This window comes from Thamnophis elegans, chromosome 2, assembly GCF_009769535.1.
Source record: "Thamnophis elegans isolate rThaEle1 chromosome 2, rThaEle1.pri, whole genome shotgun sequence".
In the NCBI taxonomy this organism is placed as follows: Eukaryota; Metazoa; Chordata; class Lepidosauria; order Squamata; family Colubridae; genus Thamnophis; species Thamnophis elegans.
Window position 1 is genome coordinate 44,882,952 of NC_045542.1, and position 144,179 is coordinate 45,027,130.

The window sequence follows — 144,179 nt, forward strand, 5'->3', positions numbered from 1 at the left end:
GAGTTGGAAGGTACCTTGGAGGTCATCTAGTCCAACCCCCTGCTCAGGCAGGAGACCTGTACTAGGGATTCGAACCGCTGACCTTTCTGATTGATAAGCTCGGTGTCTTAGCACTGAGCCACTTTAGCAACCTTCTCGTTGGGCCCAATAGAAGCATTGCCCCCAATATGACTTTTGAATGAGAGACTAAAGGACAATGAATTATTCCACACATTCATTCTCTTTCCCTCCCTCTTGCTCTTTCTCTCTCAAAAGTGGCAGCTGCATTGTAAGGCAGGTGGTTTTTTTCCTGGCTCCAGGGACCGCTTTGCTTACTTGCCTGAATTATTGTCAGGTACTTGAGAGAGGCCATTTTATTCCCCATGATGGAGCCTTGTTATGGGACCCTGTGGAAAACTTAAATGGCAGCTCTCGCAGGAGCACAGCTGCCCTCCAGATGAAATGCTGGCACCAAGACACCGCACAGTGGAGGGGTTTTCTGCCCTTTTGTGTGCAATCCTGCATCCCTCTGTAGCTAATTGTAGTTTAAAACCTGCTACTGCATGTGAGCTCACGCAAAATGGCTAATTCTCAGTTCAGAATGCCATGTAGACCCAGAACATACACTTTACTGGGTATCCAGTGGGTAGGCCAAATAAATCCAGGCTTGAGTTTAAGGGATAGAGTGGCTCTTAAAATGCCCGGTATATGAAATGTGTTGTGTAAATTGTGCCAACTGAATAGTCCAGTTGGGTCAGTGTCCTGGGAAGCATAGGCCACAGGGGGCTGTGCTGCTGTTTGTGCTCCAGATCATACCTCCATCTGTGCCCTGACTTCGTAGTATCTGCGTAACTGCCGTGGGTATTTTTCTCTTCTTCTCTGTATAAACATGTGTACATGCACTGAGGTGACTCGTACAATAAATGCTTTGGCTAGGTATTCAGGAGCTCCTTCTCAGTTCCATTAGAACAAGATCTGGCTCATAATAATGCCAGCACAAAGCATGGCCTAGACTGAGTTAAATGTTTACACAGAAGGTGTTGTTGCTTTACACTGTAAGCTTATAAATCAGGTGTGTAAGAAAGCCTTCAAATAGAAACAAAGAACCTCCATGAATTGTACAGATAGTCCTTGCTTATTGCCCACTTGGAAGTTACCATGGAAATAATAAGATTCCAGTTGAAAAAATAATGTTATGACTAATTTATGACCATTTATGACCTTCATAGTGTTCCTCGGTCACAATTTTGCCATTAAAGGCAGTATGCACTGCCCTTTGCATGACCTGTGTTTTATTTCTTTTCTTCCCCTTTGCAAAACAGTGATATTGGAGAGGAAGGGATTTCAAAAGAATAAACTGTTTTGTTCTTTCATACATTGAAAGCAATGTGATCACCCTGGCAGCCTGGAGCTAGCAGCCACAAGTGTGCTAGGCAAACAGCTTACACTATTCTCTTGAAATCTCTTTCTCTCCAATCTCTCTTATAAGGAGAGAGGAGAAATAAAGCAAGTAATTTGATCTTTCTCTTGCCTGAAGAGCAGCGAGATGGGACAGGAAGAGAGTTCATTCTTCTATATATTGAAAGCAATAGAACGTGCTGGCAGCAGGAAAAGATTGGGCAAAGGAGAAACTACCTACAAAAAACATTTGGGTTTTTTTCTCCTCATTCTCCTCACAATGTGGCGAGATTGGAGAGAGATTTCAAGAGAGTACTGTAAGCTGTTTGCGTAGTGTTCCTGCCCAAAGCTGTGCTGTAATCACATTGCTTTCTATGTGTACAAGAAAGTAAGCAGGTACTGGAGCATTCCAAAGGGCAAGAGAATGGTTAGGAGGCAAGCAACAGGTGAAGTTGTAACTATTCTCTTTTATGGATCTGCATCTTTTTATACACCACTGTAATTTTCTTCATCTTTATTGTAGCTTAATTTTTCTGGTTTTGAGCTGATGAGTTTCTAATGAGACTAAGTTGAAGAAGTAAATACTAGCCTCGTTCTCAGATGCAAGTATGCTTTTGGACAGTACCTTTTGGGCAACAAAATAAAAAGCAAATCTGAAATACTCATTTGTTTAGTATCTACACTCCTGCCTGTTTGTTGCCTTTGGATAATGAGAGTCTCTCCATTTCCAGTAGAGGGTGGGGCATGGTAGAAAGGCTTCCACTGCAGTGGTGGGATTCAATTTTTTTTTACTACTGGTTCGGTGGGTGTGGCTTGGTGGGTGTGGCGTGGCTTTTGTGTGGCGTGGCTTGATGGGCATGGCAGGGGAAGGATACTGTAAAATCTCCATTCCTACCCCATTCCAGGGGAAGGTTACTGCAAAATCCCCATTTCCTCCTGATCAGCAGGGACTTGGGAGGCAGAGAATAGATGGGGGCAGGGTCAGTCAGAAGTGGTATTTACCGGTTCTCTGAACTACTCAAAATTTCCACTACCGGTTCTCCAGAACTGGTTAGAACTTGCTGAATACCACTTCTGTTTTACTGGAAGACTTCTGTTTTTGCCTGCTGCACCACATTAGCAATAGTGTTGCTTTACAATTGCTATGAATTACTTTCAGAGTAAAAATAGAGAAAAGGGGTGCAAAAAAAAAAAAGACAGAAGGCTGTGAATTCTGAAACAATGCAAAAGTTCCAGCTACAACTCACTCAGCCTCCGTTCTCCTGCTAAAGGCCTTTGCTTTTTCCAATGCTGTGGAAGCAGACCCATTCAATCAGGCAGGAGAAACTAGGGGAGCCAGCCATGTCTGTAGAGATCTCATAGACAATGGTGTTGCATGACAGCTGTTGGGACAGGAAACTCCATTGAACCAGCATCCTTCCTTTTCAGAATATTTGCGGAAGGGATGTCGGATATGGAAGGAGAGCAAAGTAGAAGAGAGGCTGCTTCAATAACTGGACAGCCCTGGGCATTGTGAAAATTTCCTGAAGAGCAACTGTAAAATTAATTCTAACTCAGGCAAGAATTCCACAGCCCCAGACCCCCATTCTTCCTATAAAAAAGCTCATCCATAACTAATTTTCCTTCCTTTAAATCTTAGTCGATCTTTTGCAAGCCTGCCCAAAATTCAATCTACTCTCCTTCTTGTCTTACCCCAGGATTTTATTTTATTATTAAAAAGCTTGCAACAGCTGGACCATCTCATTCTCCTCCTGCCAGGCGTTTCTGAGTGTATCAGCTTCTAAACTATATCTCCGGCATCTAGAGTAGAAAATACATTACATTTTATGCGTTTATTGCCTTTATTTCATCAGATGTGAATCCCACTTTTTATAACATCAGCTCAAAGTGGTATACATAGTTTGTGCGCTCTCTCTCTCCCCCTCCATTTCTCCTCACAATACCACCCTGTGATATTTGGGCTGAGAGAACAGCCACACACCACCAAATTCCTTCCATGTTTGGGCTACAACCTCTTGAGTCGGGATAGTTAATGTGGGAAGGGCTTGATTCAAAAGAGCTGTTCCTAGAAACAAAAGTAATCTGGAAATACAGAATACATTAAACATATTGCAGGCCTTGACTGAAACTGCCAAGAGCAGAGAATATAGGCATGTCCTGGGTCTATTGCTACTTAGCTTTAAAATACCAGATTTTAAGGAGCAGATAAATACCCAAGCCTTTATTGTGTTGGGAATTGGGAGCACCCCTAACATATGTGTCTTCAGTTATTGCATCCGGCTAGCTGACTTTCCACATTTGCAATGAATCCTGAAACTGTCGTGTCTCCTTTGTTTTGCATACCCATGTTTCCTGGAACATTGACATACCTACATTGGATGTCTTGTAAGGTATGACACCTCTGGAGGAAAAAAACAAGGATGCCCTAGGGAAACTGATAGGGAAATACAACCTCTGTGACTTAGTCAGGCACAGCACAGTAACCTCCTTCTAGGAGCCTTACTAGTGTGTCACTTCTAAACTTAGGCAAGAAAGACCAAAATAAAAATAAAAATACCCCTGGGTGAAGAGGTTCCTCTATCCTGAGCCATCTTTTTCCTTGCAGGATATGGAAGCGTAAGGCCCCTCGAGTCCAGGTGCCAGAACTGACCTTCCCCTCTCACATGCCACCCAAGTGTCCAGGCTTGGGCACCAGGCTGGGCTCTGGAGCATCTCAAGCCTTGTGGGAGGGGCTCAGTACTCCCAAAATGTCGCACAGTTTAGGGTATCAGCATCAGCCCGCAGGGTTCCAGCTGGGTCTCCTCGTAGGTATTTGCCATTCTTCCCTTTAATGGCCACCTGGCTGCACTCACGGAACTCAAAGAAGAAGTCCTCAGAAGTCTCGCCATCGCTGCACACGGTGCCATTGCTAGCCACGTACCAGAACCTGTCATTGAGGCCTAGGAGCACCAAAGAGGCACAAGTCATTGAAAGGCGCATACAATGGAGCCACTTGTCTTTATTAATTCTAAACCTTTGCTTGGATATTTGCCTGATAGCGTGTTTCCCCAAAAATAAGACAGGGTCTTATTTTCTTTTGACCCCTGAAATACGCACTTGGCCTTATTTTGGGGAAGGCCCTATTATTTTTGAGGTGCAGGAGGCAGCGAGCGTGGTCACCTCATGGCTGCTGTTGTGTTACAATATTTTCTGGGAGGGCTTATTTTCGGGGGAGGCCTTATTTTAGCACATGCACTCAAAAGCCCGATTGGGCTTATTATCCAGGGAGGTCTTATTTTCAGGGAAACAGGGTAGTTTTTCTTATAGGCAAGCCAGAATCCACAATGGACCAGGGTGTTCAAACTCTGTAAAGGGATGATTGAAATATGAAAATGAGCACTAGTGCCAGGATGATGAGGTGATTATGAGCGTAATTTAGAGTGGGGGGGGGATGGACTCTAAAAAGACAACATTTGTCCAGTTCTCTCATTCGACAACCAACACACTCAAGATCACAGTACAGAATCTAGAGTGCAGATTGTTCCACCATATGCAAGAACATGTTAGGAGAAGTGAAAATAAAAGCCACTTTAAAAATAGCATGAAGCCACAGGATCCCTAATTAAAACACTGGCATATGCATCCTTTGTGAAGGCCAGTCCTCTGTTTAAATGTCTTCCAATTGAACAGCTGCCCATAGCTGCTCAAGGTAGAGGAATGAGATAAGAGAACAAGGAGTTGCCCAGGTGGTTCCTGCAAGACAGACCATGCAAGACACTCACTTGGTCACAATCTTCTCCCATATAGGGAAATTTGATTCCTATCACCATAATTATTTCTCAATAAGCATCCAGAAAGAAAAATGAACATGTGCCATTTTGTGTTCTTTTGCAAATAAGTATCTTCTTTTCCTCACATGGAGTAGAGGGTGGGGATGATGGAACAGCTGGAACAAGGAGGAAATGTTCTAAATCTCTTTCGTGTCTACCAACAGCAGCACAGCAGCTAACTATGATAGCCCAGAGATAGCTCCATATGGCAAGTAAGATGTGAGGCACTCTTGTGACTTGGATAACTTTCCACAGTTTAATCTATTGTGTGAAATTAGCCGATGGATTGTAAAAATCTGCTCTACGTTATTTTTTTTAAATACTTGTGATGCTCCTAAACTGCCCATTATAGCTGTTTCCCTTCCAATTTTCTTTCTTCAACTGTCTGTAGCCTTTGACTGTTGATCATATTCAGTTTTTATTAGGCCTTTTTCTTACAATCTATTTCTCCCTAGTACAATACTTCCTTTTGGGGGATGGTAATACAGGTGGGCCCACAATTGGACCCAAAATTCCTGTTACTAAGTGAGACATCTGTTAAGTCTGTTTTGTCCCATTTTTACAACCGTTCTTGCCACAATTAAGTGAATCACTGCACTTATTAACCAATTCCGTTGTCATTTTGTACAATGACAATAAAGGCTATACTATAATATTTGTCTACAGAAGCCCTGGCACTTAGAACATTTAATAACTATTATTATACAGGGTAGGGATGAATTGTAGTCAACAAAATGGACATTCTTGCATGTGAATGCATATAGGAACTTCAAAGCATTAACACTAAGCAACCTTTAAATACACTAGTGTTCACTCACATGCAGGAAGTGCCCCACTGTGTTTCATGTATGGCATTCCTCTGACGTGTGATTGATTAATTAATTAATTAATTCACGGTGTGAATGAAGAACGTTCCCCAACTCCTTCTCTCTTCCAACCACCCAGTTTTCAGCCAACTAATTACCTTTGACCTGGTAAGCACCATCACTAAAATTGAGGTGGAAGACATCATAGATGGAACGGTTGGCATCCAACAAGTTGGAGTTGCGATGGTAGCAGACAAAGCCATGAGCCCCACGAAGCACTAGAATGGGTCGGTTGATCAACTTGAGAACAAATTCTTCATCTTTCCCTGTTGCAACAACTATAACTCAGTGCATTCTGAGGTGAATGAGACTACCATATAACCCTGAAGAGCTAGGAAATCTAAAAAAGGACATTTCACACAAAGGAATACAAGGTTGCTCCCTTAGAAATGTGGATATTTGGCAAACAGAAGGGAAGATTTAAAGTAGTTAGGGCTATGAAGTTGGAGCTCGTTTTATGGTCCTACTTCTGCAAGTTCCCTCTATCTGTCAAAATTCTAGAAATGTTGAAGAATCCTGCTTCTTTCCATGCTTGGGGTAATCCAAATAGGATAATCTCTTAATTCTGAGGCTAAACAAATCTTGCTTTAGGATTATCTTGTAAGGTTAAAATTGTTTTCACATAAGGTAAAGGTAAAGCTTCCCCTCGCACATGTGTGCTAGTCATTCCCAACTCTAGGGGGTGGTGCTCATCTCCCTTTCAAAGCTAGTGCTGTCCGAAGACGTCTCCGTGGTCATGGTGCCGGCATGACTAAACGGCGAAGGCGCACGGAACGCTGTTACCTTCCCACCTAAGGTGGTTCCTATTTTTATACTTGTATTTTTACATGCTTTCAAACTGCTAGGTTGGCCGAAGCTGTGACAAGTAACAGGAGCTCACTCCATTACATGACGCTAGGGATTCGAACCGCTGAATTGCCAACCTTCTGATCGACAAGCTCAGCATCTTAGCCACTGAGCCACCATGTCCCTAGTTTTCACATACAGTATGCATAACTATTTACCAATAAGAGCTTGACAGTGTTCTAGAGTCAGCTCACGAACACAATGATGTCCTCTTGTCAGCCTATATTGAGCAGATAAGTCTCATTTGATTTACCTGTTCCTTACTAACTGATCTGGACATCTGCTTTGCTAACTATGGCTTCAAAACTGGCTGATCAGGGTATACCAACTCAATGATAAGGTTCCCATAATTGCTAACTCAAAATAAGCATATACAGGTAACATAATGCTTAACATGCTGCTGAACACAGCTAGCATCCCTAGAAATAGACTCAGTTTCTTCCAACTTCCTTGGAAATTTCAGTTTTCTTCAATCTAGCCCTCCACTATTACACACCCTTTTCAGAATCTATTCCGGCTCCCTCCATTCCCTCTTGATTTTTCTAAGCCCCAAAGTTTATTGCTTGCAGTGGGGCACAAAGAGAACGATAATTAGAGTGTAGTCCAATGTATTTGGAGGGATCGAGATTTATACTCTGCTTTTTATTTTATTTTTGGCTACTATGGTAATTAGAGCTATATAGAAACTTCAACCATACTTTCAGATATTGTTAGATTATCTGGCTTTATTCTGCTTTACCATTTTTGAGATTCCACAAAAGATGAAGCTCCCTGGGGGCTTTGTTTCAGAAGCCCAGTCCTTCTAGATCAAAAAAAGTAGGAAGCCGTTGTGAGAAATCTGTTGTGTTCAATATTTGATATCCAGATTTGGTTTGATTATTCATCTTTCAAAGGCATTTTTAATATGAAAGCAGTAGAAAACGAATGGATTTGACTAATGCACCACTCTACTAAAACTCTAGTTAGTAAGGTAATTGTCAGAGATGTTGTGGTCCTTCAGTATCCAAAAGACAACAGATTTCTCACAACGGCTTCCTACTTTTTTTGATCTAGAAGGACTGGGCTTCTGAAACAAAGCCCCCAGGGAGCTTCATCTTCAGGATCCAGATTCCAGAGATAAGACTCACCCACTCTGTCACTGACAGCTGCCAGTTGTCCATTCTTCTTGGTGCAGATGTATTTGCCATTGTTAGCTTTAAGGGCAACACGGCGACCACGCCATTCAAGATCGAACATAGTGCTGGCGGATCTGAGGAAACCAAAGTAGAAAGGAAGAGCACGGATTGATGGGAGAATCAGAAAGGAGAAACTATTCATTCCTTCCAAAAGATTTTACTCTTTCTGTTCGATGTTTATTACACATATAAAGCCAACTTACAGTACGGTATATCTACAGCGTCCCCATGGGAAGGAGATCTTTGGAATCTTGATACATTTGTAAAAATTGTACCTTGGATTGTATTTACAAAGATTTATTATGCCTTTGTAAATCAAAGGGGTGTCAAACTGGATTTCTTCAAGGGCCGGATCAGCATTGTAGTTCTCCTCAATGGGCTGCCTGGGGGGATGGGGGAGAGACAAATACCTGCTACAGCACCCTGTTGGCCAAAATGCGATGTCCCCCCCCCCCCCCCGTTTTGGCGGCCAGAGGCACTTTGGGCCACTCATTTGCTATTTCCAGGCCGACGCTGCAAGCCACATTAAAACATCCCGGGCAGCAAATCTGGCCCGCAGGCCTTGAGTTTGACGCCCCTGCTCTATTGCAACCATTTCCTGAAGGCTTAGATGCATTACTGTTGAGCTTTACCTTACCCTAACTCATTGGGTGTGCAAGTTTTCCCATGGAGAGCAAATCTGTCTGACTAATCCTCTGCATTAGATATTCTACTAAACACGGTAAGTAATTTTCCCAAAGCACCAGAAGGCAAGACAAGAAACAATGGATGGAAACTAATCAAGGAGAGAAGCAACCTAGAACTAAGAAGAAATGTCCTAATAGTGAGAACAATCAACCAGTGGAATGGCTTGCCTTCAGCAGTTGTGGGTGCCCCATCAATTGATGCTTTCAAGAAGAGACTGAACAGCCACTTGTCTGGAATAGTAGGGTCTCCTGCTTGAGCAGGTGGTTGAACTAGATGATCTCCAAGGTTATTCTATTCTATTCTATTCTATTCTTCTCCACTACAGTTGGCAATCGATAGACTGAGTATGTGGAATGGAGAATTTGCCGTACTAAATGAAAAATGAAGGTCTGGAAACACATTTGTAATGCACATTCCACCCAAAGCAGTGGAATCCAATATTCACGTATTGCTGAATATTTTCCTTTTTCTTTGACATGGTTCCACTGAATTGTAGCATAAAAGCATCCAGGCTTTATTCAGGGGCATAAATAGGATTTTCCTAGTTGTGACAAGTCTCTACAAGGAACATCAGGGAACTTCAGTGCTTCATTTTATTGCCAAGTCCTATCCCGGCTCTTGTCTTTGAATAGACATTCATGTCACTGAAGAAAAATAGGGCAGGGGGGATATTTCTTTAGTGTCTACATATATGTTCTAAGAGTTAATCCCACTCACTGTTAAATATTCTAATTTTAATCTAATCTACTTTTGTCCAGTTTTAGCCTTGAGCTCATGCTTGCCTGGATTAGAAATTTCTTAAATGTTCTTGCTTAAAAGAAGTGTCACATGTTAAAGGGAAAGTGAGGGCGCAGTTGGAGGAGGAGAAGGCAGAGAAGCTGTTGTTGGATCGCCCAGATTCTAAAATTAAAAACAGCTAAAAACAACCAAGAAGGTGGTGCTTGCTCTTTATTGTATTGAAACGAGGACACTGAGAAAAGATGTTATTCTTTTCCCTCATGTTTTCCCCCCAAATTAAATTGTCTTCCTGAAAATATTATTTTCCCCAGGGGAATGGGGAAAGGGGAAAGTGAGAGAAATATATTCAGATACTCACATGGATTTGTACTCAGGGGTGGGCTTCCAAAATTTTCCCCAACGGATTCTCGGCCCGGTTGCTGGGTGGGTGTGGCCATGATGGGCGTGGCCAAGTCAGCTTCCTGCACCAGGGCGGGGGGAGGGGCATTTTCGCCTTCCCCAGGCTCTGGAGGCTTTCCTCGAGCCTCTGGGAGGGCAAAAACTGCCTCCCCTGGGCTCCAGAGGCCTTCTGGAACTTCCGGGAGGCCCGTTTTTCTCCCTCCTCAAGCCTCCGCGCGGATCCTGCACTTACCTTGCATCCAAAATGGGCCGCATGGAAATTCCTGGCAGGGGTGGGGTGGGGTCGGAGGGGCCAGCCAGGGGTGGGATTTGGAGGTTCTCCGAACCAGCCATAATGTTAGTTATGACAAGATCACTATTACTCAATCCCAAAAGACAGGTTTTCTTGGAATAATTTACATTCTGCCATAATATCTTTAACACCATAAAAACAGCAACATCTGCCTATCCCAGATCCTTGGGAAGGACTCAAAAGGTCAGGGGTGTCAAACTTGATTTCATTTGGGGTTGTGTTGAATCTTGGGGGGGGGGCGTCGGCCAGGGGTGTGTGTCCAGCTTGATGTCAGTCATCTCAGGGGCGCCTATGGCCCAAGCACTCTATGGCCCAGCGAAAACAGCCCCCCAAGCTCCATTTTTGGCTGGGATGGCCTCCTGCAATCCTCTGCAAGTAAAAACGGAGCTTGGGAGGTCCTCCTGCAGCCCTCTGCCAGCAAAACCGGAGCCCCCCCCCCCCTTGTGCTCTGTTTTCTCTAGCAGAGGCACCACGGGCTGGACCTTAGCTGTGTTTAGGGCGGCCCAGCAGGCCAGATCCAGCCCACGGGCCTTGAGTTTGACACCCCTGCAATAGGTGGATAAAAGTGCCAAATCCAATCTGATCATCTGGCTGACTGTGTGACGAACTATAATAAATTTAATAATTTATTAAATTTGTAAGCTGCCCAACTGTCAGTAGCTCTGAGGCTCACAACCATCAATTAATCAAGCATACAAACAAATAATAAAATCAATGAAGTCCAAGGCAGAATCTATGACACTAGATTCTGCAGAAGAGAATTATGAAATTAGTTCTGATCAAGCAGTTAAATTATTTTAACCTTCCACCAACTGGCTGGCTGTTATTTGTGTAGAAGCAGATGAATATTTTGTACAGGAATAACTTTTTTAAAACACCCACACCCTCCAAATGTCCAACCATGGATTCCCGCACGAGGTGTGTGCGTTTTCAAAGAGATGGAGTCATTTGCATAGGACATTTTTCAACCTATTCCACTCTTACATGTTTGCCAAAGTTATTGGTTTGGATAGGGGAGGAGGGGCAGAGAAGCAGAGAGAGACTGCATAGGAACAGTTGCTGCTGAAGGAGGAAGGGACATGTTCTTGAGAAACAGCAATTGTCTAAATGCAAACTCTGCAGAGAAAGATAAATGCGGGAGCAGATGCCAAAAGCAGCATCTTGCCATCACGGCACAAGCTTTCCCCCTTTTGCACAGGCACATTAACTCTATGGGTCTGCAAAAAAGAGAATCTGCTTTGTGATGGTGCAGTGTTATTTTTGTTGTTTTGATGAATTTAGCTCTTTACTAAATCTGGTGCCCATTTCTCCTCCAAATGAGTTCTTCATTAAGATGCCTAGTGCATGCAATGAACACTCTTCTGAAATCCTGATTATTTAGGGTAGGACTATGCAATTCTCTTATGCTTAGGGGCTAGAGACCATGTCACTGTTGGAGACTAGCTGCTTTGATTGACAGTGCCTTCACCAAAATGGCTGCCCAAGGAGGTGGTAATGATCTATAGTGATGTCTGCCTCACAGACAGACATGGAAATATATTTATTTTAAATCATATTCGGTCCACCGAGCATAGGTTATCAATCCCTGCTTTAGGGACCTGTCAGCAAAATGAAGCTGCCCAGTGCAACTCACATTTCAGTAGCCATGGCTTGAATCCCTCCGTGTGCCACCAAGGTCCAGTAGTTGCCTGTGTTGGAATGGAAAATACACTTCTTGGTTTCTTTGTCAATCTGCATCTGGAAGGTCTCATGGTGTGTTTCTTCATCCTGATTGGCCGAGACATTCACACCTAGAAGGAAGAACGTATTTTCAAATCATTTAGTTACCAGATACCCCAATTCACCTCTAATCGAGCTTGTAAGAGAAGATGCCAAGATCCTTAGGAAAGCACTCAAGTAGTGGTACTAATTTAGACACATGGAACTTGTAAATAATTATTTAAATAATTAAACAGCACAATATGTTTTATTAACCACCCATTATTATTAATTATTATTACGCATTTTATGTACAGTTTATAATCTCCTCTCAAACAGGCAAAAAAGCTCAATGTCAGGGTTCCAAATAGTATCCAAAAGTAAATCAGAGTCCAAAGCAAAGTATTGCTCAAAGTTCCAATTTATTAAGAGAGCCACGTTGGCACATCTGGGAAAATCTGAATCTGAAGGCTTCCTGGGTTTCCCCACACAGTTGAAAGTCCAAGATCTTGCCCCCACACCCACAAGTCCATCACATGATCTAATCTTCCACTGTCATGCTGGCAGTTCCACCTATCCAATTCCGGTCAAGTGCAGAGGTGCAGAGACAAAAGATGACCTTGGCTTTCTAGAAAGAATTTTGTTGTGACTACGTACAATTCCCCCTCCCATTTCCCACAATGCATAGCAGAATAATAGAAAGGGTGGCAGGCCAAAGACCCCAAAGAAAAGATGTCTGCAGGCCCAACACTCAACTCTGCTCACCTTGAGGGAAGCCTTCAAGACCACCAGGCCCAGCTGAATGAGAGTTCCTGATTCATTGTTCTGTTATGTTGTGTGGTTACATTTACATTTGTTTGTGGTTTAGTATAAAATATATTCATTTGTTTATTGTTATATGATGGCCTTTTCTGTCCCTTGGAACATGCATTTATTCAACCAATTTATAGGGCCAGCCATCTAACAATGGACAATGAAAAAGATAAAAACCATAACTGTTCAAACTAATTAAGAGTTGAGGCTCTGATAAACATCTAATTCAAGCATATCACCTACACCTATTCCCAAACTCTATTAACATCCTAGCCTCAGTGCCTTGGAGAGAAGTCAGATCTTCAGGGGCTTCTGGAAAGCCAACAGGTTTGGAGCTGTTTATAGTATATCTGTCAGAATCCTGTTGTACAAGATAAACACCATAGCAGAGATGCTTCCAAGGGCCCATCAGGTGACAATGTTATTACTTTACTAAAGGGACATAGAGTATACCTTTGCATTGCAGATAGGCAGTCCGACAAACAAAAAAGCTCCATGCTATGTAGGTGATGACCAACACCTTGAATTGCACTTGAAAACTAGCATAGCTCACATAGCAAAGGTGTTATGTAGCCATACTTTGGTATATCCAAAATCTGAATCTGTGGTTTCATTCTGGACCAGCTGAAGCTTTGAATGATTTTCAACAGTAGCCTCATATGCAGTATGTTGTAGTGTGTTGCAGTAGTCCACTCAGGAGGTGACTAAGGCATGGATGGCTGTGAGCGTGCCTTATGATCTAAGAACAGGCACAACTAGTGCACATGAAATATTTATACAAAGACTCTCCCAGCCACAACTGCCACCTGCTCCTTAAGAGGCAAATCTAAAAAGAGTTCAGAGTGTGCACCAACTCTGCCTGAGGCAACAATGGAAATCGCTAGATATGAGAGGCCCTGACACCCAGAGCCACTGATTTTCTTTTAGCTACCCTGTTTCCCTGAAAATAAGATCTCCCCAGATAATAATCCCAATTGGGCTTTTGAGTGCATGTGCTAAAATAAGGCTTCCCCCCAAAATAAGCCCTCCCTGAAAATATTGGAACGCAGCAGCAGCCATGAGGTGACCACGCTCACCGCCTCCTGCACCTCAATAATAATAAGACCTCCCCAAAAATAAGGCCAAGTGCTTATTTCGGGGGTCAAAAGAAAATAAGACCTGTCCTCCATACAGATTCAAACATTGGCCTTGAGAACGTACCTTGATGGAATCATCTGGATAACCCAACATATATGTAAAGTATAAGAGATATATTGATTATTTTTGACCCCATGTCAATAGATAATCTTGCCCACCAGTTGCATTTAAATCTTACAGAGGAGTGGAAAGAGAACTGATCTCTGTGCCATCCCACAAAGCAGGGGCCTAGGGCTGGACCTTTCCTGTACTACTACCAACACTGACTGAAACCTGGAGGTCAGAGAACCACTGAAGAATTATGCCGCCCAGTCCCGGCACCCTTAGCCAGCACAGAAGGATACTGAAAGCAACTGAGGGAATCAAGGAGGGCCAGAATTGATACATTATCTCTGTCCTAGCAGCAGAGCTTATCCATATGTACAATCAACACTGCCTGCTACCTTAGCCTGGCCTGAAACTCTACTGTAAAGGGTCCAGATGGTTTACCTATTTATTTAAAACATTGGTGTAGCTGCCTATTTTAGAGTCAACTCTGGGCAGCTCACAACCAATAAAACAATCATAAATTATCATAAAACCAAAAGCAATAAAACAACAAAGCTAAAAACCAGAAAAACCTAGTGCCACAATTGCATTGACCTGATGAAACCCACATTCTTAACCCATCCTGACTTCCCACTATCCCAATTTTTAGAAGAGCTAGATTTTATTGTTTTGAGGAAGGATAAAAGGTTAGGAGGCTATTGGGTTTCATGGAGCAGAGCTGCAATGGAATCTGCTTCCTTCAGGGCCCTTTGGAGTATAAGCCTTTATAAGCTAGAAGCCAAAAAGGAAATGTTGGAGACTGGACTGAAATTGTCCAATACTGGCTAAGCTGAGTGATGAGCTCTTGAAGAGTGTTATTTCTTGCTGAACTCACATGACTCTTCGCTGAGGTGGACAAAACATTTTCAGTCGAGAATAGATTTTGACGTTCCAAGAGAGCCTTCAGATGGCTGTTTTGAGCTGGAGGCAACTATTTTAGACTCAAAACCTGCTTAATTCAGAATGCTTTGCACATTTAAGTTCCTCACTAGAATTCCAGTCATGCCAGATTTGGGAATTATATTTGCTGTCCTCAATCATGAATATCTGGAATATTCAAGGGAATTGAAATCCAGGAGACTGAGAAAGACTTCATTACCCAAATAAACTGACTTTACATCTAATAGAAAGCCTGCATGCTGGTTATACGTATTCGATGTAACGTCTTCAGGGCCAGATTTAGATGAAAAGAGGCCCTAGGCTATTCCACTTATGAGGCCCTTTCACCTCCCATTTTTAAGTTTGTAAATGACATGAGAGACAATAAAATACATCATTACTGTGATATATATCAATATATACCAATATATATAGCTGGCCTCCTGACGTAGGGCAGCTCTGCTCTATGGCAAAGGCAGCGAGGCCTGCTGTGCTCAGCTGCCCGGCTCAGCCCCCTCGCCCTCACCTGCCTGGCCGCTGGTGGGCTCCACGTCGACGGGGCGGCTACTGGGAGCGGCCACGCCTCTCGCCCGGGAACGTGGGCGGGCTCCCCAACTGCCGCGGCGCTGGAACAATCTTAACCAATACATTTCTATGTTTGTTTATTAGTCATATGTGTAGAATTTCTCCTTATTTTCGGTTCAGTGTTTTAGTGTTCACTGTTTTTAGAATAGTGTAATTTTAACTTTGCTAACAATTTGAATGTAGGCCCCTCTTGATCTTGAGGCCCTAGGCTGAAGCCTAGTTAGCCTATAGGAAAATTCGGCCCTGAACATCTTCCCTCTCACAGTTTGGTTTTACCTACTATTTGCTATTTTAATGGGTTTGTAACATATTTTATTTCCTAGTTTTATTATAGGCCGCCTAGAGTCACTTTGGGGGAAATGGGCAAATTTAATTTGTCAAATAAATAAATAAACCTCCTCAAAGCCTTATGATGCAAGTCTTTCCTTTTATTCCATAAATGCTGAGGTTGCTCTAAGATAGGAACCTCCTGAAGCCATAGTTACTGAGATTGTGGGGCAAAAAAAGTGGTGTAAGTTTAAAAACCAAAGAAGTCCCCAAATTCCCTTCAATCCTGCTTCAAAATCTTGACAATGATAGGCCTTTGCACTATTACCCTCTTAATCGAGGCCTTTTACATTCAGAGGCCAAATGTGGCTCCTGGCCATCAAAGGGTTACCTACTGGTAACCGAGTTACCCAATATTTTTGTTCTTAATCCAGGTCCAACTTTCTTGGCATGGTAAATAGTACCCTAATTCTCAATGCTGACTATAACGACAAAGGCTTTATACAGACACCAGAGGTGTTATTTCAAAAGCCCATCATGTACTCTTGCCCAGAAGGCTTCTCCACCTGATCCAAAATGTTGGTGGTCAGTGCTCCAAAAGATGGAGAATTCTGAGGTACAGTTTTTAAGTAACATGATAATTTTTTCATCAGCTCCAAAACTGCAGCCATCGGTCTAATGACATGCCAGAAGATTTAGACCTGCTACTTACCTTCACTGAAAACATAAAGGAAGGTCTTCCATTACTCTTCTGCTAGATTAGAATCGAACATCTATTACATATACTTGGAAAGAGTATTCGATACAGAAGAAACTTGGAAGTAGGAAGGATCCACTCAATCCTGTTCCACCGGCCAAATCTGACCCACCCCTAACATTCCCCATGTTAGGTAGGAGGTCATTGGAAAGGGACTCCGCATACAAGCATTAAGAAGTCAAGCCATGTTACCAATGTTGCTGCAACATTTGCCTGATAATAATAATAATAATAGCTACATTTGCCAGCGGGCATTAACCCAGCTTCTGAAGTGTTCAAATGTAAATTAAGAGCCAGGAGCACATTGCCTGCATTAAAAAAAAATCAGGTGACATTCATCTTGCACTATTAAATAAGGAAATGTCATAGATGCAATCAGGGACCATGACCAAGAGTTATTTTGGGTTTTTTTTTTTTTTTTTTTTTTTTTAGCAGTGAGCACAGGAAACAGAATAGAAAATGGAAGCCTGATAGCCTCTCCCATGGCTTTTATCCTGCATATCTGCTGACAGTAGAGAGCGTCTCATCTGATCAAATAGAAGCTGAAAGAATCCAAGAAATGTTGAGACGAGGGAATGTGACAGGCACCCGGGGCTCCTTGGAATATTAAATGACCTGGCAAAATTGGGCAGATTACAGCAAACACAACAACTGACAAAAAAAAGTGAATGGGAATGGTCAGAAAATCATTGGCAGGCAATAGAGCTGGGATGGCGAACCAATGGAACATGTACCACATGGGGCATGCAGAGCCCTCTCTGTAGGCACCCTAGCCGTCGCCTCAGCTCAGGTCCACTGCATATGTGCGCACACCTCCTGCCGGCCAACTGGTCTTCAGGTCTCTGCCGTGCATGGGGGGTGCATGCGCATGGGGGGGCCACTCGCATTGCATTTTGGGGCCTCACACAACACCCCCATACCCCGTTTTGGGCCTGGAAAGCCTCTTGCACCAACCTGAAAGCCAAAAATGGACGAGGGGGGGGGAGTGTGAGAAAAATCGCGCATACATGCGTGGGGTTGTGTGTGTACATGCACGGGGCGTTGTGTGCACATGCGCAGGGGGCTGGGTGTGGGGGTCACACACACATTGCATTAAGCATTGCACGCTTAAGGACAGAGAACTCCAGATCCCTGTACTCTGGTTGTGCAGTCTAGAAAAGCAATTTGTGTCCCACCTCAGTGACAGTACTTGGAGCTGCATTGTTATAACACCAGCAGCCTCTCACGTATGCTAGAGAGCCTTATTTGAACAAGAGGGAGAGTTCAAAGAGTATAAAAGAACCGTAGGCTGTGATGTTTGGGAGAATACTGCAGGTAAAATTAGATCATAAACCCGGAAAGGACTGCTGAGTTCCCTAAAGAAGCTTTAGACTAGAGGATGCGGATTATGACGTGTACATTGAAATTCCTGGGTAAATATTTTGTAGTGGCAGATTCTTTAAGTAGTGCCTTCTTCTATTAATCCAGTGATAAGAATTTGGTAGGGAAACAGCTGTTAGCAACCTACATTTTATTGTAGGAAGAGCGGGGACACACCAACTAAAGCTTTACAGATCACTGGAAATATGGACGATGGGTGTGATGAAACATGAACTGCCAGTGGAAAACTACATCTTCATACTCAGAGGGATGAGTTTATATTGGGGGATGGGATTATTGTGCTATTTCCTCTCCCTGAAGGACAAGCAACAGAAGGAGACTTGTATTTCCATAAAATGCTGTGTCAATATTGGAGAAAAGTTAAAGAAATCTAAAGGCAGGAGAAAGTCTGCTTTATAATGTAGGAAATTAGCACCCACTCCTCTCCTAGAAGAATGAAATATTTTAGGAAATATTAAAGGGGGAAAATATTTCCCCCTAAAAGGGAGGCAGAAACCCACCCCCCACCTTTGTCAATAGGTCATTAAGGCCTGAGCCAGAGAAACATGTTTTAGTCAGGAAATCGACTAACTCTTAATAGCCCCCCCACCTTTGTCAATGGGCCATTAAGGCTTGAGCCAGCCTATTCTACATAAGAAAGATCTACTCCATTTCATTGCACCACAATGAAATTGTACCACCCACCAAATTTCAACCCAACTTAGTACAAAGACAACCTACAAAGCTAGCTATGACCTCTGACAGCAACCAATCAGGATATTCTTCCTATGTCTCAGGAAGTTCAAAGCCCAGAGAGGGCATAAAACCCAGGAACTCTCAGCATTTCTTCCCTTTTCACCCAGGAGCTCCAAGACATGTCATCCTGTCCACCATTAAGCCATCTTTCCAAACAGCCTCCACGTTTCCAGTATCTTTTTCCCCACTTGGAACTGAACCCAGATGGAAATTTCTTCCAACAATAAAATGTAGATTGCTATTCTAATTTTTGGCAAATATGCTCTCTCTGTATATTAGATTTCAAGTAGTTGTACATAAACAACAGAGTCGTCTTGCCTCTTATAGCTTGGCTGTACAATATTCTCAGAAAACTGGGCACAGTTTGCGTCAAGCGAACTTAAGGCCTTCCAGGCACAGTGGGAATCTGAACATCAAGCATTTTCGCCTGTTTCTCCTCAGAGCAATGGAAAAGCAGAATAAACTGATCTTGAAGGTCAAGAGAAGAGGAAAGAAAGTGAGATCATATCTCCAGCTCTGCTTTTCTGGATATATTTTTTTTTAACATAAGTTGGAACAATCAGAGTGCAAAACTGAGACAATCCAAGTCAAACAGGATGTGTGGTTAGCCAAGTTATTTTTTGGTACCGTAGTAATCTTTACAGGATTTGGATCAAGGATGATGGATTGAAATTTGCAACCCACGTGAGGTAATCTACTACTGGCAGGGGACTGCAAGAGATCCACTGCATTTTAGCGACCATTCAAAGTTACAATAGCACTGAAAAAAGTGATTCATGATTGTTTTTCACATTTACGACCCTTGCCACATCCCCATGGTCACATGATCAAAATACAGACACTTGGCAACTGATTCACATTTATGACAGTTGCAAATGTCCCGGGGTCATGTGATCCCTTTTTGCGACCTTCTGACAAGCAAAGTCAATGGGAAAGCCAGATTCATTGAACAACTGTGTTACTCATTTAATGACTGCAGTGATTCACTTAACAACTGGCAAGAAAGGTCATAAAATGGGGCAATATTCATGTAAGAAATGTCTCACTTAGCAACCAAAATTTCGGGCTCAATTGTGGTCATGTCAACACGTGTTTTAAAACCGCAGCAGTGATTAGGGATCATTTGAACAGCGAGGGATGAGTAGGAAGGATAAATTTCTCTCCTTGTAGGCATAACACTTCTGCTGGGGTAGACAGAGAAGACGAATTACTGCTCTCCTTTTAGCACTATTTTGCAGGATATTCAAATTGGCAGAAAGGTGAAAGCCCATTGGTCAGATGAATCCCCTGGCCTGATCATCCCATTGGCAGCCTTTTCTAGCCAATCAGCTTTGTTCAAAATTTAGCTCCTCTGACCTTTTTATATTTTCATTAGTCTGGTCTTCCTGCAATTTCTAATGTGAATTTAATGGGATCTACCACACATGAATGGTTAGAAGGTATGGGAGCTATATATGGCATGGACAATTTATATACCATGCATTTTTAAAATGTTTGTGCTATTAAAAATGAAGCAGATTTCCCCATTTTTCTCAAAACAGCAATTATTTGATAATAGCAGAGATTTTTACCTTTTTGTTATTTCTCTCTCGAAATTCTTCCTGAAGCTACTTTTCACTCTCTAGAGAGAATAAGGGATATGAAGTAATTTTTATGGCTGCATTAATATATAATCCACCTTTCCCCAAGTGATCAGGAAGATATATTGACATAAATAGCACTGCCTCAATGGCCAAATTTTATTCTATTATAGAAAGAGGCATACATACATATTGAATGGCGACAAGGAAAATGGTGGATATCTCTGGCTTCCTTGGTCTTCCTACTGAACATCACCTGATAGTGAGAAAAGTTCCTACTAATCATTCTCCCTAAACACTGCAGTGGGGCTGAGAAGGTGGGTTTTGACACCTGAATAGTTAACAGTTGTCTCTTCTCTCAAAGTTAATATCAAAGTGTGATTTTTTTTCTCTGCTCTTGTAGATGAAAGGACAGGAAGAGAATTCCTGAGTTTCTGCCAGCTTAGTTGAAAGAGGATGAAATGTTATCTGCTACCTTCCCCCATCTCTCCTGCAGATGAAGAGTGTGAAGGGGCTGACAGCACCCACATGCATACGTATACAGATATCCAGCAACATAAAGTAGATAATGGGAGCTAGAATGTTCCAGCATCATCAACAACATCAACAAAGCATAGCAGATTGCATGGGGAGATTTATGAAGGGAAAAGAGGAGAAGCACTACTATGGACCCCCAAACCTCTTCCAGAATTCCTCTAGGTCTTTACAGTCTGATCTTCTTCTCCTCCTTTAAAAAAAAAAAAGTAGCTTGATAGCTCCTTTCCCACCACCTCTTCTCTAAGGGACGTCTCAAAGGGCATTTAGCTTCAAATCCCAGTGTATAAGAGGAATAGGCTTTTGCAGCCTGGTATGACTTTTTGGGAATTCAAAAACATCAAAATGCAAACATTTAAATAATTTAAATAAGGCCACCTCTTAATCATCTAGTACAGAGGTACGTTTGGAGGTTTCAGTCCTTCCTTCCTAGTCTTCAAATTACTTTTTTTAAAAATATGTAAGGGAAGGCAACATTCCAGGCAAAAGCACACACACACAAAAATCTCTCCAATCTATTACAATATATTACAGGGCACCAGAGAATTCTAAAGTAGAATGTTCATTTTCATGACTATGCCCGAAGTATACTTTGGTGTTAGTGTGTGCTGCATATATTGTGCTTTTGCAGTTTTATATTTTATCACTGATAGATAGATGATAGATGATAGATGATAGATGATAGATAGATAGATAGATAGATAGATAGATAGATAGATAGATAGATAGATAGATAGATAGATAGATAGGCAGGCAGGCAGGCAGATAGGCAGGCAGGCAGGCAGGCAGGCAGGCAGGCATTGAAATTAGATGCTTAATTCTACAACTTGTCCAGTGAGATAAGAACATAAGATTTACAAAACACACAAAACAGACATTTAAATCTGTAGTGCAGATACTTGATTATAAGTAATTGCCTCTTTCTACAGAAATATAAGGCTTCTTAAGACATGGCCCTTTGCTTCACATTTCTAGACTTCTCCAACTTCTCAAAGATTTCCAACGTTAATCAGTGTCTGGTGAGACATCTGATTTTTACTTTTCTGTTTCCCTGTTTCTCTTTACAGTATTACAACACAACACCATTTTCTATATATGGCACAGAGAATCTGGAGTAGTCTGAATCTGGGTCTACATATATGACTAACAGCCATCCCTCACTGATGAGGATGTGGACTATCTGATTCTGCAGATTGGTATTTAGATTACATTTATAACAATGAACTGTAAAATTAGAATAATTAAGTTTTTCTTTATTCTGATGCACACTTTGCCATGGACACCATCAGACACATTTCCCCAATCCTTCTATCAGTATCATAGTCAAGTGAGAGGTAGGATTGATGTGGCATCTATTATTCATTTTAGACGGCTGCGTATTATTTTCTTCCTCCAACATGATTTCTCTTTACTGTCGTCCTCTGCTTTGGGCAGTGGGAAAATCTGGGTTTTTTTTCAAGCCAGACTATGCTCCTGGATCCACTTGATCTCTAGGTAGATCAGCCTGACCAGCAGCTTCTCCAAGAGAATTCTCTGCTTCCTCATGGTAAAACTGTCCAGTCTTTGCATCTGTCAATGTCTATTTGAGATTCTCAATCATCTTGAATAAGCACCTTTGGGGCACCTGTCAATATTTGTCCTGGCTCTTTTTTATCACAAATTTAGCACTTTTCCAGAATAGGATGAAATATATGTCAGCCAATGACCAATCTCTGTTTGCAGATGGTTTAGTGCTTGTTCTAGAAAAGTGCTATTTCAATAATGGTCCCCCTCTAAGTGCACCAGCAGTTACATAAATACAAGGGGTTCTTGCTTAAACCCACAGGTCTAGCCATCTTTCAAAACTCACTACGGTAAGTCTCTTAGCTCTTCTATGCCAAAGCAATTGCTTGATGATTTTTCTGGACTGGTAATATTTGATGGCAGGAAGGAGCAAAGGCTGGAGGAGTGCACCAATCACTGTCCTTAATATGTACTGTACGCTATAAATAAATACCGTACAATTGCCAACATGGTGCCTGCAGCAAAATAAGAGATTGCAAAGGAGAAGGGCAAATTTTATTCATGTGTAGTTTTCTGCTGGCTCTAGGAATGGTCGATATCATTTTAACTCAGCCATGGAGAAAAGACCTATGTGTCAGGGTTCCAAGTAACACCCCAACAAAAACAAGACTCCAAGGCTTGAGATTCCTCAAAGTTCCATTTTATTAGAGATGTCATATTGGCACATCTGGGAAAACCAGAATCTGAAAGCTTCCAGGTTTTCCCCACCCAAACAAAAGTTCAAATCCCTGCCCAGCATCCAGATATGGTCCAATCAAGCACTGTCCTAACTGGAGATACTGCACAGTCACGCTACTCAAGGTGCAGGGCAAAATGTCCTTGACTCTCTCAGAAAGTTATTTTGACTATATCTACCCTACTCCACATAACCCCCCTCCAAGTTTCCCACAGTAATAAATGTAGCAGGCCTGAAGGCCCAATGCAAAAGATGACTTCCAGGACTGACACTGTTTGTTTAAGGTGGGAGTGGGATTTTCACCAAACCAAAGCTTAGCATTCTGGCTTCCAATTTATCCAAGTTCATTGCAAACCTCTTGAGAGTTTAATTCGACCCCCCCCCTCCCCATGCTTATCTCTAGAAAGGATTGCATTCATACATACACATAGACACAGATTGGAAGAATCATGCCTGTTGGCAGCACTGAACCATGGATAGCCTTTGCCTCCGTACCTCCTTGCAATAGCCCAAAGAAGGCCTTTTTGCATATGCTGTGCTCTTACCAATATACCGGTATCTGTGGTATTCTGCAGCCCTGGTGGAAATGATTCAAACATGCCATAAAGAGAAAGACCGAGGCTAGTTGTGATTGGTGGATTTTGTCTGCTATTGATTTGACACACTGCTGGGTTTCAAATTTTTTTAGAACCTCTTCTGTAGGTGTGGCCTGTGGGAGTGGTTTGCAGGCCATGTGACTGGGTGAGAGTGGCTTGCCGGCCATGTGACCGAGTGGGAGTGGCTTGGCAGTCATGTGACTGGGTGGGTGTGACCAACTTGTAAAATGTGGTGAAACTCACTTAACAACGCTCTTACTTAGCAACCAAAATGTTGGCTCAGAAACTCTGGCATTTGAAGCACGCAAGTCTTAAAATTGTCAAGTTACAAGACCCTTGCACCCCTAATTCTTTAAAAAAAAAACAGGGGTGTTCAAACTTGACAGCTTTAAGACTTGTGGAGTTCAACTCCCAGAATTTCTCCTCCAGTCATGTTGGCTCAGGAATTCTGGCATTGAAGCGTGCAAGCCTTAAAGCTGTCAAGTTACAAGACCCTTGCACCCCTAACCCTTTAGAAAAAAAAACCTGGGGGTATTCAAACTTGACAGCTTTAAGACTTGTGGACTTCAACTCCCAGAATTCCTCCTCTCATTTTTCATCTTGATGATGTGTGGACGGGCGGCGGGAGGGAGCTGGAACTGGTTCTAAACAGCCCCTTTAGATTTGTGGAACCGCTTCTATAGAAGAGGTTAGAACTGGCAGGAACCCATCCCTGATTTGACACCATAATATTGCTTTTCTCAAAATGGCATCCTCTTTATGTGTTGCAACGGCAGCTCTCAGAAAGCTGTTCTGGCTGAGAATTGTGTCAGTTAGATACACTGCCAATGTGACAAGTTGTGAAAGATTGATATCTCCTCCTCGCAAGAAGAAGCTAGCTTCATAGCTTTCCAACATACATTGACACTTTTGTTCCCAAAAGCATATTTTATTCATCAACACAAAACAGATTTTCTCTCTCTTTCTTAGGTAAGCAATGTTATCAATATGCAGGGGGAAAAAAGAGTAAAACACAGTAAAGAAACTAAAGGCATGAGATAAGAGAAAGAAAGAGAAATGGTTATATCTGCTTTACATTTAACACCATATCTCACCATACCAAACCTTTTTATCCTATAAATCTTGTTTGAAGTACGAGATTCATAGGATGCCTTTTAAACTTTTCACTTCTCTCTTGGAAAATTTCATTGGGCTCCATCCAATCATGACTTTTTTTGGTCTGTCCTGGTCTTCTGCTGCATTTTTTCTCACTAATGATCAAACTACCTTTGTGTATTTCTTTCCTATGAATTACTTTATTTTGTATTCAATCCACATTCATTCATCACTCTTAAGAGTACTGAAGCCACCTCTTTTCCTGTTTCTACAATGCACTTTATAAGTTCTCCTTTTTCTTTGCACTTCACTTCCTTTTTTGTTTCTTTTCACATACCCAGGGCTTATTTCCATTTAACAAGATGGGGAAAAGTATGTCCTTATACATAGCCATTTTTGCTTATTCAGCCAAAATAAATTTCTCACATCATTTAACTTTCTATCAACAACCGCATGTCTTAAAAATTTTCCATCCATTTCCCAATTTTTATTAAACGTTCCATCAAAGTAGACTAATTAATCCATTTGTTCTGGATATTTTTTAGGTTTTATGTGTAACTTGGTATTATTCCATTTCCTATCAAATACAGCTTAAAGGTATGTAATGTTCCCGTCATTTAATATATTTATGGATGCTTATAGTTAACTGTGGAGGTATGTTGTTGGCAGATCTGTATTACTCTATGTGTCTATGTTCGGTATAGTTTTTAAGGCATTGTTGACTGAATGATGTGCTATGAATGTTAGATTGCATGATGTAACAAAGTATGGTCTGAGGTACATGCATATTACCGTATGTACAGATCTGCATACAGATTTACAAACAGCATACCTGTACAGTTACTACAAGTATCCATAAATATATTAAATAATCAAGAAAACATTACACATCTTTGTTTTATTCCTTATTCAAATGCTGATGCATTGACTAAACTTTTCATTAATTAGGACACATGCTTTGTTTCCATCATATAGTGCTCTTACTTGATTCAGCAATTGCTCTTCAACTCCGTATTTGTGCAAAACATCCCTTCCTTCCTACTTAGTCACATGATCATACACTTCCTCTGAACTGAGCCAAGTACAGAAAGCATGCAGAGCATGGCTTCTGGAATTCATCCCAACTTCTTAGTAATAGCAAAGCTCCAGGTCACCTGCTTAGGAAGGAAGAGGGCTTAGAACGGAAAAGCTGAGATGGCAACATCTTCTTTCCGTGGTGTCCAATTTCCATTCATTCTGCTGTGAGATTAATCTATCTCATACTTTCTTTTCCTGTGGTTGTGTTACTTTCACTCTCATTTGTTTCACTTCCTTTTCTTTCATACTCATTTTTTTTAATTGAGGTCCACCGTTTCATGTTGTCATCAACCTGGTATTCTTTGCTAATTCTCTAAATCTTTCATCATGAACAATCAAATCAGTCATGCTTTTTAATTCATTCCTTTGCCATGAGTACACATGAATAGACTTACGCCTAAACTTCATATACGATTCCTATTTCCTATTTTGCCCCACCTCCCCCCGCCCTGGATCATATTCATTAAGAACGTTGGGCAACTTTTCTTCCAAACTTTGTTTTTTCATTAACACCATTCTCTGCAGCATGTCATACAGCTATTGCCAACTTGTGAATTGGTGATAGTTGACTTGACTTGAATTTAAAATTGAGTAGCTATATTGGGGGGAAAATGGAAGTGGCTTTCTGAACATGAACTATAAAGCTGGTACCATGTTTTCCCAAAAATAAGACCAGGTCTTATATTATTTTTTGCTCCAAAAGATGCACTAGGGCTTATTTTCTGGTTAGGTCTTATTTTGGGGAAAATACGGTACTAATTGTGTCTTTCTGGCTGATGATCTTAACTAGGGCTTATTTTTGGGGTAGGGCTTATATTACAAGTGTCCTGAAAAATCATGCTAGGTTTTATTTTCTGGTTGGGTCTTATTTTCAGGGAACCAAAGTAGATTTAAAGCGATACAGAAGAAATATCTAGGAATTAAGATTAATTTGTTGTTTATAGGGAATGTTTTCCAAGTTCTTATTTCAGAGAACTTTACCACAGAACAGTTGGTTTCAATGGCCCTGATGGCGAGAGGGGGAGGGAGTACAAGTAATCCTTGACTTATGAACACAATTGAGCCCAAAATTTATGTTGCTAAGAGATATTTCATAAGTGAAGGTTTCCCCATTTTATGACATTTCTTCCCCAAGTTGTTAAGTGAATCGCTGCAGTTGATAAGTTAGCAACATGGTGGTTAAGTGAATCTGGTTTTCCTTATTGACTTTGCTTGTCAAAAGGTTGCAAAGGAGGATCTACATGACCCCTGGGATGGTGCAACAGTCATAAGTATGAACCAGTTGAATCTAAATTTTGATCACATGATCACGGGGGTGCTGCAAAAGCCGCAACTCTGAAAAACAGCCTTAAATCGCTTTCAATGCTGTTGTAAATTCGAACGGTTACCAAATGAATGTTAAGGTAAGTCGAGGACTACCTGTATTCCTATCCAGTCTGTTATAAAGCCAAGGGTAAACAAAAAGGGTTTAGCACAATTGGTAAATCCAGTCTGTTTTCAACCGGTCAGTAAATGCAAGATTTCTCCCAATTCCCAGAGATGCATAATAGCGAAGTTGTCTGGAACCCATACAACAAAACCAGCTGCAGCTCTAATTGCAGAAGCTGGCTCAGCTGTAGACAAGTTCATAAACAGACACCAAGGACAGGCAGTCATGTAAAAACCCTTGGAATTGTTTGGCTGACGATTCCTCTTCCCTCCCCTCCTTCATGCTCAGCACCAGAACTCCACATATAGGAGCAGGCAATGACAGCTTTTCTATAAATTGGCAAGCCACGACTAACCCTAAGGTTTCATGACATCTGACAGGCAAAATTCCAACCATTTGTATGATAATCTCTTTTTTAAAAAGTAATAATTTTGCCACTAGACATAGGAAACAAATTAGCAATAGCAATAGCAGTTAGACTTATATACCGCTTCATAGGGCTTTCAGCCCTCTCTAAGCGGTTTACAGAGTCAGCATATTGCCCCCAACAACAATCTGGGTCCTCATTTTACCCACCTCGGAAGGATGGAAGGATGAGTCAACCCTGAGCCGGTGAGATTTGAACAGCCGAACTGCAGAACTGCAATCAGCTGAAGTAGCCTGCAGTGCTGCATTTAACCACTGCGCCACCTCGGCTTATTCTATATTAGATTTCTCAAGTTTCAAATGAATGTGGAGGCAGGGGTGGGCTGCTGTAGGTTCATTTCAGGAGAACTCTTACCTAATGTTATGGCCAGTTTGAAAAACCTCCAAATCCCACCCCTGACTGGCCCTGCCCACCTCACCCCTCCCTTCCCAAAAGTCTCCAGGCAGGCTATTTTGGATATGAGATAAGTGCAGGGCCCATGCGGAGGCTTGAGGAGGGGGGGGGGAAACGGCCTCCCAGATGTTACAGAAGGCTGACAACAGGCCCATTTCTGGCCTCTGGAGTCTGGGGGAAGCAGAGGCTTGAGGAAAACCTCCGGAGCCTGAGGAAGGTGAAACGCGCCCCCCCCCATGATGTGTGGGGGGGTCTAACTAGGCCACACCTACCCAGCAACCAGACAGATACCGTTGCTGATATTTCTGAAGCCCACCCCTGTGTAGAAGTTACTATTGCAGCTCACTTGTGGATAGGAGTATCCATACAATATGGTGAATCTCTCTCCATGACTTGTTTTGCTGTCCATCTGAGATCAACTCCCAAGAAAACTGGCATGCAAGCAAATTAACATTAGCCCTTAGGCAGTGTGGCACTTCCTGATCCTACTTACTGTGCGCCAGCAACTATTTGGTTGATTCATGCAGATGTTCTGGATTATAATTCCTACAGTCTCACTTAACTTTCCACAATGCATGTGTCTGATAGGAACAGTGGTCAAACCCTTTGGAAGCAACAAATTGGGAAAGAATACTAACAAATAATTATACCGGGCTTATGAAGACAGCTGCAATTTTACAAAGCAGTTTGTGCAGTTAAAACTTCCCCAAACAAGGATTTCTTGAGACGCATGCCTTTTCAATATAAACAATTTGGACTGATCCTCTTGTCTGCTTGTGGCTATTTATTTTGGTGGAGGTAAATTTCAGAATGATTCACTGTGAATTGTTAAGGTAGAAGATTGTTTCTTTTACTTTTAAAGCTCCAGATTAGAGCACAATGTGGAAAACTGGTAATTATCTATTTATCACTCAGTTCAGAGGTGGTATTCAACAGGTTCTGACCAGTTCTGGAGAACCGGTAGCGGATATTTTGAGTAGTTTGGAGGACTAGTAAATACCACCTCTGACTGGCCCCGCCCCCATCTATTCTCTGCCTCCTGAGCCCCAACTGATCGGGAGGAAATGGGGATTTTGTAATATCCATCCTCTGGAGTGAGGAGGGAATGGAGATTTTACAGTATCCTTCCCCTGCCACGCCCATCAAGCCACACCATGCCCACCAAGCCAAGCCCACAGAACAGGTAGTAGAAAAAGTTGAATCCCACCACTGACTCAGTTGTATCTGATTTTCAAAGACTGCCTGGGTAAGTCTCTGAAGTTTTCTTGGCAAGGTATTACAGAAGTACCAGTTTGCCATTGCCTCCTTCTTAGAGCTGAGAGAAAATGATTGGCCCAAGATCACCCAACTGGCTTTGTGCCTAAAGTGAGATTAGAACTCATACTCTCCCAGTTTCTAATCTGATGTCCTAACCATCACATCAGACTGGCTCTACATCTATATAGAGAGAGACATAAACAGATATATATGACTCTCTTTATACACAACTATATATATGACTTCATTTGGGTAGGGGAATATAATCCATAATACAGTCCCTAATACTTTCATCAATATCAAAAAGGAGAGTCAGAGAGCTGGGATGCTGGATAAGGCAAGTTTTCCTGCCAATGAAAGAACCATCCTGCCCAACTCAATCATCGGAAACTCTCTGCTTCACAGCTATTCTTCCTGCATCACATTTCAGCCAGAAGTTCTTTGGCTCAGCCGCTGAAGACAGAGGACAACTTTGGAAGCCAGGGATATGATGCCCATGTTACTGCAGAGTGTCTGTGTGGGTGTGCTTTTAGAAACCAAGTGATCTACTGTATTCTTGGCTTCACTAGGACCAAAGTGAGCAACAAAGGAGTAGCATTTGCTAGAGATCTGAGTTCTGTAATCAAGAAACCTCTAAGCAGCACTGCACTAGTGCAGGCAAGAAGGTCTTGGAGGTCGAATGGGAGTTTATTTTGATATGAAAAGTATATTAATGATTGTTAAAAATTGCTATCTGATTACTTTGTTCTGAATATGAATAAGGGTATATTCAGGGAATTTGTAGGAGATGTAAGTAAAGCATATATGAGAGGAGTACTGATGAATACAAATATATATATATATATATATATATATATATATATATATATATATATATATATATATATATATATATATAGACAGAAACAAGGGTAAAAACGAAAAGAGTTGGAAGAGGATACCAAAAGAAAAAATTGAAATGTATTTAAATTGTGTTATAGAGGAAGGCGGCACAAAGGGGACAAAATTAAGGGTTTAGAAACAGACAGATACTTAGATAAAGAGATAAGGCCCCTAGCTAGAGAAGAGTACAGGCAAAAGCTGAATCAACAAATAACTTCTGGGGAAATCCTGCAGGTAATCAAACAATTAAGATTAGGAACAATGTAAACTGCTTAAAGTTTGTGTAATGGTAAGAAGCTGAGCTAAAGAGATTTTACTGACTTTTTTTCCTTCTCTTTCTTTTTTCTTTTCCACCTTTTTTTTTTCTTATTATTCCCCCCCCCCCCCAACTTTCTTGGTTTTAATACATCTTAGACTGTGTTTGATAAAAAGTTATACCGTGTACGGGCTCTGGGAAGTCGGGAGGGGGGAAGGGAAGTGGGCTCATAGGGGGGAGGGGGGAATATAGTATGTGCCAGATTTTAAAGTAACATGATTGCACTTGTATACTGTTGCTTTTTTTAATTTTAGTATAAAAATAAGAAGCTGAATATATCGATAGCTAGTAGAAATACACCTAAGCGAGGAGCAGAGGGAAAGAAGAGGGAGGGGTAGAGAGGGTGGGAGAGAGGATCGGAAGGAGGGTGAGATGGAAGGGAGGGGGAGAAAGGAGTGACAGAGGGGGAGGGGAAGTAGGAGAGGGGAATGTTGGAGGGGAGAAAGGAAAGTTGGAGGGGTTGGTTTTATTGGTTTTATTGGTTTTGTATTTTGGGGAGTACAAGGATAGCTGTGTTTATTGCCTAATGTTATATGGCCCCAATCATGCACAGTATATATGTGACTGTAAGAAATGAAAATGAAAAAATGAAAATAAAACATTTGAATATATATATATAAAAAAAGAAACCTCTAAGCAGGGGTGGGCTGCTACAGGGTCACCCAGGTTCAGGAGAACCCATAACTAATGTTATTGCAGTTCAGAGAACCTCCAAATCCCACCCCTGGCTGGCCCCTCTCCTCCCACCCTGCCCCTCCCAATTTTCACCCTCCCAGAGGCTCGAGGAAAGCCTCCGGAGCCTGTGGAATGCAAAAACGCCCCACGCCCCGCCATGATGCAGGAGGCTGACTAGGCCACACCCATCATGGCCACGCCCAACCAGCAACTGGGCAGAAAACCCGTTGCTGACATTTTTGAAGCTCATCCCTGCCTCTAAGGCTCTCATGATTTTTTTAGTGTGTGTGTTTTTTCAGAATATCTACTGATTTCCATTGTTTCTGTTTTGCTTTTGAAAGTAAGATTTTAGGTGTCATGAATTAGAGAATTCTACAAAGAATAATTTAAAACACATGAAGACTGTCTGCAATAGTTTTCAGTGCTCTGATTTGAAGAAATGGTAGCATGTATGTTTCCTTTTTTTTGCTTTTATATCTTATCTTTCCATACTTAATATACATATTAGTCCTCCTAGATCTTTTCTTAATTTTCTCATTCATATATCATGCTCAAGAAATGTGAGAATAAAATATGTAAACGTCTGAATAGAATAAAATATATAAACTGTTACTCCCAGAGGATTTTGTGTGCAAGTGATTTCTTTTCATGGAGAAAATAACATTTTATTCCCTGTGAATTGCCATATATCACTGCCATGAAGCGGTAGTTATTGGACTCTGATTCAGAAATTGGCAATCTTATATACCTTCGATATTGTGGTTGTACAATTTCAGTTTGTTTTACACCAGCCAAAAGATCAGAAAAAAAGAAGTACTGAACTCAGCTGGAGTCTTAAAATAACATTAAACAAAATGATTCGTGTATGTTTCATTTTTCTATGGGAAAAGAAGCCAGGGTATTTTTCCAAGTATATTCTATAATTTCTTTGGTTTGCTAATAATATGGCAGTTATTATCATTTTAAGTTGTTACCTTATTTCTTCTTTTAAGTTTGTTCTCGATGCTAATGAATGAACAATTTACCATACTGGGTTAAATGTGTTGGATTGGATTGTCTTTTCTAAACTACAGGAACATTAAAAAAATGGTTTTTTTTCCTTACAGTTTTAACAGAGATCAACTTCTGCTTCTGTAGCATTAAAATCAACCCTAACATCAGAAATTAAGCAGGTTTCTTGCCCTTTGATCTTCATGTCACAAAAAAACTTACTTTGTTTTTTCCTACTTGGAGACTTTAAGTTTAGAGCTTAAAAAATCACAGTCAAAAATTTACAATACAATACAATAATACAATAGCAGAGTTGGAAGGGACCTTGATTATGAATATCTTTCCTAGCTTAGGGGAGGGGGATAATCTGCTGTATTTCTCTACCTTCTTCTGCATATGAAACAATAGATAATTTCCCCAGTGTTGTGATGGCAAAAACTCAAGGTTATGTGATGGAATTCTGTTATAGCAGAAAACTAGGACAAACATAAAAGTTATGCATCCTACAAGTCATGTTGCTGTTAGGCAAACCAACTGATGTAATTATTACTCAGTTACTGCAGGCAATCAAAGTACAGTATTGTTTGTAGCTTTCAACTCACCATTGCTAACTGGGTGCAATTTTGGATTCATCACTCAATATAAGCTGTTCTTCTCCATTAAAAAGAGGAAGACAGCAAAAAGGGAAACCCCATCTATGAAGGTCCTTTGAATATTTATGTGGGGTTTCTTTTTTAAAAGAAATTCCAGAAGTACAAAACATTCTTAAATTGTTATGTTCTTTGAAAGGAAAATCTTGTTTTGGAGTACTGATTTTCCTGAGAAACAGAAATGAATTAAGCTGGTATCTTGTTTTCCCCAAAATAAGACCTCTCTGGATAATAAGCCCAATTGGGCTTTTGAGTGCATGTGCTAAAATAAGCCCTCCCCCCCAAATAAGCCCTCCCCTAAAATATTTAAATGCATATGCAGCTGGTTCCCGGCATTTCTGGGGGGGAGGGGGAGAACATGCCTCACATGCACCTACCATACATGCAGAATGGCCTTGCGGAGACTGCTCCCGCAAACCCTAGCTAATGCATCCCTTCTCTTAGTGGTGGCCACAAAAAGAGCAGCAGGCCCAGTGACGCTAGGGCTGGCAAGAATGTGCCAGAAGCAGAGACAAAACTCCCAGCCCTCTCTGGATCAGCTGAGGTTAAGGGGCCTCCTGAACCTCAAAAATAATAAAACCTCCCCAAAAATAAGGCCAAACACTTATTTCAGGGGTCAAAAGAAAATAAGACCTTGTCTTATTTTCGGAGGGACATGGTAGCTGTATAAAACTTTTAATAACCACATCTAAGTGGTCAGCTAAGATGTATTAATGTACAAAGAAATTGTGCATACACAAAACTGCTTCAAATATGATCTGCTGGAAATTGTGTGGTTGACTTTGTACTCTTGTTTCCCTTGGAGGACCGGCATTGTCCTATGGGTCTGTAGAAATAAAATTATATTAGGAACACTTGTTTTCAGGTAGACTACCCACCTCTGGGTGCCCACAGAAAAATATCTCTTGCGTTTTGAAAACAAAAGGTACTGAGTTAACTTCACAGTGGCATTTGGATTTTTTTATTTTATTTTGGAATTCTAGGAAAAGGAAATAGTGTATTCACACAGTTCAGTTGTTTATAGGAACTTGAGTGTTCAGGGGGAGACATAGGGAAGACATGAGATGAAGGATAGGCAATAATTTCACTGTTCATATGTAGGAGATGAGCAAGCTAAGCTGAGTTGGAAGGGGGGAGTTAAATGTGCCATCAGTTTGGAATCTTTGTGCTTCCACAAGAGACCTAAGTTCAGCCTTCTGTGAATTCCATTGACCTTAGCTAGGACTAGTTTACCTTGGACCATTAACTGACCAGACCCTTGTGTATAGGTAGCAATAATAAAGTGTTCAGGGCTTTGAGCTCAGTGAGTATTCCTGGTTCTTTGTGCCTGACATTACATCATATTCCCGCACATTTTTTAAAAAAAAGAAAGCACTACAGAACATTTAAATCTGCAAAAAGTTTTCTTAAACAGATTATTTTGTTAAAGATGAGGAGTAGGATGGAAGCCATGATAGGGAGACACAAATTATGGGTTGATGACTAAAGGACAACATTGTTGTCTGGATGATCAATCAAATTACCATAACTGCATAAGAGTCATTCTGTAGCCAAATGAAAAAGTTACCTCATGAGTTTTGATTTGTCATACCCTAAAATTCAGCTCTGAGATGACAGAGGAAAGCAGTTTCAAAAAGGTTGGGCACTTTATATTTAAGCAAGTAATTGCCATAATTCCTTAGGTAGATGGTAAATGCATAAGAGGAAGATGGGTGGTTAAATAAAGTAAAATAAAATAAATTAAAAAGTGAACTAAATAACCCCCTTGAATTCATCTTGAAAAATTTGTAAAGCAAAAATATAAAATGAGATTGATTTTTAGGAATGAGTTTTATTTTTACGGCTGATAAGCTCTGACTTTTATTAACGGACAGCACCCAAAACAGATAACCTGAAAAGCTGATATCAGGTCTCAGTGAACTGATTGGACTGATTTAAATCAGGAAGGAAGGAATTGGAAGATATTCTCTAAGTAGTCTCACCTAATGACACAGAAGTAAATTAAACATGAGCATAATCTCTGTCTGTGTGCTGCTAAAATTTATAGAAGCTTGGGACAGCTGTTGCACAAATCACACTTATGCAACAAGTCTTGTGCCACAGAATGCCACACTAGATGGGGTATATCCAGGAACATATTTGCTTTACTTATGGGCTTTTCTCTTGTGTGTCTTGTGTGTCAAAGAAGGCGGGATGATGTACCCGAGAAATATTTCTTAAACACTTCAGATCCTAGGTCCTTTATCAAGGGCTCTGAAAACTCTGCCGCTTCTCAAACAGGTCTCAGGCACTTTGAGGAACACCCCTATTTTAACTGTTTGTGCCTTGACAGAAATGGAAGCCAGTTAATGAGATCTACACACAGAGAAAGCCTCACACCTACTTAAGGTAGCAGCCCTTCCATTCACACACCAAGGCCTGAAATCTGGTGGCTGCTCAGTGAAGACGGGCGTCCTCCCAATGCTCTGCAGTTACCAGAAAACAAGCTTCCCCCCTCCCTCCAGGATGTGTTTTCCTAGCCTTTGTCTTGGCTTTGGAAAGACTGATTCCCCACCAGGCTCTCAGCGAATCCCGAGAGTCCCCCAAAGCAGGTGTAAGCCGCTTTAGCTGAGGTTGATGTGGGCTAAGTTACCCCACCTTTGCAACAACTTGCTAATTCAAAAGAAGGCATTGTGGCAGGACTCAAGCGTGTCTTTCTTGTCAAAGAATCAGCAGCAGAAATGCTAACTGAGTCCCTAACATTATTGCACAGACTGAAGAGACTCAGTTGTACACTTAACTAGCTGTCAGTTGCGACAAAGCTTCCAGACACTCTATGGCTGCTCACTTTGGTGAATGTCCTTCATTCTTAAATCCTAGCCCAGCTCTTACCGATAATACCTCTTGGATTCAAATCCCCTTTGTACAATTGAGGTAATCTGCACTTTTCACAGCTCAGACACCAGTCCCACACACACTGTACCTCATATTAAAGCTATGATTTGTTGACTGAGCCTGTAAGTGCCGGAGTTCATACATCATGCAAACCGAAATTTACAATTTACAGTGACTGGATTCAAACAACATGCCAAACACACTATGTTACAGTTTTATTACATTTCATGAACCAATCAGTACACTGATAAAAATCAATGAAATTAAAATGTATGCCCTTTCCATTCAAGTACACGGATGTAGTGTGAAGGATAAGGATAAGGAAGGTGACTGCCAAAAAGGTCTAGAAAAATCAAATGTCAAAAAATCTCCAGAAACTATGGAGAGGCAGTATATGACAAATATTGCCATTTCCCCCATTGTGCAGCCAGCCGGTTAAGCAAATGTAAGCAGATTTCCCAGTTGCAAGACAGACAAACAATTAGACACATACTGTATAAGCCTGTTACTGAAGTGGGAGAGAAACATTGCCTGGCCAAGGGCAGCCCCACAAAGCAAAAAGAGGATGAGTTTATTACCTTGACGGATGGAGACGTATCTGCCATTGGAAGCCACAAAAACCACTTGCGGGTGACTCTCTTCCAGATCAAAGAGTTCGTCTTTCCCTGGCTTGGAGCTCCTGCCAGATTTTAGAGTGCCCGTAGGTCCCACCGGTGCTAGGTACTTCCCATCACAATCCTTGAAGGCCAACTTCCCTGCCTTGAATTCCAGGGTGTAACCTGAATGGCGGTCAGGCTCCTGGACCAAGGTGCCATCGTTCCGCAGGTAGCGGTTGTCGCAGGTTCGTAGGCAATACTTCTTGCTCTGGAAGGTAAGGGTGATCAGCGAATCCACACCCCAAGGGATGTTGCTGTCAATAGAGATCTCATCCTCTTGGGCACTGAGGTGAGCGTACCTTCGCCTGCTAACGCTCAGAAGATTAGCTTGGGGGTGGATGGCCAAGTGTACAATCCAGAGTTCAGTTTCAGTAATGGTTTGGGCGAAACAGGACAACCTGTCTTCAGAACCACCAAAGAAGCGCTTGTACGGTTCCGACTGGAGTGCCCAGCGTCCATCTGACTGAGTGACAATGATAAAACACCCATCTGTTTCTGGCTTCTCAGCTTCACAGGAGACCTTGCCATCCTTGTCGGCAGACAGGTACCTACCTAGGTGGCTCTTTAAGAAGACCACCGAGCTGTCTCCATCCTGTTCCAAGCTCCATATTTGCTTCCTTTTCAGACTCGGCGCCGAGGCATTGATTTTATAGCCAAAGTGCTCTGCTGTTAAATAGCGATTATCAGAGTTGATTAAGCCAAACTGGATCTTCAAGGCCTGATGGATCCCATTGGTTGGCATCTTCAGTCTAGAACAGCAAACAATCCTAAAGACTGGGGGGAAAGTCAAGTTTTTCCCAGTTATTAATAGGTGGTACGAATGTTATGCCCAGCCTCACAATTGAGGAATCTGGATTAAAAGCAATTGAGTGTTTTACATCTCAGTCAAAGCCACGGATGACCTGCAAATGCCCCTATTCCAGGTCCGTCTGCAGCAGCTTTTCCTTCATCTAATCTGCAGCCCATAAAACCAATCTTGTTCATTACTTTTTCCCCGCCCTCCAAACCTCCTCGAGCTGGCAGCATTGCTCTCTCCTGCACTGCTCACATTGACTTCTTCTCCTCCTCCTCTCCACGGCACAGCAGGGATGGGGAGGGGGGGGGAGAAAAGTAGGCACTTAGCACTGCACCAGCCTTGCTTAATTAGCACAGCTAGGATTACAAAGCTTTCAATGAGCTGCCAGCCTCCTGTAACCAATAGTGGAGCTTCTAGATAAAAGCCACAAGAAAAGGGGGTTGACAGGTGGCACAATAGCCTTTTGATCAGCTGTGTTCTTCAGTGGGATCTTGTATTCTACAATAGTGGCATTCTGTACTAGAGCTCTGTCTCTTTTCCTTTGCTGTCTCAGTATCTCTAAATGTTTCATAGGCTCCCTACCAAGCTCCTTCACATCTCAGGGCTAGGGTACCTTGCAACCAAACCTGCTGCCTTCCTGGTTGATTTTCTCCATGGACATGGTTATCTGATTCCTTGTGGTAGGTCACCTTCGAGTTGAATGCCTCTTTGGTCCAGCTTCTAATCTTCTTAACAATTAAAAGGGCCTTTCTATTAGTGTAATTCTTTTATCCTCCTTCAGATTCTTTGCCTCCATCTGTTAAGTAGCTCCAAATCCATGGCTCCTTTAAAAGGAAAGTGGCAGGAGCCCTTCAGTTTAAGGAAATGGTCTACCCCAGAAGTGGAATCAGGGCAGCCCATAAAGCAAATGGAGCTAGCTAGGATAGCAAACCCAAGTCTTGAATAAGTAAATGTCAAAGAAATGCTGCTTAATTTAAACATAAAACCTTGGGATCTGCTAAAGGAGAAATTATTCAAAATACAGAACGGAAGCTACACCAAGTACCCTATTTAGGGAGTTGCTAAGAAGCAGCACCAAATTCATGGCATATAATCAATCAATCAATCAATCAATCAATGATCTGCAGTGGATTCCAGATTTCCATCTAGTTATTCCATTAGGCAAAATGCAGTTGCTTCCTTAGGTAGCAAAGTATCTAGCATTTCTCCTAAGCTTCCAGGCCAGCCAGTTGCTTTCAGGTGCAGTGAAGGACCTTGTGTTCCTAGACAGAAAACAAAAAAGCACCCAGCTGCTTCTAGATAGAAGAGGGCAAGGGACACCAAGGAGAGAAGCAACATGGAATTAAGGAGAAAATTCCTAACAGTGAGAAGAATTAACCAGTGGAAAAGCTTGCCTTCAGAAATTGTGTGTGTTTCATCACTGGAGGTTTTTTAAGAAAAGACTGGACAGTCACTTGTCTGAAACGGTATAAGATCTCCTGTTTGAGCAGGCGGTTGGACTAGAAGACCTCCAAGGTCCCTTCCAGTTTTATTCTGATTGATTGGACCTTCCATTTTGCCCTTTGTCTTGAGTAGCAAAATATCTTGTGCTAGTTCGACAGTTGCTTTTCCACCCCCTTCCATCCCTCTAGACTCCCTGCATTCATAGAAAAATATGTTTCTGAGATTAGAGAATATTGTGAAAACTCTAGTAATATGAAGATGAAATGGAGAGTTGGTAGAGGCACCATATAATATTGGAAATTATATTGGTGGTGAGACATGAATGGGAAACTTGCTCTTGGACAAAGTTTAAGTAGGGTGAAACAAACAGTTCACTGCTTGGGTGCTGCATGAGTCACGGAGAAGGAGTCTAGATAGTGGGGAGTAATGCTAGTACAGACAGTCCTCAACTTATGACCATCCACTTAGTGATCGTTTCAGGTTACAATAGAACTGAAAAAAGTGATTTACAATCAGTCTTTGCACTTACAACTGTCATAGCCTCCTCAAGGTAACATGATCAGAATTTGGATGCTTGGCAACCAGCATGTATTTATGATGGTTGTAGCATCCTGGGGTCATGTGATTACCATTTCCAACCTTCCCAGCAGGCTTCTGAAAAGCAAATTTGATAACAGAAGCCAGATTCACTTAACAACTCTTAATTCCCGCTGCTCACGCAAATGGAGCATATGTGCACGTGCTCACCCACTGCTCGTGCAAATGGGGATGCACATGCACATGGGCTCACCTAATTCCAGGGCCCGGTTCTGAAAGGTTGGGGACCCCTGTACTAGAGGATAGGCTTCTAAACCTAAACAGAGTGCTGAAAGAAACTGAATAACCAATCCAGAAAGTCCCCTTACAAAGAAAACACAATTTATAATGCATTGTTTGTTTGATGAAGATTATGTCAGCTGTCAGTGAAGGGAAGAGTTGCTTTTGTTCTTGAACTTGATCCTTACCTATGTTATCTACTTATTAGAAGGCCAAGACAAATTTGCACAGAGATGCTTTTCATCATCAAATGCTGGTTAGTATAAATAGTTCTCTGGAGAATACATCATTTTGAGGATAGAAGGCAAAGCAGACAAAATGAGAATTCTGCTAGCATCCATATATCTCTGTTTTCACTTTTGTTCATGTGACTTAATACATAGCAATGTGGAAGACCACCAGATGAATCACCAATTCACCCTACCATTAGCAAGAGTGATAATGGGAACCATTTATGCCGGGCACTCCATTCTCCAGTACTTTATAAATAGCTTCTTCAACGTTTGACGTCCAAACAGCTAGTTAATTCTTGTGTCAATCATTAGGTCATCGCTTTCTCAGACAACCTTTTCTTCCCCAAAACATAAGAATCTTTTAAAATTAAATGTATGGAATAAATGTTGTCCACCTGAAACATGGGAAGAGGTTTTAAAAAGGAAATCTTGTCCTTTGAGAAAGGAATCCTCACTCTGAAGCAAGGAACCACCCATCTCTTCACCCCGTATGTTGCTGAATTGTTGCTCCCAAAATAATTACATGACTAGGATGGCTTTCAGATATTGTTCAGCATCATCCAAAGATGCACAAATTCTTCATTCCTACCATGTATGCAAAGGTGGGTTGCTGCCAGTTCGGCCTGGATTGGACGAACCAGTAATAGTGGCAGTGGGCACCGGGAGGCTCCGCCCACCCACCTGGACGCTTCTGCGTATGCACAGAAGCATCATGTGAGGGCACCCTCACATGATGTAAAAAAATTGGCAATCCATCTTTGTGTGCATGGAATTTGATCTTAGACAAAAGAGGACTGCAGATAGGCTTAAGATACAGAAGGGTCTTGACAGACCTGAACATTGGGCGCTATCTAACAAAATGAAATTCAGTGGTGACAAAAGTAAGGTTCTACATTTAGGCAAGAAAAACAAAATGCACAGGTACAGTATATGTGGTATCTTGCTCAATATTAATAACTGTGAGCGGGATCTTGGGAGTCCTATAGGACAACCATTTAAATATGAGCCAGCCATGTGCAGCAGCTGCCAAAAAAGCCAACACAGGTCTAGACTGCATAAGCAGAGGGATAGAATCAAGATCACGTGAAGTGTTAATACCCCTTTATAATGCTTTGGTAAGGCCACACTCGGAATACTGCATCCAGTTTTGATCGCCATGGCATGAACCTAAAAAATATGTTGAGACCCTAGAAAGAGTGCAGAGAAGAGCAACAAAGATAATTAGGGGGATTGAGGATAAAACATATAAAGAACGGTTGCTGGAACTGGGTATGTCTAGTCTAATGAGATGAAGAACCAGGGGAGACATAGCAGTGTTTCAATATCTCAGGGATTGCCACAAAGAAGAGGGAATCAAGCTATTCTCCAAAGCACTTGAGGGCAGGACAAAAAACAATGGGTGGAAAATAATCAAGGAAAGAAGCAACTTAGAACTAAGGATAAATTTTCTGTCACTTAAAACAATTAATCAGTGGAACAACTTGCCTCCAGAAGTTGTGGATGCTCCAACATTGGAAGTTTTTAAGAAGATGTTGGATAACCATTTGTCTGTAGTGATGTAAGGTTTCCTGCCTAAGCAGGCGGTTGGACTAGAAGACCTCCAAGGTCCCTTCCAACTCTGTTATTCCATTCTATTCTACACTGTGCTTCTTGCCTTCCTTAAAAGAAGCTACAAAGCCACTTTCATCCCTAATAAAATCTGGGCTGTAAAAAAAATCCAGAAGACCCCCAAGATGGCAGCAAAGGAGTTTTCTGAAGCTTTGAAGGCCACATCTAGCAGCTTTATCCTCTCCCAGCACAACTAGGTCCCTATCAAACTACAGTAGCAAAAACTGATCCTTCTAAGTGAGCACTAGCTGAGCTGATTCAGCCTTACCAATATTTCATTGTTTCTCAAGGTCAAAAGGAGAACACAGTGGCATCACTGAGAGTTACCACACAGCTTCCCTAGTTAGGAAATGCCTACTGCATTATCTGTGTGTGGTTCAGGATATGCCCTTCCAAACCACAGAAGGAAATAATAGATCTTGCCAATTTACTTAACTAGCATCTTTCTAGATCGGAGCAAAGAATATATATATATATCCTCAGGCTGGTGTTTTTGGCTTAAATCTTGGTGGGTGGGTGTGGAGTGCTGGCGTTGTTTCAGTAAGTGGATTGATTGGCTGTGTGGCTGTATTATGATTGGTAGGTTGGTGCTGATTGGTGCTGGCTGTGTGTCCATTGTTGTTTTGTGTTGTAACGGCCTGGGTGGTGGGTGGGGCTCGTTTGTTTACCAGGGCTGGTTTCCAGATGTCTAGCAGGCGGGAGGCATTTTCACGTTTATTCATGTTGTGGGGGTGTTTCTCTATTTCGATAGCTTCCATAATTATTCTCTTGTTGAAGTGTTCAGTTTTGGAGATTAATTTGGTTTCTTCAAAATTAATTTCATGTCCTGTAGCTTTAAGGTGCTGGAAAAGGGAGGAAGTTTTTTTCTTTTTTTCTTACTACGTTCTTGTGTTCTGCGATGCGTGCATTTATTCTCCTGTTCGTTTGTCCTATGTACCTTGCAGGGCAAATTTTGCATGGTATTTCGTAGACTCCTTGGTTTTCTAGCTGGATCTTGTCTTTGGAGTTTCTTAAGATGTTGGCTATTTTTTGGTCAGTGTTGAAGGCTGCCTTGATATTGTGTTTGTGGAGAATTCTGCTGATTTTATCTGTGGTGCTTTTGATGTAAGGGAGGAGGGCGATGCCGTTGTCCTGTTCTGTGTCTCGGTTTTTGGGGGAGTCTCCCTTTGGATTAGGTTGGTAATTGTTTTTCTTTGGAATCCATTGGAGATTAATACGTTTGTGAGAGTGTGTAATTCAGTTTTCAGGTGTGTAATTTCAGTTTTCTCACAAATGTATTAATCTCCAACAGATTCCAAAGAAAAACAATTACCAACCTAATCCAAAGGGAGACTCCCCCCCAAAAAACCGAGACACAGAACAGGACAACAGCATCGCCCTCCTCCCTTACATCAAAGGCACCACAGATAAAATCAGCAAAATTCTCCACAAACACAATATCAAGACATCCCTACAATATGAATAAATGTGACAATGCCTCCCGCCTGCCAGACATCTGAAAACCAGCCCTGGTAAACAAACGAGCCCCACCCACCACCCAGGCTGTTACAACACAAAACAACAATGGACACACAGCCAGCACCAATCAGCACCAATCTACCAATCACGATACAGCCACACAGCCAATCAATCCACTTACTGAAACAACGCCAGCACTCCACACACCCCCACCAAGATTTATAGAAAGACAGCATCTGACCACGCTTTAAGCCAAAAACACCAGCCTGAGGATGGCGAGTGATACTTCGCTGAAACGTTGCCAAGACAATCTCAATCTTACACGGAAAAAGGCCCGAATACAACAAGACCAGCGTGTGTGTGCGTGTGTGTGTGTGTATGTATATATATATATATATATATATATATATATATATATATATATATATATATATATATATATGTACATACATATATACATATATACATATATATATATATATATAAGTGACCCACTCCATGAATTGCTCCCCACTTCATCCACCACAAAGTGCTTTTACTTCTAGAGGAGAATATGGTTAAATGGAAAGAACAGTTGTTCCAACCATTTTCATTAAGCCCCATTTCCTGATACCCGCTGAATGTTGTGGATACAAAAATTTCATCCACAGTTCAAATCCAGTTCCAGATTTCTGGGATATCTATGTATAAAGAGGTGTTCATTTGCATAAAGCCAACATTTTCCAGCCGATCTACTACATCACGGGTGTCAAACTCGTGCTGTCACATTGCCATCACGTGACATTTCATGATGTTTTCCCCATTCACGGAGCTGGGGTGGGCGTGGCTTATGCGTGACACATCCAGCCCGCAGGCCGCCAGTTTGACACCCCTGTTTACATGTTTTCCAAACAAGTTTGTCTTAATTTTCTTCTAATAATCTAACTGTGCACTCTTATAATCTGAATTTTCATTTCCTGGCTACAGAATGGAAAAACCAGTTTTTGTTCTTGGTGGATTGAAACAATTTGTTTTTATGTATCTAAGATATAAGCAGCTCTTGCTGGATTTATTGACTCTTTTCATTCTGAAACTAACAGGAAGCGCCTCCTGCACGTGTGAATCAAGTATTTGCAGAATCAATCCTGCAGCTGTAGGTAGGAAACCTTTGTTCTGACAAATGTCAGTTCCTCTGCCTCTGCTTGAAGGAAATCACAGATATTTCCTCTAGCCCTGTCTGTTTCCGTTCTTTAATCTTTTTTCTATTGTATAACAGATTTGGAAAGGCAGCTACATATTCTCTTAAACTGCCTTTTCAAAATGGTGGGTGAAAGAACAAGCCCCACACCTTCTAATCTGCTGCTTTCCTCTTCGGCAAATGGTTGGAAAGTTTCAGAGATACGAGATTCCTTTAAAGCAGGAAAAACAGAATAGATTATTAATAAATAAAATTATTTTTGTCTCCTGCGGTAGTTAATCTCCTTTAGCTCAGCTGGAAGACGGTTCCCCTCTGAGTGCTGCTGGCAGTGCATTCATTTAGACCAGAGGATTGGCAATTTTCTGTAGACAAAGAACGACATGGGAGTCTGTATCAGGAGCCTCATAACTAGTACAGGCCTGGATGACAGAAAAGTGTTAGGATTAACTATGCGGCACTGTACAGTAGATCTTTGCTGACATTTTGTGCATTTTGCAGCCCAGATCTGGTATCCTGAAATAAAACCAGAGAAAAATTGAGCATGGGTGGCTAATCTTTGATTTAATTCCAGTCTGAGTAACTTTGTCTTACCAATAGGGTTAGTCAAATTCATTCACTTTCTACAGTTTTCAAATTAAATTGAATATGAAAGATGAATAATCAGAACCAAATCCAGACATCAAATATTTAACACAATGAGTGCTTTGTGGAATCTAGAAGATGGGGAAACAGAATAAAACCAGATGATATCAATAAAGAAGAACATCTGTAGCTCAGGGTTGAACTGTGGGCTCCTTGGTGCTTTCTGAGCTTGGCTGTTTTCTTGCAGATGGTTCATTACTCAACTATTGATACACTGATGATGATACTTAGTTGGGTAATAAAACGTCTGCAATAAAATAGCCAAGCTCAGAGAGCACCAAGGACCCCATAACTTTATCTTGGTCTTCAGAAGGCTTTACCTCAGGGGTGGGTTACTGCTGGTTTTACTACCGATTCGCAACCCGCACGCAACGCACACACACTATTCAATATAAATTGTTCTTTGCACATGTACAGAACAATTTACAGTTAACTGTGCACATGCAGTCACTAAAAACCAAAATGATGGTGGCCCAGTGGCTACGAGGAAACTGGTTCAGGGGCATGGCAGGCCTGGGTCGCTGCTGGTTCTGCGACCCAGGCCTGAATGCCACTACCAAACTGGGAGCAACCCACCTCTGTGGTACTTCCATATGAATTGGACTTCCCTATGGAGATTGGGAACATTCTTTCATGGTGGGCCTTTTTTATACTTTCCCCCAAATTTGTCCAGTGTCTAGAACTGTGCATACAGTCTCCAGTTTACATTTTATAACAGATCTAATAACTTAAGGGATTTTTTTTTTGTTAAAAATGGAGGGAGGATAAGATTAGATAAAATTGATGTGAATTGTGGAGACAGTTTGTCAGTTTCTTCTATCCATTTTGTGTTCCTTTCCCTCTCTGTGTTTATATCCTGAATCTTTGACTGGACTCTTCTGGCTTTTTTATTTTTTTGCATTCTCACTTTCAATTCTAGATTCGGAAAAAATTCTCTGGGTGCTGCCCCATATTTCATCTCTTCCCTCATTTTTGCCTTTGGAATGGACTCAACGTCTTGTGACCTACAATCCTCTCAAATCACACTTCATTCATTTCCCTGATCTCCGTTCTGTTCCTGTACCCAAGGAAAAGCAGCCAGGAGCAATGAGCGTAAGTGCTTCAAGCCAAGCTGCAGATAATGACATAATTTGCTTAGACTCTATACGCGGCTTGTACATGTTGCATTTACCTGAAAGGAAGATGAGTCTGAATTCTCCAAAAGGGAGGACAGGCAGGGAAAACCTGTGTGGTATCTACTCTCCCCATCTTATCAACCTGGGTTGCCAATTTCAGCTGAAACCAATCTTAAAGACACTCCACCCTCACCTAGTAAATGTGCACTTATGACACAAATGTATGTACTCTATGTATGAATGTTTATATATACCTGTCAGAAGCCATACAAAGAGAAAGGGCAAGGCCAGGATGGAAGGAAAAATATGCTCATTGAATTACTGATTAAAATTAATTGCCTGTAAAATGAAGTACCCATTTACAAAATTAAATCTGCATACATCAGTTATTAAACATTCAAATGCAAACTCTTTTCTCTTTCTAGAAGAAGGAAAAGAAGGAAAGGAAGGAAAGGAGAAAATTCAGGATTTCTGATGGGGGAAGAAATAGCTGTCTTTGGGAGTCAAAGAAAGAGAAAGAGGGAGAAATTGGATGGAAATAAGATTAGTCAGGAAGATAATTGGATGAAGGAAAGCAAGTTAGGCATTGTAAGAAACATTCACTAACTTGACCAAACAAACAGCCTTTTCCAAACAGCCTCTAAATTTCAAAAGTGTTAGTCCGTCCATCCATCCATCCATCCATCCATCCATCCATCCATCCATCCATCCTGTTAAATTCACAGGCAATCATTTGTGGGAAAATGTATTCTGTTAGATGAATTGCTGAGAAGGGACCAACCCCAGAATTACAAGAGGGATATGAGGAATATTCCAGCTATCTGACCAATAAAATTGCTTGGATTTGTTTGGAGCTGGTCTCCAAGTAGGCAGATCTCAATCCTCTCTATACTTTACTCAATTATGCCCACAATTACAGTCAATATTTATTATTTGCAGTAATTCTATAAAGTTGCCACAAACCCTGAATGGGCAAATACTTAACCACTGTTTCTACAGGAAGTCCAGGGTTAGGTTCCTGCAAGCCTCTGGTCATAACGATTTTGTAACTCAATCAGTACAATAAATGAGCTTGCTTGGTGTGGTGATTAAGGCACTAGACTAAAAAAAAAAACCCAGGAGATAGCAGGAGCAAGTACTCCTGGTTGTGTTTCTTGTCTAGGCTACTTCGAAGGGCCAACACATTATGAGAGCTGAAGCAAGAAGGCAGTGCACTGCCTTCTTCAATCTCCGCTGTGAATGTGCACATGAGGTGATTCAAATGTTTTGCCATACTCTATGTCCACAAATGGCCATCAAAGTTACTGCAAATACACGTAGTCCTTGACTTACAAGCACAATTGATCCCCAAATTTCCATTGCTAAGCAAGAGAGTTGTTGAGTGAGTTCTGCCTCATTTTACAACCTTTCTTACCACAGCTATTAAATGAATCCCTGCAGTTGTTAAATAAGTAACACGGTTGCTAATTGAATCTGGCTTCCCCACTGATTGTTTTATCAGAAGATTGTGAAAGATGATCACATGACCCCAGGACACTGCAGCTGTCATAAATACATGCCAGTTGCCAAGCATCTTAATTTTGATCATGTGACCATGGGGATGTGAAAAACAGTTACCTGTCACTTGCAGTGCCACTCAGGGGTGGGTTCCAGCTTCTTCTACTGCTGGTTCATTCAGGGGTGCACTTCAGGCGTGTGTGTGCTTTGGGCGCGCACACGCTTAATGCATGCTACGTGTGCCTGCACAGTAGGTAGAAATGCTTCTGCACATGCTCAGACGCAAAAAACAAGATGGTGGTGGCTATGGCGCTGCCGATTGAACCAGTTCAGGGGCGTGGCCAGCCAAATTGCTACCTACTCGGCCGAACCAGTAGGAGCCCACCTCTGGTGCCACTGTAACTTAAATGAATGGTTGTTTAGTTGAGGACTACAGTACCTGGATTGATTTGGGGATTACAAATAAATTTTTAGCGATTAAGCGAATTTGCAAATATGGAATCTGAAAATAATGAGGATTGACTATATTACTCTTTCCAAGCAGATGCTTCCAAGCTACTCACAGAACAGCCTCCCCATTCCTTCATTTGCCCCTTCCTCAACCTTCTCCCAGGTTTTATTATAAAAAAATATGGATAGTATGTAAATAGGTGGGTGGATAATGGGATCTATGTTATGCTACATAAGCGGAATTTATAGGCGGGGTGGGATTCTACCAGTTCAGACCGGTTCAGACGAACAGGTAGCTCCCACGATCAGCTGGGTCCACCCTCCCACCCCTGTGCTAGTCTGTCCCATATATCCTTTGTTTGAAGCCCAGCTGATAGAGCAATTGCCGTGCCTCAGCTGTTTCACTCACCGGGGCTACAGTAGAAGGTACATTTTAGAGCTGCTTTGAAATGAACTGCGCATGCATGGAGCCCGCACTCAGCGAACCGATTGTTACATTGGTTGAATCCCACCACTGCTTATAGGAGTTTATGCCCAAGTCTGCAGAGTAAGAAATTAAGTCCCTATTGTTATGCTTTAAAGCTTTGCAAACTTCTGCATTCTAGGCAAAAGGGAATTTGGAGCACTTGGGGGCCCAGTACATATAGCAGGTCTAGGATAACTCACTGCGGCCAACTTGCCATGATCAATTTGCTGTAACCAACTTACTGCAGGAGAACTCGCCATGGCCCACTCAACATGGAACAATTCATTGCAGGAGAGGAGTTTACACTAATATCGAAGAAATGGTGGATTAGAATCATTACAGAAAGGATGCCAAAGGAGGGACAAAATGAAATGTGAATGACCAAAATTAAAATGATTATTTAAATAATTAAATTGAATTGTTCAATTGTCCCGCGGAGGTTTGGTCAAGGCAAATCATCACATTCTGATATATAGCACCTGCCGTCGGAAGTGTATTTAAGCAGTCGGAACTTTCTCTGGATTTGCACAGCTGACCTTTGCAGCTGATGCACCATTCTTGGAAGAGACCTGTCCAGTTTAGGGTACTTCTGATATATGCTACATATATGACTGTGCATGCTCACTAGATTTCTACACCTTTCTATTATGGTCTATACCAGGGGTCTCCAACCCCTGGTCTGTGGATTGGCACCCATCCATGACATCAGAGGTGGGTTTCGCATAATTTTACCACTGGTTCGTTGCACACTGAAAATGTGAGCGCATGCGTGCATTTTCCACACATGCACGGGGCCTTCCGCACATTAGCTTTGCTCTCATGTGCGGCTTGCACACATACACCTGGCTTAGAAAACATGGCTAAATAGGACAGCATAGCGCTAGGATGGGGAGTGGGGGCACCGGCAGGTCGCCACTACCGGTTCGCCTGAACCGGTCTGAACGGGCTGAATATCACCACTGCGTGACATGCCATAAACCAGGCTGTGCAAACAAGGCAAGCCCCATGAGCGGGATGCAGGCAACACATGAAACCACACCCCCTCCAGTCCACGGAAAAATCTCTCTCCATGGAACCGGTCCTTGGTGCCCAAAAGATTGGGGGAGCGGCAGGGGTGGGTTTCTGCCAGTTCTAACTACTTCTATAGAAGAGATTCCACAAGTCTACAATGCTGTTTAGAACCTGTTCCTGCTCCCTTTCTTCATCCGTCCACACATCATCAAGATGAAGAGCGAGAGGAGGAATTCTGGGAGTTGAAGTCCACAAGTCTTAAAGCTGTCAAGTTTGAACACCCCTGGGTTTTTTTTCTAAAGGATTAGGGGTGCAAGGGTCTTGTAACTTGACAGCTTTAAGACTTGCACACTTCAATGCCAGAGTTCCTGAGCCAACATGACTGGAGGAGGAATTCTGGGAATTGGAAGTCCACAAATCTTAAAGCTGTCAAGTTTGAATACCCCTGGGTTTTTTTCTAAAGAGTTAGGGGTGCAAGGTCTTGTAACTTGACAGCTTTAAGACTTGGGTGCTTCAAATGCCAGAGTTTCTGAGCCAACATTTTGGTTGCTAAACAAGAGCATTGTTAAGTGAGTTTCACCACATTTTACAAGTTGGCCATGCCCACCCAGTCACATGGCTGGCAAGCCACTCCCACCCAATCACATGGCCAGCAAGCCACTCCCCCAAAGCAGGCCACATCCACAGAAGAGGTTCTAAAAATTTTTGAAACCCACCACTGAGGAGTGGCTAGTCTATACTATATTCGCTGGGACTAACAACGATAATTTTATATTGCCTAGAAATGATAGTCTAATTTATGTCCATAATATAAATACAGATAATTTCCATAATAAAAAAACCTTCAATTTAACATTATAATATGAAGCTCCCTTCAATATTCTCTTGTGCTTCAAAAGCCTGCAAATTGGAAATGATCACAAATAGTTCAACATAAACTATAAATATTTTACTCATATGCTCCCAGGGATTTAGAAGTGACATGCCTTCCAGTCACAGCCTGCACTGATATTTCAGGTCCAGCTTAGGCTGTGGAGGGACATCCAGAGAAAGGCAGAAGTGATACAACCAGCTAATTACTTCACGAAGATGCCTCTAAGGAAATTAAGCCTGCTGGGCAAAATTCTACCCAGAACAGTAATTTTGTAGCCAGAATTTCAACTCCTAGAAATACCTCTCTTGTAGTTATACCTGATATATATTGATTTAATTCTTGTTATTTTAGTCAGTTTCTATTATTACAGAATTTATAGAGTCAACTATTTCAACAGGGCTACGGTCGATTCAGGATAATTTTCTAAAGGAAGAACTGCTGTTTAATTGATGTGTAATGGTACAATTCAGTGTGTTGTGAAATTGCATTTCTGTGAATTTCATGCCTCTTTGTGGAACAGAGCAATAAACACTCTGAAGATTGTAGTCATTCTGTTATAATTACTTAGGATATCTGAGCAACGTATCTGTAGTTATGTATTAAGAATTTGTGATACCTAGTGGGAATATTTCAACCATCAAGCCTTTTTGTTAAATCACAGTTCTGCTATTCATCACTCAGTTTTCCATGATCACTTCCAATTTGCAGGCTTTCGAAGCACAAGAGAATATTGAAGTGAGCTTCATATTATAATTTTAAATTGAGGAGGGTTTTTTATTCCATTTTCCATTTTCTATGTACGTTCAACTTACTGTTCTGGTGATCTTTCTGTCCTCAGTTGGTTCATTAACTCTCCATTTACTATTGTTTCACTGCAAAACGGCCTTTGAAAATGCTTTGGAATTTGAACTATTTGTATATATGCATATCAACCCTAGGAATAACTGCAAAATTGCAACCTTTAAAATGGTGTGGAGTTTCCATTTCTATTACAGCAATAGTTACGCTTTTGTTCTCATTATGCTCATTACCTCTAGTGTGAAAATGTGGTACTGAGATGCGAGGCTTCCCAATTTGGGGTGGGGTCCCCCTAAGATTCACAGCTCCTGCTCAATGGTCAGAGCTGGGGTTTGGCAGGCCTGTTGCATAAATAGCTTTGGTGTGCCGATTCCAGCCATTTCTGATTCAGGAAGTCCTCTTCACAATAACTTGCACCACAGGTATCTTCTGTATACGGGGCTGACCTTGAAGATTTGGAAGCTATAGCTGGTATAAAACACACTGCTCCCTGCGCAGAGATGGGTATATTTTGATATACTGAATGATCCCAGTGCTGAGGAAGCTCCAATGACTGCAGCTGGCTTCTACTAGGTACCATTCAAGCTGCTGGTTGTCAGCTTTAAGGCCTTCCATGACTCCAATGTTGTTACTTAAAAGAGACAACCTTCTCCTGTATTCCTCTGCCTGTCTGATCAGATCATAGGGGGCCAGCTTCTTCCAGATCCAATCTTACACAACAGGCATCTCATAGGGCCTCAAAAGCGGGATTTTTTTTCCAGTAGTTGCCCCCATAGTTTGGACTCTTTCTCCCTGGAGAGTTGGCCCCCTGAACCTCCTGGGACTTAGGGATGCTTTTATGACTTATTCTGTTTCAGGAGGAGGAGGAGGAGGAGGAGGAGGTGGTCCAATCGGGAGTGAGGATTGCCAGGGCATATCTTATGGCCTATACCTATGCTACTGTGGGTGGATTTCACCTTCTACACATATATTAGATGTAATAAATTTAAATAATAATTGAAACATTTCATCATGTCTACCCAAGGTGATTACGGTAGTTGCACCTTTTCTGCCTCTGTCTCATCTCAGGCTGGACATGAAATATTTGTGCAAAAGATGGTCTGAGGAATTAGCACTTTTAAATCCATAATAACCTATCAGTTAAAAAAACACTGCATTCACTATTTGCACTGTGAGATTGCTAAAGTCTTGACTTCCAATTTGCTAAATTCAGCTTAAAAAGGAGGTTTCTTTTTTAATTAATGGAGATGAATGTGCAAAATTTATCAATCTGGGATAAAATAGTACATTTCTCAAGAACTCTCCAGAGCATTCTGTTTCTCTCAGAAAATGTCAGACTTCTCTGAACGTGCCAGGCTGATCGTTTCCAGAATCAAGTTACTTCTGGAATTAGAAGCAGTCTGATTGAGGTGTTTTGAATTTAATGTTTATGAGCAAACAAATGTATCTGGAGGTTGCATGGCCTGGAAACATTTCAAAACTGCTTCCAGTTCAGAAGATTAACTTCTGGAAACCACCAAACCTCCCGCAAATGATAAAATATGGAGGAAAATGTAACACTTTCTAGAATCTTCCACTCCCAGATGTACAAATTTTTGCATACCAGTATTTAATGAAATGCTTATTCAAATAGAAACATAAGTTTTCTGTAAAATGCAGAACATGCCCTGTCTGTCCTATGTAAACCTTGTTACAAGTTGAGGCTGATCTAGATGGAAGTGCAAGGAAACGTTTTGAGTGTTTTGCACACATGAGAAAGAAAACTGGAATAGCTCTTCTCCCACCTCAAAAGCATGGCAGACTGCGAATTAGTAGACTTGTGGTATGACAAGGAAGGCAGTAATATAAGACGCCTGGTATAAACTCCTATGCAGCCATACAAACAAGGCCAGCTCGGCATTTGTCAGCTGTATTAGACTGCAAAGCTTATCCCTCTCAGCTAGCAGGGGGGACAACAGTCCCATAATATTAGGATGTGGGAGACTGGCCTGGATTCTGATTTCTCCTTGAAGGAGTAGTTCAAGTTTCAGTTGATACCAAGTGGCAGATATTGTTGCTGAAAATAGGTCCAGCGGATTGGTTGCCTAATAATTATTTCATGTTTGATAGCATCCTTTTTCTGCAGCGGCTCCGTTTACAGTCGCCTGGAACTGGCTGGTTTTCTCTCTGAAGGCCAGTATAGGTTACCTGAGCAGCGGAGCTACAGTGGAGTGTAACAGACTCTTCCTAAGGCTTAAGGCAACCAACTGAATTCTGTAATTGATACCCAGCCTGTGGGCAGTTTTTCCAAGTATGCGGGAAGGACAACCTGGGCTTGGTGTCCCATCATGCAATGGAAATTTGGCCCAAAGACTTAGAAGGGCAGGAGAGAGAGGCGGCGGGAGGGGAGGGGAATGGCATTCTTGGTGCTCTCCCACCAAGGAGTGTTCCTACCTTGGCAATGTTTGTGCCTTGCATGGCTGCACATTCAGAAGGACTCACTAGCCGCAGAGTAAACGAGTATATCCTAGCAGGAAGCAAGTCATTACCCCTTTGGCTTCCTCTGACTACAAAACTGTTCACAAAAACTGTTCACTGTTGATAGAATTGGTCATGATACAGAGCATTAAGCTATGTCTACACTGCATAGGGACGCGGTGGCTCAGTGGCTAAAACGCTGAGCTTGTCGTTCAGACAGGTCAGCAGGTCAGCTGTTTGAATCCCTAGCTACATAATGGAGTGAGCTCCCATTACTTGTCCCAGCAGTTCGAAAACAAAAATGTAAGTAGAAAAATAGGGACCACTTTGGTGGGAAGTTAACAGCACTCCGTGCACCTTCGGCATTGAGTCATGGCGACCAAATGACCATGGAGACGTCTTTGGATAGCGCTGGCTCTTTGGCTTAGAAACAGAGATGAGCACCGCCCCCTAGAGTCGGGAATGACTAGCATGCATATGCAGGGGAATCTTTACCTTTTTATACAGCTTTGCCCTTCATTCACCAGGTTTTTGTGTACCATGAGACATTATTCTCATCTTCTTCCACTGCCCAGTGAGCTGGCCAGCACTCCTTCCAGTTGGCCAAAGGAGGAAGAGCTAAAATGGCAGCTTGCCAGCACCCACTCTCCCTTTTCTGCTCTTCCCACACAATGGGGAACAAAAACTGTGTAAAACCCCAACTGTCTACCGATGGGGAAGCATCGCACTTTGGAGCCGAGGGGGCGGGCTGCAAGGTGCAACACTTGGTTGCTATCTGATGAGAGAAGGGGAAATTCCAGAACCAAAGAATGGGAAATCACCCACCCTACAGATCAAGAGGAAATTGCAAAATTGTCTTTGCAGCATTTCTCTGGAAGAGCTGGTCTGGCTACCTCAAAGTAGCAATTGTGCATAGCATTTTATGCATTTAGGAGAACTGAATCTACACCAGTTCACTTATGGTCACCGTAATCTGCAAGGTGATCCATGCTTTCCTGGGTGTAAGATAAGGCTGAATTCAAGAGGAAACAGATAGGGGACCACAGTGCTTATTTATTAAGTTGTTTGTTCCCAATCTAGGTTGTGCAAAGAAAAGCCAGGAAGATTCTTGCCTGGCATCAGATTCAGCACTGTATCAACGTTGTTTGTGTCTTTCTGTCCTGTTTCGGACCCTTCGGTCTCCACAGAGCCATGCAGGGATCAGGTTCCATTTTGAAGGCATGGAACACAAAACCTGCATTTTCTCTCCTGTCTCAGATGGCTCTCCCTCTGCCTTTTTAGCTTTTTTCAACCCTTCCATTTTCAATTTTGCTTTCATTCTGTTTTTTTTTAACTTTGTCATTACAATGTCTTTTTATACGATCATCTGGCTTTATTTGTAAACTACCCAGAGTCATCCAAGTGTAATGGGTGGGATGGAAATCGGATAAGCAGGTAAATAAATAAAATAAAACATGGGAAGGTAGTGCTGGACTTTGTCACGTGTGCTATATTGGAGAGGGCTCCCCTCAGAATGGACTGTTGCATTGGGGACTGCATCTGCCCAGGAGCCCACCTGGTGGCTTAGGGAGGAAAGTGCAGCACAGGTAAGGGTTTGGGTGCATCACTATGCAGGATTACAATGGCTGTAGGGAGAGTTTTCCGAGAAAAGGCAGTACGATGTACAATGCTTCAAAGCTGTGATTCACAATGTGTAGGAGCTGGGAAGAAAGTGGAGTGGTGTGGCTCTGTATGCACGCACACATAAGGCAGCCGGAAGTAGCTCCCAAAGCAGGCGTGACAGTCTTGCAAAGAACAATTTGCCGAAGAGATGTGCTTTGTATGCAGGAGAGGCTCCCCTGCAGTTCTCTTACAGGATTTGCAGAGCCCTTAAAGCAGTTACCTGATTTGGTACAAGCTTAGGGTTTGAGGTAAGCACATTAAGTCATGTAGGACAAAGAGACAAGATTTAAGGGTAGCCTCATTTTTTTTATATATACATATACTTTCAGGGTTGAATCATTACATAACATTGGGGTTGCAGCACAGAGGACTAAGTTACTTGGGCTTTGACAACTAGACACGCTAGCTGGCACACACGAGAACTGCAGTAAAAGCCATCTGGAAAGCACTTAGGTTTCTATATGTTTCATAATGAATGTGATAGCCGCAAGTAAGTGTGCATACAAGAGCCTGTTTTAATGTAATGAGCCTTTAATACCTCCCAGTGGCCAGTAAGATCCCACAGATTGGGCCTCCTTCAGATGCCGTCAGCCAGACAGTGTCGGCTGGCGGGCCCCCAGAGGAGAGCCTTCTCTGTGGCTGCTCTGACTCTTTGGAATCAACTACCCCCAGAGATCCGGACCATACCCACTCTCATGGCCTTCAGGAAAACTGTAAAAACTTGGCTGTTCTGGCAGGCCTAGGGCTGTTGACCTCACTGTTGAGGTCCAGCCCCGATGAGAATGAATGTATGAGATGTTGCTATTTTAAACCGTTTTCTTTTGTTATGTGTTCGTTATGTGTCTTTTTTCTCTCTTTATTTTTGTAAGCCGCCCGGAGTCCTTTGTGATTGGATGGCATATGAATGTGGTTAATTAAATTAAATTAAATTAATAAATGCACAGGGGCTAAACTGCTTTGCCAGATCTGATCCCAGTTAGTATGAAAGCTAGACTAAAAATGGGTTGCCAGACCTGGGAGGCAGGGAAGGGAAGAACACAGAATGTACTTGTGCAAAAGCTCCAGCTAGCTCTATCAGTTCCTCTATCAAGAAAAATGAAATGCAGTTATAAACAGGCCCTTTTCATTTCAATCACGCATCTGTGTTCTCAAAAGCCGCAACTGTTTCCAGCGTTCCTGGAATCTACAAGTCACCAGTGTCCAATTCTGAATGTGTGGCTAAAATCTTGAGAGGATTAAAAACACACTGCTCAAATGTGTTTCAGGAAAGGGCGCAGCACTAATCAAAAGGCAGCCATTTGACAGCAGGCCAAGGGAAAAATCTATGCAACGCGAGCACACACAATCGGCCCAAGCATGCTTTTTCTTGACCCAGGGATTTTTCATAGAATTCTTCTGGATTTCTCTGTTAAGTATGAGAGAAAAGACCCCTCATGATCCAAATCAGAAGAGTTCAGCTTAAACGCAGCAGACTGCGTGAGCTGGCACTGGTGCATATCTGAGATCTCATGGAGTGATCTGAAGTGAGTGAGGGGGATGTGGTACACAATGAAAAGCTTTAAGGTGCCTATTGCTCTCCTCTCACCCATAGAGCACATTCTGGAAAATGCCTGTAGGAAGTTAGCACCCACCCCTCTCCTAGAAGAATGAAATACCCTAGGAAATATAAAAAAGACAGAATATTATATTTCTCTGCATGAGAAATGGAGAAACAGTTTTTTAGGCAGGAAGCAAACTTCTTCTTAATAGGCTCCACCATCCTCAATAGCCCACAGCAGATATACGCACTTAAGACATAAAGAGATAGCTAGTCCATTCATAGGCAAATGCCCTTACCCAAGATCCAACAAAAGTAGAATTAGTCTTCTACCCATCTAGCAACAGAGCTCACCACATGGCACCTGAGAAGATTACATTACCCAGCAAGGCTCAACCAAGCTTGGGACTCAAAACACAAACTACAAAGTTACCCCTGCATGACCCCATGGGAGTTTGACAACAAATCAGAATACAAGCCCAAATTCAAAAGCCCAGAGAGGGCATAAAACCCAGGCACTCTCAGCATCTCTCCCCTTTTTCTTCATCCAAGATCTTCAAGGCATATGATCCTCTTCATCAATAAACCTTCTTTCCAAGCAACTTCCATGAATGCAGTGTCTTTTTCCCCACTTGGAACTGAACCCAGAAGGATATTTCTTCCAACATGCCCTTTTCATTTTCAAAAAAGTATCTACATCTATAATGTGTGCTGGTCTAGGAGGCCAGGTCCAATTCCTTTCTGCCTTTCTGAAATAGGCAGTATGGATGAAATACCTTGTACCGGATTGGTTGATAGTTTTGTACTAATTTATCCAGAATGAAACATTTTAGAGGATTCCCAACCCAAAGTAACCCTGGAGGGCAAGCAAAACTCTCGATTAAGGGGTGGGGATGAAGAGGGATTTGGCTTTTAAGAGCTTGGCCAGCAAATATCAATAGCTGAAGCTTTCCGCAGCAGGGAGTCAGAAGCCGGAGATCTCAAGCCTGCAGATTAAGCTGCTCTTAAAGTTACAGTGCCAGAGCAGAGTTGCTCCAGTAGCCTTTAAAAACAAACAAACAATGGGGACCCTTTCTCAATACATTGTGTATTCGCTCCTTCTCGGATTTCAGTCTCCATATTTTGGAATTAAACACAATGATTCCTCACACACAGGATATTGTTTGGTTACATTTTCTAAAACCTTTCCGCAGTTCAAGATTCAGATAGAAATCAAAATGAATATACGTAACATCAATCTGAAAGTAGGACAACAATGCAAAAGGACAACAACGAAAGGGACACACAGGCTGCGCTCGCACAGCAAGCTAAAGCATGTCAAATCTGATCGCCTTCACACAGCATGCTAAGCATGATTAGTTTTAACACTGGTTGTTGTTTTGTGGCTAAGCTTTTAGCAGGAATGCAGGCCATTGGATTAGTTTATGATTCTGGGTATTACACAAAAATAGAAAACAGGTTAATTCAGTATCTAGGCTGCAGGAACAAATTGTTTTACTGACTAGACAAAAAACATCCAGATCAGCTGATCTAAGATCAAATGAGAATGTTATGCGCTTATTATTACAAGTTATTGCAGGCAATAGTTATAAACTCTCTCCTTTCAAATCACGAACAGCAGTTATATTTCATTATTAGTTCTATGTGGATTTGTGCAATTTTCCTTGACCTTAAGAACTAGGTGGCTCCTGATAATTTCTGCAACTGTTTGCTCTGCTAGTACTGCCTTACCTGAATCAAATCTACTCATATCATCAGAGAAATTATCTAATGAGTAGGGAGATACTGAGAACTAAGGGTCATTTTGCTCCAGTGTTAGACTGCTGATACATCTCAAGGAAATGAAATTGACTGCATATATTTATCCCATTTCTGCTAACTATTCTAGCACATCGTTCTCCCTTTCCTGAAATTCCTGGACTTTTAGAGTTACCTTGGAACAAATGTAACTAACTCAGCTTTCTTCCACAATAAAAAAAACCAGGTTCAGCCCAATGGACTGAACATCCATAAAACATATTTAAAAATTAGCATAAGTACAATACACATGCTTTTTCTAATCAAAGGCAAACAACATGACATTGTCCCTAAAAGATCAAAAGTATAAACATCTACTGTCTACAAACTGCTCAGATTACAGCCAAAGGTTTCAGGGGTCCTTGGATTACGACCACTTGTTAAGCGACCATTTGAACTTGCAACAAAGCTGAACAAGGGGGATTCACAATAGGTCCTCAGAGCTCTGACCTCACAGTATCCCTGCGATCATGTGATCATGATTTCCCACATTGCCTGCTAGTTTCCCACAAGCAGAGTCAATGGGAAAACTGACAGGAGGTTGTGGTTATGTGAGGTCCTTGCTAACAACTTGCATAGTCTTCACTTAAGGATGGAAACCAGGACTGGTGGCCCTTACTGGTGCAGTTACCTAATGTCACAACTATGTTACTTAGCAATGGCAGTTTTGGTCCCAATTGTAACCCAAGGACTATCTGTATGCTATGTTTTCTCCATGAAACCTTCTAGTTGGCATCCTTTATAACAAGCAAAAACTAATCCCCAATGCCATCGATATCCTGGAAATTTAACTAAATTCAGGACTTTACCAGGGCAAGACAACGAACCTACTCTACAAAACTCACCTCCTTGAAGAAAAAGAAAACAAATGTTCAAATGTCTACAGGTATCCACTCAGTGAAATGACTCCACACAATATTTTGAATCTATGGAGTCACACACTCAGCCAAACTGAAGAGTCCATTCTGGTACAAGGCTTTTCCTTTCTCCCCACTACATCCAGACAAAATGTGCAATTTGGTGGGGACCTTGAAACATTTTCTCGCTGCTTGAGGATGCTTGAGAGAAAAGGGAGTGCTTTCAAAACAAGAAAGAAAACACAGACACACAGCCATCCACAAATCACACCTGGAACAACATACAATTAAAGATCACACCAAATCCCAAATGCATTAAAAAACAAAACAAAACACCTTATCGCAGGGATGTCCCCAGGTGGATGCAACACTGAATTGCATTTTTATACTGAGTACTTTTGCCAACAAGATAAAGCCAAATTATCTTTTTTTTAAAAAAAAACCTTTTTTACACACCAATCTTAGCAAAACAGATCAAGATGCCACCTAAGGCCTCAAGAAAATAACAATGACATCGTAATCAAACAAACTGTCAAGGGAGGGACAGTTGCAATGAATAAGATGGGTTTCATCAATAAAGACAAGAAGCAATTCTCTATCATCATATTCTTCACATGGATGCTGAGCCACTATATACCAACATTCGCCACATATATGAGCTTCAATCTGTAAAGAACATCATCCGTGATGCTGAAACAGAACAGCTTGCCACTAGACTTTGAACTCATCCCATAACGATTTCACTTTTGCACCTATATGATAAAGCTGATGTAGCTGCAAATCACTGGCATAGTCATGGACGCAGGCATGGCTTCACATTAGGCCAAACTCTTCATGGCTGACTTAGAACATTGCTTCCTTAACTCTCACCTCCTGAGCATCTGTTTTACCTGAGATTCACTGATGGCATTTTCATCATCTGGACCCCCAGAAATGAATCAACACATTCCATCAAGTCTTCCACCTTACCATCAACCTCAGGTTGGACCTACCAATCAAACAAGTCCATTTCCTTGATGTAAAAGTACACAGTGAACACAAAAACACCATTATACAGGAAACCTACATATTGCCAATCATATCTGCATGCTTCCAGATTCCATCCAGGCCACCAAATCTTTAAGCTATGCTGTACCCTTGAACTGCATTTGTTCTAACCCACTTCACAGACATTCTTAACCGTGTTTTAAAAATTAAGCCAGACATTCAGGAGGCTGAACTACCCACCCAGTAACATCAATAGACAAATAAATAGAGCCAGATCAATTCCCAGGCAGGCCCTATTAAAAGGCAGACCACAGAAACAGAATAGCGAAAAACCACCAGTTGTCATTTACTGCTTACAGCTCAAACCACTGAAATGCATTATTAATAAACTTCAGCCCATACTGGACAAGACACTACACTTTCTCAGCAACTGGGTGGCATACCCATACAGCATTTGCACGCAGACAACCTGAAGCAGATTTTGACAAGCAACAAGAAATAGGATAATGATGCCAATTCAGGAACTAGACCTGCAACAATTCCAAATGCCTACTTTGTCCCCATGTCTATACCAGCAAGCACTATTACAGGCCCAACAACTGTACACTAAGAATTGAGGCACCCACAAACTTACTTCCTCCAAAGTGATATACCACGTCATCTGTCAGTAATATGTCTCTGCATTCTACATAGGAGAAACAGGACAAACCTCATGCTTACTACACCCAAGTTTGACAATGAGGTTCAAAACCAGGTTAAAGTAGTATCAAGCATTTTAACCCATCAGGACACTCCATAGCAGAACTCAAAGGGGTTGCTTCAGAAAAGTGGGACTTTAAAAGCATCATTGAGAGAGAAATTGCCAGACACACAACTTCAAAAAGTTTCACGTAATCTCAAAGGGTCTCAACAAACATAAATAAGTTTTAATGTATTGCAACCATCTCATACGTGACCTGCATTTTCATCTTCCCTTTCTCCCATGTTTCCACACATCTCACATCAATTTAATTTGTTTTATATACTTAACTTTATTATTTTTACAAATAATTTTCAAGACAGCAAACATATCTAACATACTTTCCTCTTCCTATTTTCCCCATAACAACAATTCTGTGAGATAAATTGGATGCAGAAAAAGTGATTGGCCCAAAGTCACTCAGCTGGCTTTCATGACTAAGACAGGACTTGAACTGATTGTCTTCTGCTTTCTACTGTCTACTACTATGTGCATATTCTGATGAATTTAGATGTAGCTCATGAAAGCCAATGTCTTTTCATTCCATTTGTTAGCTATATTTTTAAAAAGCAAAAGTGGCACCATACTTCCCCCCCAGCAATGTCTATTTTAAAGCATACTTTTTAAAAGCTGCATTTAGGCAACTATCTTGTTCCTTCTCTTGGCTTCCTTCTCTCATTTTTGAAATGTGTTATGCATATTACAGTAAAAAGCAAAACATAACTCAGAATCCCACTGAAAAAAAAACATAATGGGGAACAGCAAATCATTTTATTAATGCTAATGGTTTCAATTTAACTGTATATACCTACCCCCGGCTATACTTAATCAACACCTTCCCTCCCCCCAGTCTGGTGATGGTAAATTAAAGCAAAATAGAGCAGCTGGGCCCAAAACCTGCTAAAATGTGATTGGCTAATCTGTGGCTTCATATGGCAGGAAAAGCAAGGTTTGGTGTAGGTGTGTTGTGTGAACCCAGGGATAATTCAGTAACTCCTGCTTCAGTTAAACATGGATTACTTATTATGCAAACAGCCAGGGAGTGCAACTTCAAAATAGCCTTGCTATTCCATTCCACTGATGTTTGTCTGTAGTAATAAATCATTACAATGCCAATAACTTTCCTTTTGTTCTATGCATGCACACCTGAACTATTAATCAGCAATAGCTTATTTCAGCACTACTTTGATTCTCTCCCTAATAGTAGGATGACCATATCCCCCTCAATCATTAATACTTGTATAAAAGAATAGATTTCAGTTAAGTGTCACTTACATGATAAGAGGCATTAGCTGGAACCCCTCCTTCTCTACAGCTGTTAAAAGAATAGGTGCCCTGCCCATTTTTATTTTTTTTGCATATGGCTTCCTGGTAAGAATAATCAGGAATGCTGATTATAAAAAGATAAGACCATTTCCAGAGCAGTAGTTCCAGTTGTTGTGCGCTGCCTGCTGCAATTATCATTTTAGATCATTTGGAAGAGGAACAATTGTTTCTTTTTGCTGTACAAGTAGTCCTTGTTTAGCGATTGCCTCATTTAGCAACTGTTCAGTTATAACAGAGATGGAAAAGTAATGTTAAGACCAATCCTCACATTTATGACCTTCACACATCTGTAAAGCCAAAGGAAGTTGAAGTAAGATCATAAGCACCATTTCACAGTGACCACTTTGCTTAATAATGACTGGTTCCAATTGTGGTTGCTAAGCAAGGATTGCTTGTAATAACATTTAAAAATGAGCTAAAAGATTGACAAATCTCTGTATGTGGCAATGATTCCACAATGTATTGTGGGAAGTTATCATCCAGCCCTCTCCCAGAAAAATGAAATATCCTAGGAAATATTGAAAAGGCAGAATATTTCTCTGGATGTGAAAAGAAAGAAACTGTGTTTTAAAAGACAGAATAGTTGCCTGTAGCTTCCTGCCCATCCCCACTGTTAATGGGCCAAGCTAGTCCACTTTTAGATAATAAAGACTTCTCCACTGCAGCTGCAGGGGGAAGGGATTAAGGAACTTTACTCAACTGACTACATGGCATCTGAGAACTCATCCATACCTGGATTCAAAACACAGCCTAGAGAGTAGCCCCTGCATGGCCCCATGGGAGTCAGATAACCAATCAGAATACATTTCTTACACAGGAACAGGAAACAGAGAGGTGGGACTAAACAGGTTATAAAAAACCTAGCAAGCCCTTTCCTCAGCGCTTCTCTTCTTCTCCACCAACATTGAAGCATGTGATCACATTTCTGTTCAGGGCTCAAGCCATGTGGCCCTGTCCAACAATTATCCATCTTTCCAAGCAGCCTCCATGTCTCCAGTGTCTTTTTCCCCACTTGGAGCCGAACCCTGAAGGACATTTCTTTCAACAGTATCTAACATAGACTAAAATGCCAATTTTCTTTCTTGATATGAATCCTCAGCTTAAGCTCTTTTCATATGATAGATTGTCCACTAGCCAAACCTTTTGTCATTCAATTGATTTAGCTAGTAGATTGAGCTGCTGGATACATTTCTTATTTGCTGGCTGGATCTCTGACATCAGAAGTGCAATATATTACTTGATTGTGCAAAACAACCATCAATCACCTTTAAGTATAACAAGGTTTTTCCTGTCTACATTGTTTTGAGTGGCTTTCAACTTAGACTTCCCAGAGTTGCTATATGTAGGAGGATCTATACATTTATCAAAACAAATGAGTAAAATAAAAATAAATTAAAAATGTACAAACTTTATAAAAACAAATAAACATAAATAAGGAAGGGCTTTCCTTTAGTATTTCCTTTTTCTAAATAATGGCTAGAAAGTTGCCATATAATTTCTAAAAAAGAACATAAGACAAATGTCAGTGATTAGCATCTAAATGGGAGATAAAGATGCTGTTTGTCAAAATGCATTCTTTGCAGAACCTGTCTGTTTTGAAACTTAGGGTAATATGCAAGCAGTTAAGATTATACTGATTTTATTGTTTTTATTCAGAATTTTAAATGACTGCCTGCCTTTCTTTGTTCATCCTATTCTCTCCTTTTCCAAGTAAATTCCTTTATACATCTAGAGCTGTATTGTTCAATTTCTCATTAAAATCTTCCTCACATACAAAACTGTGCAGTGGAATAGATGCTCTTTATGTTCTCAGGATTTTCACACGGTGTATTAAATTCTAGGTTGGTGTCAGTACATTCTCCCATACCCCAATTTTGGAATAAAGGGGGGGAGGGAGGAACCGTGATATAAGGGCTTGGAGCTCTCTGATTGGACAGATTAGTCTCATAATTTTATATTTGGAGAACCTTGAAAGCAGTGATCTACCTATAAAGCCATCTTTCCTACAGTTCCATAATAAGCCCATTAAAGCTTCTGTAGGTGAAAACCCATTTCAACATGTGCCATGGACGGGAGGAATGAATAAACTACCGCAGTGATCTTTAGAATTCTTTAGAAAGATCAGATCAATCAGATTTTTTGAAGAGGTAGCATGGTAAGAGCAGGGTTGCCATGTAGTGCTGCGGAGCTCAATTTATACAGAGAGGCCTAGCTCAGCGACAGAGCACATGCTTTGCATCTAAATGGTGGGAAAGAATGTTACTGAGCAACATAAAAGTGGGAAAACAACACAAGCCAGCAGATCATGATAGCTTTAGAGCAGAAAGGATGAGACATTATACAGACTTAATGAGATGAGGCCCTTCTTGGTGCAAAATTGTATTAAATTGTACCAAATGCTGAAAAAGGAATATCTAGCTTGGTCTCCTTCCATGAGTGCAGGGAATCGGTTTTGTTACCCAGATCCATCTCAAGGACTAATCAGAACCTAGCAACCTAATGAGAAAAAAGGTTCACAAATTTTCCAAGCCTAAAAATTATTAACAACGCAGAAGGTCCACTCCCTGCAAATCCAAGAGGTCTTCCAGACAAATGTATGGGCCAAAATTGAAACAAAATTGGGCTCCTACTGATCACACACGATATTCATTGCAATTGTGATGTTTTAAAATACAGGTAGTTCTCAACATACAACCGTAATGGAACCTGCCCATTAGTTGTGTGTTACGACGGTCATAAAGCCAATTTTACAACTTTCTGCAGCAGTTGTTAAGCCAACACTGTGGTCATTAAGTGAACCAATGCTTCGCTACAGACACAATTTTGCAAAAAACAGGAAGGTGCTGCCGCATGAAATATGGTTACATGACTGCAGGATACTACAAACAGCCAATCACATAAATGTGATTGTGTTGCTGAGCACCCAAAGTTTATGACTGCAGAGGGTGTCCAACCATTGGGACTTCAAATCTAGGTCGTAAGTTGAAAACCACCGTATTGTTATGCTAATGTCACATCTGTGATATGAAAACATAACTTCAAAACTGCATACACTGCTGCAGAAGGAGTAACTTGTGCTTGAAGTCACGGTCTCTCTGCCTACTGGGAAGGACTCTTGAGTCCCACCCCGTCTCCCAGCTCCCGGGATCCTACCATAGCACTAAGCTGCAATGATTATGGAAAGAAGGCGGAAATCAGAATAGCCAGCAAGTCAGCATCAGCAGTTTTGCAGGCAGTTGAGGTTGCCAACATGACAAGCACCAGAAACAAACACAAGCACATTGGTTTTGTTTGTTTGACTTTTGGTGAAGAGGGAGAAGGATGAGGCACACAGTTATTGGCTTGGAAATAAGCACTGAGCAACCAATAGTTCTGATATAAATCTGACATAACTGACCGACTGACACAAATCATTATCCACTCATTCTCCTTTTCATGTTCCTATTCCTAATTCCCATCTCTATCTCTATCCCTACTCCTATTCCTATTCTATTATCTTCAGTTTATTGGCCAGCAGGAACAAACACTAAATGCTGGACATTCCTTTATTCCATACATGCCAACAGTATGCCCATGTATGCTCTGAAAATGTTTTGGACAAGAGGGTTCATACAAGGGTAAACACAGCACTTCTCCGTTACTTATTAAAGCAGCTTGTCTTTTTTTGGGGGGGATGCTCCCCAAAAGTCAGATTTAATGGATAGCACAAAGGTGCTCTATGTTCTATTCATACTTGTGCAAGGTCTGAAGCACTTTTCCAGAATCCTTTTTGAAATATGCGCAACCCTAATAAACGTGTCTTTGTACCCCAATAACCAAACAAACTCTGAAAATAATCAACATGGCATGGATCAAGTTCAGGTCCATTTAAAACTGGGTATGCTCCGGAGTGCTGGAAGATGGCAGCACTTAAATATGCTATTGAATGGCTAAATTTATAATTCACTGAAGTAGATAAGCACTTGCCTGGGTGCTTTGCAGTGTTACAGGTAAACACAAATCTCAGCCAGTGCAACTTCTTATAAAACAGTGTGACAGGGGAAAGAAGGATCTGAGCTCAACTGTTTTCTTGCAGGCGTTTCATTACCCAAACTAGGTAACATCACCAGTGCCAGATCTGATGCGCAAGCACAGCACTTCTCTATTACTTATTAAAGCAGCCTGCCTGTTTTTAATGTTTCTTTGGTAGAAATTTTGGATGTTCCCCAAACCTCAGATTTAATAAATGGTACAAAGGTGCTCCATTCATGTTTGTGCAAAGTCTGAAGCACTTTTCTAGAATCATTTTTGAAACACAACTCTTTGTGATCACAAAGACTGCCCTGAATGAAACTAGATTGTCTACATTACTTGGAAGTTAAAGAAAGTCCTGTTCTCCAACGGGTCTGATGAATTTTGAATCCTATTATTAAAATCATCTGCTTTGCTTCCAGTTTTCAAGCTTGAATTTCCACTCTTGCTGCTATTTTGCTTGTTTCAGGATATGACTCTAATTCACTAAGGACCAGGCAGTGCGGTCACCATTTTTATGTTGCTGAACAATGTGCATAACAGCTTCCAGATGGATCTCTATTCTGTGATCATCTTGTTTCGTTTATGGAATTTGAAAGGAAGGCCCCTGCAGATATTACTCTCTATTTTTAACTCTTCTCATTTTTGCTTCTCCCTTTTTTTTTCCTCGGGTACATCTATATAGAAAATCTATCCAGGAGGAAACGACAACATCCGTAGTCCTTGTTTAGTGACCTGTCACTGTTATGATAGTGATGAAAAAGCAATCTTGCAATTCTCACATTTACAACCTTTGCAGCTCTGCAAAGAAAACTGACATAAAATCATAAGCGCAGTCGTGGTGTCATTTAGTGACTATTTCACTTAAAGACCAAATTCCTGGTTCTACCTGTGGTTGCTGTATGGGGACTACCTGTAGTTGCACAAATACTCTTGGACTAGGAAATGTTAAGAACCCTCCATCTGGAGGCGCCCAGTGTTTATTATTAGTCACACAGGCAAATTGCTCCATGTTGACTGAGGGGGACAAATAGAAATCTTTTGCTTGCTCTCTTAGGACAGTAATGGAGAACGTTTTTCTGCTCGGGTACCAAAAGGGCAAGTCCGTGCCCACACCAGTGGTGGGTTCCTACTGGTTCAGCCTGGTTCAGCTGAACCGGTAGTAGTTTGTCGGCCTGGGTTGCTGGAACCGGCAGCGACCCAGGCCTGCCACGCCCCCGAACTGGTTCTCCTACAGCGGCGCCATATTTATTTTCAGTTCTGCGCATGCACAGAACAATTTTCATTGCACATTTTTTCATTTTTAAATGTTTTGTGCATGCACAGACCTGTTTATGAGCAAATGCGCATGCGCGCAGAGCAAAATTTTTGCACGCACCCAAACGGTAGTAATGCCGGGAGCAACCCACCCCTGACTCACACCCATAATGCAATGGCCTCCCCCAGTGCAAGCACACACACACACACACACACACACCACTTTCCCCCCCGCACATGCATGCAGACGTCACTGAAACCTCTAGACTTCCGATAGGCCCGCTACACCATTTTTTGCCCTCCGCAGGCTTCAGGAAAGACTCTGAAGCCTGTGGATGTGAAAAGCAGGCCCAATGGGTCTATCGGAAGTTTGGAAATGAACTGGCTTGCTGGTTGGTCTGTTTTTTGCCCTCCCCAGGCTTCAGGAGGCTTTCCTGAAGCCTGGGGAGGGTGAAAAAAGGCCCCATGAGCAAAACCGGAAGTTTATTGGGGCCATTTTTCGCTATCCTCAAGACTCTGGAGGCTTTACTGAAGCCTGGTGAAAGCCTGCCCTCTGGAAGGCTGAAAATCAGCTGGCCAGTGCATGGAGCTGACATAGATATGGCTCTACGTGCCACCTGTGGCATGTGTGCGCCATAGGTTTACCATCACAGTCTTAGGATGTTTACCTCACAAAGGAAAATAAAAATGGAAGATCACTTGCATCTGTGGTGAGCTTTACATAATCTTGGCAGAAGTTGAGAAGCACATACACACATGTGCAAAAACAAAGTGTTTCTCCACATCATCCTTACCTTGGGAAGGATCCTATCTCAGGTCCATTTGACATGTTTTGCATGCAGAAGCTTGCAAACCACTGCCATCTGCTTATAAAAATTAAGGGAGCAAATGAAATAAAATGTCTTGACTGAGATCATGGCCAACCACAAATGGGTCAATGTGGACAATAGACTTGGCTAGATCGATAGAAATCAACTTCCTCTGTCTGGAGTCCAATTGATTCTCTTTTGCTGCCAGGAAAGACAATACCCAGTAACAACAGCAAAACAAAGCTACCTGTTCCTCCATAAGCTGCTGATACCATTCATACACCAGTGATATTCCTTAGACTCTGGATGATTCAATTTGACAGAATCCCCTCTCCACCATTTTTTATAAAGAGTGAAGGACATGGAGAATAAGAAAGGTTCTTATTGTGGCTAAAAGCCACAGGAGACAGAATTTGGGGGAGAGAATAACTGCAAAAGGCAGAAAGCACTCAAACACCATCATCTTTATTTTAGAGCAAATGGCTTCCAGTCCTACCCCAGGGTTCAATTTTCTTACTGGCTGGAGATACTTTGCTTCTACTATCCACTCTCCCTTTATCCCCATAATCATGGAAGCTGCTCCTTTCAGAGAGAAGAATTTCCTGGTGCTTTTAGATCACACATTCAAAATATGCTCTTCAGCAGGACTGTGTGTGTGTGTGTGTGTGTGTGTGTGTGTGTGTGTGTGTGTGTGTGTGAGAGAGAGAGAGAGAGAGAGAGAGAGAGAGAGAGAGAGAGAGAGAGAGAGAGAGAAAGAAGGGAGGGGGGAGAGAGGATTGGAGGTTGCCCTTGTACAAGATCTAAACCTATGACTCAAATCAGCCTCTGAAGATCTCTTTGTCATTGTCTCTGTACTTATTACCGGAACGGGTAGAGGCCATGAATACTGTTATTACTGAACAGCAAAGGGGCGGGGGGAGGGAGACCTAGTGTGCTACCCCTTCCCTTTTCATGTGCTGGCACATCCCTTGCAACCATTCCAATGGCTCAGAATCAAGGTATGTTCGCACTAATCATTACATGAAGAAGAAACTACCTTACAGTCATATGCAGGGCAATGTAGATCATCTGTCAGACAGTTTAACAAGGAAATCTCCCTTCTGAGGAAAGACAGTGTCCTGTTCTTCAGATCACAATTAGGGTGGGATCAAGACTGACGGCAGTGTAATAAAATGAGCTCTGTTGGAAGTGTCTGGCTCGCCTTGCCAAGCAGGCTATGCAGTTCACAATTCTGAATCTATATTATAAATATTTATTCATTAAGATCTTGTTTGGCAGGTAGTAATTATAATTCCACTTACCAAAATGCAAAAACAAAACAAAAATAAAAATCCAAAATAGAGTGCTGTGATCAGCCACAACCCCAGCCTGGTGGAAAAACACACTTCCTGGTTTCTTAAGATTTCTCTGATAACTGGGAATCGGGGGAATTGTAACCCAATACATGTAGTCCTCAACTTACGAACACAGTTGAGCCCAAATTTTCTGATGTTAAGTAAAACACCAGAAAGTGAGTTTGCCCCATTTTACGACCTTTCTTGCCACAGCAATTAAAGTGAATCACGGTAATTGTTAAATTAGATAAACTGTTGTTAAGTAAATGCCGTTGACTTTGCTTGTCATAAAGTCGCAAAAGGGGATGACGTGATCTCAGGACACTGCATCCGTCATAAAAATGAATCAATTGCCAAGCACCTGAATTTTGGTCCCATGACCATGGGGATTGTCACAAAGGTCACAAGAGTAAAAAATGGTTACGAGTCACTTTTTTCAATGTTATTATTATAACTCTGGTCGCTGAACAAGCTGTTGTAAGTCGAGGACTACCTGTACATCTGACCTATGTCAGTGTGATTTGGAGCAAGTGCCAAGGAATCTACAGCATCCAGTGTATGTCTACTTTATACTCGGGAGTTGCAAAAATAAGATTCACCCATAGACCCAATTTTGTACTAATTGTGAAGATCATTTGACACCACACCATACTATCGACAGCAGGGCCATTAAACTCAAAGCCTGGGGGCCGGATCCGGTCCGCAGGGTGCTTAGAACTGTTCCACGGGGCTGCCCTGGAAACCGCTAAGGTCCAGCCTGCGGTGCCTCTGCCAGCGAAAACAGAGCATGAGTGGGGTGTCTGCAAAGGACTGGCCCACGGTGCCTCTGCCAGCGAAAACAGAGCTCGGGAGGGCCGTTTTCACTGGCAGAGGGTTACAGGAGGCTGTCGCAGCCAAAATAGAGCTCAGGAACCCATTTTCTCTGGCAGAGTGCTCAAGCCACCACAAGGGCCCCCCAACACGAGTGACATTGAGCTGGCCATGCCCACCCTGGCCATGCCTAGTCTGCCCCCCCCAAAGAGGTCAAACACAACCCTGATGCGGCTCTCAATGAAATAGAGTTTGACACCCCTTATCCACAGTAAGTAAAATAGTACCAATCATCTTCTGATTATTCTTGGCTATTTCCATCCCCCCCCTTACTTCCCGAATTTATAGAGTCAGGGCTCTCGCAGTTGTTCTTGGATTCGAACTTAGCTTGCCTGATCTCAGCAAATTTACATTTGTTTAATCAATAGGCCCTCCCTCTTATAAAATCCTACGGATTTAGATGACCAGGCAAGAAGTTACACGCTACTTAGAACATAACATCCAAGGGGAGTGGATAGAGGAGAGGTTTCTCCGGACAGAAACGTGGCTAGCATGGCTGTGAACTTGGAGGAACTGGCACAGCTGGCAGAGCAAGAGGCAAAACATGCTTCTCTGGTTCTTGCCTCTACATGAAGAATGGGAAGGACTATGCAATCAAATGACCTCTGCCTGAGCAATGGGAGAAGAGGGGAGTGTTCCTGCCTTCTGGCTAAAATGCAGATACCCAGGCATAAAAGAAAGAAGGAGGAGGTGTTACAAAACCACAAAGTTGTTTGCTACCTAAGGAATCTGCTCAGCTGCTGTATTTCAACCCAGTTCATTCTGTAAGGGAAAAAGTAATGACCAATCATCTTCAGAAGAATGCTGTTTGCAAAACAATAGGGGGAAAAGCCCCTGCTTCTTGGTCTTTTGATTATCCCATGGCCTGGCCTGGCCTTCCTATTTCTAGGATTCAGTTCCCCTAAAACACACATTCTACACTTGCAAACCCCAATGGCAAAATCCAAAAATATGCATGGGGAAAGCTGTTGATTGGAGAGGAAAAGGCCATTTTAATTGGGCAGGATAATGAGGCTGGGGTTTTTTTTTTTTAAGTTCAATGAAAATAAGCTAAGCAACTACTTTGAAGGTGGTAGGATCAAGACTGAATTGCACTTAAACACAATCCTTACATCAAGGTTGGCTGCGTAAGCCAACTGACTTTACTCACAGAAGAGAAATGACTTATGCGACAAGTGAACTATCACTTCTGAAATCTATCAGATGCTGTTGGCAATCAGGATGAGTATGTGCTGGAAATAAGCTGATTACTTTTCATGCCTACAGTTCCTTACATTATTTCAACGTCCTACATGGTATTGGACCTGGGTACTTGAGAGACCGCCTTCTGCTAATTACCTCCCATAGATCCATCAGATCCCACAGATTAGGCCTCCTCCGAATTCCATCTGCAGGCCAATGCCAGTTGTCGAGCACCCGGAGGAGGGCCTTCTCTGTGGCTGCTCCGGCCCTCTGGAACGATCTCCCCGTGGAGATTCGGACCCGCACCACCCTTCAGGCTTTCCGAAACGCTGTTAAGACCTGGTTGTTCCAGCAGGCCTGGGGCTCCTGAGTTCCACCCCTACTCGAATTGTTGTGCGTGTTGTGACTTTTTAAATTGTTTTGTATTGTTGTTTGTTTTTTGTCTTTTTACTTTTTTGTATTATGACCCTTCCCTTCTGGTTTGTCAGCCGCCCTGAGTCCCTCCGGGAATAGGGCGGCATACAAGTCGAATAAACCAACCAAACCAACCAAACTCCTGGGTTCAGCATGGAGTCAGTTGTGCCAACTCCACATAGGAGTTGAGGAGCAGGAGACCCCCTCGGATACCAGAAATGGCTCTCAACCCAGTGGATCCTTTTCCAGAACACTCTACAGGTAGTTGACTTACAACCCCTATTGAGCCCAAAATTTCTGTTGATAATGGAGACAGTTGTTAAGTGAGGTTTCTCCATTTGATGATCTTTCTTGCCACAGTTGTTAAGTAAATCAGTGCAGCTGTTAAGTCAGTACCATGGTTGTTAAGTGAATCCAGTTTACCTACTGACTTCTTGTCAGGTCGCAAAAGGAAATCACGTGACGCCGGGACACTGCAACCATCATAAATATGAAGCAGTTGTCAAGCACCCCAATTTTTTATCACATATTCATGGGAATGTTGCCACGGTTGTGTGAAGAACAATCCAAAGTCACTTTTTTCAGTGCCGTTGTAACTTCGAACAAATATTAAACTAATGGCCGTAAATTGAGGATTACCTGTATTTGTCATTGGCTGTGACATGGTTATATTTACTAAGTTCTCCAGTGGTTTGCCTCAGCCCCCCAGGGCAGAGTCACCTGCAGTTGATGCTCCTGACGGAGACTATCCTGCCCTATCCTGCTTCTCTATCAAGTATGGCAAGTATATTACCTATCTCCACTTGAAGCAATAGGATTTATGTCATGCCTCCTCCAATGGTGGCCAAGTTCAACAAACTTAATCTGGTCTTAATCCAGTGAGAATTTTTACTGATCTGCCTGTTATCTTGTACTTCATCTGGAGATTTTGGAAATACTGAGATGCACTCATTAATTCATGCAGCCACAATAAAAAGTTATGATTCAGTTAACAATCTGTAATGGCATTTGCTAAATCATAACCTTGTGATAGTAAAGCATTCTTGCAGTTTGTCAGTCCACAATTGGCTCTCTACCACTGCTTAACAGGCTTTTAGGAAAATTGGCTCACTGCCCCATGGAGATCTGCTCATCAGTGCCATCCAGCCTTCTGAATTAATTTAAAGCTGCAATCCCACACATTCCCGTTTACTATGAAGAACTGCAGGGCACGATAGACGCCTAACAACAAAGCAAAATATGGTTAGGATTGAAGGGCTGAGAAAACATTTTTGAGAGGGAGGAGAAGTAGGGATTTTTTAAAAAAATAGTGGCCTGAAAAATACAAAAATCTGACTGCAGTGATCCAAGTCATATCCTGTGAAAACATGTGAGAGATATCTCGGGTTTTTTTTAAAAAAAAATCTCTACTGCTTCCTCCCTTCCAGCGTGTTCCTGCCTTCTTTTGATATCACAATGCTGAAAGTATATAGAATGTGCTTAGCCTTGCCAAATAAAGAGCCAGGCAATCAGATATTCTTTTCTGCTACCTTCACCTTTACCCTGTAGGAATTCTTCCTTATCAAAGAGTTAACCTCTGTGGGGTTGACCCTATATGGAGATATTGAAGAACCAATAAGCAGAAGAGCAATGTAAGCAGAACCATGTTAAGAGTGATTGGGTGGCGGAAGGTGTGAGACTGACATTGCTCACATTTTAATCACAGTGCGTTGGGTTGGTCCTTGGGTAGGGCACAGACAGGCGGATAACTGAGCTGGTTCATTTCTCTCAACAAACTAACCTAGCTTGTGTATTGCAACAAGTTCATTGCAATTAGCTAAGTAAATGGCCGAAGACAGAGCTGCCAATCAGCCTTCTCTTTTCCTTTCTCTCCCTTTTTCTCCTAACCAACTTCTTTGATGCAGGAGGATCAAAAACTCGGGAATGATTTTGTAACTTAAATGCAAGTATTGCCAACATAGGTTTGGGATTTTTTCTCTTTTGCTTAAAGTGGTTCCATATTAAAATGTTTCGCTCACCAGTTCCTTGAAATATGCAATTCCAGAGATTTTCATTTTACTAAACTCTCTACCTCCCTTCAAAAATCCACTATAGAACAGAATAACAGAGTTGGAAGGGACCTTGAAGGTCTTCTAGTCCAACCCGCCTGCCTAGACAGGAAACCCTATACCACTTCAGTCAAATGGTTATCCAGCATCTTCTTAAAAACTTCCAGTGTTGGAGCATTCAGAACTTCTGGAGGCAAGTTGTTTCAATGATTAATTGTTCTATCAGGAAATTTCTCCTCAGTTCTAAGTTGCTTTTCTCCTTGATTAGTTTCCACCCATTTCTTCTTGTCCTACCCTCAGGTGCTTTGGAGTATAGCTTGACTTGCTCTTCTTTGTGGCAACCTCTGAGATATTGGAACACTGCTATCATGTCACTCCTAGTTCTTCTTTTCACTAAACTAGACAAACCCAGTTCCTGCAACTGTTCTTTATGTTTTAGCCACCAGTCCCCTAATCATCTTTATTGCTCTTGTGTATTCTTTCTAGAGCAGTGGTTCTCAACTTTTCCAATGCCGCAACCCTTTAATACAGTTCCTCATGTTGTGGTGACCCCCAACCATAAAATTGGTGTCTCAGTTCCTAAGACCATCAAAAAATGTGTTTTCCAATGGTCTTAGGCAACCCCTGTGAAAGGGCCGTTCAACCCCCAAAGGGGTCCTGGCCCACAGGTTGAGAACCACTGTTCTAGAGTCTCCACATCTTTTTTACATTGTGGCGATCAAAACTGAATGTAGTATTCCAAGTGTGGCCTTACCAAGGCATTATAAAGTGGTATTAACACTTCGCGTCATCTTGATTCTATCCCTCTGTTTATGCAGCCTAAAACTGTGTTGGCTTTTTTGGCAGCTGCTGCACATTGCTGGCTCATATTTAAGTGGTTGCCCATTAAGATTCCAAGATCCCTCTCACAGTTACTACTATTGAGCAAGGTACCACCTATACTGTACCTGTGCATTTTGTTTTTCTTGCCTAAATGTAGAACCTTACTATGAAGGGTTCCTTTCTTTCTTTTTGCACTGAGATTGTGGGAAATTGCATGTTACCTTCGGATGAACTGCAAAAAACTGAGGTTTCAGTAATAGGTGATTCACTTTCACTTTCTCCTTCATCACAGACATTATAAATTTATATTTATAGATGACATGCTTTCCTTTCCTTCAGTAGCTGGTAAGAAACTTTTATGCCCTTTAAAATCAAGCAGTATAGAAATAACCATTTTCTCTGCAAACAGATTCCATTAACAATTTGCCTATGAACTTCAGCCATCTTCTACAAAAAAATATGATTTCTTATGTAAAGTGGTCTCTTATATGGTCACAAAATAGACCTGTAAAAATAGCTCAAGGATAAGTACTAACTATAATGGCTTTTGAACTAGAGGTATTTTCTGGAAGGGCCCCCAAGTCCTAATCCAGTTTTATATTCATTATATTTGTTTTTGTAAAGTATCCAAACATTATATGGTATCTTTTCATTCGCTTTTCTAGCAGAAAATTAAGCAGGTGTACTGGTCTATCAAAGCTAACTGAAATGTGAGACAGGTGAAAGTCCCTCAAATCCTAATCTTCCCAAAAAACTAAGATACAGATAGTCCTCAACTTACTATCACAACTGAGCCCAAAATTTCAGTTACTTAGGGACACAGTTGTTAAGTGAATCACTGCAGTTGTTCAGTTGGTAACACAGTTGTTAAGTGAATCTATCTTCCTCATTGACTTTGCTTGTCAGATGGTCGCAAAAATGTGACATGACCCCAGGACACTGTAACTGTCATAAGTACAAGTCAATTGTCTGAATTCTGATCTTGTGACCAAATGGTCATGTCACTTTTTTCAGTGCCACTATACGAACAGTCCCTAAATGAATGGATGTTAGTCAAGGGCTACCTGTACATCTAATTACTGGACCTGATTATTACCCAGTCCCCTCCCAGGAAATGGAATCAAAGGAAGTTCTCACCCCTTGATCTGTAATAAATGACTTCCTAAGGGGGGAAAAACACCTTATAAACTTTTATGCTTCAGGAAATATAGGACCAGCCCACTTGATACAGTACAGTAATATGATCCAATAATCATTTCACACCCTGGTGAACATTTTAACAGCCTGCAAAGGCCTCTTGGTGCACTTATTACTAATAATACGAAATAGAATACCAGCCAAGATTTCTGAAGGAGTAAGGCATATTGCAGCTTTATTTCCTGAAGCGGGGACCTCAGCCTTAACGTTTATTTTTTCTCTTTGCACCCAGCATATCCGTTCTGGGCTATATCTGAGCTTGTGCTTAGCTGGAAGCCGAATCTCTTATAACCCCTACTTCTTCGACATTTTAAGCATCTTAAAAGGGATGGCGATGCTTCTGAATAAAACGCGCGCAGAATCTTTTCCTTTCCTGGGTAGGCTAAAATCAGCGGTCAGCGGGGCAACGGAAGAAAAACCACCTTAATTCGGGGCATGGGTGACTCTGGTCCTAAGAATGCATTTCCTCCAACCCTCCTTTATCAGCGATCAAAGTCCGGCGATCCACCAGGCGAAACAATTCGCCTCGCCCGCCGTCCTTGAGCTGGGGGTGGGGGGAGCAGTCGGTGCGCAAAGGGCGGATCTCCGAGGCAGCGGCCCAACCATCTCCAAATATAGGCATAGAAAGGGCTCCTTTGTTTTTTTTCCCCCTCCCCGTGCGCGCGCCGGGTCACCTGGGCGCCGCTTTGTGGAACCCACACCCACGGGGTTCCCGTGCGCGGCTCCAGCCCGGCTCTGCTCTTGCCCGAAACGAATGACGCGGACGCCTCGACAGAGGGAAGGACAGGGGGGAAGGGGAGGGACACAGGCGGCCCGCGCTGACGAACAGATTCTGAAAGCGGTGCAAAGAGGCGACGTTTTGCTTCGGGCGGGGGATGATTGTGTAGCGAAGAGTTGGGGGAGGGGAGAAGCGTTTCATTCATTCCGATCGCAGGAAGCGAAAGGCCTTCGTTGGTCCCGGCTTTTTGGCCCGTGCTAAGCATTTTCTGACGGGTGGAGGATCGAAACCGATAGCAGAGGAGGAGGGGGGGGCTTACCAAAGAACTCGAGCCTTTTGAAAACCTGTTGATGAGAACGGGAAGGGCGAAAGGGGGAAAACGCCTCCCGAAGCCGACGGCGTGGAATGAAACGAACCCTTGATTTGCAATTAACGGGGAAGCAGCGGGTTGCATTAGGTTAATAGCAAAGTATCTGCATTAAAGCGCCCCTGAAATGCTTAAGGCTTCAGCAACCAGAAAAGATGCTGGTTGCCATGTGTCATGTGTTAAAGGCAGGAAAGTCCCCCCCCCCTCCTCGTCAGCATGTTTGCGCTGCGCCCAGTGATTTTTCCCTCCCTTCAAACCCAGCCCCTCCGCTGCCCCCTCCCTTCTTTGCTGCATTTGAGTGATGTGACGGAGGCCTATACCTCTCCGTAGTGAGAGATTTCCAGCTCCCACTATCGTTTCTAAGGTTTGTGGGTCTCGGGTACAGAGACTGCCTTTATCTCCTCGCCCTACCCCGCATTCCTGGGCTCTAAAACTTCTCAAAAGCAGGCAACATCCGGGCAGCAGCGATGTCCAAGCTAACGCGGACGGCTGCCGGGGATGATGCTACGTGTAGATGCAGGGCCCTGGCTAACCCTGCTTCTGCCCTCGCCACCACACCCCGATCCCTTTTGGGTGGAGCACCTCTACCCTGGCACACCGTCATGGCGAACGGGAACGGTTTCACTTGGGCCGCATCAGCAATGTGTCTCGGGAACGCAATCTTGGCTCCTCCAGAGACACGCCCTCTTTCAGCACAAAAGAATCCGAGAGGAATGCAAATGACCGGAGGGGAAGCCGCCTGCTTTCCAGAGAGCTGTTGCGGGAAATAACCGGCCCTTCCGCTCTCAAGCTTGGAGCCCCGTAACGTGCCTGGTTTATTCAATCCGAGCAGCTTTGAGAGCTTCGTTCCCTAGTCTCAAGCCTTTTTCTGGAGGGTTCAAAGGTGTGTTTTGACAAGCAAGTGCGGGCTAGCTTTTTGCCTTATTATAGTAATTGTGTGACTATGACCCACCTGCCAAAGCATCAATTGTTGAAAGCATAACTGTAGAAAGGAAAGACCAAAATGGAGGAGAAACAGGTGAAATTTTGATGAGATTGGGGGAGGGGGACACACCAGTCTCAATACACTTTGGAGCAGAGGTGCCTATATTGGGTTTGTGAATAATACATTGAGTTCAAATGCCCAGAAAACCTTAAAAATAAACAGGTCAACAAATGAAATCAGTTGGTGCACCACTCATAAAGATATGCTACCCACAAAAAGTCCCTTGCAGGATTCTTAAATCCTTTGGTCTCTTTCAAAACTGTAAACTTCCCCTCTGAAGATAATTCCATAAATGTCTTAGAAAATGTCAGGAAAAGCAGATGAAATGCCACTTAAGCATTTTGGAAGTTTTTGTAGATTCTCAAGATTTCAGAGCATTTCCCCCTCTAAACTAAGCATGTAACTATCCAATTCCTTAAACATCCAATTTCTAATTTGAATAATTCAAATGCTATATTAAGGTGTAAGGAATGACTGAATGAACCAGAGCTGAGTGGTTATGTTTCTAGTTTAGCATTCTCTCCAGGGCTCCTGGAATTGATATTTCCAGGATAATAGCTAAACCAGTATAAGGAAAGCAAACCTAAATACAAGCATGTTTGTTCTATTGGGTAGAGCCAACTCACTTTATCACTTTTTATCAGCAATAATGGGGATTGTTCTTCCCTACCTCTTCATATATTTCAGTTCAATTCTCAGTTGTGAATCTATGGAGCATTAATGCTTTGAAATCTTGTGAATATACATTAGGAGTTGAGCAACAGAAACCAACACAATAATTACAGTATTTCCTCCTTATGATGAATCTAATTTCTATGATTCAATGATTGGTTTTATTTGCAAGGGGGAGTGTTGGAACTCAGCTATTGCTTGAATTGGTAAAGACATTCCCAATTTAGGAAATCTAAGTAGGTTATGGTTTTATGGGAAGGACAAGCTTAGTCACCTGCCTATAGGTGAGGTCTGGTTACTTTTGCAGGTGTGTACATAGAACAGGGATGGGCAGAGACTAATGGTTTTACTTATGTTTGGTAGGTTATGTTTGCAAGCAACATTGCAGCTTATGTGGGTTAGAAAAAGCATTTTGTCTCCAGTGTATTATGGCTGATTCTCAAGAGTTAAGTAGTACGGATAAAAGAAAACAAATAATGATTGGAAATTTTTTAATAGTGAATCTTTCTCACCTCACATATACATTTTCTTTCATACAGATGAAACAATGTTGAAGCATATTACATTTCTAATGCTTTCACAGTATTACGCAGAACTCAGCAAGATAAAATGTATTGATACTGTAAAAAATCTAAAATTGAAGTCCTAGCCAATGGAACAGCAATGCTTTTCTTTGGCAGACTATCAGCTTACTATTATGTCATATAAATACAGTATCTATAGGATCACAAGAACCTCATGTTTATTATTATTGTGTCTTCTATGCTACATTGAATTTGCTGTATCTCAATATTTTAAAATAATTAAGTGTGCTTCCTGTAAATATAGTTCCAAAGACATTGGGTTTTGTTTGATATTTTATTTATTGTTTCTCCTACAATCATATCTTTAATCAGTTTATAATTAAGTAAAAAAAATATTAATACCTTTAAATTGTTTGGGGAAATGAAAACATTTAACATTTATCCAGGAAGGCCTAGGTGAAGACATAGGACTCCAAGAGGTATCTAAAAGATATAATAGTAGGTACCTCATAATTTGAGGGGGGAAAGTATTCCAGAATACAGGCAACACAACAGAGAAAACCCACCGCATAATGTGGTCTGTAAATCTACACACAGGACTTCTTCCTCAGCTTTTAAAATACCTGAAGATACTTAAACACTGGCCTTACTTGCATATGGTATAAACCAAGATTCTTGGGCAAAAGATCTTCTATATCTAATTTACAGGACTAACCTCTCAAATGTTGGACACTAAGCATTGATATCATGCACACTCTTTTCTCATTTTTTCACCACCTGGCAGATACAAGTTTCCTGTTTCATATGTTTTGCTTTGTAATCACATTAGGGTCTATCTATTCAGTATATTTTATTATTATTTCTTCTGCCTGGAGAAAATAAGAATTTATTTGGCATCTTTGTGTTCCTTGAATGTTCCTCTCCTCTATTTCCCTAAGAATTATTAAAACATTCTGAAACAGTGCATCATAACTTTGTTTGAACAGAAAAAACATTGTGCTGTGACTATAGGTACAAGAATCTTGTTACCCTCATTCATGTAAGTCATCTGTCTAGTAAGGCAGTCTTCCCCAATTTATGATCAAGATTTATTAAGCTACAGCTCCTATCATCTCCAATAGCATGGTGTTTTGACTATATCAGTGAGGGATCATAGGAGTTATAATCCAGTACAAAAGCACCCCACATTATGGAAAACAATAAAATGGGATCTTCACTATTGTGAATGCAGCGTGTGAGGTATTGTACCAATCAAATTTGGCAATATGTGGACCATTTCAACCAATGAAGCACTTTTTTTAAAAAAACACAGGAATGGGCCAGAAAAAAGATGGCATTGCATTAAAAAAGGACAAAGTTCTTGTCCTTGACGGTTGTGAAACAGATGCAGTGGCAGTTATCTTTTGGCATTTAGAGGACTTAATAGTAATTTTCCTACTGATAGTTCCTTGGCTAGATTAAAAATCTCCCTGCTTTGAGTTTCTCAGGTGTGTTGAACTACTTCACTAAAAGCTACATTACCAACTGCCACATGAGTACTTACTCCTTCTCTATGATAGCCAAGTACCATATTCCAAAAGCAATCCCTTCAAATGAAGATTCATGTGTGATCTTGGTTCCCTCGTAGATACCCTACATTTGTGTTTTTTTGCTTGTATGTGTGTGTGTGTGATATCTGCTGGCACTACAGTTCCTTCATTGTGTGGCCAGTAACCAGGCCACAAGAAGCCTCAGAACCCCCAAATGCAATAATACAGATAAGGGGTTTGGCAGACGGGTACACTCCAGATGTTTTGTACATCCATCACCTCCAGAAAACGGGGTCAGGGCAAAAGATAGTGGGAAATTAAACCAGAAAGATCTGGCGGGGCTACCACACTACCTCCCCCTGAAGTACTGAACCTCCGGGTACCCCAGTACACCCCCCCCCCTTTAAGAAGCTCGGGACTGATTCAATGACTCCTGAACGCCCGTTTCCATCCTAGGCTACAGGGCTGACTTTCTCTATTGCCCTGCCCCGAACCCCTTCGGCGCCGTCTTCCTCACCTGCAAATGGAGCCAAACAAGGGGGTTGCGGCGATGGGGGGGGGGTCTTCTGCAAAGAGGAGCGCCCCTCCCCCTCATCTCCTCCCGCGGCTCATACAGATTCCGGGGTTCAGAGGGGCGTCGCCAGGCCGCCTTCGTCTGCCCCACGTGGCCTTGGCCCCATCAGCCAATGAGAACGCGCACTTGTGAAAGATCTCCATATATGGCGATGTTCTCAGCCGGCGAGAGGGGGCCCGACTCCCCCTGGGTATAAAAAGGGCGGGGCTGGCCTTGGAAAGGTCTCACTCAGCCGGCGGCAGCGGATCTAGCAGCAGCTCGACTCCTTTTATTTTTTTTCCTTGAAATCTCCTGCCGTTTTAACAGGTAGGTGTGCATCATCTGGGCTGCTTTTCCCCATCGGACTCTTTCCTTTTCCAACCTTTTAAATCGTTGGGGAGGAGGACGACGCGCTTTTCATTGATTAAAATGACCTTGGATACCGATCGAGTGGCCGTGGCGGAGAGCCGTTAATGGCTCTTCAAGTGCCGGTTTCTTGAGGCGGGGGGGAGGGGGCAGAGACAGCGGCAGAAACGTTCTATGGGGGAAACGGCGCGAGCTTACCGGTTCGTGGGCGTAACGGTTGCCTGAATGGGATACTCGGGTGGGGGGCGGAGTTGTTTTGCCTGGCAACAGCCGCTCGGATGCGGTTGGCTGGTTTTGCTCGTTGACGTCATCAGGCGGGAAGTGAGGTGGGGGAAAACCTGCGAAGAATAACGTGTCGGGGGGGGGGAGAAGAGAAGCAAGGTTGCTATTTTTTCGAGGGAGGACTTGTGAGGGAAAAGAGGCTTGGAAAATGAGGCGTCTTCATTAGGGAAATCAAAGAACGGCGGGGAAGGTGGTTTGGGAAGGCGGGGTTAGAATGGCATAATGAAAGAAGCTGGGCACATTGTGTCTCTCTTGGTCAGGGTTAACGTGCACACGCTGGGCTGAAACGCCTCCATACCTATAGGGAGCAATGTATGACATGTTTAATTTTTTTTTTAATTTAGCAGAAGATGGGATAAACCTGTGAAATGTTATGGTCTTGGTTGAGGCGTTAAATAGGAATTGGTTTCCTGGGAACCATATGGGCACTGAATGTGGCTTGCCTTTCAGATAAGATGCCTTAATAATGGCATACCTCGTGGAATCTTAAGTAGGAAGAAATTTGTATAAAGGAAGCTTTTCACAGTATGAATGTCAACCAAATTTGGTTAGAGGAAAGAGGGCAGCCTTTTGCGTGGAGAAAGCGCCTCATGTACATATACTGCATTGGTGTTTCAGAGTATTTAATTCAAAACTTTGGGAGAGTTCTACTGTAGTAGGTTAAACAGTTCTGTCTGTTTAAAAGGTAGTTCTTATTGAAGTCCGTATGATATTAATAGATAAGCATTAGAGGACTGGTGGATTTTGGTGTGGCAGAGCTCAGAAAATGGGATTAGAACTTGCTGATTCTGCAGTGCAAGTTAAATGAAGTAGAAGTGTTAAGCCATGGTGAGAAAGCACAAGTGGGTGGGGTTCCAGACATGAAGGCATTCAGAGCAGCCTCTAGTGGTAAAAAGCGGTAACGTCAGATCTAAGCACTCATTGGTGATGTAAGATTGTTGCTGCAGGGATGGAACAAATCATGGTTGCTAAGCATTTTTTTTTAATTGAAAGCAGATCTGAAAAATGGAAGAAGAAATTGCAGCACTTGTCATTGACAATGGTTCTGGAATGTGCAAAGCAGGCTTTGCTGGAGATGATGCTCCTCGGGCTGTGTTTCCCTCAATTGTTGGACGCCCTCGCCACCAGGTAAGTTGCCAAAATAACACAAGATATTAAGTTATTGAAAGATGGAGCTTGCCTTTTCTTTATAATGTGCTAATTTGTGTCTCCCTTTTTTTCCAGGGAGTCATGGTTGGTATGGGACAGAAAGACAGTTATGTGGGAGATGAAGCCCAAAGCAAGAGAGGTATCCTGACCCTGAAATATCCCATTGAACACGGAATTGTCACCAACTGGGATGATATGGAAAAAATTTGGCATCATACTTTCTACAATGAGCTTCGTGTTGCTCCTGAAGAACACCCAGTACTGCTTACAGAAGCTCCTTTGAACCCTAAGGCCAACAGAGAGAAAATGACACAGGTACAGCATTGATGCATGTTTTGCATCTATTATTTCCATCCATTTCCATCATTTCTTTCAAATTACAACTTCTCTTTTTTGGTTATTTTCAGGATTCTGTACTCTTCTGGCATTTCCTTCCTTCAAGTCTCTCAGGTTTCAGTTGTATTTCTGCTTGCTTTCTTTTGGTTTCTCCTCACATCAAAATACTTTGCATGTCAGCATGGGTGTGCATTAGTGACTAGAACTGTTCATTTTTTAATAAGTGCTTTCTTTCATTTTAGATCATGTTCGAGACATTCAACACTCCAGCCATGTATGTGGCCATCCAGGCTGTGTTGTCCCTGTATGCTTCTGGTCGTACCACTGGTATTGTAATGGACTCTGGTGATGGTGTCACACACACTGTGCCCATCTATGAGGGTTATGCTCTCCCTCATGCCATCTTGCGACTTGATTTGGCTGGCCGTGACCTCACAGACTACCTCATGAAGATTCTGACAGAGAGAGGCTACAGTTTCACCACCACAGCTGAAAGGGAAATTGTGCGTGACATAAAAGAGAAGTTATGTTATGTTGCCTTGGACTTCGAACAGGAGATGGCTACTGCTGCTTCCTCTTCCTCCTTGGAAAAGAGCTATGAATTGCCTGATGGCCAGGTGATCACAATTGGAAATGAGAGGTTTAGGTGTCCCGAAGCCCTTTTCCAGCCTTCTTTCTTAGGTAAGACAATCTCCAAAGAAATGTATGGTTAATTAATATTGAATAAATGAACAGATTGAGTTAAAAGTAGTTTGGCATACAAGTGCAATCATGTGTGTTTTCTTCTAGGTATGGAGTCCTGTGGCATTCATGAGACTACTTTCAATTCTATCATGAAGTGTGATGTGGATATCAGAAAGGACCTATATGCCAACACAGTATTGTCTGGTGGTACCACAATGTATCCTGGAATTGCAGACAGAATGCAGAAGGAAATCACAGCACTGGCTCCCAGTACAATGAAGATCAAGGTGAGGTTAATAACATCGTAATGGCTAGGGCAGATTCTTGGTGATGTTTTTCTCAACTGACGTCAGAGCTATTGGGCAGAATAACCTATGAAATCGCCTTTTAACTCTCCTCTATCTTCTATTCCAGATTATTGCTCCTCCTGAGCGCAAATACTCTGTCTGGATTGGTGGATCCATTCTTGCATCTCTCTCTACCTTCCAGCAGATGTGGATCAGCAAGCAAGAATATGATGAGTCTGGCCCATCTATTGTCCACCGTAAATGCTTCTAAAAGGACTATGGCAAATGTGCAGTTTTTACTGCATTTAAGTTTTTTCACCAGTATAAATTTGCCTGGGCAAATATATACGCCTCATGCTAGCCTCATGAAACTGGAATAAGCCTTCTCTTCAAACATTTGTCATTGGGAAGTCTGTCTCCAATAACCTTTTGAGGATAGCTTCCTGTTGCTAAGACCCTGAACTAAAGTTCCCTTTGTACATAGCAGTATAACTACCCTATACACATCTGGCCTAGGACACAGTACGGATAGTGTTGACGAACATAATGTTTAACTGGGATAGTAATCTCAGTGTGTAACCAGCTATGCTGCAATGGAGTCTGAGCATAGATCTGTACAGGGTAGCAAAAGACCACACTTCACTACACAAAGCGCTAAGAATTCCAGGTCTTTATTGTTGAGGCTGGCAAGAGTTTGTGAAAAGGATGGCCATTTTTGTCTTGCCACTGTTCCTAACAGGATTGGAAATGTATGTGTCCAAGCCTTATGAACCTGTTTTTCTTTCCTTGCTCACCTTTGTCCCAGCAAGACATCACTGGGCAAAACATTGTTCAACTTGATTTGCTCCAATGTTGGAACTGACACCTGTAAATTTAATCATCAGGTTTAATTTATGTAACATTTTTTGTACGTTGCCTTAATGTTGTCATATGACAGTAGAAAACCAAAATTTGTAAGTCATCCAAAAGTTGAGAATTGTAATGCCCAACACTTCATTGTGAAAGGAAAATAAAAGCGCTGCAGTAAATGAAATGTGCATTGTCTTAGAGGAGATTATTTACTATAATGCCCGTTTTCATTTGATATATTCTGCACAATGCATTTAGTAAGTCACAAAATTTGTAACTAGCAATGTATCCATCACTGCTACAATAAATGTTCCTATCACCTCCAGTATTACTTAACAAAGCTAAATATTTACATAATGTGTCTGAAATGTACTAGCATATGGAGAACATGAAATGTAGGCAAAATAACAAAAAGATGTACTTTTTCATAGACAAGGTGCTAGCTCACAAAGCCTTGCAAAACATTTCAGATAATGTTTTTTATTGAAAACTTTTGCACATTTCCACTGCAAGATATGGCATTTGGATGAATGTGCAAATTCAGTTCCTAAAAGACTAAGCTTTTGTGTCTTCATAATTCTGCCTCAAAAAAGTGAGACTAATAGAAATTTGTTGTTACTTGGGGTTGGGGTGGTAGGGGGTAGCCTTGCAAATTGCAATGTTATTGACCTTTTTTCTGCTTTCAACACATTTTCTGCATGCTGGTCTTCACTACCAACACTAGGGATTCCTCCAATTTTTACCAAACCTCATTATTTTGCAAGAGATATTGGAAAAATACAATAACCAGAGAACTCCAGGGTAGTGAGAACTCTTTTTGGCCAAGTACACATGTAAGGGAATGCTTCCCTAGCTGAATATTGTTCCTTAAGACATAATAGCGTGTTGAAAAGCTTACTTTGTCTTGCTTAAAAGGGTTCAAAGGAAATCCTGAAGGGAGAATTTCCAATTTTTATCTGTACCAATTGTGCTTATTTTGTTTAGTGCAATTTTTAACTAGCAATGCTATAGTATTTTATGCTGTATATCCTATATATAAACATTTCTTAAGAATGATTTCTATGGAGCTCATTTCCCAAAGCTGGAAAGACCTATCCTGCAAATTTAGCTTTAGATCCTTGTGGATCTACAAAATCCAATAGATTTGGCTTATTTAGATATCAGCTTTTTTTTAAGACAAAAATAATTTGAAAATGAAGTGTTGTGAAGACAATGATCTGGCACTTATGCTGCAGTGATTCCAATAAAGCTAATTTACATTTAGCTATTAAAAATTTTCATGTGTCTAGAATAAGAATTCTTATACTAACCCAATTAAAATATATTTAGTCTCTGGAAAATGTACTGTTACAATTATGGAACTAATCATTTGAGAAAACAATGACATTGCAATTATCTATGTTCTGGAAGTCTGTTGCCAACTTACTTGGATCAGTGAAGCATTTAATAGCATGGAGCCATTAAGAGTTTCTCAAAGTAATCAACTTTATGGATAAAACACTTTATTTGCACCTACCACTGAAAGGATGTATTGTGGATAATTAGAAAACTCTTAATGATGCAAAAAGTGGAAACTTAATAGGAGCCCTATGGGTAGGAGCTATCAATCGTTAGCCTAGCCTTTCAAAATTGACTTTTCCAGTCAATTTCAATTTCCCCCCACAACTTAATTGAGGATAGTGGGAAAGGGATAAAGAGTCCAGTCAAATACACAAAATCATTCCATCTGTTCTTTATTTTAAGTTTATTAGGTTTTTATTCAACATACATAAATCCCTTGCTCCCATTTTCCCCATAACAATCCTACAAAGTGGGTTGGGCTGAGAGAAATGATTGGCTCAAGGTCACCCAGAAGGCTTTCATGCTTAAAACAGGAATAGAATTCAGTCTCGCGGTATCTAGACTGGTGCTTTAACCACTAGATCAAATTGGTTGCTTCAATCTTAATTTGATTGAACATACCAAATGTGGAGGCATCAAATGCACTTTAAAAATGAATATACTTGCAGATGAGATGCTGATTCTGGCTGACAGATTAAAGCTGTTCTTACTACTGCATGCTTTTTAAAAATCCCATAAAAGTACAAAATCTTCGGATCGCTGCCTGGGCAGGTTAAGGCATGGAGAAAGAGGAAGCTGCTGAATCAGTTACTGTTCATGGAAGAGGCAAGAAAGTTCATTTGTTCCTGGATCTTTTAGAACCTGGTGTAAGACTTGGTATATATTTAGGTTCACAGCATTAACTCTATATACTTTTATAATAAATTTAATCTATTTGTATTTGATTGCTTTGGATTCCTGAAAGTGATTCTGCAATTCTTTCTATCTACAAGTGTCAAACCCATGCTTCATTTATAATATCAACATTAACAATAATAATGCAAACAAGAACTGGTAGGAACATAAAATAGAGAAAATAATACATAACGAAGCTGAAGTGCTCAGGCTTTAGAATTCAAACCGACAGGTACCTGCCACTTAACACTCCAGACTTAACAATTTTCAATAAAAAAGACAAAAGTCTGGATAGTGGACGTAGCAGTACTTGAGAATGGAGCAGAAGAGAAAATAAAACAAAAATCTAAAGAGCTACAAATAGAAATAGAACAACTGGCAAAAGCAAGCAAAATAGCACCAATACTAATAAGCACCTTGGGTGCAATCCCAAAACAACTGGAGTATCACCTGTTGACAAAATCTCCATCAGTCAATTGCAAAAGGCAGCTTTACTGGGAACGAGGAAACCTTTAATACCATAAAACATATCTGCCTATCCTTTGGAAGGACTCAATGCTGTAGGCAGATAAAAATGCCAAATCCATCTTGCTGACTGTGATGAAGTTTTAATTTCTTGTCTGAATCTTATCTAAGCTGAGATGCGTTTGCATCTTTTGCCAAAACAATATTAATAAAATTCAACAACTTAAAATTTTGGAATTTTTCTCTTGATAACCCCAAGTTTCTTTAGTTCTTGTCCTTTCTTTGATTTCTTCACCATGGAGATGCTCTACCCATTTCTAAAATTAATAATCTTATTTCTTTCTATGCCTTCATCGTTTCTTTAAAAATAATCAGTTCTAGGGTTCTTTATTTATATCACATTATTTTCATAAATAACTCAAGAGGGCAAACACTTGACTTGCTGTTTATCCTCTGCCCCTTAACTGTTTGCATCACTTGGCTTGTAATTGCTTTTAAAAAAATATTAAGGTTACAGTCTTGAACTGTCCGTTATTCTTTGGATGTCTTTTTGACATCCATCTGCTTCACTTACACATTCAAATGTTCCAATGCGATTTAAATCTGATGTGGTAGATCCAGGGGTTTTGTTCATTTTGTCAATATTATCATTGATAACTAATCACCCATGCCACAGTTTAGGGCATTTTCCCCCCAAACTATTACTGGATAAAATCAGCAGTGCTTTGCACCACCTCTCTTTGGTTGGGAAATGGAAAGGAAATGACAACAATTGTGCCAAGCTTAATATTTATATTTTAATCATCACTTGCTCATAAGAATATTATAAAATCAAGTAACCGCACCCTTAGAATTTGTGTAACCATCATTTACTCTGTTTGGGGAGGGGGAGTCAATAAAATATGGCCAATTCAACATAGCTATAATTGGTAGAGAGGTGTTCCTCTTACATCCTGTCCCATTCTTTTCAAAATGGATAGTTACATCTTGACAACACCTCTTGTTGTGTTCCAACCCTTTGCATTTAATTAGCCACCATAAAAAAGGGGGGGGGCATCACCTAGCAATAGTAGTTGGGGACAGAAGTCACAATGAAAGGGAGCCAAAATGCTAAACTCTGTGTGCATAAGCTGGTGAGTAATGGAATTAACAGAGGGTGCAATGCTGCCAACACTGTGTACTGTGCCTCCTGCTGTTCTCTTGATTCAAGTCTCATTCTCCACCTCCTCCCTGCATTCCACACCCTTGGGCTCCTTTGTCCTGGAATAAAAAGACCCTCATCTTAGGGGATTTGGCAGCCAGATGTCACCTACTAAACATCAGAGGAGCTAGACTGATGAATTCAACTCTTCCCCCAGGCTGTTGAACTGTTGATTTGTCCCTCTCCCACTTCAATTCTAGCATTCCTGCTGTCAAGCAAAGTATCTTGCCTGCAGGAACTTTCATGAGGCCCTAGCATCTTCCAATAACAATGCTGGCTTTTACCTGCTCCACCTCTGTTATGACGGTTACATTTTCCAGATGTTCTCTATGTCTCTTGTTTAGAACCTTAACTATACTCTCCTGGTACCAACCCCTGGAGGACATCCATCCGTATCTATCTATCTATCTATCTATCTATCTATCTATCTATCTATCTATCTATCTATCTATCTAATCTATCATCTATCTTTCTACTACCTACCTACCAACCATCTATCTATATCATCTTATTAACCACTCATCTTCCTCACAGGGGGCCTCTGGTATAATTTAATCAATAATATAAAACATAAAACCCAAGTAATTTAAGATTAAAAATGTAAAAAATTAAAACAACATCATATTGTTGCAAGAAATGGAGAATGAGAAGACTAAGAGTTGTTAATCCAGACAGCGGGGGGGGGGGGGCTCAGGGGATTTCTCATGGGTTATCATGGGGCCAACCAGCCCCATGACTGTGTGGGACCCTATGTCCCCACACACAAGCCTATACAGACAGATTGTGACACATCCTTCAACCACAGGTTTTGACATACATATGTAGACCTTTCACTTCTTCCTGGAATAGATTTATTCTACCCTGCAGGAAGATTTTTGTAGAGATCCAGGTTCAGATGAGTTTGTTTTTTGTAGGTCTATCACTCTTGAGATGTGTTCTTAGAGTTGAAGGAATTCAAAAATGCTTTATTTCAAGCAACTAAGGAAAGGTTTTTTTAAAAACGTAATTCTCCAACAATCACCATTCCTATGAACATCCCATTGGAAAGTCAAGTTTTCACATTGGTGTAACTTTTAATGTTATGGAGGCAAATTGATGCTTTCAAAGTAAATCAAAAGAACCCCCAGCATTTCAGTTTAATATTTATATAAATCATTTATACCTGATTCCTTTTCTTAGTTGTTCATATACACTACAGCCATATAATGACAGTCGTCTACATGGGCTTAAACTGAGCCTTATCCTAGTGACTGAAGAACTGTTCTCCCATCATCTCCTGTCAACATGATAGATTTTAGGGAACATACATTCTCAATCACTCTCATTATGTTTTCCAGTATGTGGGTCTTAGATGCACTTTCTATTGCTATATCCAACAAAGTAAAAATAGAAGTGTGGTGAGGAGCGAGGCTCATTCTAGCTACAGCAGGAGGGATAAAGCTCCACTAGCTGTATATATTTTTAAAGCCTCCTACTTGACATAAATGGTGTAGGACAAGAACGGAGAAGTTACTTGTGCTAGTCAAAAACTGGCCTAACTGGGGAACCTAATCAGGTGGGGTCTTTTGAGGGAACAAAGGGGTTTTGAATCCAGTAGAGCTACAATTGTCTTCAGCCCCAATTTTCAATCTGTCTTTCAGAGGAACACTATACCTGTTGAGCTTTCAAGTGCTGGGATAGATGCTGAGAAAAGCATCTCTACTCATTCTTAATTTTCCTGAATCAGTATCCAAGAGAATGAAGAATCAACGGTGAGCTAGCTTCTCCTTTGATAAACATGATTACATTTACAAATCTGAAAACATTTCATAGGCAAGGCTCACCCATATTGGGTGATTCTCCCCAAAAGATACTCTTGAAAATGTGTTCTTAAAGGTACACAGGAAAAACATTCCTTTTCTCATATTTCTGACCAACATGCCAATGTAAGTCAGAATTCTGTGACTTACATTTCACTGATCCTTGTTCTAATATTTGACTGATTCACACAAGTATAATTTTTAATTCTAGTGTATTCTGGTGACACTTAACGAGACTGTAAGTCTTCAGGTCCTGAGTTTATTGTTTCATGTTTTTCTTGGTACATAAAAAGCCATATTTTGCAATGCAGAGCGCTTTTCCCCCTTAGGCCCTTAATAATAAATCAAATGAAGATATTTATCATTCAATTACTCACACATGCATAAATTAAAGCCATCTTAACTGGATCCCACGTGCAAGATTATCATAGCAACTAACCCTAGATCCAGCACACTGTTTCTCAGCAGTTCCTGTTTTCAGTTCTTGACTCATGAAGTGCTGAGTAATCAAGTCACCATAAAGCTAGCTCTGCATTAGCCTGCCTTGATGGACCTCTTGGCCTCATCAGCTACTCCTTTGCCAGAGGGCCACTTAAGGGAGTGTGTGAGATGGTGAATCAGTTCTATTAGCAAATCTGATTATTATAACCACCTCTCCTTCTTTAGCAAATACTGTAGGAGAACTGTGTTTGTCAGTGGTTGCCCCAGATCAGAAGAAATCTGTTAGCCGCCTTCCAAACAAAAAACATAAGCCTTTTGATCTAGCTCACAAAAGCTGATGCCTTTTAATTAAATTTGTTGGATTGAAAAGGGACCATCAAGCTCCTCCTGATTTTCTTTAGCACATGTGACCTGTGGAATGAGGGTGATGGTTAGAGCTGGCAAAGAGCTTTCGGTTGCAGATCCTTTCTTAACCTACTTTCAGCAGGTTGCACATGACTTCCCAATAGTCCTCCCTGAGAAGCAGCATAAGCATAAGAAGTGTTATGTGTCCAGGGGTGGGTTGCTGCTAGCATTACTGCCGGTTTGGTGCACATGTGTGCATATTTGCACATAAAAAGGTCTGCACATGCGCACAACATTAAAAAATGGGGGGATTAAATTTGTGCAATGAAAATTGTTCTGCGCATGCACAGAACCAAAAATCAAGCTGGCATCGCTGTAGGAGAACCAGTTCGGGGGCGTGGCAGGCCTAGGTCGCTGTCAGTTCCAGCGACCCAGGCCGCCAAACCACTATCGGTTCAGCTGAATTGGTCCGAACTGGTAGGAACCCACCACTGTATGCGTCCACTCTCTGCCATAGGACAGCATCAAAAGACAGAAGAGCACAGCTCCTGTTCCTCCCCAGGAGCCACTTAGATGGAAAACTTGAGGCCTCCAGAGCAAATACCCAACAGTTTTCACATCCACCACACTAGCTGCTGGGAATTATAGTTCAAATGATTTGGAATTAAAATGAAACTGCTCACATTGTTCTCATTACTCCATTTGATGCTTTAATTCTCTCCTTTGCCTCCACCCGCTCCCCAAAAGCAGCAAATACTGGAAATATCAGTTTTTAACTCCTTTCCCCTCTCTCCTTTTCAGACTTTGGGAACATTCTTATACCAGTGTCCATTTTGCACCTTCCTTATAATTTGTTGACCCCTCCAGATAATTTTCATTTCTCAATGCTTTCTTATCTTTATTTAGCTTGTAATAGAACAACTGCACTTTCTTCATTCCAAAACCTTTGCAAAAGATTGAGAAACGAAATCACATTTTACATTCATTGTTTGGAGCCCTGTTTCTTCAGATTCCTGATCCTTTAAAGGGGAAAATATAACTCATGTCAATCTCAGCAGAACCTTAGCAGATTCTTATTCATGTCCCTGTAGTTTCCCTGGAAAGTGTATGATTTGACATAGCCCTTCTGGGATGTTCCTTATTTCATCCCCTGAATTTAGCTGGATCCACCCTTACCTTGGTTGTAAAGCTAAGCTAAGACCAGCTGAGTATTGTCAACTTCCTGATCTTGGATTGTAAGAACTACCTACAAAGCCTCAATGGATGCTATACATTAGAAGTTGGAGAATCCCCAGATGTTTGAATGCCAAAAGTGGTATGTAAGCAAATCTTCAGAATGTTTGGATAGTTGTGAGAATTTCTGCTCCAGTCAACATCCTATCAATATATAGATCAGTGTTTCTCAATTTCAGCAAGTTTAAGATGAGTGGATTTCAACTGGAGGTATTGATGCTGGCTGGGGAATTTTGGAAGTCCACCCACCATAGACTTGCTGAGCTTGAAAAACTATGCTACATTATTATCCAAATTAGTGATATATCTCCCAAGAGTGCTTGGAAACGGTGCCCCCATGTGGTGCTCTGTGTCATTCTTCTACTGTTGGAAAACCAGGATGTGACCAGCATAGAAATATGAGCCCACCCACCAACCCTTTAGTGCTAACTGCTTCATATACCTCAGAAGAGATTCTAGCTGGCAATTTCCTACTCTGGAGCTTAGGTGGCGGAACATGGTATTGATTCAAACTATTTCAGGAAGTTCTTCACATTGAATTTCTATTGTACTTAGATTGAGTCCCTTCCAGCCCTATGATTCTATGACTCACATACATTACATACATACATTTACATGTCTGTATACACATGCATGTGCATGGCTACATAAAGCAATACCTCTGCTAGAAATTCCTTCCTGCCTAGTGAACATCATACACTTCGATATGAAGCATAATAAGTGGCGATGCAGGAATAAAACATAATGTTTCACCAACAGTCACCTGTTTTTATTCCACAGCCTACAATATTCATTTAAAAGGATGGACTTTCCCCCCTCCCAGAGCATGCTTTTTCCTTGAGATTATGTTACTTATACTATATCTATTACTAGTAGCTGGATACCTGTGCTTCATGATGAAACTATGTGATAGGGCTATGCAGGAGAGATTTGGTTCACAATCCGTTGGCTCAGTAATGGCTGGAGATTGAAACACATAAGGGAATATCACTCCGGCCGCCTTGAGTCTGGAAGCAGTTCCATAGGTGGAAGGCATAGACATTTTGGTGAGGTACCAACGTTTAATGCTGTAAGGAGCCCTCGACACTTCTTGAGTGAAGAAGTGGAATGTCTGCCTGATTGAACTGAGATAACGGAATGTAAAGCCACTGGCAGTTGGAACAGAGTTCTTTTCAGGTGGGGAGGGGGAGTAGAATGTCTAACTCCTTAGCATCAGAGTGTGTTAATATAAGGCAACTGGCAATTGGAACAGAGTTCTTTTCAGGTGGGAGGAGGAATAGAATTCCTTAGCATCAGAGCATGTTAATTACTGTATAAGAAATACTAATGATCTGATGGTCATTTCAAATAATCCTTTCTTAGCGAGCACCTAGAGGCCAAGAGGAACATGCGTGCCAAATTTCAAGTTGGTAGGCTTTACGATTCTGGAGATTTCGTGATGAGTGAATGGTACTTGCTTTTTATATATATAGAATTAAATAGTAAGTCTTCCTATTCAAAAGGTGTGTATATTTTCTAAGGTAATTCTTTCTAAAACAAATTCTTCTCCAGATGCATCCTTTGTACAACTCATTTCCCCTAATGATGTTCCTGAATGTTTCAAAAACATCACAATGGGTTAATTGTATCATGCTCTGGAGAGGTGGGAAAGCTGAAGGTGACTAATTCAGGGATTTATTTCTTTTTTGGTTTTAAAAAAGAATTCACAACCTTCTTTGCAATTAGCCTTCCTCATCCACTCCAAACGTTCTTACATAATAAGCATATTAGAATACCTGACTCAATTTTTCCCATTAATTTTTTCAACACATACAGTACTGTAGGTGGTACTTTCCCTCAAGTAAATAACAGCATAGCTTACAACACTGTGTGAATTGTTCCTTCGTTGTTTTTCTGGTTTGCCTCATAGATTGAAGAATTGATTTGTTCCCTAGAGACATACTGAATAAAAAAGAAAGTGATCTTGGGTGGGGATGCTCATTAACACTTTCTCTTGTCTTCTTTAAGATTATCAGGGTTCGGACCGGTTTAGCCTGTTCGGACCGGTTTTGGTGAACCAGATGTTAATTTTAATCTCGTTCACTGAATCGGTAGTTACAAGGGCCAGCTGACACCCCCCCCCTCACTGCCCCTCCCAGGAGTCTTCATGTGGCCCATTCATCATGCCAGGTAAGTACAGGGCCTGCACGGAGGCTCTGGGAGGGCAAAAAATGGGCCTACCGAAAGTACCAGAAGTCCGGAAATGGGCCTGGGGAGGCCATTTTCGCCCTCCCGGAGGCTTGAACAAAAGCCCCAGAGTCTGGGGAGGGCAAAAATGGGCCTACCAGAAGTCTGGAAACAGGCCTGTTTCTGGCTTCCGGAGCCAGGGGAGGCCGTTTTCTCCATCCAGGAGGCTCGAGGAACCCCTCCTGTGGTGCAGGAAGCCGACTAGGCCGTGCCCCCATGGCCATGCCTAGAGAACTGGCTGCTAAAAATGTTCAATCCCGCCCGACTATACTTTTCCATTCCAGTAGGCTCCATTGCCTTTGGTGGGGTTTCCAAATAAAATATGCTTCTCCCCACATAAACCTGGAAACATTTTTTTAACCTGGATTTCCAAAGAGAACCCAATTCAAACACTTAAAGAACGTGACACTATCATTTGTTCCCATGAAGCCAACTATTTAAACACTGAATTATAGGTTGAAAAGGATTGACTTTCAGAACTGTCTGAGCTATCTCCCCAACCAAATGAATAGAAGCACAAACAGGATTCGAAATAACGATTTGTAACCCACATTCTGAATTTCTTGTCAGCCACCTGGAAAGCGAAAACAGTTTTGATTACTGAAAAAAACAAACATAAAATCCTCATAGCTTTAGGAAACTACCATGGAGACTGGTCACTAAGGATCCTGATTGACCTTCCCCAACTTTTACATATTTACTCAAAATAAAGTAAATAGTGGGTCAGCAATGGGCAAGAGACAAAGGCACAGCTTGGCTCTTCTAATAGGTTGAGGAAGGGACATAAGCCTGGGCATCAGAATTGAACATTTCATGAAATTGATGGGTAAATAAAGAGAGTTCTATTGAATCTTTGCTGCTAACATCCAGACTATCAGTGGATGGCAGTAAAGAATTAGGAATTTCTATAGGTATCTGCTGCCTTCTAGCAGTTGTCTGGATTTGCAGCTCGGATCTGACTAAATAGAAATTTAATAACAAGACTATTCTTCTGAACAAACATTCTCCTCATTAGAACATATTAGATGTGGGTCCTCCCCCACCAATTCTTCTGCTATGTTGCCTCCTCGAGTTTCTGTTGCTATGCTGTATCTACTGGAATGTGCTCTACGTGGGACTGTCATTAAATGGTATCTAGAAACTTCAATTAGTAGAATTTGGCAGCCTATTTATTAGCAGGATTGAAAAGAACATAAAACACTAGTGTTGAAGGATATCTCCCTTGGTACCCAGTCTGTTTCCAGGCAATTCACAGGGGTTGGGGTTGGTTGGGTTTTTTTGTTGTTGTTGTGTTTTTTTGGTCCTTTAAAGTCCCAAATAGCTCAGATCTAGTTTACCTCAGTGAACATCATCTTTCATAACAGCCTCCTTGTAACATTAAGGAAGTTGCAGATTATTATTTTTTCTGATTGTGACTTTATCCAATTGGAGATGGCCAAAGACCAGGGCCTTAACAATGAGGTTCCAGTGTTATGCGCCTCATCTGAGAAGCAGGATTACAAAATAACAGAGTTGGAAGGGAGGTCTTGTAGTTTAGCCCCTGCTCAGGCAAGAAACCCTATACCATTTCACGAGCTGCTGTGGTGCAGTAGTTAGAATGCAGTACTGAAGGCTACTGCGGTTTGGCAGATTGAATCTCACCAGGCTCGGGATTGACTCAGCCTTCCATCCTTCCAAGGGGGGTAAAATGAGGACCCAGATTGTTGGGGGCAACAGGCTGACTCTATAAACCTCTTAGCGAGGGCTGTAAGAGCACTGTGAAGCAGTATAAGTCTGCTATTGCGATTTTAGACAAATGGCTATCCAATCTCTTGTAGAAAACCTCCAGTGATGAAGCAGCTACAACGTCTGAAGGCATGCTGTTCCACTGATCAATTGTTCTCACTGTCAGGAAATTTCTCCTTGGTTCCAGGTTGCTTCTCTCCTAGATTAGTTTCCATTCATTGCTTTTTGTGATGTGTGAGTCAAAGGTACAGGTGAATTAGGCTTCTTCAATCAGTCATGGCCTACTGCAATGTGTGAATCCTTCTGGACAAATCAGACCCAGAACAATAATTGGGAAAGCCTTCATAGATGTGTACTCAATTGGAGGCCTGCTTCTGACAGACCCAAAGATCAAGGAAATCATATAGGCTGATATGAAACTGCAGCACTGATGCCTTCACTTGGTCTGCTTGTTTCTTAGAACTACTGTAGAGTGAGGGATGGCAGCTGGGCCTTTTGTTTTAGCTTTAGTTGATTGGTCTGAAAGAATGCTCCTTCCCCCCCTCCCCAATTTCCCCAAGAAAGCTCAGGGAGAGAAAGCTTTGTGAGACGACTGAATGATAGATTGAAGTAGAGAACGGGTAACAGGCGAGTCATAGATGGATGACCCCCTGTGCTATGGGCAGGCATGAAATCCTCTTATCTTCACTACCGGTTCAGGAATGGGAGCGGGCGCGCATGCGCAAAGCATATACAATGACATCAGGATGGTTGGGTGGTACTGTTTCACCCAAACTGGTGCAAACCAATATAATGCCACCTCTGGCTATGGGGGAAAAATGGGAGAGAATAATCGCAAAAATAGGAAAAAGAAAAAAGAAGTTAGGGGAAAGGGAGAGAAGAAGGGAAAGAATTAAAACTGGAATTTTTGAGAGCCCAAGAGAAAACCGTTAAAAGAGGAAGAAAGGGAAAAAGAGTTACATTAGTAGAGTAAAGAGAATAGTAGTAAGAGTGTTATTGTGATGTAACTAAGTAAGAAATAAAGAAATGATAATATATTGTTACTTGTAGAAAAAAATTGAAATTAATGCTCTCTGTGTTTAAATTGAATTAGAGAATGTATGCTGTTTATAGCAAAATATACCTATGAAAAAAAATAAGAAATGAAAATTTGGCGTAACTTTGAAGATATTGTTTATGTATTAAGAAAAAATAATCATAAAGATGAAAAATAATGAAAGAGAATAATTTGGCAGAAAGTACAAATGAAACTATGATCTAAAAAGGACTATATAAATGAGAGGATGGAAAAGAAAAGATTCGGACAAGTCTTGGTTCCTATAAAATGTATAATTTGTATTAAAAAAAATAAAAAACCTTTAATGGAGAAAGAATGATATTATCTGTCCATGGTGAGTCTAGGGGGCTTGTGCGATCCAAATGCCTCCCAGATAGTCATCTTTGCTAGTTTGAGGTGTGGTCACTGACTGATAGTTTGCAGGGTTGCTAGCTTTAACCTCTTTGGGGCATAAATATTTCTTTGACAGGTGCAGGTCAAAGCTAAGCTTGTCTGGTTTATTCAGATTTCTTTCTTGTTTTATTTTGATTATTTTATATTTCATTTTATGCATAAGTGAGTGCAATGAATAACCCCTGACTGGCAGATCTTGAGGTAGGATTGATTTAGAATGCTATCTACCTAGCCAAAGATGAGAGACACCCTGCTCTGAAAGAATAATACCATTATGCCCTTTCATTATAAGATTTGTTGATCGACTTCCTGGGGGCGTGGCCTGTTGCCGAGGAGGGCTCCACCGAGCTCCTCAGAGATCTGGTCTGTATATCTAAATAAGATCATAGATAGCACCCCTTTTTGGCTAAAAAAGGGGCAGGGAGTAGCTCTGTAGGCTAGGGTCTATTCGTAAGCCACAGCCTTTTTCTTTTTTTTGGCTGTGGACAGAGATTAGATCCAGCCGGAGCAGAGCTTTTATCTCCAGCCAGTTCTTCTCAGCTGCCTTTTTTTTTTTTGGCAGCCCCAGACAGGCTAGCCCCCCCCAGGACAAAACAAAGTTTTTTCAAGCTAGAATTGATATGGGCGGGTCCCACCCCTGTGAGATTTATGCTTTTATTACTATCTTAAATACCAGCACCATTTGTCTTAGAGACTTCTTTGTCTAAATGGACTTCAAAATGGCGATTTCTCTCCGTGGATGATTGATAGTGGATGTACTTAGCCGGTTTTACCTTCCTGCAGACCGCTCCTTAACAAAATAAACTCTTCTTCTTTGGAAATAGAGGGGAGCAAAGCGCTGCTTACTTGTTTATTTATTATGGCACCCAGGTCAAAGAAGCGTCTTGCTACAAATGTGTCTAAAGAATTTAAAGAATTTTTACTGGAACCACAGCCTTTGTCTCCTATGCCCTCTACTGGAGAATTTCTAACACAGGAATATTTCTTTAAAATGTTTAATGCCTTTAAACAAGAAATTAAGGAATTTGTATTGGAACTATATGATGATTTAAAGTCTAAAGTTAATCAAATGAAGGCGAATACGTTTGCAGCCGTGTCTGCCCTGTCAGATTACTCTGCTGAAATAGAGAACAAATTGGAAAGTTTGGAGAAGGCTAATTTTAATTTGACTACCAATATTCAAATTTTACAACAAAAAATTAGAGACAATGAAGAACAGCTCATGATGATAAATTTTAATAGGAAGGCATTTGCAATAAGAGTCAGAGGATTCCGTGAAAAGGAGCAAGAGAATTTGAAACAGACCTTTGCTGAAGCCTTCAGCTATGCGGTGGGAAGCCCGGGACTTAACTTTGATTGGCAGATTCGGAAAATCTATCGCCAGAACTCATTGATAGCGGAACAGCGACAGCTCCCGAGGGACATAATTATACATTTTTCTACAAAAGAATCTAGAAATGCGATTGTGCAAAAGTTTCATAATAACAGTCTCCGAGTTGATGACCAGGACCTGATTGTCTTCAAAGATATTCCTTTCCAGATGCTGAAAGCAAGAAGGGACTACACCTTTTTAACTAAGGAGCTTAGGAGTCAACAGATTCGATACAGATGGGAGGCCCCTGCCGGCATCACGGTTACATTTGAGAATCAAAGATTTCGTCTTAACTCTGTTTCGGAGGCTTAAGATTTCTATTGCAGGATTCTGAAGGCGGGACTTCCTGACTCGCTTGGAAGAGAGGAGAGACAAGCGGAAGGAGAAGGCAAACGGCAGGCCATGTGGTTGCAAGATGGAGGGGGTAGCCCTTCCTCCCTCGGAGAAGCAGAAAAACGGAGATCGAGAATTTAGACATTTCAAAATACTCGCCAAAGTTGAGGACTGAATGGGGGTTTGAGACCTCTCTCCGGTAGAAAAAGCGGACTAATTCTTATTAGAAGGGAAAGCTGGGTGAAACTACTTTGAGCTAGATTTTAAATTAACGTTAGCATAAATTTGATAGTGGTAAACATCAGACAAGCAAGGGATGAGGGTAAAATATATGTGGAATGATTTACGTTGTTTAAGGCTTATTAGAACAGAAAGCCGGTTGGGATTATCTTAAGATAAGTGTAAAAAGAATGCGGAATGATTTATGTTATTTAAACTTTGTTAGAAGGGACTATTTTAAAACAGAAGGTTAACTGACTCTTGCTGAAAGTATTATTTGAATATGTGGAATGATCCATGCTATTTAACTTTTATTAGAAGGGAAAGTTGGTTGAAATTGCTTTGAGTTAGATTTTAAACAAATGCTAGTATAAATTTGATAGTGGTAAATATCAGACAAGTAAGGGATGAGGGTAAAATGCATGTGGAATGAACTACGTTATTTAAATCCTATTAGAAGAGAAAGTCGGTTGGAATTATCTTAAGATAGAAATTGATTTCTGTGTAAAGTAATATTTGATCTACGCTGCTTAATTTTACTAAGAAGGGGAAGCTTGGCTAGATTATTTTGAATTACTGTTTGAAAAGGAGGTTAAGAAAGATCATTTACGCTGTTTAAATTTTACTAGAAGGGAAAGTTTGATTACTCTTCTGTAAAGTCATATTTGAATATGTGGCATGAACCACGTTGCTTAAATCTTATCGGAAGGGATCATGAGGTTTAGGAAGAGGAACGGGAGAGTCTACAGAAGGTTGGGGTAAATAGCAAAGAAGTAAGAGACGAGAATAAAATATAGATAGAATGATTTATACTATTTAAGCATAGATAAAGATGGGGGGCTGAGATCAACACAAAGAGTGGTTTTTTTTTTCTTCTTTTTTCTTTTCTCTTTTCTTTTCTCTCTTCTTTTTTTTTCTGTTTTTCTTTCTTTTGACATATTACTTTTATTTTTTAATCCATATGTATACAAGATATTTTAGACAGAAGGTAGTGCCAGGTGTGGGCCCTGGGAAGTCGGGAGGATTGGGGATGGGGATTTGTGGGGGGTGGGTGGGGGGGTGTTAACATAGTCTTAATAAGAACAAGAATGTATTTATATACGGTGGTTTTTTTTCTTTTATTTATTTATTTTTTTCCTTGGTTCATTTTACTTTTATCAGATCAAACAACACTCGAATAAAGGCATACACCAAGGAGGGAGGTAGAGGGAAAGAAGAGGGAGGAGTAAGGAAGGAGTAAGGGGAATGTAAGGAGGGTGTAAGGGGAGAAGGAAGGTTTGAGGGGAAAGGGAAGTAGGAGGGGAGTGTTAGAGGGAGAAAGGAAAGTTGGAGGGGGTAGATGGGGTGTATGGAGGATGGAAGGGTTAGGTGGGGTTGTGAATGATGAGTTGTGTTTCCTTTTTATTTGTTTGTTTTATTCCCTTTTTCTTTTTTCTTTTCTTATAGTAAATACCCTGTATATAAGTGATTGCAAATGGAATGTGAAAAATGAATAAAATATTTAAAAAAAAAAAAGATTTGTTGATCTAGGACCGAGGTGGGGAATGAAGGCCCCTTTAGGACTTGTGGACTTCAACTCCCAGGGTTCCTGAACCAGTATGGCTGGCTCAGGAATTCTGGGAGTTGAAGTCCACAAGTCATAAAAGAGCCATCGGTACCCACCCCTGATCTAAGGATGGCTATCAGCTGTTAATTTTTGTAAAAAACATTGGCAATAACCTAAGCCAGGATTATTAAAACCATCCCTATATCCAAAGAAATCCATTAAGAGGCTAGGAAGAAAAAGTGCACATTAATGAACAAGGTGGTGAATACCTGTTATTATTATTATTTATTAAATTTATAGGCCGCCCAATCCCGGAGGACTTTCAAGGCTTTTCAAGTAGATATTGATGGATATTTAATAGACGCTGTGCAAGAAAAATGAAAGGTAAGTGTTATGCATGATATTCTGCCCATTTCTTGCATTTTTCCTGATTACCAGAAGCAGGGGAGGGTTGCTACCGGTTTTACTACTGGTTCGCAACCCGCATGTGTGCACTTTTCAATGTAAATTGTTCTTCGCACATGCGCAGAACAATTTACAGTGAACTGCACACGTGTAGTCACTAAAATCCAAAATGGCGGCAACCCAGCAGTGGCAGAGGAATTGGTTCGGGGGCGTGGCAGGCCTGGGTCGCTGCTGGTTCTGTGACCCAGGACTGAATTCCACTACCAGTTCAACTGACCCACCTCTGACCAGAAGTGTGTTTTCTATAAGTATCCTCCTTACATTGTCCTCCCACCCTATCCCAATTTTATGAGCACTTAAGACAGAAAAGTCTTGATTATGATAGCACTTTGCACCATTTCTGAGCAGGTCGAAATGTCTTCATTACATAGTCTCAATTGCTTTTTTTTTTAAATATTAAGGAAAAGATATGGATTTCTTGTCTATTAAGACAATAAACACTTCCACTTAGTAACTGCTATATAAAGGATTATATATAAATTATTCTAAGTGCCCCAGATGTTTGTTTTTTGAAGCTTGTTCTCTCCTAATACACTCTGACAAACTTATATGTTAAGCATTCCAAAAGAGTTTGCATGATACATTTCAAATGTAGTGAGAGGTTGTCTGCCGTTCACAGATTTTTGAAAAATTCACATTGGCCAAAAATAGCTGTTTTGATAGTGTGTGTGTGTGTGTGTGTGTGTGTTTGGAGAAGATCTCTGAGAATACAGTCACATTACTTACAGACCGTAAGGACAGCCAAGAAAACAAGCCAATGGGACCTTTGAACAAATTAACCCAGTGTTTGCATTCAAGGCACAAATGACCAGGTTCAAATTACCCTACTTTACACACATTACAAGATGATTTAGTTCTCTGGAGAAGACTTTAATGTAGAGAAAGTAGAAGGAAAGAGAAGACCAAGCAGCAAAGTTGGATAGACTCGGTTATAGTGATGATGTGTGCTGTGGTGGAGGATTAGTTTGGGGACAGCTATGACTGTAAGTAATTGTTATAATAGTTATGACCTTATAACCTTGTAACCAATGGTGGGATCTTGCGGGTTTAACAACTGGTTCGGTGATCGCATCCTTTATGCATGCGCATAGTTTTAACAAACCTTACCTTCCACGTTACTTTTGGGGAGTAACACAGCTGAGGCACAGCAATCCGCTCTGCCACGCAAATCAGCTGAGAGGATATAGGTAAGTAAAGCACAGGGGCAGCTGGGTGGGCCCACTTGATTGTCGGAGCAAACCGGTTTGCTTTCCAGCTGATCGTGGGAGCTACCAGTTCACCTGAATCGGTCAGAACCGGCTGAATCCCACCCCCTGCTTATAACCTTTTTCAGAATTTCTCTATAAAGAAACTGGTGAAACTTTTTTATGACAAATATTTAAACACAGTCATTGTGCGTGGTGAATCCAATATGCTGTCATCTTAAAATGTAGTTGGCTATTTTATGGTTTGCTTTTTCATGTGAATACGGGAATTGTAATAACAACAAATAATAAAATTCAGACACTGAGTGATAGTTATAGGAATGGCTTCTAAAATTCATCACTTAAGAACCTGCCTCCAAACTCATCACTATAAACAGTGTTTTGGTTGATCCTCTGCTTACAGAGACTATCTTCAGGTGACCATTAAGAAATCTTAGCAAGCCATTATATCCTACAGGTAATCCTCAACATATGACCATAATTGAGCCCAAACATTTCTATGTCTATGCAACACAGTTGTTAAGGGAATTTTGTCCCATTTTGCAATCTTTCTTATCACAGTTGTTAAGTGAATCACTGTAGTTGTTAAGTTAGTAACCCATTTATTAAGTGAATCTGGCTTCCCCACTGACTTTGTTTGTCAGAAGGTCACAGAAGGGGGTCAGATGACCTGGGTACGCTCCTACCGTCATAAATATGAGTGTGTGGCCAAGTGTCTGAATCATGTAAAAATGCTGCAATAGTCATAAGTGTGAAAACGATAACAAGTCACCTTTTTCCGTACTGTTGTAACTTTAAACAGTCACTAAATGAACTGTTGTAGGTTGAGGACTACCTGTATTTGTCTTCTTCTTTTAAAAAATGGGCAACTTTCTAACTCATGCTCTTGCTCTTTCTCATTTATCACTCATACATTAATCTGAGAGACTGATTATATTTTTAACCTCAGGTTCAAAAAACAGTCCACTTTTGCTGGGTTGGAGCAACTGAACTCTATCATCTTATAGCCCAAATTATTTTCTAGAATGGAAACACAGGCATTAGCGCAAGAGTGGGCTGCTACAGGTTTGCCCAGGTTCAGGAGAACCTGTAGCTAATGTTATGGCTGGTTCAGAGAATCTCCAAATCCCACCCCTGGATGGCCTCACCCGCCCCACCCTACCTGCCCCTCCTACCTCTCTCCTCCCATGCAGTCCGTTTTGGATGCGAGGTAAGTGCAGGGCCCACGCGGAGGCTCGGGCGGGGGAAAAATGGACCTCGCAGAAGTGCCAGAAGGCCAGAAAGGGGTCCGTTTCTGGCCTCCAGAGGGCCTCCAGAGCCCAGGAGAGGTCATTTTCACCCTCCCGGAGGCTCAAAAAAGACCTCTGGAGCCCAGGGAAGGCAAAAACACCACCCACCCGCCCACCCACCCACTGTGGTACAGGAGGCCAACTAGGCCATGCCAACCAGCAATCAGGCAGAGAACCAGTTGCTGAAATTTTTGAAACCCACCCCTGCAAACCCAACCCACTGTGTCTGTACAGTTGTTACAAATTAATGGAGGAAGAAGGTGGGGGAGATCCCAATTTGAATGGTATCTTAACTTTACTGGTTTCCTTCACTGATCTCCAAAGATAGACATGACCTACGTGGTTTAATGAAGCTCATGGATGTCATCTGCACTATTGCAGCTCCAAGATCAGCATTTCCATGACTGGTCAAGCAGAAAGCAGGTGGACCCTATTCAACTGGTGGTGTTCAATTCCAATTCAAATCATGCTTGCTATATGAACACTAGAGGGCAGTCTGACACTGCTGCAGTAGTTGTGAGACTGTAGCATGATCAGCTCCTTCATCCATACTTCTGGTATTAGTTTTAGTTGGTCAAGGGAGGAGGTGTAGTGGAAGCACACAAAGGGTTAAATGAAACAAACAAAATGTTAAAAAGTGTGTGTGTGTATATGTATGTATGTATGTAATTTCTTACCAAGCACATCTAAATTATATTAAAGTAACAAAAATATATTTATCCCAAAGGTGCTTTTTCAAGACTTTCTGGTTTTTCTTTGAAGACATTGTTTTGCTTCTCCTCCTTCTTCAGAGCTGAAGAAGCTTCTTGGATGAGAAGCAAAATGTCTTCAAAGAAAAACCAGAAAGCCCAGTTACTTTTCATCCAAGGAGCTTCTTCACAGCTTAAGAAGCTTCTTGGATGAGAAGCAAAATGATGTCTTCAAAATAAATCAGAAAGTCCAGTTGCCTCTTGAAAAAGCACCTTTGGGACAACCATGACCTGGATGACTGAGAATCTCCATAGACAAAATATTTTTACAACCCCCAAGGCATGTCACAACTTTTGAACACTCCTAATGTTCAGAAATTGAAAGTTGAAAAATTTGACACACCCTACACCAGTGATGGGAGACCTTTTTCACCTCGGTTCCCAAAAGTAAGCACGTGTACATTATTACATGTACTCGCGTGCCCACCCCCATAATTTAATGAACTCCTTGTGCCATGACCCCTGCGCATGCATGTGTGACCCCATCTTGCTGCCCCACACATGCGCACATGACTTTCTTGGAGCCTGAGGAGGGTGAAAACGGCCTTCCCTCCCCCCCCCTGGAGGCCCTCCGGAGGCTGGAAATGGCCCATTTTCCAACTTCCAGTGGGCTCTGTAGGTCTATTTTTTGCCCTCCCCAGGCTCCAGAGGCTTTCTAGGAGCCTGGGGAGGGCAAAAAACAGCCTAACATGCAAACTGGAAGTTCTGGAACGGACTTCCAAGTTGCCTGTTGGGCTGTTTTTCTCCCTCTGGAGGCTTTAGAAGGCTTCCCTGAAGCCTCAGGTGGGTGAAAAACATCCCAATGTGCAAACCAGAAGTCTGTTCCTGAACTTCCGGTTTGCACATTGGGCGATTTTTCGCCCTCCGGAGGCTTCAGAAGGCTTTTCGTGAAGCCTCCAGAGGGTGAAAAATGGCAGAAAATCAAGGTCAAAAATCAGCTGTGCACTGGAGCTGACAGGGCAACGCCTTGCGTGCCCTCAGAAATGACTCAGTGGGCCACCTGTGGCACATGTGCCATAGGTTCACTATCACAGCCCTAGACATTATCTGAAATATTTTGTGACCTCTGGATCATCAAACAACACACAACAGGTGATCGTCATTTAAAAAGTCTTTTGGCCTCTGGATAATCTTCACACTCATTAGCAATGAAGGACAGACTTGGTTAAAAATTGAGAACTCTAACGGACAGAGATAAGAAGAAAATAAGATGAAAAAGTAAAAAAGAATGATGTCTTTTACTTTAAAATCATCTTTGATGCAGAATATTTGAAGCCATTTAACCCAATTAAATTAATGTATTTTGTTTTGTGCATGAGAAGAGATTAGACAGACGAGACAGTTTTCTAAGGACAGATGGGGTGGCAATAACCTGGACAAAGTAAAAGCTACCACAACTTGTGTAGGATATCCCTAATTTTACTGCAATATTGTACATAGTTTTCTGCAGAACTCTAACTTCTGAGCATGCATGCTTCAGAATACACTCGAAATCTCTTTCCACAAAATCAATTTGAGTACAGAGATAGAGAAGTCATGGTATAGATAACGGCATGTGTATGTGGTGAACAAATTTTCTTGAAAAAATAAAGAACAAACCCGAAAAAGGGACAAAGCTGAAAAAGATTCATAAGGATAAAACATTGCTTTGTTTAGAACTTTGCTTTACAAAGAGAAATGGAAGAGCAAAACCAAGCAAAACTTTACAAAAACACATATTCTATGTGTGTGTGTGTGTGTGTTTGTGTTTGTGTGTTTGTGTGTGTGTGTGTATACAAACACACACACACACACACAAACACACACACAGACTGTGCATTAAATGGTATCATTTGTGCAGTAAAGGTTAAATAATCTAAAGGACAAAAGTGAGTTTTTAAAAAATAAATAAATATAAAAGCCATCTTTCTGAAATGAACAACTATCCGTTATCAAAAAGGATAGATGATCATTGTAAATATTACTGCAGGGCTGTGTTTTAGCCCTTTGAAAATGTCATTCAGATAATGCATCCATTGCATCATTTTATTTGTAATATGGAATTTATTCACTTCTGCAAGCATCAGAAGAGCAAAGGTACAATATGTTGATTGACATCAGAAGTCTTCTTTCCAAATTTTGATAACTTCTTTATAAAGTAGAAAATGATGGGCAGTGCCCTCCCCCAACTTTCTCCCTAATAGATCACCCATGCTAATTTAAAAAGAAATCTCAGAGCTCCAGGGCAGATGAGCAAGAACAGCAGGAAGGTATCTTCTCACTGTGTTGCCAATCATTTCAGAGAGACATCCTGTAAAAATGACTCTTGCAAACAGAAAGTAGTAGTATTAACGTCCTACACTAGCTTGAAGAGGAGTTTGTCTCCCTGAACCCTGTAGGGAGCTGCACTGCAATTCCCTTCCTCACCTGCTTCCATTTATAGTCAGTCTTGATTTTAAATGTATTGAACTGAAATCTGTGAGACCACAACGCGTCACTGAACCTTATACAATATTACTGAGATAAAATCTCCATTCCCTCCCCATCAGCTTGGACTCTGGGAGGAAGAGAATAGATGTGGGTGGGGCCAGTCAGAAGTGGTATTTACCGGTTCTCCGAACTACTCAAAATGTCCGCTACTGGTTCTCCAGAACTGGTCAGAACCTGCTGAATTCCACCTCTGGTCCAGTGGTTAAGGCCCCAGGGTAGAAAGGAAGAGATGGCGAGTTCAAATTCCACTGAAGCTATAAAAGGCAGCTGGGTGGCTTTGGGCCAGTCACCTTCTCTCTCTCAACCCAACTCACCGGGTTGTTGTTGTGGGGAAAATAGGAGGAGGAAGGAGTAGTAGATATGTTCATTGCCTTGAGTTATTTGTAAAAAAATAAAATAAAAAGTGGTGGGATATAAAAACCATACAAGAAAACAAACAAGCCAAGGGGTACATGAATGTATTTTTGGTTCCTAAAAATACTGGTTTTGTAAAGGCCACACAATGAGGCTGTGGTTGGACTAGTATTAGACCATTTCCTCCCACTCTTCCTCTCCTGTGACCAATTCCAGCACCTTAACTGCATCGGTCCAGCTTGATTCTAAGGATTCTGATGTTCTTGTACTCTGAGTCAGGCTGAAAGCCAGCAACATCAAAGTGCTAGTTTAAAACAGAACATTGCCTCCCCACCCCCATTTATCCCTACATTACAACCATTTGAAATCGCTGTGATATGCAGATAAGTAGGAGAGGAAGCTGTCAGAATTGGGGAGGCCTTTGGAGGCTCCATATTTATGGTCTCCAGGTGTTCGGCCCTTTCCCTACAGAAACGTGTACTTATTTTTTCATTTACCCTCCAATTTCTCTCGCTGGAGGGGATGATCAGAAAGAGGGAGGGAGAGAATCAGTCACTCAATTAGCAGAGGATGAAGAGAGCAGGATCTTATCCGATTATTTAAAAATAAAAACTATGGATGCAGCTGATCGAAGAACCCTCTTTACTGCAGGCTCCTGAACTTTATTCCAGACTGTACAAGAAAGAAGATTTATTACTTGCTACTCTTTAAACTTTCTGGGCAAATTGGCAAAAAGAAGGATTACCATACCCTTTACTGATGAAGACCTTGAGGCAAACTAATCTTATTAGTTTCTTATTGTAAATAAGAAATGTACAATAACGGTGTGAGGCCCATTATAGGTACAGCAATTATCCAGCTCAGCTCAGCTGCTTCGGAGCAGAAAGATGTCTTCCCTTCCCTTTCTGTCTCCTCAGAGCTTTAGAGGCAGTTAGATGGGCCTTCAGCTGCAGCAGAGTCTCTGCTCTCTGGGATGGGGCCCAGAGTTGCAGGATGGATGGTCAGAAACGAGAAGGGATGCAGGCAAAGGTCATAAAAGTCCAGGGCTGAAGTTTATACAAATTAGAAAATAATGGATTAAGGCCATAGGGCATATTTTCACAGGAGGAAAAAATGTTTGGGTCATTAATTTTAACTTTTTGAGTAACACACTCCACACCAAAGCTAAGAAATGCACGGATTTTTGCTTCAGCTTGGATTGGGCTGGGTGGGTAAGAAAGAGCAACACGAAGCTGCTGTCCCTTTAAAGAGTGGGAGAAGCCATGAGTCCAAAATCTCCTTGGCACAGAGGTGGCCTAGATGAAAGAAGTGAGATGACAAGCCTTATTAATAATGGGTAAACATACACTAGCTGTGGAGTGAAATGATTAACGCACAAAGCTGGAGCAGAAAGAGAGGCAGCAGCTGCTACTGGTTGGACCGAGATGTGGAGTGCACTGATGTAGGAAACTGAGTTGCCTAAGGGGCCCCAAAGTCACCACCAACAATCTGGGTCATTCCTGAATTCCTCCTTTTCCACATCCCACTGGGAGATACTATGCAGTTGTGAGACATGTATGGCTCTGTGAGATCTTTGTTTTTGTTTTTTTGGAGCCAGATGTAACATAGGATGTTGGATTTATAGTTTGAAAAAGCCTGGATGAAAACAAAAGTTTACACAAATATGTCCCTTAGGGATAGTGGATCATGGAATTGTAGAATTGGAAGACCTTGGAGGTCATCTGCTCCAACCTCCTGCTCAGCGCAGGATTCACTATGACATCGCTGACAAATGACCAACCAGCAGAGGTGAAATCCAGCAGGTTCTGGAGAACCGGTAGTGGAAATTTTGAATAGTTTGGACAACCGGCAAATGCCACCTTCTGGCTGGCCCCAGAATGGGGTGGGAATAGAGATTTTGTAGTATCCTTCCCCTGCCACGCCCACCAAGCCACACCATGCCCACCAAACCATGCCCACAGAACCGGTAGTAAAAAAAATTGAATTTCACCACTGCCAACCAGGTTTAGTGTGAAGAACTTCACTAAAAGAGGATTCATGGCTTTATGGAGCAGCCTGTGTGCTACATTGAAGGCTGACAACTCATATAGTCCAGACATTCTTCTTGATGTCTACCTTGAAGTTATTATCATATAATTTAATCCATTGGTTCTGATCCCGCCCTCCAGGGCAATAGAGACTAAGTTCATTTGCTCTTCTATTTGACAACCCTTCAGATGTTTCAAGACTGCTATTATATCTTCATTCTGTCATTTTTCCTATAATTAAAATACCCAAATCCTTTAGTTGTTCTTTATAAGGCTTGATTTCCCCACCCACCCCACTTGTAGCTTTCCTCTGAACAAACTGTAATATTTGTCACTGTCCTTTTTAAATAGGGGTGTCCAAAACTGGACAGAGTATTCCGAGTGAGATCTGACCAGGGCAGGGAAAGCTGAATTCCTAACCTCCTATGTATTTGACTTTTTCATAGCTGTATCATAAGGCTGCTCATGCTTAGTTTGTGGTCAATAAGAAGACCCAGATTCTTTTCCTCTGTAGTCAGGGATTCGGACTGGTTTGGGCGAACCGGATGTTAATTTTAATCTGGTTCACCGAACGGGTAGTTCTGATGATCATCTGGCTCAGCCCCTCCCCACCCCTCCCAGCATTCTCCACATAGCCCGTTTTGGATTCCAGGTAAGTGCAGGGCCCGCGTGGAGGCACAGGGAGGGTGAAAAACAGGCCTGCGGAAGTATGGAAATGGGCCCATTTATGGCCTCCAGAGGGCTTCCGGAGCCCGGGGGAGGCTGTTTTCACACACACACCGCTGTGGTGCAGGAAGCTGGCTAGGCCATGCCCCCATGGCCACGCCAACCCCGCAACTGGGCAGAGAACCAGTTGCTAAAAAATTTCAATCCCACCCCTGTGTGTAGTTCTAAATAAGCTATTTTTGTAATTTATACCTTAGCATGAAGTTTGAACTGTGCTTTATTCAACACCACTATAGGTAAGCAAACTATATCTTAATGCCTTGTGAAAATCAGACTTTGAATCTGAGTACACGAGACAGTGGCTCTGGTATATCTCCTAATTTATGGAAAAATTCCCTTCTCAAAAAGCACACATCTTCAGTGTTAAAGAAGAAGTAGCAGAAGAAATGGCTACAGGAGATGAAAGAATCAAGAACCAGAGAAAGAGGACTCATACAAAGTCAATCACTGGCATAGGCAGTTATGTCTGAAATCTTTAAGTTTTTATTTATTTATATATCACATTTAGAAGCTGCCCACCTCACTCACAAAGCCAAGACAAAGTGAGGTGTAAATGAACAAGCTTCCATTCAGGAAGGTTTCTAATAGGAAATATAGACGCCCATGATTGACAGGTTGTGCTTCAGTATAGCCAATAACCTGGGGAGAATCTGGCTTTCGATTAGCTGTGCTTTAGGAGCTGTTTTCTTTGGTTTTAGATTAACAACTGATTATTTCACACAAAGGGCGATGAAAGTGATGGAGCGTGAGGTGGCCCATCCGATTGGAGATCATTTCTGCTCAGACAGGCAGAGAGAATACCGCCCCTGATGTATCGCTGCTGCAATTCAGCATCTGCTGCGGGGTTCAGGATAGGTCCCCCCTGCATAGGTGGATAAAAATGGAACGTCTAGTAGTGCACCTGAAATGCAATGATCTCGCCAGGCGGTGACCTGCAGGGGACCACTTGACTTTGTAAGGCTTAAAAATAATCAGCGAGTGGGAGCCTTCTGCAGAGATAGCAAAGGCATTGTGGGAGGAAGAGAGGGATGTCAGTGGTGGGCATTTAGCTTTTCCTTTGCAGGGCACGTTCTGAAACACAGGGAGTTTCCAAAGGTAAAAGGGAAAGGGAAACATTCCCCTCGCACATATGTACTAGTCGTTCCCAACTCTAGGGGGCGGTGCTCATCTCCGTTTCAAGCTGAAGAGCCAGTGCTGTCCGAAGACATCTCCGTGGTCATGCGGCCGGCATGACTAAACACCAAAAGTGCACGGACCGCTGTTACCTTCCCACCAAAGGTGGTCTCTATTTTTCTACTTGCGTTTTTACATGCTTTCAAACTGCTTGGTTGACAGAAGCTGGGACAAGTAACGGGAGCTCACTCCATTACGCGGTGCTAGGGATTCAAACCGTCCATCTGCTGACCTTTCTGATCGAGAAGCTCAATGTCTTAGCCACTGAGTCACCGTATCCCCAGTTTCCAAAAGTAGAGGAGGGGAAATGACCAGGATCTAAATCCGTTTGGTGAACTGAGGGAAACTGCATCTGCTCTCTGGCAACCCTTTGCTTCTGTCATTAACCGAATCCCACCAGTCATCAGACAAGGATGCACTCTGAACCAAGGCACTCTCAGCTTGGTCTCTCCCAGCCCTAAGCCTGAGTATGTGCCTCCTCTTCAACTCCCCCAACCCACTGATCTCCCCCTCAGTCTCTGCCCTTTTGGAGACCAGACTTAGGAAGAAGGCCTAGGAAGGTCAGCAACGGCTTCGCCTGGGGTCAGGCAGGGGTGGGTTGCTGCCAGCATTACTGCCGGTTTGGTGTGCACAAAAATTTTGCATGCGTGCACTCACTTTGCTTGCACGCACACCAGATGCGTGCTCTGCATGTGTGCACATTTGCAAACAAAAAGGTCTGTGCATGTGCAAAACTTTAAAAAACGGGAAAAAATGTAATTTTTTGCAATGAAAATTGTTCTGTACATGCGCAGAACCTAAAAACAAGATGGTGCTGCTTTAGGAGAAACAGTTCGGGGGGGGGGGAGGATTGCAGGCCTGGGTTGCTGCTGGTTCCAGTGACCCAGACCTCCAAGTTACTACCTATTTGGCCGAACCGGTAGGAACCCACCTCTGGGCCAGGCTGCAGATGCTTTGTCAGCAGCAGGAGGAAGATGGCGAAGGTCAGCTGGAGCCAGGTGGGTGAGAGGGTCAGCAAGTGCAGGATGACAATGGGGTTATCAGGGTAAGTAGAGTGCAGGCCAGCAGAATGCAGGGCAGTAGGGGGCAGCTGGGGCTTTGCACTGTAGCACACTGGGCTAGCTGGTTATTGCATGGGGCTCGGGGCGGCGTTTGGGACTGAGACTGAAGTAGAGGTCTGGGGATGGTGGCCACTGGCTGAGACTGCCTGGGCCTCTATTTCAGCCTTTGTACCAGTGCTGCTGCAAAGGGAGATCCACAGGGCAGGGATGGAGGTTGATAGGTAGGGAGGGGGAGTTAAAGACCTCTGTGGTTCTAAGGGTAGGTGAGTTGCCAAGTGCCTGACTTTTGATCATGTGATTGAGGAGGAGCTGCCATGGCTATAACTTCAGGGACCAGGTATAAGTATCGTTTGTTCAGTGCTTCTGTAACTTCAGACGATTGTTGGACCAATGGTTGTAAGTCAAGTCACTACCTGCATATAAGGAAGGAGAGGCAGGGAGGGTTTCTTTTTGATCTCTGTGGTTGCATGGCAAAGGAAGCAATTGCTTGACCACAGTTTCTATTCCTTTTTTAGAACTATCTTTGTCTTTGATTTCAAATTTACGGTAACATTAGCATCATCAGCTGAATAAACATACATCGACTAGGCCATGGACACTTCCTTCCTTCCTTCCTTCCTCCATCCCTTCCTCCATCCCTCCCTCCTTTCCACTTCCTTCCCTTCCCCTTCCCCTTCCCCTTCCTCCCTCCCTCCCCCTCCCTCCCTTCCTTCCAAAATCTTGGCTACTGCACAATCAGTTTGCATGCATTTTTACTGCATTAACAGACACAAATGAGTACTGGTCTCTGCCCCCCCCCAATCTCTTTTCCCTCTTCTTTTGAAGAAGTGGCAACCACAATATACATAAATGTAATAAATTAGCAGGTGGCTGCCATGGAGATGGGGCTGGTTGTAGATGCAGAAGTCTGCCTTTTGCAAATTGCACTGGAAAGTGCTTAAATCTGTTTTTTTTAAAAAAATGCATGGAAAGTCCAATTACTTTGATTGGTTGTTTATGAGATGTAGCTTATACAGATCTACTTGCCATGGATTGTAAACATCAGCCTATCCCCTTAATATTAAAAAGGGAACTGGGGTATAAAACCAGGAAATTGGGGTGGGGATGAGAAGATCCACAAGGCAAGGGGGACAGGAACAAAAATTAAATGCAATAGTTAAGACATGACATTTTTAAAACAACAAAAAATTAGCAATGCCTTCCATCACCTATAAATAACACATGTTTTGGGTATAATACATGAGGCTAGGAAGCAGGCCGTTTGTTGAATTTATTTTTACATTGGGTGCCAAAATGATCACTCTTAGGGGAAAGACAAGGGGGGGGGGAAGTTTCATCAGAATAAAATCCAGAATTGATTGTGGAGATTGTGGGATCTTTTTTATCCCAAATTGCAGTCCACTTTGATCTCTCTGGTGGACTGTTTCTCAAGGGAGAACTAATTCAAGGTCACTGCTGATTACATTCATTAACTTAATCCACCAACTATCTAAAAAAAAAAAACCCAGAAGAAAATAAATGGTACGACAGCAAGCTTGCATAAGGAAGACACAAGGCTTAACTCTTTCCCCCTTTTGCATACATTCATAATCTCTATTCATATGTGCTTCTGTGACTGCAGTGGGATGGTTTGAGTGGCTATAAGGAACTCGCAGGATGGAAACTATTTGCTTTATTAATTAGGAATAAAAGGTGGTGATTTTCTGTATGCATCATGCACAGTAACTCAATATCATATTGTTTCAGGGCAGGCATGAAAAAAAAGATTTTTCCCGCCCTAGAAAGTGTCCTTGTTCAGCTCATTGTGGGAGGCCGATGCCTTCCTGCAGCTGTAAATAAGGAAAGATGTTGAAATTGGAGGCTGGAGCTGCAGTTATAAAACAAATTTACCAAAAGCTCCAGTTGAATGGAAAGGAAATTCCAAGCAAATGCTGGGCTAAATATTGCAGATCCAGCTGCTGAATAGAGGCTGACTCTAAGACTCCATCCATAATAGCTCTGCCAAATGGAGATGATGGGATATGTAGTCCAAACTTAGGAGGGCACCCTGGTATGGAAAAGGCTGAATGAGGAACAGGAAACCTGCAAAAACATGCCCAGAAACTAGTTTCTACTCTCACAGGCTCTGTCTCCTCACAGCTGAGCATTGAGCTTTGGCAATGTAAACATACCAGAGGGTAAGCAGCAAAGGAACATGCCAAGGCAAAGCTGGCAGCATGTTGCAAAAGTTCAGAGTAAAATTGATCCTGGGTTCAGATATTGGACAGCCCTGCTTGTCAAAAGGTACCAAGAGGAGGAGCTAGAGCAGTGTTTCCCAACCTTGGCAACTTGAAGAGGTCTGGACTTCAACTCCCATAATTCCCCAGCCAGCATTCGCTGACTGGGGAATTCTGGGAGTTGGAGTCCGGACCTCTTCAAGTTGCCAAGGGCGGGAAACACTGCTCTAGAGTCTCTAGACAATCCCCTTTCAGTCCAACCTGCTCTTGTTTTTTGAGCTGCTCCCTGGACTGAATGGCCCTTATGAGTGACATTTGCCAATGTGTGTCTGTCCTTCTCCAGGTGGTAGCAAAAACTGCCAATCCTAACTTCCTTCCCTTTTTTCCCCCTTTCCTTTCCTTTTCTTTTTTAACCTCTCGCTATTGGCATCCCTCGCAGCTCAGCTCTCGCCAAATTGGCTGCCTATGATTGTTCACTTGTTCACTCGCTTAGTCGGTGACTTCTTAGATCGTGGCGTCGGAAGGAATCCCTGCCAGGCGGCTACACCGCGGATCGGGGAGGGTGGCTCGATCACGGGAGGCACGCGCGGGAGAGGCAGGCTTTTTAACTATTCCCAAGCCGGTGCAAAGTCGAGAACCCGCCGGCTGGCTCGCTGGCGACAGTCGCGCTTCCCCGCAGCTTAGTTGTGGGGTGGGAGAAGAAGCCGGGACCGCTGACTTTCTCGAGGCAGGCAGCGAGGGAGGGAAGGAGGGAGGGGGGAGATACTTGGGAAGGCTATCAAAGGCCAGAAAGCTGGGAAATTTTCCATGGTTTGATCAAACAACCCATACATCATCTGCGCGAGGGCTGGGTGACGCTATAAATCGCTAGTGAGGAGAGGCTGTGTGCCGGCGAGGGGCTTTGGGGAGCTTCAAAACAACAGCGACTTCCTCCGATGCCGGAAAGTGGGGAAGGGGTTAAGGGGGAACAGCAGGCAGGAAATCCTTCGAAAAAGAAGGGGACTTGCCTTGATACCGGGCAATGTGATTCTCTTCGGGAGCACTTCACCCGAGTCGACTAGCAGTGGCTAGTCTTTTTAAAGCTGTCCAACTTGTTTTGCGCCTTGGAGCAGGGACGAGGTCGCGGAAGGTGCGAAAGCTGTGGAGGGCTTGGGCTACCAGATCTGCCCTGCAAAACCCCCGTTGGCCGCTTGTTGGCAGCAAAGAGTTAGCTATTTCTGGATCTCAGTGCCGCTACCTAGAGATCGTCCGAGTTTTACCAACCCAGATACCTTCGCCTTATGGTTGCCGAGAGTTAAACAAAGTTGGAAGGGACCTTGGAGGTCATCTAGTCCAACCCCCTGCTCACCCAGGAGACCTGTACTAGAGATTCGAACCGCCGACCTTTCTGATCGACAAGCTCAGTATCTTAGTCACTGAGCCACCTAAGTCAAACCTAGTCACCTAGTTAGACCGAGCATATCAAGGAGCAAGCGATCCAGGTTTGCTCTCAAATTACGTCTTTCTCCTACTAAACCATCTGGAAGCCTTGCGAAATAATGGACCCAGCAGCCCTTCTTTCCTTGAAAAGCCCAGGATTAGGGTTATGCGTTTCCTAAACGGGTGCGAGAAATCATGCCTCTCTTTACTATCATAGTAGAGGCTTCCTCCCCTCCATCCAAAGGCCCACGGAAACATAAGAGGATCTGAATGTAATGGCGTCGTATTTATTCCGACGCGAGACTCCCCGTATTTATTGCACGTGTATTTGTAATCTTAAAGAATTCACGGGTTGAGATTTGATTTCGCTTTAACGTGTGAACCCAGCCAATGCTGGAGCTTAGACAACAACCTATGGGTAAGCCAAATGTCCGAGTGTTAAATAAACGAGGGGACGGGCAGTCATCTGCAAGATGCCTCGACGTGGAGGACTGCTGGGTCGATCTCTAATGTTACCCTTCCTTGGCGGCCTTTCTCCGAGAACCGGGGGGGCTGTCCCCCCAAAAGCCCCTTTCGGGCTTTGGGCGTGATCTGCCCACCGTTCCCGGGCACAAAGTACATGGACGTGGCTGTCTTTTTCTACACCAAGGATCGCTGTTCCTCCGCTGAACCGTCGCGGTGGAAAACCTGTGTTGGATCTTCGCCTTGTGCCTTGCCCCACAAGGCTTCTTTGGAGGGCAGGCAGACAGCGGCTTCTCCCCCCCCCCTTTTTTTTTTTTTGCCTTGGGCGTGCTGAAATCCCGGGATCTCCTAGCGCCCCGACACCAGGACGGGCAGCTCGAGAAGGAAGACGAAGACGACCCGGGCTCAGAACACTATCATCGAGCGCTAAAGGCCCTGCAGCTGCTGCTACGGCTGCTTCCATCCAGGATGCAGACGGAGGAGCCTGCGTATGCGCTAATGACCCGGGATGTTAAAAAAACCTTTATTTTGAAAAACCGCTGTTGTCTCTCTTTCTTGCACTTCTGATGGATCCGACACTGTCTGCACCTCTTTAGCTTCACCGGGGAAAGGAGACGAAAGAGTTAACCCTTCGGAGGCAGCGAGAACAAAAGAGAACGCGGCCAGCCAACGGGAGCGCCCGGCTTCTTTTTGACACCCTCTGGTTGGCTGCCGGTCGCCCAATGGCTGCGGAGCTCCGGCTGCCCGTCTGGCCCCACGTGGGGGAGCGGAGGGTGGGGGGGCGGATGAGATTAGAGGCTGGTATTTATTGGCTGGCTGGGGGCCCCCTCATTGTTCAAGCTTGTCTCGCTGCCAATTCCGGGCCCTGCGCGCGGCGCCCTTCATCAATCAGGCTGCGTGTGAAAATAGCACATTTCTGACACTCCCTAACTCACTGCTTAACAATGTTAATGGGCCTGAGTGTTTGGAGAAGGTGCCTGCTTAGCCGCAGCTCGGGGTATTTAAAGGCGCGAAGACCTTGCAGTAGGGAGAATGCCCCTGGATGCGGCTAGGTGGGGTGGGGGTGGGAGAGCAAGAGGAGGAGGAGGGGTTCTGCCTGGTTGGACGAGGGTGGGAGCGGGCGCGTCTCTCGACTTCCGAAGCCGTTTTGAGTTCCATTTCGCTGATTGCTCTCGTGAGAACTCCGCCGCTGTCAAGGCTGCTCGTGAGACGGGTGGGTTGGTCCAGGCGCACGTGGTGCAAGGCGTGTTGGAGGGGGGAGGGGGAGGGAGAAAGAAACCAGCCGCGGCGATGCTTTGCCCATTGTTGCCATTCCCGATTTCTGCGATCAGGGGATTCGCGGGGGCTCGAGGTCGCGGGTCCCCCCGAGCCCCTGGCAAGCGGGCTTGAACGGGAGACGCGGTTGCAAACGCTGCAAACGTGTCTTCACGAACGTGGGGAATCGGGGGGGCGAGCGAAGTGCAGGAGGGGGGGAAACGCTATAAAAAAATCACCCGCGGTAATAAATAACAATTGGCAGAAGGGCTTCCCTTTCTCCCCCCCACCCCTCGCCGTCGTGTGGCGTGCAAACCTCATAGCAGATTTCACTGGCACCAGATTTAAATCGAGCAAATAGCACTGGTATTGGGGTGGGGGGGGGCAAGGCTGGCATATTTAAAAGCTATGCGGGAATCTCCAACCCCAAAAACGTCAGTTGTCACTTCATCCTCGCCATGCCAGGAAAAAAAAGGGGGGGCGGAGAGAAGGGAGCTTGATCTGTTGAATTTATGCCATATGAGCTGCGCGTGCTCTCCATTAAATCTATCAGAAAAGGAGTGGCCCAGACGTTTAATACAGGCAAACGGACTTGCAATCAAGTCTTATGGAAAAGCTGCTCCCTTTTCGGAGAAATCTTGTATTTTGTTCCATCAATATGTAAGCCTCCTGGATGGCCGGAGCAACTCCCAAGTAGAGCCACGGAGATTCACAATTCGCCCACCTGATTCCTCCAATCGGCTTTCTGAGCCCTTGATTTGGATATTTTTATGTATAGATTTTGGTGCTGCTGATGCGCGCTGAACTTCTTGGGCAGTTTGTGCCGGAAAGACCCAAGTTGTTTCAATACCTTGATTACAATTTCAGGCTCTGCGCGCTCAGGTCAATCACGCAATCAGGGTGGCTCAGTTTTCCTCTACTGTCAGATTGGCAATAGAACTTTATCCCCCGCCCCCCATCGCACTCCTGCTGTTTGGAACTGACTCTTCCTTGAACTGTTTAGAGTCGAGTTTCTTGAGGTTCAAAAAGGCTCGTAAAACGTTCCTTCTTCTTCATTGGACCTTTCCGATGCTGCAATAATTTCTTTTCAGCGGCAGCACATTTTATTTATTTTATTTAGCCAACTTTTTACGGCCGCCTCATGCACGATTCTAGGCAAGCTAACAAGGATGAAAACAAAGCAGAATTTGAAAACGGCCACATTGGGGGAAAGGGGAATCTGATAATTAAACCGGGGTCATTCTTGCTGGGGAGTGGGAGGATGATGGAATAACCCTAGTATCCTAACCCAGTTGCTGTAGAAAGAAGCAACCTTCTCTTAAGGCAGGTGAATCTGAAACGAGTTTAAGTTATGGTAGCGCAAGGATTAGATAATGTCTTAAAATGATTACCATATGGGTATTGTTTTACTGTTGATTCTGGTGTAGCCTGTTTTACAACATTTTGGGTTTTATTGTATTTAAGTATAAGCACACCCCAACAAAAAACACTACTGCTGCTAGTCAGAGCTATAGTGTGTAAAATTAGCATAAGTCATTTAACTGTCTTGTTAATAACAGGCTGAGAAAGTAAGCTTCAGGATAAATGGAAGTTTGCATATTTTTTTCAGATTGATGGAGTGCCTTTGTGTGTATATGAAGTATTTCTGCTACATTGGATAATATCACTCATAAGCACTGCTACCCAGACCAGATTGTCTGCAATCCACTGAATTGTCACTTGCGTTGTGCATCTAGAATGTCACAGAATGTTTTCCCATGAAAATTATGGAAATTTGGAGGGAAGACCTTAATGAAAAGTTATCTCTTGGCCTCAGTTTCTTCTTCCAGTGATTTGTATCTTTTTCAAACCAAGCATTTCTAACAGATAGTTGCAGCAAAGAAAAATAATGTAGAGAGTATATTATATTAGTCCTCAACTTACAACCACAATTGAGCTCAAAATTTCCATTGCTAATCAAGGCAGTTCTTAAATGATTTTTGTCCCTTTTAATGAGCTTATTTTTTTGCTATAGTTAGTAAGCAAATACCGTGTTTCCCTGAAAATAAGACCAAACTGGAAAGTAAGCCATAGCATGATTTTTTCAGGATGCTCGTAATATCCCAAAAATAAATCCCACTTAGGATAATCGTCCAGACACATTTAGTACTGTTCCTCCCTGAAAAGAAGACCTAGCGAAAATAAGCCCTAATGCCATGATGGCAAACCTATGGCACAGGTGGCATGAGGAGCCATATTTGTGGGCATGGTAGCCTTCAGCTCTGGTGCACCAACCAGCTGATCTCCTTCCAGAAGGCTGGGAGAGGTGGTTTCCACTCTCCCCAACCTTCAGGAAAGCATCCGGAGCCTGGGGAGGGTGAAAATCCCCCCCTGCATGGGGGTCGCGTGCACATGTGCAGGTGGGTGTGCACATGTGCATGCATGATAGTGCAAATGCAGTTTTGGCACACCTTTAGAAAAAGGTTAGCCATCACTGCCCTAATGCATCTTTTGGAGCAAAAAATAATATAAGACCCAGTCTTATTTTGGGGGAAACACGATAATTGCAGTTGTGAAGTGAATCACATAGTTATTAAGCAAATATAGCTTTCTCCCTTGACTTTGCTTGTCAGAAGCCTGCAAATGGTGATCACATGACAGTACAACCCTCATAGATACAGGCCAATTGTCAAGCACCTAAATTGTGATCCTCTAACTATGGGGATGATGTAACAGTCACAGGTATCAATGGTAAAGAGTGAAAACTGATCATACATCACTTTCTTCAGCATTGTTGTAACTTTGAATCGTTGTTAAACAAATGCTTGTAAGTCAAGGACTATCTGTATATTATTTTTCTTCCAGACAATGTTTGGCTATTGTATGAAGATATGAAGCCAGAGGCAGCAAAGGAGTTTAGGTTTTTGCTTGCTCTAATGAAAATGTAACCCTATTTCCTGGGTGGGCAAAGTTGCAACCACACTGCACTTAATAGATTTGGGGAAGGTAGAAGAACACAGTGACTGGAACGATAATACATAATTGGGAGGGCTGTGCCAGACATGCGGGCAACACTGGGATTTGTTGTTTCCTCCCTTGGGTTTTGGTGATATTTTGGTAGATGGTTTTTCCTTTCCTTAGCATTTTAAAACAATGCTAAGTCTATTTTGGGATTTACAGTACTGAATACATGTATTTCCTGCCTTGGAATTGTGGGAAAATTATTATTTTATTGCTGTAATCAGAAAGGGAAGTGGCAAAAAATTATATTCCCAATGTGGCTGTAGGTTTTCCTACATCCTGTGTGTGTGTCCGATGTTATACTTCTTAAAATCTTAGAAAATTAGAAGTTTTCTTGCTTTTGTGGGATTAATTCTCAAGGCCAGTAAAAATAGGGAGATTATTGTTCTCTTTCCATGTGGTAGAGAAGGGACATCCAACCTTGACAATTTTTAAGGATTGTGCACTTCAACTCCCAGAATTCCCCAGTCAATTGTCAAGGCTGGCCACCTCTGTTGTAGAGCCAGTAAACATAGCTTATTCAGATACTCATAGCATTGAAAAGTCAGAAGTATTGTTACTGGAACAGCTTTTCCAAGGCTGATACTCCAATGTCTACACAACGTTTAAAGGCAGCACAATCAAGGAACATGTGTAATGACCATGAAAAAATGTGTCCCAGGATGCTCTTGTAACAACTGAAAAAGCTTCTAACAAGGTGTGTTTGTGTATGTGTGAGACTCACAGTGAGAGAAAGATAATATATGTTGTATTGGGAAATAAAAAAGGAAATAAGAACCATATATGCAGCTAGAGGCAGTGGCAATTCCTGTGGCTGTTTACATTGTTCCATTAGAAATAATCTCTAGCATTCTTTTTAAGGGTTTGAATATTCTAAACAATATTTCATGTCTGCAGTGGATGCCTAATGATATGACACTTTGGTATTTGACATTCAGCAACCAGTATTTTTGCAGAATTTGATAGATGAGCTAGAATAGCATTTCTCAGTAACAATGGCTGATACACATCAATATATCACAGCGATTTTCAAACTATATGAGTATTTTTATTTTTTTTATTTTTCTTTAAAAAAAAAAAAAAAAACACAAATATGTCATCATTTGTCAATCATTAAGACATTAAAGTACAATTTTTTTTTGTTGTGTGTATCCCTCCCTCCCTCCACCCCCCCACCCCCCCTCCTCCTTCCCCCCCCCCCGACTTCCCAGAACCCGTACACGGTATGGATTTTTAACTAACACAGTCTAAAATCTATTGAGAAAAAAGAAATAAAGAAATTAATGACATTCTAGATTGACCTTAGCTTCTTCTTACTGAACTGACTTTTAACAGTTTAAATCATTTCTGATCTTAAGCATAGGCTAACTGGAATTTCTTAGTCCCGTATTTATTTTGTATATAGTCAATCCATTTTTTCCAGTCTCGTTTATATCTCTCATTTGAATGATCTTTGAGATATGCCGATATTTTAGCCATTTCAGCTAAGTTTGTTACTTTCAATGTCCATTCTTGGATTGTAGGCAAGTCTTCCTTCTTCCAATATTGCGCCACCAACAGTCTTGCTGCAGTTATCAGGTGCAGAGTCAAGTTGGTCTCTACCACTGTAAAATCAGTACATATACCTAGTAAAAATAACTGAGGACTAAACTTTATCCTTCTTTTAAAAACATTTTGCATGACCCACCATATTTTTATCCAAAATGCCTTAACCTTTTGGCAGGTCCACCATATATGATAATATGTAGCATCGAGAGAACCACACCTCCAACATTTAGGCTGTACATTCGGATACATAGAAGCCAACTTTTTAGGATCTAAATGCCATCTATAGAACATCTTGTAAAAATTTTCTCTCAGATTTTGAGCTTGTGTAAATTTCACATTTCTTACCCAGATTCTTTCCCATGTATCCAACATTATTGGTTCCTCAATATTTTGAGCCCATTTTATCATACAATCTTTAACTAATTCTGTTTCCGAATCCATCTGTATTAATACATTATATATCCTCTTTATATGCATTAAGCTTTGATCTCTTATTTGTTTAAACAGATTATCCTCAACTTGAATAAAACCAATTTTTTGATCTATTTTCCACCTAGCCTGTAATTGCCCATACTGGAACCATGTTTGAACTACCTTCTCCTCTTTTAATACCTCTAAACATTTTAATTGTAATACCCCCCTTTCCGAGGTAAGAAGCTGTCTGTAAGTAATTCTGTCCTGTCTTTGTGCTGTATTCATATTTTCAATTGCGTGTCTAGGAATTGCCCACATGGGTATCTTGTCATTTAATTTATATTGATATTTCTTCCAGACCCGCAATAAAGCATTTCTTAAAATATGACTTTTAAAGGTCTTATCCAATTTTTTGTTGAATAACAGGTAAGCATGCCAACCAAATACCAGATCGTGTCCCTCAATGTTCAATATTCTATCATTGGTTAAATGAATCCAATCACTAATTGCAGATAATGCCACTGCATCATAATATAGTTTTAAATTAGGTAGTTTCAATCCTCCTCTCTCACGTACATCTTGCATTATTTTCATCTTTACCCTCGGCTTCTTTCCTGCCCACACAAATTTGTTGATACCCTTCTGCCATTCTAAAAGGTTCGCATCTTTTTTAAGTATAGGTAACATTTGGAAGAGAAATAAAAATTTTGGTAAAATGTTCATTTTCACTGCCGCTATCCTACCCAGCAAAGATAAGTGCAATTTCTCCCATTTTTTCATCTCTGTCTGTATGCTATGCCAAAGTGGTTCATAATTATGCTTATATAATTTCCCATTTGAAGTTAAAATGTTAACTCCAAGATATTTGACTTTTTTAACTACCTCACATCCTAGCATCACTCCTAATTCTTCCTTTTGTTTAATATTCATATTTATAGCTAATATTTTGGTTTTTCCTAAGTTTATTTTAAAGCCCGACACTTGACCATATTGATTAATCATATTCATTAAAACCATACTGGATTCCTGCGGTTGTTCCAATATTATGACCAAATCATCCGCAAAAGCGCGGACTCTATATTCTTGCTGCCTAATCTTGATCCCTTTTAAACCATCCAAGCCCCGTATTTTATTCAACAATACTTCCAAAGTTATAATAAACAATAATGGGGACAAAGGACAGCCCTGTCTTGTACCTTTTCCAATTTGAAAAGAGTCTGTTAGACTTCCATTGACTATGATTTGTGCTGTTTGCTGTTGGTATATTGCTTTAATTGACTGTAAAAAATTATCTCCTATCTGCATTTTTTGCAGTATCTTCAACAGAAATTGCCAATTAACTCGATCAAAGGCCTTCTCAGCATCCAAAAATATAAACGCAGCAGGGATCTGGTTGTTCTTTCCCAAATATTCTAATGCATTAATAATTAATCTAACATTACTTTTCATCTGTCTCCCTTGTATAAAACCTGTTTGGTCCGTATGTATCAATTGTTGAATGACCAACATTAACCTATTTGCTAATATTTTAGTAAAAATTTTATAATCTACATTCAGTAATGAAATGGGTCTATAATTTTTGGGTTGAGTAGTATCTTGATCTTCTTTGGGTATCAAAGATATAAACGCTGTCTTCCAAGATGGAGGGACTTTACCTTCCGTTTGAATCATATTAAATAATTCTCTAAGAGGTTCTACCATTTCTAACTGTAAGTTTTTGTAGTAAACCGCTGTCAAGCCATCTGTACCTGGTGCTTTCCCTGGCTTTAATTGCTTAATTACCTGCAGGATTTCCCCCGAGGTTATTGGTTGATTCAATTTTTGCCTGTGTTCTTCTCTAACTGAAGGTATTTTCTCCTTGTCTAAATATTTGTCTATGTCTAAACCATTAATTTTATCCCCTTTATACAGTTCTGTAAAAAATTCCCAGAAAGCCTTTTGAATCTCTTCCTGTTGGAACACCTCCTTCCCTCTGTAAATCAGTTTAGATATATTTCGAGTTTTCCTTTTTTTCCTAATCTGATAAGCTAACCATCTGCCAGGTTTGTTTGCATTACAAAAAGTATTGTGTTTTGCATATAATAAATTAGTAGCTACCTGGTCAGAGATCAACATGTCAAATTGAGATTTTAATATGTTAATAGCTTCCTTAACCTTTGTATCGTCTGGTTTCCTTGTTAACTCCAGCTCTTTTCTCTTAATTTCCTCTTCCAGTTCTGTTCGTTTTAACCCTTGCTTATTTCTATGTGTTTTATTTATATTCATCAAAACTCCTCTCATATACGCTTTGCTTGCATCCCATACAAATTCCATAGATGTACCCTTATTCATATTCAAAACAAAATATTCAGATAGTAATTTTTTACAATCATTAATATAGTTTTCATATCTAAATAAATTTTCATTCAGTCTCCAAAACCTTCTTGCCTGCACTACCCTTCCCAACTCCATCCAAACTGGGTTATGGTCCGAAAGGACTCTAGCTGCAATCTTTGTTTTCTTGACCCTAGAAAGCAAATCATTAGTGATTAGAATAAAATCAATCCTTGAAAGGGATTGATGCCTGTCCGAGAAGAAAGTGAAGTCATATTCCTCTGCATTTCTTTCTCGCCAGATATCTCTCAATTCAAAATCATCCATAATGTCAAAGAAAGATTTGGGTAACTTTGCTCGCATCTTGGTATTTAAGCGAGAAATCTTCTTATCTCTCTTAGTGTCTATCACTCCATTCCAGTCACCCAATAGTATACAGGAACTATAGTCCCACTGTACTAATTTAGCATGAAGATTTCTATAGAATCTATCTTGCTGTTGATTGGGAGCATAAATTCCCAAAAGTAATGTCTTTTTCCCTTCTAAGATTAAGTCTAAAGCAATATATCTTCCGAAGGGATCTGCTTCTATTAATTCAGCTTTCATATCTTTTCTTAAGTATACAACTATACCATTCTTCTTTTCCATAGCAGAAGCTGCAAAATGTTGACCAAGTTTTGAGTTGATCAGATATTTTTGATCAGTTGACTTAATATGAGTTTCTTGCAAACAAATTACATCGTTCTTAAACTGTTTAAGATAATGAAATATTTTCTTCCTCTTCTGTGGAGAGTTCAGTCCGTTGACATTCCATGTTAAGATCTTAGTTGTCATCTTTGGTTGGTTGAAGCATTTTTAGAGCTTCCTGCATGGCCTGTTTGACCTTAGGTCTAGCTCCTCCCACTGCTTCCAGATTTGTTGTTGTAGTTCCTTGATCGATGGCCGGTGATTGTTGACGCTGTTGCTTCTTAGCTTGTTTCTCCATACGTCTAGTAGTCATGCGGCTAGGTCTTGGTTCCATAGCACCTTGCACTTCTAGAGAAGAGAGATGCTCCATCTTGTCTGGTGGTTGTATAGTTTGCTGTCTATCCTGTCCTTCTTGTGGTCTTTCTCTAGGTCCAGATGGTGCAGGGTGTCCGGCCTTCAATATATTATAATAAAAATCTCGGGCTTTCCATACAGAGTTGAGGCGGTACCTTTGCTTATCAAATGTAAATATGATGCCGAATGGTGCATCCCATCTATACTGTATCTGACGATTTCTGAGTTCTTCGACCAAAAAAGCGTAATCTCTTCTGGCTCTTAACATTTGAGGTGGTATCTCTTTCAAAACAGCCAGGTCTTTACCGCCAATTTGAAGCTTAGTGTTATAAGACGCTTGCAGTACCATATTTCTGAACTCTCTTGTAGTAAAATATATAACGATGTCTCGAGGAAGCTGCTTCTGCTTTGCCAGCCAGGAGTTAACGCGGTAAGCTTTGTCAATTTGCCAGCCTTGGTTGGTCCCTGGTCTTCCCATCAGGCGGTCAAAAGCTTCCGATAGGATCTGTTTCAGGTTCTCCTGTTTCTCCTCACGCAGCCCCCTTACTCTTAATGCGAACTCCATTTGTCGGTACTGTATCATAATAATTTCTTTTTCAGCATTTTCCACTTTTTGTTCCACCACCTCTGTTTTCAATGTCAAGTTAGCATTGGCATCATTAAGAACCTCTAGAGTATCTTCCACTCCAGAAATATGTTCTGTTAATACAGTTACAAGACTCAGCATGTCATCTCTAATTTTATCAACCTTAGCCTCAAATTTCTCATACAACTCCTGTTTAAGTCCTTTTATTTCACTTTTAATTTCACTTTTAATTTCTTCTTTCATTTCTTTTATTTCCTCTTTTCTCTCCTCTCTATTATCTCTAAATTTATCTTCCATTTTAATTGTCTGTGCATTAAGAGCCTCGCTTAGATTACTCAGAAAAAATTCTTTCGTTAACACATCCCCAGCAGGGGGCGTAGGAGGCGGAGGCTGCAGCTTTGTGCCAGGCACTGAGGATGTGCCCCTGGAAGTAGAGGGTGACGACTTCAAGTTAATATTTGGTTTTGAGGCCATTTCAAAATTTGTCTGCCTGCAGTTAATAAAACTCTATTGCCAAATATGCAGCTTTAAGTAAGGAGGCTTTTATTTTGAAGTTTAAGGCTTGGCAAAAATTTCAGTGAGTAAACATTGTAACAAGACCGTTCAACAGATTCATCACCATTTAACTTCCAAATAAGCAAAGTTAATGAAGGAGTAAAATTCTTCTATTGTGAAACCAAAACATGTGATAAGCTATCTCTTTTGTTTTGAATTCTTTTCAAGAATTCTTTTCAATTCTTTTGAAGTCTTGTGAGAATTAGCAAAAAGTGTTCGTTATTACCGGAGAAACCAGCCTGCTCGGCGCCATTTTAAAAGCCTCTGAGTAAATAATTTTTCGGAGGAGAAAAAGAGAAGAAGCTAAAATGTTGATAAGCAATTATTGTCCTCGCAGTAAACGGATTCTGCTCGTGATAAGATTAAATCAAACAAAACTTAGAGCAGAGTGGGAGAGACCTACTTTGTCCTGCACAAGGCAGTTTGAAATTCCCAGCACGGACAGCCGTTCTGCCATGGGCTAGCCCCCCTTTCCTTGCAAGCACAAAAGCTGCAAAAATCGAAGAGCATTTGCCAGCAAAACAGTTTCTTCTTTCCCTCTTGCCTGAAGGATAAGAAAACCTGATAAGACGTCAGATGGAAGATCCTCTAAACAGGTACGTAGCCAGGAATTCGGAGGCAGCTGATTTTTTGCTGCCTTCACCAGTAGGCTCCTCCCAGGAAGTCTATATGAGTATTTTATAAATCAACATTTGCTCAGGAACTTTTGGGGGAAAACTTGATTATGGAAAGACATCAAAGTTACATAAGTAAATGTAGAGTGGTTCCAACACTGCAGAGTATATTTTGGAAGCATCTCCCTGGTCTAAAGATCCTAACTTTGCCAGTCCATCCGGGTCTGTTCTTGGTTGCCACAGTTTGGCTTCAAGGAAGAAAATACAAAGCTGATCCAGCTTCTATTTAGCTTAAGGTAAAGGTAAAGGTTCCCCTTGCACACATATGCTAGTCGTTCCTGACTCTAGGGGGCGGTGCTCATCTCCATTTCAAAGCCAAAGAGCCAGCACTTCCTCCGTGGTCATGTGGTCGGCATGACTAAACGCTGAAGGCGCATGGAACACTGTTACCTTCCCACCAAAGGTGGTTCCTATTTTTCTACTTGCATTTTACATGCTTTGGAACTGCTAGATTAGCAGAAGTTGGGACAAGTAATGGGAGCTCACTTGTTACGCGTCGCTTAGGGTTTCAAACTGCCGAAGTGCCGACCTTTCTGATTGACAAGCTCAGTGTCTTAGCCACTGAGCCACCGCATCTCCCTATTTAGCTTAGACCTTAGAATTTGCCCCATTCCCTTCCTCTCCCCTTTTATTGAAAGTTTTCACTAAAATCCTCATTCAGGCAAGCAAATTAAATAAAGGAATAAGAAAGGGAGGACATCTTAGGTAATTGTTCCTTGGAGAAGATTTAATTTCATCACTGGCTAGCCTTTTGTGTTTACCAAAAAGTGTCCTTAGAGGATATTCAAATTTGGTTGGCACGGACAGTTCCTCCAGAACTGCAGCTGCTGCACTGTATGCTTCGTTACAGACAGTCCTTGACTTATGACCACAATTGAATGTAAAGTTTCTGCTGCTAAGCAAAACAGTTGAGTTTTGCCCCAATTCCTGGTCTTTCTTGACACGGTTGCTAAGTGAATCACCACCATTAGTTAAGTTAGTAACATGGTTGTTAAGTGAATCTGGCATCCCCATTGACTTTGCTTGTTAGCAAAAAGTGATCACATGACCACGCAGCACTGTCAACTGTCATAAATATGAGCCAATTGCCAAGCATCCACATTTCAATCATGTGACCATGGGAATGCAATAGTTGTAAGTGAAAAACATACCATACCATACTTCATATTCTGCAAAACATTTCAGTGCACAAAAATCTTTACAATTCATCTATGGTTTAACTTCACATTTTTGCAAGAGAATGTTAAAACTAATGACTATTTTTGCCACGGCTTAGCATATTGGGTGAACATGGCTGGCTTAGGAATTCTGGGAGTTGAAGTCGGCAGGTTGTAAAGTTGTCGTCATTGTCCAACCTTGATAATACAGTATGGTTTGTAAGTCATGTTTGGTGATTTAATTTGCTATGAATCCTGGTGAATCTTTTTTTTTGTTCATGAAGTGTAACTAAGCAAGCCATGGAATAAAAAAAAAATGGTCAAACCTGGTTTCTAGTTTTATTTCCAAAGAAGAGAAAGTGATCATCGATTCAGAGGATAGAAGAGGAATACTCGCTTTTTAAAATATATACAATATATATATATATATATATATATATATATATATATATATATATATATATATATATATATATATATATATATATAATGTACATAATTTTGGGAATGATTTGTACAATTTAAACAGAATTTGGAAAGTTCTTTCTATAATGGGGAAGCTTGTGGTCAAGTAACATTTTGCCTACTTAGTCTGCTGCTCAGATGTTAGCATGCCACAACATTCTATTAAAACAATTTAAATAGACTGGAGCATCTGATTTTCCATTGCCAACATCATGGAATATTCTGGGAATAGAAGTTGGGAGCCCAGATCTTCGCAGGGATAGTTGCTGCTAATTTTGAATGCTTATGGTCAGCCTATGGCTGTTTACTCTCCCTTTTGCTTTATTTTCACCAAAAAGATTACTAAGGAACAAGTTCAGTTTTCAAGTCCACTGTTTTTTCCCCCCCTCAAAAGTCAAGAAGGAAAAAGAAGACCATGAAAAAATGGCTCCCAGTCCTCTAGACTTTATAGGACATGTTGGAATAATGGCAGCATGACCCCCAGGAAAGCTGACCCTGTGAATCCTTGCAGTTGAGAAACACTTCCATGATTTTGGCTCCTGCGAGGACAGTGGCATTAAACCCAAGTTAATTAAAGACCATTTGGTGAGACTTTTCTGAGCTCTTCCCCCCCCCTTCCAGCTGCCAAGTTTTTTTCCATGGAAATCAATAAAGGGGGTTCTTTATTCGCCTTTGGAGAAAGGCTAAGCAGAGTTGTAAAAGCACTATTTAGCTTTTGAATCTGAGTTGCATGATCACAAATGTTCAGGGATGGTTTTGAACACAACACATGTTCAAATTGGAAGAGTTTGTGCTGCAGGACTTTGCTAATAAGAAGCAAAGAAAAACATCAATAACAGAGCAATAGTGGGATAGAGTTGGGTGAGATTTGGGAAGGCAGATGAAGGAGAATGAGGAATGATGAGTCTGATGAATCTTAGGAGGCAAGCGGATCTCAGAAATGGGCAAAATGAGTCTAGTTCTGAATCTGTTTACGAACCAGATGGATTACATCCCAGGGTTCTGAAGGAACTGGCAGATGAGATCTCAGAATCACTGAACTATATCTTTCAGAGATCCTGGAGCACCGGGGAAAAATAGATCCAGGAAAATACAGACCTATCAGCCTGACCTCAATACCAGGTAAGATTCTGGAAAAGATAATCAAGCAGTGACATGCGGTGAGGTTTATGGTTGGTGAGGCAGCATTTTTTTTAGACTTGTGGACTTCAACTCCCAGAATTCCACAGCCAGGCATGCTCAGTTCCGATTTAAAGCGACAGCATTTGTTTTTCTAAACTTATTTGCTAAATAAGTTTCCTTCTTTCTTTTTCTTTTTCTTCTCCCTTCCCCTCCTTCCTTCCTTCCTCTCTCCCTCCCTCCCCCCACTCTCAAACACACACACACACACACACACACACTTGCACCAGGATTCAGAAAATTTAGGTTTTCCTCCTCAGCCCATGTTAGCAATACTACTAGCAGCATTTTGGCTGGCAGGTGTAAGTAGAAGTGGAAATTCATTCTACTGAAAACATTGTTTTTGCTTATGATTGGATGATTAAAATTTCAGAAGACCCAAAGGCATAGTATTAGAGTGTTACATACTGCATAAACTAAAGAACTGTCTCAATATGCTCCCTCCCCCTCTCTCAAACACACACACACACACACACACACACACACACACACACACACACACAAAGTTGCACCAGGAGGATGAAGTTTGAATTCCTCCCCCTCCCTCGGACCCACACGTACACGTACCTTTTCCAGCTGTTTCAGAGAGGATTTCAACTCTGCTCTTGCCTGCCATCATGAAAAGAAAAAAAATGTAAAAGGAAAAAGGCAAGAGCTGAGGTCAGGCTGAGCTAGTTGCTGCCAGAGTCACCGTGTGGATGACTCTGCTTAACTGTTTAAAAAAGCCTCTAAAAAATGCCCTCTACAGGAGACAGGAGAACAACGTGCCTCATCTACGTCAGGAATTTTTCAGCTTTTAATCCTTGCTTAGCTCTGCTCGAGTGATCATAAAGTCAGACTAGATGAGGCACCTCGTTCTCCTGCCGCCTCCTGTAGAGGGCACTTTTTTAGAGGCTTTTTAAAACAGTTAAGCACTAAGCAGAGTCATCTATGGTGACTCTGGTAGCAACTAGCTCAGCCTGACCTCAGCTCTTGCCTTTTTCCTTTTACATTTTTTTTCTTTTCATGATTACAGTGGTGAGGCTCTGCCTCCCCTGCCTCCCCTGCCTGCACGTCCCTGTAATCAAGCAACGAATTAGCGAACACCTAGAAGTAAACAAAGTAATAGCCAAAAGCCATCATGGGTTTGTCAGAAACAGATCATGCCAGACTAATCTTATTGCATTCTTTGACAAAGTGGCAAAATTAGTGGACCAGAGGAATGCCGTCGATATAGTTTACTTGGACTTCAGTAAGGCATTTGATAAGGTAGACCATAACCTGCTACTAGATAAAGTAGAAGAATGTGGGTTAGACAGCATCACCATCAGATGGATTCGTAACTGGCTGACCAACCACACTCAACGTGCAGTCCTCAATGGAACTGCATCTACATGAAGGAAAGTATGCAGTGGAGTGCCCCAAGGCTCTGTTTTAGGCCCAGTACTCTTCAACACTGTTCCCTCTAAGGTGCGCGGCTGCGCGGCCGCGCACATGGCAAGAAACCCCCGCGCAGAGGTTTCTAACTGCCGCGCAGAGGTTTCTTTCAAAGCAAACGTGGGGAAGTCCTTTGCAGGCGGCTAGAACTGGCTGCCTGCAAAGGACCTCCCCAAACTTGTTTCAGCGGCAGCTCTCAGCCTGGGTGGCAGCGTCACGCAGGCTGTGGAAGGAGGGGGAGGAGGAAGGAACCAAAGAGAGGCTTTTGCCGAGTCTGCGCCCCACAGCCAGGACTGTCCTTGCGCCTCAAGCTGCGTTTCTTCCTGCAAAGCCCTTCTGGTGTCAAGCGGAACTCTCGGGTTGCCCGAAGGGCTTTGCAGGAAGAAACGTGGCTTGAGGCGCAAGGACGGTCCTGGCTGTGGGGCGCAGACCCGGTAAAAGCCTCTCTTTGGTTCCCTTCTCCTCCTCCTCCTCCTCCTTCCACAGCCTGCGTGACGCTGCCGCCATAGGCTGAGAGCTGCCGCTGCCGCTGCTGCACAACTGAGGGAGGGAGAGCGAAAGCAGAGGTAGCCTCAAATTTAATTTAAATTCTTTAAAAGAATTTTTGGATTTCTCCTCACCAAACCTTTAAGACTGAAAGTTTTTCCTAACATGAACTTGAGCTAATATACTTAATATGAGAAAGGTGCAGCAATTAACACTGCTTTTTAAAAAGAACAATATTTCTCAATTGTTTATCTGTATGAAGTCTGCCTATCTTAAGTTCCTACTATACAAAAGGTATTGCCTTCTAAGGCAACCTGTATACAATACATTAGTGGCCAATGTTACATTGCTCCTAATGACAAAATTAGAGCTGTGTTAAGCCTATGAAAAAAATCCCAAATGAATAAAATCATTATTAAGACCCAATGAAAAAATTACAAAAATTATGCATAAACTTTCATGTTCCCCAAATTTCCAATCCAAAACTTAACCCAGATTCTTCAGACATAGATTTGTAATTCAGAGTCAGACTCGATTATTAGAATGAATGCATTAATCAGGGGTGAATAATGTTGGTGAAATCTCATCTAACCTTCCATAATAATAACATACATACACAAATAGCTGACAGCCACATCTCTGAAACACTATTAAATCTGAACTAAATGTTTATCTAGAACTCAAATAAAGAGCTGCTTTTTGGTTTTATTTTTTTAAATATTTATCAGTCTCTCTTTTATTCCATACTTCTGGTTGAAAGACTATTCTATGTCATGCTAAACAAATGCATATTCTAGTGGCGGTGGGGGCTCGTTGGCATCTTCAGCAGCAGCCCTGCCTCCTGTGAAAAAAACCGAAGATGGAGCAGATCCACGCAGATGACGTTGCTGCAACATGACTGGAGGAGGAATTCTGGGAGTCAGCAAGGCTTAAAGCTGTCAGGTTTGAAGACCCCTGGGTTTTTTTTCCCTAAAGGGTTAGGGGTGCAAGGGTCTTGTAACTTGACAGCTTTAAGACTTGCGTGCTTCAATGCCAGAATTTCTGAGCCAACATTTTGGTTGCTAAGCAGGACCGTTGTTAAGTGATACTGATATTATATAACACTTTTAATTAAGCGGGCACCTTGAATAAACATAACTTTGAGTTTCAAATAACACTGATTTCGTTGTTGTCTTAGGTGACATCTGTGAAAAAAATTCAGGTGCTCAGGCATGAAAATGTGCCGCTCAAACACTATACTTTTCCGCTCACACTGAAAAAAAATTAGAGGGAACATTGCTCTTCAACATCTTCATCAATGATTTGGATGAGGGAATAAATGGGGAATTCATCAAATTTGCAGATAAACCAAGCTGGCAAGAATAGCCAATACTCCAGAAGACAGGCTTAAGATACAGAAGGATCTTAACAAACTTGAACATTGGGCACTATATAATAAAATGAAATTCAATGGTGAAAAGAGTAAGATTCTACATTTAGGCAAGAAAAACGAAATGCACAGGTACAGTATAGGTGGTACCTTGCTCAACAGTAATAACTGTGAAAGGGATCTTGGAGTCCTAGTGGACAACCATTTAAATATGAGCCAGCAGTGTGCAGCAGCTGCCAAAAAAGCCAACACAGTTCTAGGCTGCATAAACAGAGGGATAGAATCAAGATCACGTGAAGTGTTAATACCACTTTATAATGCCTTGGTAAGGCCACACTTGGAATACTGCATTCAGTTTTGGTCGCCATGATGTAGAAAAGATGTGGAGACTCTAGAAAGTGTGCAGAGAAGAGCAATAAAGATGATTAAGGGACTAGAGACTAAAACATACGAAGAACGGTTGCAAGAACTGGTTATGTCTAGTTTAATGAAAAGAAGGATTAGGGGAGACATGATAGTAGTGGTCCAATATCTCAGGGGTTGCCACAAAGAAGAGGGAGCCAAGCTATTTTCCAAGGCACCTGAGTGTAGAACAAGAAGCAATGGGTGGAAGCTAATCAAGGAGAGAAGCAATTTAGAACTGAGGAAACATTTCCTGACAGTTAGAACAATTAATCAGTGGAACAGCTTGCCTCCAGAAGTTGTGAATGCCCCAACACTGGAAGTCTTTAAGAAGATGTTGGATAGCCATTTGTCTAAAATGGTATAGGGTTTCCTGTCTAGGCAGGGGGTTGGACTAGAAGACCTCCAAGGTCCCTTCCAACTCTGCTATTGTATTGTATTTGTATTTGTATTGTATTGTATTGTACTAGAGAAGTAAAGCTAGACAAAGTAGTTGATTATATGTATTAACTGACCAGGAATTTTCCTTCCTGTCCCCTTTTTTTTAAACATTAAACCATCTCAGTTCATTTTCTCCAAGCCAAGATATTCCTGCTTCTCTTTACTAACCCAACTAAAGATCTTCCTTTATTATATTTTTAATGAAGGGATACTCCTGTCCCATCCTGGAAATTATTTTGGGATCTCTGCTCTGGGGACATCTGTCTTCTTTTTTCGCTCAAATTCTAGTCCTTAAGCATCCCTAGGATTTTGTAGCAGACTTTTTCCACACCACATTGATCTGAGCTAAGTCGTTTAACCCATACTGTAGCTGTGTTGAAACAAATGTTTCGAAGAGCCAGTTCACACATGCAATTTTACATATTGGTTTCTCACCATTTGATATTTTGCAGTTAAGGCCAAACCAGTTGTGCAGGTTAATTGTAAGTAAAACATGGATATACTGTAGTTCTCTTACAATGGAGAGGTTAACCCCTATAGGGAATGGACATTAGAGAGGGAGAAATCTGCTCTTTCTCCATCTTTTTTTAAACTGCCTGGTCCAAATCTATTTCAGAGTTCTGGAACAAGAGAAGGGAAAAGTTTGTCTCCCTTGAATTTTAGCAGTGAATATCTTCCTCTTTGCTTTATATCAGTGTATTGAACTGAAAGCCAAATTCTGGTTTGCTGCTGAAGTTAGAAATTGAGATGGGAGGTTTTTGTTGCTCAGTTGCTAGATTGTGTCCAACTGTTTGCAACCCCATGGTCCATAGCATGCCAGGCCCCCACTGTTCTCCACTATCTCGTCAAGTTTACCTAAATTCATGTTCATTGTGTTGATGACACTTACCTATCTTATATGTTGTCATTCCCCTTCTCCTTTTGCGTTCTATCTTTCCAACGCCAGAGTCTTTTCCAATGAATCCTCTCTTCTCATTTGGTGCCGAAGTATTATGTATTATTTTCCTTCTCCCCTCCCATAAACGCTCTGTGTATAGGCTGTGCCTTCTTAGTTCATGAAACACACAAGCTGCAATGAGCACATCAAATTACTGGTATTAAGTACAGGTAGTTGAAATATTTTAGGAATTACGGATCACAATTTATAGAGGAAATGAAAAGACTGCTTATGTTCTTACCTTTTCAGTATTGACTCTTGGAGGTGAGTTAGAACTGTGAGTTTGATTGTGAGTACACTTGCTTGCTAGTTGGCATATTTTTTCTTGAGTGTGTGACTGCATTTGTGCAACTTTCTAGGTCAAGGCTGTTGTGAGGAGTAACCTGATCATTTCTGAGTTAGGCAAGGGATGAGTTTAAGCAAAAAGGAATCAACTTAGCCATTAATTTAAGTATTTCCCCCAATCAGACGGAGTTATCTTTGTTTGGGACTTGTGGCCCCTGTGCTTTCCAATTAGCCCTCCAAAGAAGAATGGGAGAAGTGATTGAAAATGTAAAGTGCTTTATAACAAAACTCGGTGTCAAGGCCCATATCCATAAAATACTAATGACTTGCACCAGTGGTGGTATTGATGTTTTTTACTACCAGTTATGTGGGTGTGGCTTGGTGGGTGTGGCAGGGGAAGGTTACTGCAAAATCCCCATTTCCTCCCGATCAGCTGGGACTCGGGAGGCAGAGAATAGATGGGGGATGGGTCCAGTCAGAGGTGGTATTTACGGGTTCTCCGAGCTGCTCAAAATTTCCGCTACCAGTTCTCCAGAACTGATCAAAACCTGCTGAATACCAACTCTAACTTGTACCTCTTGAGTTATTTACACAGCTATCTGCCTGCCTATTGAAGAAGGAAACATTGCCAGTACTTTTCTTGGGAGTCACAGGTCATGAATGATCAGGACTGGAAGAAGTAGGGCTGAGATTCCCTTCCTCCAAGTTGGATCCCTTGATTCAAGTAGCATGACTGCCTGGTGCCAGATCACACAGGAAGGAAGTGGAATTACTTCCGTGGTTATTTGGGATTAATCATATTTTACAAATGCAACTTGTCTCTAGCATACTATGCCCACCTACTGGGGATTTTCTGATTAGTGAGGAATTGCATTTGGAAACATACGTTCATTCCCTTTGCTAATTTAACTCTGGAAGGGAGGGGTGAGCGCACGCTCACGTCTGCCAGTAATAAACTGCTGCTTTCACTGTAGTCTTGAGAGTTATTTGGAGGCTGACCAGCTATTGAAGCATATCTCCGTGCATCTGCTTTTCTTCAGTTGGAAGGCTTTGAAAAATCTCCCTATTTTCTCTTGGGTTTTTGCCAAATATTGGGCTAATGAAAGATACCATCTTGTAGATCCGATGGGGGGCAGGATGACCTTACTAATGGTGTGGGTGTGTGGTGTGTGTAAGTGAACCGTTGTTCTGGAGTCCTCAGCCTCTGAGGGCTCTCCCTCAATTGGAGGACAATCCCGCATCTCTTTGGGCCTGTCCTGAATTATCTAAGCTAGGCTGCTACCCTCAGGTGCTATCAGGTATGTTATTCTATCATCTGTGCTGAAATAACATTCAACACTCTCCAGCATTAGCCCTAAAAAGGGAGCACCTTCTTATCTTGTGTTTGAAACTTCAAAAGGTTTGAGGGGAGGTGCAAGACCTGACTTCATTTGCCTTAGATTGTGTGTTCTGATGGCTTGGACAGTGTTCTGGTATTTGGTCTGTTGTGTCAGTTGTCTGCTTGGCTTTTGACCTGCCTGTGAAAAATCTGCGAAGGCTAGTTCACACATGCACCTGACATTTTGCAAGTGAAGCATGTTAACAATCCTCCCTGGGGGAAAAAGTGTTGTGTTGGAGGAATCATAATGGACCACTCACACAGGCAAGTAATCTCATGGGGTTAATTCCCAAGTGATACCAATTTCTGTGTTTACTTGCTGTTTCTGGTGAGAGAACAGGAAAATACCAGTGTCTGGAGAATTACATTTCTGCTTATAGGTTTGTCACCTAACCAGGCAGGGGATAATTTAAAATCTCCATGGCAGTCCCCTTCTTCCAAAGGCTCCCAGTGAAAGATAATTAAGATAGACTGCCACCAATCAAACTGAATCTCCGACACCCCTTATCTGTCTAGCTGGAGACTTCTGTTCAGGACTTTATTATTTAGCCTGCTCTGAGAAATGGGAAGGAGGAGCCTTGCTTATTCTTGCCCAAAGTCCAGATACACTGAAATTAACAAACCTTGAGCCAATTCCAACGAACAAGAGCTAGCTACATAACTCTGCAGTTCTTGCACACAGGAAGTCTTAATGAAAAATTTTCTTATAAAATCAATGAAGCCAAACCTCTAGATATAAAAAATAGATTGAGAAAAGACAATCAAAGAGTGGGGCGGAGGAAAACAATCAAATGCAATATTCCCAATAAAATCAGTATCATCATCCTAGTTAAAACAGTTGCTTTTTACTTCCTTCAGTAAGGTCTTGAGTTACTGCCTATGCTCATTGCAGAAAGAGGGTGGAAATATTTTGAGACTCATGCTTGAATGTTTATAGACTGAAGTTTCTTGCTTGCTCTTCTTGTGGTTTTAAAAAAAAATTATTGTTATATACTTTATTCATTAAACATGAAACTTGGTCAACCAAACATTCAAATGTGTGTCACAAATACCATTGACTGGTGCTAATGGTTGATATGGATTGCTGCTGGTGTCCTAGGTATCAACCAAGTATCTTCTTAAAATATATGATTTTCTTAGCAGTGCAGTTTTTTGCAGTTCCACTGGTGTTATTGCAGGAAGTTGCAATTTCTTGATGTATTTTATAAAATTCTTGGTCTTGGTACCAAGTGCCCCGATGACAATGGGTACCACTGTTACATGTTTCATCTATAACAGTGGTTCTCAACCTGTGGGTCGGGACCCCTTTGGGGGTCGAATGACCCTTTCACAGAGATCACTTAAGACCATCGGAAAACACATATTTTTCATGGTCTTAGGAACAGAGACACCAATGTTATGGTTGGGGGTCACCACAATATGAGGAACTGTATTAAAGGGTCACGGCATTGGGAAGGTTGAGAACCACTGATCTATAATCACATAGTTTCAATGGCCAGGTCACGATATTTAGTGATTTTTTTCCTATTATTATTTTTCCTAATTATTATTTCCTATTATTATTATGTCTTTTATTCATTAAACATGAAACTCAGTCAACCGAACTTTTAAAAATGCATCACAAATGCCATTTACAGGTACTGATGGTTGATTCAGGTTGCTGCCAGCATCCTAGGTATCAGTCAAGAATCTTCTTAAAACATATGATGTTCCAGGTACTGCAATTTTTTTGCAGTTCTGCTAGTGTTATTGCAGGAAGTTGCAATTTCTTGATGTGTTTTGTAAAATTCTTGGGTATAATGCCAAGTGCCTCGATGACAATGGTATCACTGTTTATTATTATTATTATTATCACAATTGTATCACAGCGGCCAGTTGTTTCGCCGGATTTGGCATTGATTACTAGTCGGGCCCCACCCAGGGGCCTAGGACGTCGTAACGTATTTTCGTAATATGCGTGCAGATCCAAGCAGTGCAGCTTTTTGCATTTGACTGATGGTGATTTTGTCAATTTTTAACTGTTTTAAATGTAATTCCAGTGCTTTTGGAATAGCACCCAGTGTGCCAATTACCACTGGAATTATCACTGCTGGTTTGTGCCATAGTCGTTGAATTTCGATTTTTAAGTCCTGGTATCTTGCAATTTTTTCATGTTCCTTCTCGGCGACCCTGCTATCACCTGGTATTGCGATGTCTATGATTGTGACCTTATTTTTCTCAACCAGTGTGATGTCTGGTGTATTATGCGCCAGTATTTTGTTGGTTTGTATACGGAAATCCCACAAGATCTTGACCATCTGATTTTCGGTGACTTTTTCAGGCTGATGTTCCCACCAGTTTGTTGCTGTTTTAATATTATAATTTTTGCACAAATTCCAATGGATCATTTGTGCTACTGAATTGTGCCGCAATTTATAATCAGTCTGCGCTATTTTTTTACAGCAGCTGAGAATGTGATCAACAGTTTCATCGGCTTCTTTGCAAAGTCTGCATTTGGCATCATCAGAGGATTTTTCGATTTTGGCCTTAATGGCATTTGTGCGGATAGCTTGTTCTTGCGCAGCCAGGATTAGTGACTCTGTTTCTTTCTTTAATGTACCTGTTGTTAACCATAACCAAGTTTGTTCACTGTCCACTTTATCTTTTATTTTTTCCAGAAATTGGCCATGCAGTGCTTTGTTCTGCCAACTCTCCATTCTTGATTTTATCACATGTTTTCTGTATTCTTGTTTCGTCTGTTGGGCCTTCAGTAGTTTTTTGTTCTTTACTTCAATTAATAGATGTTCTTGACTTTCTTTTAAATAATCAGCCAGTGCATGTTTTTCTTCTTCAACTGTTTGTTTCACTTGTAATAATCCTCTGCCACCTGATTTTCGGGGCAGGTACAGTCTATTAGTATCACCACGTGGATGTAAACTGTAGTGCATTGTCATTAGTTTCCTGGTTTTTCGGTCCAAAATGTCCAAATCAGCTTGTGTCCAGTTAACTATACCAGCTGTGTATCTTATAACTGGTATTGCCCAGGTATTTATGGCCTTGATTGTATTTCCACCATTCAATTTAGATTTCAAAATTTTCCTAACTCTGTTGGTGTACTCTCGCCTGACAATAGCTTTTACTTCTCCATGCTTGATGTTATCCAACTGCAGAATGCCTAAGTATTTGTAGGCTTCATTTTCGTTGCATTTAATTAGTTGGCCATTGGGCATTTCAATTTCCTCACATGTAGTGATTTTGCCTCTTTTTATGGATACAGTGGCGCATTTTTCCATGCCAAACTGCATTGAAATATCGGTGCTGAATACTCGGACTGTGTTTGTCAATGATTGGATTTCTATTTCTGACTTTCCATAGAGTTTCAAATCATCCATATATAGTAAATGCGAAATTTTTTCAGCTTCTTTGGCTGTTTGGTAACCTAATTTCATTTTTTTTTAAGATTACTGATAGTGGGATCATTGCGATGATGAAGAGAAGAGGTGAAAGTGAATCACCCTGGAAAATTCCTCGCTTGATATTAACCATTCCGTAGATCTCATTCCCTACTGCTAACTCAGTTCTCCATTGTTTCATCGCCTTTTCAGTAAAGGATGTAATATTTTTGCTAATGCCAGTTGTTTCTAAGCATTTTATGATCCAACTATGTGGCAGTGAGTCAAATGCCTTTTTGTAATCAATCCAGACCATATTCAAGTTCGTTTTTCTGTTCTTACAATTTTCTAATATCATTTTATCAATTAGAAGCTGATCTTTTGTGCCCCTGCTCCTTCTTTTGTTGCCTTTTTGCTCTACTGGCAAGATGTTGTTTGTTTCCAAATAATCCATCATGTTATCTGCAATAATGCCTGTGAGTAATTTGAAGGTTGTTGGCAAGCATGTTATTGGTCTGTAGTTTTCAGGTGTTGTTCCTTTAGTTGCATCTTTCTGAATCAAGTATGTTTTTCCAGTTGTCAACCATTCATCAATTTGGCCCTTTTGTAAAATTTCATTCAGTTGCCTGGCCAATATTGCATGTAAACTGGTCAGATATTTGAGCCAGAAACCATGTAATTGGTCCTTTCCAGGTGATGTCCAATTCTTTATCTTTTTTACTCGATTTTTGACCATCTCAGTTGTTATTTCTAATACTTGCATTTGTTTGTTGCCAATGCTTTTCTCAAAGTCATGTATCCACTTTGCTTCCTTGTTGTAGTCCTTTGCATTTTCCCACAATTCTTTCCAGAATTCAACTGTGGCCTGCTTTTCTGGTTTTTCACTTTTGGTGTCACCATTCACATTAAGACTTCGATAAAAACGCCGTTGGTCTGATCGAAATTGCTGATTTTGTTTATATTGGATGATTTGGGCCTCATATCTTTCAGTTTTTCTAGCTGTTGCTGTTATCTGCTGTTTTACAATCTCTACAGCTTCATTGATGTTTCTTGTATCCAATCTATATCTTCTGATTAGCCGATCTATGATTTTGTTGTTTTTAAGCCGTTGCTCATGCATGTTCTTTAAGATACTAGCATCTGCCCTTAATTTTTTTATTTTTTGTTCTAATCGGATTTTCCACTTTGGCTTTGATGCTTTTTCTGTTGTGTGACTAGGTACTTTGATTTTAATGCCTAGTTCATTAGTGACTATTACAGCTGCGCTGTACATTAACTGGTTTGTTTCCAAGATGGATCCTGGTTCAATTGTTGAAAACACTGCATTAACCATTTTCATGATAGGGGCCAAAATTTTCTTAGGCACAGTTTTTAGTGATGGTAAACGTTGCCTTTCCTCATTAAGCAGAAAATGCTCCATGATCTTATCCTTCAATTCTTTTTGTTTTTGAATTAGTTCATCAGTTGGTTCAGTGATAACTGGTTCTAGTGGTGGTGGTGTTATTTCCTCCCCAAGAGCTTCTTCTGGGAGTTCTACTATAATGTCTTTAGTTGTGTCTTGAATATCAGTTATTTCTGCTTGTGATATTGTTTTTTTGGTTTTGCAATTTGCCTGAATTTCCTCAAGTTCAACTTCACTAAACACTTTATTCCGTACAATAATTCGCCTTTGATCTGCTAGTCGTTGTTCACTAACATTTGAATCTGGATATTGTTCTTTCCATAATTCATACATTCGCTTTAAATAACCTCTTTTTTCTGGCTCTGAGTTGTAGTAACAGGCCATTATGGCACGGTTTTCATCTGCACTATATTTTTGTCGTTTTGTTGGCTGGTCCACTTGTAGCCCACTTGTCGACGGATGTCCAGGGACCCCAACATCCGCCGCAGCCCTTGTTAACCCGCGCGACGACCGATGCGGTATAAATTTTTTATTCGTTTCTTTCACCATATTGTATGGGTTGGCGGGGTTTTTTTATGGGGCCAGTTGCCAACCTGACCCCAACCCTCCTCCTTTCTCATCCGGGCTTGGGACCGGCAACGGCGGGATTATTATTATTATTATTATTATTATTATTATTATTATTATTATTAATTTATTTACATTTCTTCCCAGTCTTACGGGATGGGAGGGTTTGTGTGAAAACCTGACCCTTTGTGAGAGGGGGAACTATTGCTTTGCCAAATAACAAGTGCTCCTTCTATGGTATCTTGGGTCTAGGGCTGAACCCACTTTTCTAAGATGAAGGAATTGCAAAGGCACAGTCTGATTCTTATAAATTCTCTCTTGGTACGAATAGGATTACATGGAAGAGACATTTATGGGAAACAAAAACTGAATTTCATGTGTTTCGGCCTATTGGCATGGAGTCAATTGGTCAAATCCTTCAGGTTTCTTCATTGTGTTATTCCCAAGGTAGAGGTTTATCCTTAACGCAACAAATACTTTCATATTTAAATGAATCTGGATAATGAAGATTAGAAAACAAACCAGGATGTGGTGGAAAGGGACTCC

General features: G+C 41.6%; 2 protein-coding genes across 2 annotated transcripts; one reads left to right on the forward strand and one right to left on the reverse strand.

Moving 5' to 3' along the window:
* Positions 1 to 3,222: 3,222 nt before the first annotated feature.
* On the reverse strand, positions 3,223 to 81,318 carry FSCN2 (fascin actin-bundling protein 2, retinal). Its single transcript, XM_032208495.1, has 6 exons — positions 81,200 to 81,318; positions 36,120 to 36,971; positions 11,823 to 11,979; positions 8,026 to 8,147; positions 6,151 to 6,318; positions 3,223 to 4,316 (listed from the first exon to the last, which is right to left on the reverse strand). The coding sequence occupies exons 2-6, from the start codon at positions 36,937 to 36,939 to the stop codon at positions 4,111 to 4,113; spliced, it is 1,473 nt and encodes a 490-aa protein (XP_032064386.1). The 5' UTR covers positions 36,940 to 36,971; positions 81,200 to 81,318; the 3' UTR covers positions 3,223 to 4,110.
* A 138-nt stretch (positions 81,319 to 81,456) lies between these two features.
* On the forward strand, positions 81,457 to 85,376 carry ACTG1 (actin gamma 1). The gene is made up of 6 exons (XM_032209192.1): positions 81,457 to 81,562; positions 82,880 to 83,011; positions 83,108 to 83,347; positions 83,611 to 84,049; positions 84,158 to 84,339; positions 84,467 to 85,376. The coding sequence occupies exons 2-6, from the start codon at positions 82,889 to 82,891 to the stop codon at positions 84,608 to 84,610; spliced, it is 1,128 nt and encodes a 375-aa protein (XP_032065083.1). The 5' UTR covers positions 81,457 to 81,562; positions 82,880 to 82,888; the 3' UTR covers positions 84,611 to 85,376.
* Positions 85,377 to 144,179: the final 58,803 nt, after the last annotated feature.

Bases quoted from the DNA above. Each gene is read 5' to 3' on its own strand.
- FSCN2 (XM_032208495.1), bottom strand. From the start codon at position 36,939: ATGCCAACCAATGGGATCCATCAGGCCTTGAAGATCCAGTTTGGCTTA. The intron at 11,980-36,119 runs GTAATAAACTCA...TCTTCCTTCTAG, and splicing joins ATACGTCTCCATCCGTCAAG to GTGTGAATGTCTCGGCCAAT. The intron at 8,148-11,822 runs GTGAGTTGCACT...TGGTTTCCTCAG, and splicing joins CAAGCCATGGCTACTGAAAT to ATCCGCCAGCACTATGTTCG.
- ACTG1 (XM_032209192.1), top strand. From the start codon at position 82,889: ATGGAAGAAGAAATTGCAGCACTTGTCATTGACAATGGTTCTGGAATG. The intron at 83,012-83,107 runs GTAAGTTGCCAA...CTTTTTTTCCAG, and splicing joins TTGGACGCCCTCGCCACCAG to GGAGTCATGGTTGGTATGGG. The intron at 83,348-83,610 runs GTACAGCATTGA...CTTTCATTTTAG, and splicing joins ACAGAGAGAAAATGACACAG to ATCATGTTCGAGACATTCAA.